This window comes from Acomys russatus, chromosome 1 (genome assembly GCF_903995435.1).
Source record: "Acomys russatus chromosome 1, mAcoRus1.1, whole genome shotgun sequence".
Lineage (NCBI taxonomy): Eukaryota > Metazoa > Chordata > Mammalia > Rodentia > Muridae > Acomys > Acomys russatus.
The window spans coordinates 23,494,550-23,637,161 of NC_067137.1; the positions used below are offsets into that span (position 1 = coordinate 23,494,550).

A 142,612-nucleotide genomic window follows, 5' to 3' on the forward strand; every position below is an offset into this window, starting at 1 on the left:
GGGTAGATGAATGTGTTCTAAAATTAAATAGTGGCACAATTCCGAATAGCTTAAAAGCCATGAAGTTACATACTTTACAGGAGTGAATTGTATGGTGTGTCAATTATACCTTAAAGCTGTTATTTTAAAAATGACAAGGTGTGTTTAAGTGCTAACTCAATGCTTGTAAGCTGCCGTAAATATTATTAAAGAATGTGTAAATCAGTGGATTCAGATCTGTGCCCTCAGCCTAACGGCAAGGGGCTCCGCCCACAGCCACCCTCCCAGCCACTCCCGCGCTCCTGTCTGACCAGCCAGGCTACACTTTGTCAGCTTTGTCCACAGATAGAGTTAGTGATTTTCTCCCTGACAAGCAGAAGGTCTCTGGGAACCCATCCTGGTTTCTCTAAGAATGAGGGTGGCAGGGCCACCTAGGAGCGGGGCCAGCCCTGGGACAAATGTACCCAAAGATGGAGACCAGGGTGCTTGGAAACGTTCCTGGAGCCCTGGGAATCTGGAAGATGCCCTGCTTTCCCACAGCAGAGACATCTAGACTCCCACCCTAAAATCGGCTTAAGCACCAGTCCAACCCAGTGCACAGCGCAAGTGCTCAGCCCACATGCTTGGAGGACTCCTGGCTTCTGCAGCCCAATGTCATTGTTCAGGGATCTAGAAGTTTACTGAAGGCCAGTAGACAGGCTGTAGAGGACCAGGGAGCTCAGCAGCCTACCTGGGTCCTCAGCTCACAGTACACATTGCCCATAAGGCCAATCTTGGACAATGTGAACAGGCAATACCCTGAAATTTAGACTTTCATGGTTTTTTTTTTCCCCCTCGCCTTCTTCTAGGACACAACTTTTCCTTTAGTCTTTCTCGTTCACATTGTGGGGGCATGGGGCAGTGTGTGTGTGTGTGTGTGTGTGTGTGTGTGTGTGTAGAATTGCTGAGGATGGGGCGGTGGGATAAGTGGCCCATGTATGTTCCTGTCCTCCCACTTTTCTTTTTAAAAAATAAACCAGACATTTAACAATCAGAAAGGGAGGACTAAAGACAGCAACACTAGAGATTATGACAGGGCAAACGAAGGGCTGGCTAGTGAGGTGGTTGAGCAGTGAGGTGCTGCTGTGTGAATCTGGGTGCAATCCTTAGAACCAACACAAAGGTAGAAGGAAAGAACCAACTTCCACGAAAGTGCAAGGACCAGAGTTCTAATCCCCAGTGTGTATAAAAGTTGAGAAAAAAGTCCAGGCATAGTTGTGAGCATGTGGCTGTGATCCTAGCGCAGGGAGGGTAGTGAGTGAAGACATGTACTTTCCTTCCGCTGCTGCTGGCAAGCTCGTCTAGTCAATCTAACCAATGGGCTCACTGAGAGATCCCTGATTCAAAAGGAAAACAAAATATAGAAACAGAGGAAGAGATCTGTCAACCTCTAGCCCCTACTCACATGCATACGGGGGGTGGGGGGGGAGGCAGATGAAGACAGAGGAGAAATGCCATGCCCCCAGGAAGGCTGGCAAGGGTCCCACACACAGGTCTCACTGCTTTGCCTGGTGCGAGACACTCATCCTAGTGTCCAGCCTGCTGTCACCCAGGGGCTGCCCAGAGAACCACAGCTGTTTGCTTCCCAGAGCTTTTCTTAGCCTGGATTAACAGACACCCTTGTTTTCAATGGCCCTGGATGCTGAAAACCTCCTCAGGGGGGGAAAAAGTGCATATCCTTGGCATTCAAAGAACAGGAGAGGCTGGGGACAGAGGACAGAGGAAGTGTTCTTGGGTCCTGGACAAGGGTGACCTTGCCCTTTTCCAACTTGCATCAGATGCCCTGGTGCCCCACGTCACACCCTGGTTCCGAGCACTGTCACATGAACAGGTCCATGTGAGCTTAAGCCATCTCCCAGGGACTTAGCATTGTCTTGCAAACTCTTCAGCCTTCCATTTCTGCCCTGGAGTTTTCTATTAAAAAAAGAAAGAAAGAAAAAAAGAAAGAAAGAAAGAAATCTTGAGGAACTAGAGAGATGGCTCAGCTGTTATCAGCACCAGCTTCTCTTGCAAAGGACCTGGGTTCCATTCCTGGCCCCAACACGGCAGCCCACAGTTGTCTGTAACTCCATTTCCAGGGGCTCTGACATCACTGCACACACATGGAAGGCAGATATACATGCAGGCAAACCACTCATATAATTAATTAGTTAATTGATTAATTAATTAACTAATCCTCTTGATCTATGGGTACACAACAGCTGAGTTCAGTGTGGTGGTCCCTGGGTGGCCTTCAGCCAAGTGGAGGTGGGAGCTAGGAGTGATTCAGGAAGACAGTTCTATGATTTCAGAAGGTCTAGGCTGGAAAAGGGGAAATGGGCGTAGGATGGGGGGGGGGTGCACATACCCAGATTGTCACACCGTGGTGTCCTCTCTCCTACGTGTCCCTCAGTCCCTGGGATTGGCTCTCAAAAGACCTTAGAAGAAAAGGCCCAAACCAGAGTTTGCTGTCACTGACATCATGCCAGAAGGTCTGGAGAAGGTGCAGGGCAGCTGTGTGACAGGAAAGGGGACCCCAAAACCTTGCTCTCTCATTGGAACAGTTTTGAACCTTTAGTTTGGAAATATCACAACAGAGCTTTTGGCCGTGAGCCTTTGAGAACTTTGGGTTTACAGAGAAGCAGGCTGAGGTCCAAGGTGAGGTCTGCCTGAGGCACAGAGGAAAACCACCCAGCTAGTCCTGGGAGTCCCTCTGTCTCCTTTTCCATAGACCTTAACAAGTAGCTTGGAGACTCCATAGAATCGGTCTCATGGGATCCTGTCTGTGGTAATACCTCATAAACCACGCAGCATAAGAAATATGCTGCCTGTCATAATGTGCACCAGGCCTGGGACTAGAACTCAGAGCTGTGGGCTCCTGTCCCATGCTCCATAGTCAATAGTAAGACTGGCTTAGCTGCTGAATTTCTCTCCTCTTTTCCTCCTTCTCCCTGCCACTGTGTGTGTGTGTGTGTGTGTGTGTGTGTGTGTAAGCCAGAGGACAGCTTCAGAGACCACTCTTCAGGCACCATTTTTCTGGCTTTTCCAGTCAGGATCTCTCACTGGCCTGAAACTCACCCAGTAGGCTAGGCTGGCCGGCCAGCACTGGTGATGCGTGCATCTCTGCCATCCTAGCACTGGGGGGATATAACACTGTTGCTGTGCCTTACTTCTTCTACACAGGTTCCAGGGATTGAACTCAGGTCCTCACGATCGTAAGGCAAGTGCCTTACCAATCAAGCTAGGCCCCACTGTGCTCACACTCTGATCCTTGTTAACTTAAGCCCTCTCCCAGTCACCCTTTCTACTGAGTGCTCCCCCACCATGCCTCTACTAGGTGGCTAGGCTTTGGTGGTGGTGGCGGGGGCGGGGGAGGTGAGTGGGGGTGGAGGGGGAAGTAGTGGCTACTTGTCCTTACCTAATATTAATTTATTCATAAGGTTACTGTTGACCCTTTTAAGGTGTCCCATGTACTTTACCAGTGTTGAAGATGGAGTGGCGACCAAGACAGACCCTAGTTGTTGGCCTTGAGAAATTAGACTTTAGTGAGGGAAAGCTGAATCAATGGTCATCAGTTATCTACGTAGCCACACCTGTGCCGTGGCCAAAGACCAGGGAATAGAGTGGCAGTGATGTGACAGTTCTCTCATCCAAAGCTCAGGGGTATTCCTCTGACGCTGAGCTAGATCTGAGAGGACAGTAGCAAAGGCAGAAGTGAGGGACGGTGCATGTGGGAAGGCTCTCCCCCTGCCAAAAAACCTTGATGTGCTGGAAGAACAGAGAAGGCTACAGAGTTGATGAGTCAGGGGCAAGAGGCAGGAGAGAGGGGCAGAGGATGACTTTGGGCAGATGGTCCATCAGTGCAAAGGAATGGGGAGTCATGCTGAGGCATGACATAATCTGATTCCTGCTTCCGAGGGATCACTTCCTCATAGGGTGGCTGGTGAATGTGCTGGAAGAAGGCCATGAGGCTGGAGAGAAGTGTGAGGACACTGCAGAGTAAGCCACAGGATGGCTGGGAACTTAATGACATCATATGACATCTCAAGAGGGATGGAATATAGGAGGGGAGGGAGCAAGAACTGTGCGTGACCCTCAGGATTCAAACATTCCCCCCACCCCCACCCCATGTCAGCAAGGAGGGAATGCTGGTGCACTGGGGTGGAAAAACGAGATTTTAAATATGTCGTTTGAGATGTCTAAGTGGCAGACATATGGTGACGACAACATAGCGGAGAGTTAGGTCACCACAGAGATCCAGACTATAGACAGACATTAGGGAATGTCTGAGCAGACGTGGTATTGAAAGCTGCAGCTGAGATCAGTAAGGGATCCCAGGGTGAAAAAGACAGGGTTACTGTTCTAAGGGAACAGGTAATGCACCCCACTTCTTGGAATAGCGGAACAGCCAATCAGAGGCCAGACTTCTCGCTGGAAGCAAAATCCAAAGGCACCTGTTTGAAGGGGTCAGTCCTGCCGTGGAGGGATCAGTCCCCAGGCGGGAAGCATTCAGTGCTGACACTCAGGTCTGCTCTTTCTTGAGCAGCCAGAGATGAAAGGCGTCACGGAGCAACAGAGCAAGCAGAAAGTGAGGGATTAGTGAGAGGGTTCTGCCATCCCCTAAGGCAGGAACCTGAGTGAGAAGGTCAAAATACTAGGCAAGGAAGATCCGAAGGCCAGGGTCTCTGGGAGGGAGGAAGCTCACAGAGTCAGTGCTCAGAGCAGCCTCCTAGTGCGCACAGTGGTGTATGACCAAGAGCTCCCTGAGCTGTGGAAGACGAACTTGAATCTGATAGCCCACCAAGGAGGAAGGGCCTTAACAAACAGTAGGCTTGCACCTAGAACCCCAGAGAAGTTAGGTGGCGGGCGGGAGGAAGGGTGAGCCAGAAATAGATCAGCCCCCACAGTCTGACCGCCAGCATCACAGCAGCCCAATCCCAGGCTGGATTAGGGTGACCTTCCACTTTCCTGACTGCCTCCAGGAAGGCAAAAATAAATCCTCTGTGATGAGAGGTACATCAGTCAGAGCCCAGAGCATCTCCATAATAGAAACGCCCCACGGGGGATCCAGGTCTTGGGCTTTTCTGATCCAGACTTTAAAATAGCTGTGATTAATACGGTTAAGAAAAATAGATGCCGAGGTGCAGAATTTCACAGGGAACTGGAATCAAAAGGAGCAGGTGGAAATGGTAATGTAATACATAGAATTTGGAAATGGGGGAATGTTAAAAAGTGGCTAACAAGGGCTGAGGGTACAGCTCCATGGCAGAGGGCTTGCCTAGCAGGCATGAGGTCCTGGGTTCGATCCCCAACACCGCATTTCCCCCACAAAAGCTAACAATTTTTTGCAGGTCCAGCCTGCAAACAGGATGCATGGCAGAGGGGGACGCAGGGCCAGCAGTGGGATCCCGCAAACCTCAGGCAGATGTCCTGCTTTTTGTTTTGTTTCTTTGAGACAGGGTTTCTCTGTGTAGCCTTGGCTGTTCTGGACTCACTTTGTAGACCAGGCTGGCCTCAAACTCATGGAGATCCACCTGCCTCTGCCTCCTGAGTGCTGGGATTACAGGTGTGTGCCACCGTGCCCAGCCTATTTTTACTGTGTGTGTGTGTGTACACATGGACATGAATGAAGGTGCCCATGAACAAGCATGTGCATAGATACACGTGCACATGGAAGTCAGAAGGAAACGCTGGGTCCCCTGAAACTAGAACTGACAGGTGTTTTTTTTCCCGGGAAACCAAACTTGGTTCCTCTGCAAGAGTAGCAAGCCCTCTTAACCACTGTGCCACCTCTAGCCCCCGCGTGAGTCACTTCCAGCTGTTTCTGCGCCCCTTGCAAAGGTTTGTCTTCTAGTGGTTGCTGTTGTTTTAAACCAAACTACCGAAGGAGCCCATGCTACAGTTTGAGACCGTAACATTGACCTTTTAAACAAATGTTTTCTTGTTGAGCAAGACCTTTCAGCTGGTTTATTTTCTCCTTCCTTGTCTGACCTTGTAAACTACTTCATTGCGAAATGTGGTTTGTCTCAAAGTGCCTCTTAACACTGTATTCTTTAAAATGGGAGATTTTCCATTGCATGGGAGACCAACAGCAACGTCCTCAACATGCATATGCACCGAGCAGGGCTCCTTGTCACTTACTTGGGGACATATGGTTTCCATCAGCTACCTCTCTCTTCTTGGCAGCCACCAGAGCAAGGGTTTACATTTCATTTAGCAAATGTCCCCTCAGGTCCCATGTTCTTATTGGCTACTTTACCTTTTTCTCTGGCCTTCATGGCCCCATCTCTGCCTCATTTCCCAAAGAATGCCAATCACTAGCCCGGCAAACACAACGGAAGGAAGTCCCTATCTGCCAGGGCTGGCTAGCAGAGCCTGGAAATAGGAAGCAGGCCCAAAGGCCGCCCCCACCCCCACCCTGCATCTAAGCAACAAAAGTGAGTGACGAATACCTCTAGAAGAGAAGGTTCTTGAAACTGTGTTGGTGGACAAAGGAGAAGCTTTTCTCATCCATTAAAGAACACGCATGGTGCAAGGGGCCTGAGGGGCCTAGATTGGGGAAAGTTGCCCATCACTTAAAATGGACTCCTGGTTGCTAGCCCATTGGTCAGGGGCCTGCATAACAAGTAGAGGAACCAAGTCTCCCATCTCTACACCACCTAGCAGTCCAAACTCCAGGCTAACTCCTTCCCTGGCCATAATAGAGCTCTGGGTAACCCAGTGAGTCTTTCTCCAGACCTTCCCAACAGCTAGTGTTCTAGCAGATGCTGGGGACCTGCTGAGGGTAATGAACATGGGTCTGAATTGCTAACTGTGAGAGCGCCCCCCCCCCGCACCCCCACCAGCCACACAGAATGGTATGAGAGACTGAACCAGGCAAGCTGAGGGCTCTGAGATCTGGAGAAGGGGGAAAGCCACTTGCCTAAGGCTTGAAGCCATGGCTATCTCTTCAGCTTGGGAGGCAGCAGGAACTTGGAGATGAGGGGCGTAGTGTTCCTGAAGGCTCTCAAACTGGAAAGGCAGAGTGGAACCAGGGATGTGCTGACAAGTGACATGAGGGGACCAGCAGATATGACACTTGGCTAGGTGGGCTGGGGAGATATCTCCAGGTTATAGTCAACCTTGAATAGGAAGAAAGGAGCGGGTACTATTTAAGCAACCATCATTTCCGTTCTAGCTAGTTCTGCCTCCAAGGAGGCCAGGCTAGCTGCCCTCTGAGTTCATTCTAAATGATCAGCAACCTTTCCCTACTCTGGGCCTCTGTCCCTCATCTGAAAATAATTCATACCAAAGAGACAAATAATTTATACCAAAGAGACAACTGGCCTCTACATGCCTATAGAGACTGGTAAAGGAAGGAGTTAGGACTAATAATAATGATGATTGCATTAAAGGAAAAAGCAATTTCAAAGCCGGTCCTATGTGGGTTTCTGAACACGGCACAGAGGCAGGCTGGGACAGGGATGGGGCTGAAGTGCTCCGTGGAGAACTCATTGAGAGGTAAGGGAGGTAGAAGCCTGGGGAGACAGAGGCTGGGGCTCACAGAGGTGAGACAGCTAGTGAGAAGATGGGAATGCGACCTCTGTGCAAAGGATCTCTGGTATTTAATGTTTTTCTGCTAAGATGCAATGCAATTTCCCCAGTTATATGTGGAGAAAATATGTTCTATATGCCTTCTACTACAATGTTGAAGGAAATCAATGAAAGAGATCTGTGCTTTACATTTGTCTTGATACATGGAGGAGGAGGAGGAGGAGGAGGAGGAAAAGGAGAAGGAGAAGAGGAAGAGAAAATAGTCCTGGGAGGGAGAAACAGGATGGCAGAGAAGATGTAATTAGGATCAAACCCCCAGAGCTACCGTAGACAGTTCTAGATTTCCTGTGAGCTAAGGGCTTGATCTACTTCTCTGATACACAGAAAGCCATGATGGTCCCACTATGAATTCAGGTTTTAATTTTGTGCACAGCTCACTGACTGGCAGGGAAGAAGACAGATGAAACAGCACTCATGACATCCATTGCGAGCATCACAGGGCCTTGAGGAGGTCCAGCCTCTAGGGGTCTAAATCCAGGTCTGCTAGGAAGGTCTTTGCTCGGGTCGTATTAGCCAAGATGACTAGAGGAACCTTCGAGGGACAGAGAGGGAAGTAGGATTGTTACACACGCGCGCGTGCGAGTGCGCGCGCAAACATGTGCATGCATATGTGCCCACGCATGTACACACATACCCCTTCCTATATGATATAAATAGCCCTGGATCCCTCCATGTTTTCCCACTTCCTCTTGCTATTTCTCAAAAGTCCTTTTCAATTATGAATTGGCTCATTAACCACCAGTTAAGAGGACTGAGTGGCTTTATGTGTAGTTCAGGGCAGTCCTGAGATCTTTTTTACTATAAAGGACACGTTCCTTTCTCTCCCACCTAGAAGCTGGAATTGGCTCCGGTGCTGGTCTCAGTGCTCCCTGCAGCCAAGTCAAAGAGCTTTGCTCTCTAAAGAGGTGCAGATGCTTTAACTCCAGATACAGAACCCATGGTGGAGACCCTTCAGCAGGTCCTACCGGTGTTGGAAGGACCACCCATCTTCTGCATCACGTATGTCATTGTACCTACATGCTGAGGAATGTTTCCCTAGGCAGCTAGCACGGACGTCTCCATCCACAGGAGGATGGCCTGGATGGAGAAGCTTTAGAAACCATTTTGCTTATAAGAAGAATCAAGGCTGTGGAGTCTAGAGAAGGAAGGAGGAAGGAGAGCACACAAGGACTTGCTTAGGTAGGAGGGGAACGATGCAAAGTAGATTAGTAAAAACAAAAACAAACAAACAAAAAAAGGATTGGCTAGTGTTAAAGGGAGGCTTGAATTAGCCTGATGAATGGCTGGATTCAGTGTTTAACTGACACTGTTGGAGTTCTTCAGTGGCCTGTCTCCACTTAATGTGATCCATAGCTGTACCCCCAAACTACACCCTCAGGGCTCTGACTCATACTGTCTCTTAAATATTTTCTCCTCACGTGGCAGGAAGCCTTCTTAGTCATCAATAGCTCTGGATTCATATTCTATTTAGAGACCCCATCAGAAAAAGATGGTCTCCCCAAACCAGTCTGTTGGAAAAGTTTTGGCCCAATCAGTTGACTCATACTTGAAACCCAGTCTTGTCCCTGGAGCTGGGACATGGCCAATTCAGGTGCCCCTATCAGCCTGGGCTGGGTATGAGTACACTTCCTGTCAGTGTAATTCACCTAAAGCACACTAAATAGATTCTTCTAGAAGGTTCTACCAACTCAGGGAGGACAGAAGCGGTGCCAGGTAGACAAACCCCACAGATGCTCCCCACAGCTACCTACAGATCTTGGGAGAATCTTATTTTCTTAACGGATAGTGCAAGTTTAGTCACACTACCCTCTTTCTTGATAACCTTCCATAGCTGACCTTGGCCCAGGAGATGAGGACTAGTTCAACATAATGCCCTACAAAGAACTCTGTGCTCAGGCCTTACTTCCCGCCCAGCCTTGCTCCACCATTCCTGCCCACTCAACTCTCTTCTGGATCTTTTTCACCAGAGCTGGTCAGTCCTCACTCCCTCCTCCCAAAGCAGGGTCAGGTTTCCTCCTAATTCTCAGCACTGTAGCCAGAATCAACACAGCTCCCTGGCACCCCAGCATGGCTAATCAGCTAATCTCTGCTCCCAGAAGTGGCTGCTGTGGAGCTGACTTTGAAGTCCTTCCTGAGCCCTTATCCTACCTCAGGGGTGTTATTCCTCCCAACACTGGGTCTGTCCCAGCTTCCTATCCCTAGACAGAATTTGAGACTAAGTGATTCCACTCTCATGGCAGCCTCAGGAACTGTTTTTCTCCTCTTAGATCCAAGACCTGCCTCAGAACTGACTTCTTCCTGGCACTACTGATAACAGAAGTATCAAAAAAGATACCCACCAGGTGAGACACCTACTCCCTGGTCTAGGATGTGCTGCTCTGGACAGCTTACACTTTATCTGAAAAAGCAAACATTTCTTTCCACATTCTTCTCCACCTGGCCCCCAATCTTGTGCAAACAACTGGTCTCAGAGTATTATCCATAACTTTGCAAGAACACACCAACCTCAGGCATGGGATAGTATGACTCCAAATTAGGCCATGGTGGTGTTCTAAGTAAACAGTCCCCAGAGGCGCAAGTTAACTAATTCCAAATGTCTTTTACCAAAGGGTAGTCACATCTCAGAGTCAGAAATTTCTTTAGAGCTCCCTCGATGCCTTCCCATACTCACAAGACTGGCACCAGGGTGGGGTTGGGTTGTTTCCTATGGATAGAACACAAGGGTCAAGGGGTGAATTCTAAAACAAAAGGGTATCTTCTGCAAGTACATTTTAGTCTCCACCAGGAAGGCAGAGCCATTTCTTCTCCCAGTTAAAAAAAAGAACAACTTATTATAATGTTATAGTTCCAAGACAACAAGCGAAGAGAAAGAGTGAGTGCTGACGTCAAGATTGTGTTGTGGGAAACCTATTAAGATGTCTAACCAGAACCCAAATCAAATCAGACATGGGAATTTCTCAGACTGTTCCAAAGAGCAAAATGTTATATAACATAAGCTCAAAGAGAGAAAACAGAAAATTTCCAGGTAGGAAAACTTAAGCAAATGTAGTAACCACGGATGGTCAGAAAGCCTGTTTCCCAAAACAGAGTCTAAGTAAGCAGCAGTGAAACTGCCTAAAGAGGCCGTGATAACTCAGGGCACTAACTCCCAAGGCAAAACGATTCCTACTGCCAACAAGCTCACAGACAAAAGGGAAGTCTAATGCCAAGACAGACAGACATCCTACGGGCTCACATCAGAGAAACTGGAGACTAAAAACTAGTCTTAAACGAACCTTCAGTTCCTTAAGCGCTCAAAGAAGCCATTGAAAACCCCACACAATAAGAGTAGGAAGAGATGAGACAATTTGAAGTCTCAACTCTGACCAGCAGTTTGTCTAGTCCTCTTTCTGTTTCATGTAATCTGAAGCCTCTTTAGACACATGTCTCAGGCGCCACCCCATCCTCTTGATGAACGGATTCTGTGAAGCGAATGTCTTTAATCCTTAGAAATACTCCTTGCTTGAGATCTACTTTGCTTGGTGGTAATAGAAGCATTCACAATAGCATAATCAAAATTAAACACAAATGATTAAACACCCCAATTAAAAGGCGTGGATGGTCAAGATAAACCATGGTCCAACTTGTTGGAGAAAGTAGGCCATAGGGCCAAGGTTCAGCCATCTTGTCAGAGCCTAGGTTTCTATCTCTTCAGCAGTCTATCATTTACCAGAAACCAGCTGACCCTGTCGTGGTTCGGCAGTTAGACTAAAGATAAGATTTAGATGGAGCCACCCTGTTGTAGTTCAGCAGTTAGATTAGATAAAGATGGCAAAATATTCGGTGTGGCAGAACATTGTGACCTGCTTGGAATTCCTCGCATCTTGAGATAGCCTGCAGCTGGGTTGCCATAGCAATATGCTTCCCTACCCCCTGCCTTATAAAACTTTCTACCTGAAAAATAAAATTTGAGAGCTTGACCAAAGACTTGCTCTCCTTCTTTGTGTCTTGTGTTCTGTCCCTATACAGGAGAATTCCCCTCCTGAGCGTTAGTCAAACCCCCGGCAGACCGGGTCACCAATTAAACACTTCCTACAAGAAATCCATTTTAAAATCTAGTTATAAACAGTATAAACGTGCACCTTAGCCCTATAAACTGCCCTCTTCTTCTGCTTATCTTTCCCTTACTGCTTTACATGGGTTATTTCTCAGTGATAGCCTCTTGTCTATGGTGACTGTGTAAGTCCTTATCCACTTATCACACTTTTGAAAGAGACAAATACTAGTCCAGATGGGACACTGGGAAAAGAAAAACAATCTAGAAGTATCCTGAGAAAACTGGAAAGTCACACCACTACTGCCTCTTATAGTTGTTTCCAATTTTTCTTCAAATATATTAATTACTTTAAATGTCAGGAGACAGCCAGGCATGGCCGCGCACACCTTCAATCCCAGCACTTGGAGGACAGAGACAGGCAGATCTCTGTGAGTTGGAGACTAGCCTGGTCTACACAGTGGATTCCAGGTTAGCCAGGTCTACACTGCAAAACTGTGTAGACAAACAAACAAACAAACAAACAAAAACTTTGATCTTAAATCAAAGATTAGAATACACGGTGTATAAAAAGTTACAGAAGAAAGTGCGGGGTTTCCTCTGAGGCCCGCACCCTCCACACCCAAGGTTTCTTTTCCTACATTAATATCTTGCATTAATATAATAATACATTTATTACAATTGATCAACCAACGTTGAAACATCATTATTAAGTAAAATCCATAGTTTAAATGAGGGTTTGTCTCTGGGTTGTACAATTCTATGTCTATTGACAAACACAGTGCCATTTATCCACCACTTCTGATATCAGGCAGAATCATTTTTATCACCTTAAAAATGCCCTGAGTTTGTTTATTCATCTCTCCCATTCTCCCCTGAGCCACTGGCAGCCGTTAATTTTTTTTTAAAGCCACATCTGTAACTCACCCTTTCCACAGTGTCATATGATCAGGATGCAGACATTCAGAGTGGCTCCCCTCACTGAACAATACACACCTAAATTCGCCCCATGGCCTCTTGAGGCTTGACAGCTCTTTCTTTTCACTGATGAACAACAGCCCATGGTACTTGCATACCTCAGTTTGCAGTTCACCTGCTGAAGAATATCTGGGTTGCTTCTAGTTGCTTGCAATTATGAACAAAGCTGCTATAAACATTTGCATACAGGTTTTTGTGTGTGTGTGTGTGTATGGACAAAGTTTTCAGCTCGTTTTGGCAAATACCTAAGAGCATAATTGTTGGAGCATATGGTGGGACCGTGTTTAGGTTTGTAAGAAAGTGCCAAACTGCCTTAGAAATTGGCTGTACCGTTTGCATTCCCACCAGCTATGAATGAGAGCTCTCTCTCTCTCTCTCTCTCTCTCTTTTTTTTTTTTTTTTTTTTTTTTTTTTTTTTTTTTTTTTGCTTTTTCGAGACAGGGTTTCTCTGTGTAGCCTTGGCCATCCTGGACTCACTTTGTAGACCAGGCTGGCCCCGAACTCGTAGCGATCTGCCTGCCTCTGCCTCCCGAGTGCTGGGATTAAAGGTGTGTGCCACCACACCCGGCTTGAATGAGAGCTCTTGTTCGACCTCCTCGCCAGTGTTTGATGCTGTCAGTGCTTAGGATTTTAGCCTTTTTAGATGTGCAGTGGGATCCTATAGTTCCTCTGGTTTGTAATTCTTCCATAAATACAGCATTGTGGGTTTTTCCATACACATATTTGCCACCTGTGAGTTTCCTTTAGTTACACATTTGTCCAAGTCTATTGATTATTTTAAAATTGGATTTCAAGACTTAGTTGTATACTTTGGATGGGAAGCAATGTCCTCCGCAAGGTAGAGCACTTTGGTTTTGATGCAGTCTATCTCAGTGGCATTCCGTTTTCTGGATCATGTTTTAAAGTGGTGTATCTAGAATGTCACTGTCAAACCTAAGATCACCTAGATTTTTCTCTATGTCCTCTTCTAGAACTGCCATGGCTGTGGAATGGCTTGGGGCAACGAAGAGGGGGCCAGAGCTGGCCACGCCTTCCTTCCATGGAGATGTCCAAGAGCACCCTTTGCATTGACCCAGACTCTCCTCATAGTCAGGGGTTTGATTCTGGCAGCTCCTCCTTCTTTTCCTTTTGGTCGGAAAAGCTTGATCACCCCCAGGAGAGTTTTCCCTACTGTTTCTACTTCCTTTTCTCTTTCTCTTTTACAGACATTATCCTGAAAAACCATTTGCCCTCCTGGCACTATTACGCTTTCTCTCTCTCTGTCTGTCTCTCTCTCTCTCTTTCTCTATCTATCTATCTCCCTCTCCCTCTCTCTCCCTCTGCTTCCTTCAGCAGCTGTATTATGAAGCTTTGAGTTATTTGGAGATGAGAGCAGTAGAGCACTCATTTGCATAGCCTGGATCCTCACAGAGGCGGTGTGGTTTAGAGCAGCATCCGTGACAAAACCTTCTTACTCCCTCAAGCCTCAGACCATGGCCGAGACATGGGCGAGACCATGGCGGCTCTGTTCTGTGCTGTGGCTCCAGAAATTGCTCTGTATCTTCATTTTCTGTTTCTGTAACAGAGTACCTGCAGGGAGTAATTTTTACAAAAAAGAAGAGGTTTCTTTAGTCTGCGGTTCTGCAGACTGGGAAGCCCTACGTCAAGGTGCCGACTTGCTTCTTCTATAGTAGAAATCAAAAAGGGGGAGCTGATACCGGTGGAGGAGGGAAATCACGCCAGGCCCCCTTGCTTTGGAACACTCCTCTTGGTGGCCAGGCCCCAGAGAGTCAGAACTCACTCCCTTGAGCAAGACATTAATCTCTCCTAATGACTTCATCGTCTTTCAAAAACTTCACCTCCAACCTCTGCCACAGTGGCAATCATATTTCAATACGACTTTCAGATGGGACAAACAATATTCAAACCACAGCACATACCTTCCACAAATTGCTTGCTGGCCAAAAGAGCCAGAAGGAATTCTCTTTTCAGAAGGTAGGGTGAGCATCTGTTATCCCAGGACTCTGAGGGCTGAGGCAGGAAGAGCCTTACTCTGTAAAGATTATTTTCTGAGCTACAGAGCAAGACTTTGCCTCAAAAAATAACAAGATAAAATAAAATTTAAAAATGTCCCTTTAGTATATACTAGATTTTCATGGATCTGTCTCTTATACGTCCCATTAATTAGGTTACCTGTCCATAAACAAAGATCAATCTGTATTAATCACTTTGTAGTAAATGTTTTTAAAGAGCCATTTCATCTCTATTGTTCTGCGTCAAAACTCGCTTGGATATTCTTGTCCATTTTTTGCTCCTCTAGATGACTTTTAGTATTAGCTTATAAAATTACATTTTTAGAACTCTTGTTAAGTTTTTTATTGCATTTTTTATTGAATTTATAGATAAATTTTGGAAAAATTTATGTCTCTACAGTATTGGATCTTTACCAGGACCCATTTGTGTTGGGAGTTAGCTAAATGACTAGGGAGCAGGCCTGAGGCTTGGAAGCACACAACTCCAGCCGTGTGAGTCTTGCCTCCATAACCAGTGCAGGGGCTGTAGGAGAGACCCCCCAAGGTGTTCTGGGAGAACCCCAGTCTTCAGGGACAATGATGCAGACTAAAAGGACACTTGCAGAATCATTAAAAAAATTTTTCAGAGAAAATAGCGAAGAGATTATATTCCAGGGAGGACAGTGTGGTAAGGGTAGCAAGGCATGAAAGGACATGAGTGGCAGAGGGTGGGGGCCAGCGTGGTGCAGAAATAGTGACAGGTTCGGCTAGAAGGGAATTCCTTTGACAGTGTGCGCGGTCCTGGGACTAGTCTAAGTACTAGACTAGTCAATCTTTAGAACCTCCTCCTCATCACAAAATCACATAAACACGTTCATCCTCCAAGACCTGGCTAGGTACCAGGCTGCCTGCGAGGTGCCAAGGCACATCTTGCTTTCGACCAAGAACGTGACCCTGAGTGGAAGGGGTGGCTGACTGAGCGAAGCTGTCCCGGCACCAGCACATGACAACAAGGCTACCCCTGCTGTCTTCAGCAGCACCCCTCGCTGCCATGCCTTCCCTGGGCACAGCGGCTTACCCTCTCAGTCCCCCAGGACAGAGCGCCTTCTTCTCTTTTCCTTCCCTTCCCCTGGTCTCTTTTCCTTCTGATCTTTATTCAACCAGAGTTGTTCAATATTTGGCTTCTTCGGGCCCAACCTAGGTGCCAGGGAAGTAAAGATAACAAGAAAACCCCATCTCCAAAGATGTCAAGGAAAGAGAAACAAAAAACAAACAAAAAACGGGAAAATGAACCATCAGGAGCCTGTCCAGAACTAGAGGGCACTGTAATGCTCAGTTCCATGTGGCAGGATTGTAGTTTTCCTTTGTAAAAGAAGCCACTTTAGCAGCACTGAGAGGATGAGAGGTGGGGGGGGGGGTGGGGAGGGAGAGGGGGCAAAAGGATGTTCTAGAAACTGCAAACATGGAATTGGGGCTTTAAAGCCTGGTTTTCAGACACAGGGATGCTGGCAAATGCAGTATGTGTCAGCCTGGACACGTTAAACTTCCTTGAAAATGCTTCTGTCATAATTACTTTTCCATCGCAGGGACTAAAGTAAGGTAAGGAGGACATACCTGCGCGCGGAGGGCGGGGGCGAGGGCAAGGTCGGTATTTTGGCTCATAATTGGAGGTACAGTTTACCACAAGGGCAAAGTCAAGTCAGCAAGAGTTGGAGGTAGCCAGACACAATTCATCTGCGGTCAGGAGGAAGTGAGCATGGACGCCTGAGCTCAGATCACATTTGTTTTTAACCCAGGGAATGGTGCAGCCCATGGTAGGTGAGTCTTCCCACAGGCCTGCTCCCAGGGGATTCTAAATCTCACCATTGGTAGTTGAGATTAACCATATACGTATGTATGTATGTGTGTATGTGTGTATGTGTGTATGTGTGTATGTATGTGTCACATATAAAATAGGGGTGATCCTTTTTCCTCACATCATCATTGGGAGAGTGAATTGAGGAGATTCCTTCAACCAAATTCCTTTAGAGTATCTGTTCCATGTCAGACACCTCTCTGGACACGGGAGAACGAGAGCAGGTAAAGTAGATGAAGGTCCTGCTTTGTGGGCTTGCGTTCTAGTGGAGCCACACAAGAAATAGAGACATCGCCTTCACGTCAAGTGATGACAAATGGCTGAAAAATAATAAAGCCAGTGTGATTGGCTTGTGCTTCCTAGGAATAGCCCCGGAAATGAGAACTTGGAAGTGCTCCCCAGAAGCCATGAAGGGGGCGGGGAAAGTAGGACAGAGAAAGCAAGAGGCTTAAGCCAGGCCCCTCTTACATAGAGCCACAGCTCAGTCCTGCAGGACACTGGAGATGACCTAGCTTTCTGTATGTCCCCATGTATCTGTGTCCCCAGTCACTGGCTAAGGAACACCCACATCTGTGCCAAAACAGGCTCCAGTGGCCTGAGGAGAAGCCTGGAGAATGCGTACAGAGAGAGAAAAGGAAGGAAAGGAGAAGGAGGGTCAGGACCATAGGGTGACTGTGAGCCTAGGCCCAGCCCTGGCCCATCAGCCCCTCTGCTCTATTGGCCACAGAGGCCCAAGGATCTGCCTGGGGAGTCTAGACTCCTCGGTGTCTACTAACTGACAAAATGTCAGAGATGTGGGTGCATAAAGGCTTCAGTGTAGACAGTGTAAGCATGGTGGGTCTCTTGATCTCATATGCTTTCTCCTCGGGGCGGGGCAGGGGGAACCATATGTGGTTTCTCCAACAGACATCCGCTGCACCCTGGGAAGGAGCCATGATGTCAGGGTCAGACAGCTTGGCCCAGTTCAGGAGCTGAAAAGCATCTGGTCCATTGGAACACGGAGATCTGGGAATCCGAGCTTGGCCACCACTGGTTGAGTGACCTTGGTCGTGAATCTTTCCTTTCCTTGTCACAGTCTCCTCATCTGAGATGGACAGGCCCAAACAGTTGCCAGATGGTCTCTAAGGTTCGCCATGGTTCCTCAGACTTCTGAGACTCTACAGCAGTGTTCAGAGTCCATGAAGAGGACATTCTGACTCGTACTGACCACCTCCGTGCTCAGTCACGCACGACCTCAGGGGCCTGGACACATGATGGAAGGAAGCAATTTTTGCCCAATTAACTTTGCTGAGTGAATAAAGGGATCTAACATGACAAGGCTTCATGATAACCATGTAGGAGTTCCAGTCTAGCCATGTGGTAAGAGCTTTGTGCATTTTCCCTTAGTACTCAATCCTGGGGGACTGAGAACCGGACCCAGGACTATGCTGGTAAATGCTTAATGGCTGGCCCAACAAGGAGAAAAGTCCTGTTCAGACGGCTTGCCTGTTTCTAAGGACTGCCATTCTGCCTCAGCCCTTTTGGAGCTAGCCACCTCCTGTGACTGAAGAGCTGGACTTTAGAAGTCAGAACAGCCAGCCCCAGAGTGTCACTGGCTGTGTCTACTCTATAAGAACACCGAGATTCACTCAGTTAATACCAGCAGTGGCAGGACCTGGAACAAAGCCTGCCTGCTTCCAGGCTCCATGCCCTCCTCCCTTGAAACACACACATCACTGCCTGTGTCTTGGGGAGACAAAACTTTGGCCAGAAAAAAATGAGTCTTAAACTTGATCTGACCACTTTCTAGCTTTAAGACCCTTGGGTGTATACCTTGGTGTATAGCATTTGTCTGTTCAATGAGAATGAACGCCCAGCATGCGTCTCTCATCTCTCCTCTCTCTCTCTCTCTTCCCCTCTCTTTCACTGACAAACATGGCTAAACTTTGTGATAAAAAACAGGACTCTCATCCCACCCACCCTTTGCTCAAGGGTCTGTTGCCAAAGAGAGATGGTCACACCCTCTCCAGCCAGACCTCTCTCTTGGCCCCTGACTCCCAACATTCCAGAATAGTCCCTTGTTTCTGCCCTTTCCCATGAGTTCCAGCGTGGAAAAAAAAACCCCCACCAGAACCCTTCTCAAAGTTTCTGGAGCCTTGTGCCCTATAAATCAGGGTATGTCCTCAGCTATGAGACCAAAGAACACCCTGGAAAAGTCAATGATTCGATGATTGTTTTTAAATGCCATTCCACCAAACCCAGACCTATCTGTGAGATTAAGCTCCCTTCCAATTCTACCTTCAGCAGAGACACTCAGGGCTCAGTCTCCTTTTCTGTTTTTTTATCCTTTGGAAAAGTGATTCTCGGCCTTCCCGATGCTGCGACCCTTTATTACAGCTCCTCATGTTGTGGTGACCCCCAACCAGAAAATTATCTTGTTGCTGCTTCATAACTCTTAATTTCACTGCTGTTATAAGTTGTAACGTAAATATCTGATATGCAGGAGATCTGATAAGTGACCTCTGTGGAAGGGTCATCTGACCCCCGCCCCCAAAGGGATCGAGACCCACAAGTTAAGAACTGTTTCTTTGGGGCTTCTTAGAGAGCTGGTTTCATGTAGCCCAGGCTGGCCCCAAACTTGCTATGTAGCCGAGGCTGGGCTTGAACTCCTGATGCTGCTGCTTCTACCTCCCAAGTGTCGGGATTATCAGCACCTCTTTCTTTATATTCAAGCATCGAGGGGAAGAAGGGCCCTGCCACACAGGCCAGGGGTCCCGGAAGCCATTCCTGATGCTCTGACATGACTGGGGACCTCATTGCCTCGGTCTGGGTAGCTTTGCCAAACAACTAGGGATCATTAAGGACTTCCGCAAGAAGAAGACTGCACCAGTCACTTCTTTTTGCTGTCACAAAATGCCTGACAAAAATAGCATAAAGAAGGAAGGGTTTTTTTTTTTTTTTTTGGCTTACAGTCTGAGTGTACAATTCATCATCCCGGGGGGGGGGGGAGTACAGAGGGAGAGTGGGTGACTCTTGCTGTGGCAGCAGGGGTGGGAAGCTGATGGTCACATGGCATCCACAGTCAGGAAGCAGAAAGAAATGAACACTGATGCCTGGCTGGCTCTTTTCTTGTTTCCCTTTTTTATTCATTTCAAAACAGCCAATGGCATGATGCCATCCATGTTTAGGGTGAGTCCTCATGCCTCTGCTAAACCTCCACGGAAACATTTTCACAGGTATAACCAGAAGTGTGTCTCCCAGGTGACTCCAAATCCTGCCAAGAGAACGATGAAGATTAATGATCTCAGAGACACTGGGCTTTCCTAGGTAGATGGGCCTTTCCCCCGTGCACATAATCTACTGGTCTTTCTTTCTTTCTTACACACATATACACACATGTGCACACAAAAGTCCCACAACTGTGCTCCCCCTTCCACCTTTTTCATTCTGAGGTACCCTGGGATCTCAAAGGTACATAGTGTGACGTGGACTTGTTTTTTCAGGAGAGAGAAGAAAGCTGTCTAGATGGGATTCTGTAAGCACGAGGAACTGAGAAAAGCACAGGCTAGAAGCTAAAGACGAGAGATGGTTTGGATGCTGGCCTCGGGAGGACAATACCTGGAGTTTGTTTACTGGGCAGCTGGAGCTCCCCAGAGTGTGTTTCACCTGGAGCTAGGAAATGCAGACCTGGGATTTGACGGGAGACCATTCCTTCATAATGACTGGGGGAATGTGAGAAAGATCTCTGACCATAGAAGGAGGAAGGTGTGGGAGGCTGAGAGGGGGCTTAGAAATCCCTACCAAATGGGCTCAAACAAGATCCAATAAGAGTGAACCCCAGGGCCAGGTCTGTCCTTGACCTGGCTTATGTGTGCTAAAGCCCAGAGATTTCCTTAAATATATTACTGGGAAGTTATTTGGACAATCTAAAGACAGGAGGTACCAGCCCCTAAGGGAGCAGGGCTTAGCCAGGTTCACTGGGGGCTTTGTCTTCTTGGTGTTCTGCTGGATGCTAATTGTCTTAGAGAGACTCCCTGTGGAAACCTGGGCTCAGAGCAGGTCACCAATGGTGTCGGGTAGGAGTCGTCAGGTGTGTCCAGGTTTGTCCACAGACTCCCCACATGCATAACAATGGGAAATTGACTATTAACCCAAACTTGGCCTTATTAGAATCTCAAGATAGTCAAACTTACAAGAAACGCATGTGTACAGGTCCATCTTGACCAGTGTGTTGGATCCCAATGCAGATCGCGCGCGCGCATGTGTGTGTGTGTGTGTGTGTGTGTGTGTGTGTGTGTGTGTGTGTGTGTGTGTGTGTGTGAATGTACGTAGTATATATACAAGTGAATGTGTAAACGTGTGCACAAGGAGGCCAGAAGATGTCTTTTTCTATCACCCTCCACATTTTTTCTGAGGCAGGGTCTCTCAGTGAGCCTGTGGCTCATTGATTCACCCAGGCTGCTAATGATGTCTCCTGATTCCCTCCCCACCCCTAGGCTACCTCTGCTGAGCTCTGGATGTCAGACAGAAAAGGCCAGGAGTATAAAATTTATGCAAAATCTGAGGGCCCCTCCACCCTGGCCGTGGTCAGGCCAGTGGTTTGCGCAGTCTACGTCACAGAATGCAGTGTGGTCCCTGGAGCACTCATAAACTCAGAGATGCTGGTTGAGTTTAAGAATTGAATTGGGTATGCACGGTACCCTGAGACTCAAGCGTTCTGCCAGACCCAGAGACTCTCAACTGAAAACTACCTTAGTTACTTGCCACTTATAAGACCCTGGCCTCTCACCAGCCAGGAATACCCCAGAGCTTATAGCTTAACTCCAGCAGGACAGTGGGTTGGTAAGGACTCTGTATATGACCATTTCTGGGTCACAAAAAGTGCTCCATGCAGCCCTGGCTTTGGCCTGAGCCCTCCCACAGCCCACTCTTTTTTAATCAAAGCTCTCTCTTCCATAGGGCACTTCCCTGAGCCTGGGAGCAAGCCTTCCACCTTAGCCCACCCTATTTTTTCTAGAGAAGCATTGGCGAAAGGCAGGGGAGCTGTGGCTGGGGCAGGAAAGTGCTGTCTAAACATGTCGTGAGGCCTGTGTGTCTGGCCGGCTGTCACCCGGGCCAGGTGGGCCTCTGACACACAGCAGGAATTTTCCATTGGCGCATCCTCTAACTGGTAGGAATCCAAGGCCTTTCCAGACTACCTCCAACTCCCTCTTTCACTCCAGTTGTCTCTCCCACCTCATGAGTATACATCCTGGGGCCCAGAGCACATGTACCTTTGATCCTCAGAGAGGTCTCAAAGGCCCCCACTTTCTACCGCCCAGGAGTTACCTGTCAGAACCTAAAATACAAACTCCTGAGTGAAGAAGAGAGGGAACACTTTAAAAATCTACACAGACAAAGGAAATGAAGTTTAGGAGAAAGGTGGCATGCCCAAAATAAGTCAAATGCGGCTTTGTCTAACCCTGATGCAGTTCTGTTTTTGCTGTACCCATTTCCCAAGGTTAAGAGCCAATGTCACTGCAAGACAACCATAAGCTGCGTGAAAGATATCCAAAGATGAAGTTGCAAGACAGGGCTGAACCATGCGTGTAAGGAAACTCCCAGGTCACAGAAATTTCCAGAATGCTCATCTGAACACTCTGGAACACATGCTTCATTCCATGCTGGGCTAGAAGTGGCAGCACCAAATAGCTCTATCTCAAAGGAAAAGCCTGCGGAGGGGTAAGAGGCGGTCCCACCCTTCTGAGACCGTTGCCCCCTCATCTCAGTGGAAGGTACGTTTTCTATGCTGGGGCATATGTGCTTGACCCTGTAACTAGAGTGTTCCTTGGGTAGTAATAAGAGCCTTGACCTAGTGTGAAGTACTGACAAGGAGGCCAGGCCTTCATGTTGGAGACCAGCTGGGCTGCAGTGTGAGCCCACAGTGGGCAGCCATGGGCAGGCAGCTCGTTTCCAAAGCCATATTCTTGGTAGCCAGGGCAATAGATGTTCCTGCAGGGTAAGCTTACAAGCAAAAGGAAGAGACTGAATGGAATTCTGTAGTCTCCTCCTTCAGACCCCGGTATGCTTTCCAGTCATAACCGACTCCCTGGAGCTTTGGTGTTCACAAAGCTTGGCTACCCCCAGGAGACTCCAGGCTATGCAGGGAGAAGGCAGGTGGGGAAGGTGGTGACAAGAAGACATGGGGTGCTATTTGGTATCTGCAACTTCCCACTCCCACGAAAACTAGTGCCAAAGGCCCCAGCTGCCAGCCAGCTTTTCCTAAAGTAACTCTGATGAAACAAAGTCAGGGTGTTAGAGAAAAAGGTTTAGAAAAATCAGAGAGAACCAATCCCGATTCCTCAAATACATTGCAAGTCCCCTGTCGATTTCATAAATGGCAGTTCTCAGCTGGGAGGGAATCTGTAAGATACTTTCTGGTGTGTTTAGACATTTTTAGATGTCACGACTGGCGGGGTGGCAGGATACTGGTACCTACCTAGTAGAGGCCTGGAAGCTGGAAGCTGCTCACCTCACAAGGACAACCTACAACCAAGAAATACCCAGTCTGGAACACCAACGGTGCTGCGGTCAAAGAGCCTTGTGAGTTCCTAAAGATGCCCCAGGCTCCAGGTGTAGTGACTATTTGTTCCTTGTGTGTGCCTGAGTGTGCGCAAAGCCAGGGAGCAACCTCTAACGTCATTCTTTGAGTGGCATGCATTTTTTATATGTGGGGTCTCTTACTACCTTGAAGCTCTACCAAGAGGCTGCCTCACAAGTATCTGGGGTCCACAGACATCTTCCCAGGAGTGGGAGTCCAAGCATGTAGTACCACGCCTTACATGGAACCGGAAATTGGACTGAGGTCCTCATGCTTGCAAGGCAAGTACTCTGCCAATGGAGCCATCTCCCCAGCTCTGTTCTTCATCCTTGTAGGCCACTCAGCACCTGCTCTGCGTGCTCATTGTCTTAGTTGCTTTTCTCTTGCTATGACAAAACATCATGACCAAGGGTTTATTTGGGGCTTATGGTTCCAAAGGGCTAGGGTCCAAGACAGCAGAGCAGAGCAGAGGCAGCAGGGAGCAGGCAGCAGGCAGCAGGCAGCAGGCAGCAGGGAGCAGGGAGCAGGGAAACAAATGAGGAACTGTCTCAATCCACGAGCCGGAAGCAGAGAGTTCAACTGAGGTAGCACATAGCTTTTGGAACCCACCCTCAGTGACACACCTCTTCCAACAAGGTCAACCTCCTGACCCTTCCAAAGAGTTCAACCAATTGAGAACCAAGTGTTCAAACATTCGAGCCTATGCGGGCCATTCTTATTCAAACCACTAGACCCAAGTTTGAAGAGGCAGAGGTTGCCTTCAGGTACAGGAGCTGAAAATATCAATTCATCGTCCCAGCTCCTCTTGCATCTAGGAGGCAGGTCCGTAACTTCCCTCCAGCAAACAGATGCATCATTCTCCCAGAAGAAGCTAATGCAGAAAAGGAGGGGCCTCCGTGGAACGTGTTGCCCAGAAGTGGGAGTGCCAGCAGCAGAAATGGTGGCTGGCAGTAGTGGTGGGTTAGAGGCAGTGCCAGCGCCAGCAGGGCTCAGGGGCCCAAGCTAAAAGTGTCTGTTGAACATGGGGCCTTCTTGGATCAGTCCTACCATGTGACTGCTTCCCTTCTGACCTTGGCTTTCTGAAGCTACAGGAGGCTCTTTGAACCATCCAAGGTCTTCGGAATAAATCGTTTCTGAGCTTAAATTAGGCAAGTTAACTTCTGCAGCTTGTAATCAAAGGCTGAACACAGCTGAGTTTCCCCAGGCCTGGGCTTCTTCCTTCCAAAGAACACTTCAGGGGACTCTGGCCTCTGCGCATACATCGAGGAATGCTGACCAAAATGAAAGCCAAGTGGGATTCACCTGACCTTAGACCCAAGCAGAGCCAGACTCCTGCAAGAGTCCCACCTCTACCCCAGGCTCAGAACCATGAAGGAAGCCAGCACCTGTCTCCTGGTCTCCACAAAGGCAAGGCTCCCCTATAATGACCCTCCTCTCCACTGCCACCCTGAGTTGAGAATAACCACAGCTGGCTGCAGCCTCAAACCAAAACATAATCAAGGGATGAAAATGATTGGTTTTGTCAGATGAAGGTGGGAGGAAGAACTGAAAACGTGCGTCGAAATCTGTTGCTTGATTGGGGTGATGCCTCTGGCGAGTCAAAGGAAGGCTTCAAAAGAAATAAGCCTTTGAGAATCTCTCAGGAGTCAGGAGAGAAGAGGAAGAACTTTCCAGAAAGGTCACGGGTTCCTCACCCCAAGAGGAGAGTGACCCTATTTTAAGATCTGGGCCCAGATTTCATACAAGATCCATAGCCCCATTCCAGGTGTACTTTAAGAGAAATTTCCAGAACTATCCACTCATTTGGTCACAAATACTGTAGAGTACCTGTCATAAAGCAGGTGCAGGGGACCCTGGCAGCTTGTCCGACCTTGCTGGAACCTGTGGCCTAGAAAAGAGAGTGCCATCCAGTGCTGAGGATGAATGAACCTTTTTGTTGGTATGCTCTCTGGCAGCATAGAGGACTTTAGGGAAGGGTCCATTGGAGGAGATAGAGTTCACAGAGGGGTCAAGACAGAGGTGTCTCTGGGGCTAACTACTCCCTCTACAGGTAGGGAAGAAAATTCTGGAACTAAATCCTTGCTCTTCAGTATCTCATTCGTGTATGTGCGCGCGCATGCGCGTGTGCGCACATGTGTGAGTCTATGTGCACACGTGCATGTGTGTATGTGTGTATACATGCATGTGTGTGTATGTGTGTATGAGTCTGTGTGCACACGTGCATGTGTGTATGTGTATATGTGTGTGTGCATGCATGTGTGTGTGGTGTGTACACGTGCATGTGTGTGAGAGTGCACATGACAATTTCATTCACCTCTATCTCTATCTGTAATCCAGGCTGGCTGTGATATTGCCATGAATTAAAATGTTTATAGAAATGAAACTTTAAAAAAAAACGGCTTGGGGGAAGAAGTTAATCTCCATGTGGGTGTGGGGGGGGTCCAGTTTCACAAGGTTAATGTCTTGATTTTTTTTAATCCCTTTTCTGTTTTATTCAAAGAGGATTTGGTGTTCCTAGTCCCAGCTGGGAGCTTAAGAAGCCAGAGCAGCGACTCTCAGCCTGCTGCCTACCCCTGAAGCTCTGGAGATCATTGCCAGACATGAGGACAGGGGTGCCTAGAGTCTGGCCTGGTCTCAGGCTAGCTCCATGCCTCAGTTTCCTGCTCTGTCTCAGCTTCTCTCCAAAAGTGTCCCTCTCTGTCCTTTTCCCTGCCTTTGGAAAGATAGCTGGCCTGGCTCAAGAGACAAGGGCTCAGGCACCAAAGTCAAGACAGAATTGCTAAGGGAAGCTGTTAGGGGACCTGTCCTGGCAGCTAAGGGACAACCACAACCTATTACGGGGACTCTGGGGTATCCAGAGAGAAGAGAGACCACGGTGTGTAGTAGGGACTATGCCAGAGTATTGCCACTCTGAGTGTGCCCGGAGAACATCGTGGAGTGGAGAAGTGGAAAAGACGATGTGACTACATATGGACAGATATGATTTTAAATTTTTAAAATTAAAAATAAAAGATTGGGAGGCACATTTCCACTAATCTCATTGGCAATTGGACAGAGTCCTCGGTGTGGCCATTTGCCTGCCCTAATCAAGCCACTGAAAATCAGCTACCTTTTACAGCCCCACTCCCTCAGATCTACAAGCTCTTTTCCCCCCAAATACCAGGTAAGACACCCCACCCCCATGAAGATTTTGCACCTCACAGGGCAGCAGGAGAATATATGGGGCCTCCACCCATGGTGCTCTATCATGGTTTCAGAAATTGTGAGTACACAAGTGTGACTACGACAGACAAGTATCTTCCAGCTCCTCCAGGCTGCTAGGCTCCACACAGGTCTTGGTTCTAACTGGGCCCTCTGGCTGTCACGGGAGCCCTCGTATATCTGCTATGTGAAGATTTCCTTTACTAGGAAACGACAAAGGCAAATTGACCTCAGTGAAACTCACATGGCAGCATCACATGACCTGGCCCACTCTAGGCTTCTGTTTCCTCTTCATCTGTAAGGGGAGCCTTTGGATCAGCGCCGACTTTACCACACACCTGTCCTTCATCACCTAGTGCCTCGGAGTCTACTGCCCAGGCCTTCCACGGCCCACTACTCCAGGCCAGACCCAAGAATTTCCACTCCCAGCCGGAACTGCTCAGCCCCAGGCTAGCATCCCTTTGGGGTTATGGGGTTAGATTGATTTTTTTTTTCCCAGCTCTTATCAAAGGAGGAAACAGAAGCCTGAGTCAGTGGCTTCCTTGTCCCAGGGTTCCCTTCTTGGAAGCTGGGTCAGGGGTGGGACTCAGGCCACCTTGCAGAACCAAGAACTTAGCCTCCTGCCACCCCCTTGGATCTTCTCTGGAAACTGATGGTGGTGCACTCTGGACAGGAGGTCTATGGGGCCTCGATTTATTGTCCGTTGAGGAGCCGATCAGAGGGTGCAGTGCATTGTATTAGGGGCAGAGAAAGAGCATGGGGCCCGCCGGGTAACTTCCTTCTGGCCCCGAGGTCTGAGGCATGGTCCCTTCCACTAGGGTAGTGGCAGGCCATCATCAGACACCCATGGGCGTCTGGCAGCCGTTTTCCTACTTGTCCTTTCAGATGCAGCCAGTTACAGCTCATTCCTTTGGCTCACATTGTTCCTTAACGACATCACTTTTTCCATCTCCCTGATGGTTCTGTGCCCTTCTGCCTGCGTGCTGCCTCCCAGCTGACCTCCATCTCCCTGACACGCTGTGGTTTCCATGGCTCACTGGACCACACCATCTCCGGATGATGAGGTCTATGCAGCTCATGGCCTGGGCCTGGGTCTCCCACACCCACCTTGTGCCACCCTCCTCGTGACAACCTTGGTCCATACAGGTGGGACGATCTCTCCCCTTTCAGGTGACTGAGGACCCTGGATACACCATTCTTATGTAGGCACCAGCTCAAAGCCCCAACAATATCCTTTGGCTCCGTACAGACATGGAGACCTTTCGAGTCCCTGCCTGGGCTGGGTGCCCGAGTGCTGTGCCAAGATAGCTCGGCTTCCTTTCTTCATCTGCACCTTCAGTGGGCCCAGAACTGCTCACTGGTAGAGATCCTGTGTGAGCTAGAGTCACCGGGCCTTGCTCACATCTCGGATTTGCTTCCCACCTGAAGCTGAGCCTCTGCCCATCCTCGGGAAACCCAGGTACTGAGTCTTGGCCCCGCCCAGCGTCTTCCGTTCAGGGCTTTTCATTCATTCATGTGACAGCATTTTTTTTTCCTTTCTGAGCTCTCGCTGTGTGCCAGCCCAGCGTTAACAGCACCTTCTGTTCTGCTTCCCCTGGTGCTGCCTGGCTCTGCCCTCAGTCATTTCCTAGTGAGGGAGTATGGCCGCGAGGGAAAAGCACAGGCTGGAGCCAGACTGATTGGACTGAATCCTGGCTCACTATAAGAACTTGGACAGTCGCTTCCGTAGCTGTCTGTGGCCTCCTCTACAGAGCAGGGATGGTCCCATTCCTCCACAGTCAGGAGCGCTAACAGCGTGCCTCTATGTACCTAGTGCCATGTGTGTTTCTGGTATAAAGACAAGAAAGAGACCGATATGTTTGGCAGAATAACAAATAATATGAATGGCAGAGAAAATAGCCTTAAAGGAGCCTGGGGTAAAGTGAATGAGACAGGACATGAGATCACTCTGGGGGGACAAGCGAGAGCCAAGAAGGCCATGATCTCATTGTGTGACACCCCTGTCAGGCACCTCACATACTCCTCTGTCTGTCCCTCAGCCTCCAGGTAGCAGTCAAGGCTTTTCTAGCTGCACTTGAGGTACCACCCGCCTCCCAGGCTGGCCTTCTTGTCTGTCACCAGTGGAAGCAGATGGGAACAAAGTGGGATCCTCTTCACAGCCACTCTCTTGGAAAGCAGTGAGCAGCTGCTGAGGAGCAGGAAGCCCAAACCCGATTCAGCCTGTCACCTCCTCCCCTCAGTTCCAGCCAATAAAAAACATCTTTCCTCCGGCCCTTTCCCTAGCCAAGGTCGCTTTTAGACATTATCCCCACTGTGGTTGTTCAAGGGCCACTTGTGGCCTCACAAGGACGCTGGCTGCTGATAAGCCACAGAGGACAAACCAAAGCCCTCATCTAATGGCATGGGTACCAGTTATCTGAGATCATCAAAGCCAGAAAAGGCAGGAAGTCAGGTGGCCTCTCAACCTGCAAGGCCACCCTGCTCCCAAAGCCATGGTCATGACCATCAGAACAGAAGAAATAGCTGTGCAGTACAGCAACCTCAGGCCCCACTGCTAACAGCATCTTCACTACAGACTCACCACAGAGATGGCTTGTCTCCATGCCCCACCCCCTAGCCTCTGCTGATCAACCCATCTGTTGAGTTTGGGTCACACCAATAACTTGGTACCAGTCAGAGTCCCAAGGCTTGAGTGCCAGAATGGACAGATGTTTCAAAGACTCCCTCATCATCATCTAAATTGTCCCAAAGGAAATTCTTCCTTTGGGAAAGGAAAGTGTTGTGTGAACCAATGAACAATGAGCCACTGGATGGCCAGCAACATTACTTCTTTATACTTGAACTTGACCCTACTTCCTTGTTGAATCTGGGACCCAGATGTCACCAAACTATGACTTTTAAAAAACAGTCATAGGGGCTTGTGGGGGGGGGGACTTGTTTCATAAAAAATATGAATACAAATAGTATATATATTCTAATATAATAATATATTCTAAAATATCATTCCAGTTATTTTTAAAGCATGGTCTGATGGAGCTGGTGAAATGGCTTATTGCTTAAAAGCACATATTGCTCTTGCAGAACACCTAGGTTTGGTTCCCAGCACCCATATGGAAGCTCATAAACATTTAAATGCCAGTTCTAGGAGATCCGACACTTTCCTCTGTGTCAGGCACAAACACATGTGGTGCACATACTTATATGCAAATAAACGCTCATACACGTAAAATAAAAATCACTGAAATATTAAAGTGTAGCCTCAATAACTTGATCCTGGAATATGCACTCCCATGTTTGGATATTTTAAACATATGTGTGGGGTATGGGAAGAGTGTTGGGTATGTGAGGCATGTGTGTGTGCGTGTGCGCGTGTGCAAACATGCGTACATGTGTGCCCATAGAGGACAATCTTTATTATCACTCATATTTACAACACTGTCCATATTGTTTTATTCTTCTTGTTTTTGTTTTGAGTCAAGGTCTCTCACTGGCTTGGAACTCACAAAGCAGGCTTAAAAAATGGCTGCCCAGTGAAGCCCAAGGGTCTATTTCTCTCCCCCTGTCCAGCACTGGCCTCTCTGACCCGGAAATTGTTAATGTAGATTGTGGGGCTAGAACGCACATCCTTGTGCTTGCGCAAAGCAAGAGATTTATTGACTGAACTGTCTCTCTGCTCAGCAAACAAGCTTCTTTTAAGTAACTTGAACCTGGGTGAGAATCTAAGCCGACTAGAGTTTCAAGCTTGGAATGGACAGTCTCTAGTCTGATGTGCTAGTTTGACATATGTGGAAGCTAAGGCACAGGTCTGAGAAGCATTCTCTTCAGTGAAGTTCAGCTCCTCTGTAGCAGAGCTCAGTCTTGGCTCATGGATTTGAGTTGCTCCACCCACCCACCCACACACACACACTCCCCAGTGCTATGTCCACCTTGCTGGCCTCCCCAAGGCATCTTGAAATCACTTTGGGAGCATCCTTGGCCTTAGACTAGCCCACCAAGCCTGTTCCCTGGCTGCTTTGATGTCCCAGCTCACACGTGTGTCTGGCTCACACGGTTGTCCCATTGGGCTGCTGCAAGGGGCTGATTAGGTGTAATTGCTTTGCTGGGAGCGAGCTATCTACTTAATAGAATCAGCTCCCAGTAATTAGCCTGCCACAGGCCCATTTCCTTTGCTGAAGCCCCAGGGCTACTGGGCATGTTGCATGTTGGACCTCTGCAGGTGGCAGCATGTGGGGTGCATGTGGGTGGGCCTTGGGATTGATTTGAGGGTAGTCATGAGAAAACAGCATTGAGGAGATTCAGCAGCAAGAACCCCACAGCAGCCCTTCGGGAGGCTGGGAGCCGGGGAGTTACAACATCCAGGCTGCAGGGATGAAGAGCCTGGCATAGACAGACTGTTCCAGAAATGTTAGCATGAACCCGCTTGAATCACGAAGGGCACCAAGTCTAACCCCTGAACCCAGTACACTCATTCCTTGTAGACATACTATGTGCCAGGCATGGTACTAGCTCCAAGAATCTTTCTAAAGCAGATCAATTAGACTATGCTTGCACGTCCTCTCGACCATGAGGTCACTGCCATCCTGGCAGTCTGTGCCTTCCTGGGAGACACAGAGAACACTCCATCTTATGCTGTACTGATTGTTCAGTTGCATCATCCCACAGATCACTGGTCCCTTCTTGGCCCCACAGGACAAAGCTAATCCCTCCTTGTGTGACAGCTCATATGGCCCCTGTGTCTTTCTCCAGGCTGAACATCCCAATTCCTCTCACTTGTGCCATGAACATCATCCTGGCAAGGCCCCTCATTAATCTGGTTGACAGTCCTGGAACCTGCTCTTGTTTGTCAATTCGTTGCTTCCAATGCAGACTGGGGCTCAACGGCTGGGCATGTAAAATTCAGAATCCTGCCCAAACCAGAACAACTGCAGTCTTGGACAGTCCCAGATTCCTCTAAACATGACCATTCCAAGAAGGGCTATGGTGGCACTTTACCCCCTTCCATTAAGGGGAAAGATATCCACAGACTTCTTGTGGGAGCAAAGACACCACTTTTGCCTGTTCCCCTGCTCCAACACACACACACACATACACACACACACACACACACACACACACACACACACACACACACACAAACACACACACACACGCCCTGCCGTGCCTGCCCAGCACTACTCAATACGCACTGGCTGATTAATCATTGCAAGTGCTATTATAATTATTGTGTTTGGTGCTGAGAACAGTCTGCCTCTGCTTCTCAGAAGCCATAAACCTGCAAAGAAGGATTTCAAGATTTGTGAGCTGTTGACGACATATCCGGCCTCTCTTCTCTTCAGCGGCTCCGTATTTGTCCAGACAGATGGGCCATGGCCACCTTAGAATATCTCCAGAAGACAATCTGGGGGCTTGAGTCTTGCAATAAAAATGGCAAGGACAAGGGACTTATCTTGTGGCTACAGATAGGGCAGCCAGGGGAGCTGGGCATGAGTCCAAGCTCTGGCCCTGTGTGCTTCGAGGCCCAGAGGTATTCATACCCCTTGTCAGGCCTCGGTTTCTTCAGAGTACTAGAGGTCAAAGGATTTCTCTGGCTTTAACTGTGTAATTTAATGAAAGAAAAGAGAATTGGGGAGAGTGGAGCATGTGAAGGCTTAGAAGATATGGGATGGGGAGAAGACCAAGGCAGAAGCTGAAACAGTAAGGCTCGCAATGTCCTGCACACACAGACACACGTGCACACACGCTTGCTTGTGGCGGCTGGAAGGGAGTCATTGTTTTTCTCCGGGTCTTACCTCTTGGTCTCAGCCTGAAATCTCAGTAGTGGCCAAGTCTGTCCCGTGTTCCTGCTTCCAGTGCAGGAAGAAGAAAGGGAGAGAGAGAGAGAGAGAGAGAGAGAGAGAGAGAGAGAGAGAGAGAGAGAGAGAAGGAGGAGTCTAGGGAGAGAGAAACGAGGGAGGTCTGGAAACGACATCGAAATCAGAAAGTGAGTAATAGCAATGCTGAGGAGGAAGTGGGCAAGCTCCCACACTGCTGGGGAGACTAAAAACCAAGATAGCTGGCTGAGGACAGGCAGCAGGATTTAGTAACACACAGGGGGCGGACACACTGCGGCCACTTCTGGGTATGGGTCCTAGCCACAGCTCCCAGTATATATATCCTCAAGCACCCATGGGTGAGGTACGGAAGGTAGTGGCTGTCTAGGGGTGGGAAGGGAGGCAATCAGACTTGGGACTGGGGCGACTTAGGGTTAGAACTTAATCTTTATGCAAATGATGGTCAGGAGCAAACCTGAGCCCCACCCCCAGCAGTGTTTCCTATTAGGGGCTTGGGTTTTGCACCCTTATGAGCCCTCATTTGTCCCAGATTGAGACAGCCTTTGTCCCTCAGACAGCTAGAGGACAGCTAAGAAGGCCAGGTGTCCAGCTTCCTAGCCGGGTTCTTCCCCAGCAGCCCACAGAGCCTGGCTCTGCTAACAGTTGCCTTTTGTGTTTGACTTGGGCTTGAGATGTTAAACAAACAGTGGCTCTTGACAAATGCAAGCCGTTGCTGTGGGACCCAGTTATGCTCTGGAAAGCCACGCTAATCCCCAACTTCACTGCCTCCGGAGATAAGACCAAGAAACCTCAGTCACACCCACAACCTGCTGTCCAGGACTGTGACTCTGATGCAGCCTCCTGTGGCCGCTGAACCCCTTTTCTCTGCCTTTGAGCCAGAGCTCTGGTTCTCTTACTACTCGGGCTTTCCCCTTTGCAGATATTGAGGTGGCCCTGGACCCCTTCCCCTGCCTCTGCTTGCTTCTCTGAAGCCCCAGGTCTCACCAACCCACCTAGGTGCCTGGAGCCAGCAGGAAGGGCTCAAGAGAAGTTTGCTGCATACCTTCTCTGCGCTGCATGCTGTGCTAAAATTAAAGCTCACTGTGCTAAAGCTTACTCACTCCCTAGTGAGGTAAGAAAGCCTTGTGGCAACTTATGGTCTGCTCTAGACAGGATGGACCAGAACTCCAAAGCTCTGGGCTAGCTCATAACAAATGGGTCAGGCCTTGAACCAGGTTTGACTCACGCCAGGTCTGTTTCCTCACTCCTTCCCTCACTGGCCCTTTCCCAGTCTCCACCCGAACTGTCCATGCATCAGGGACTAGAAGGAATGGAATGGAGTGTCCTTGTGTCTCCATCCTTCAAGCTCACACTCTTGATCATTGTAAAATGAACAAGAACATCACCAGAATATATCTCATGTTTTTAATTCTCAGAAAGAGAAACTGAGGCAAAGAGAGCCCCCCCCCCCATAGCTTCCCCAATTCTCCCAGCAGCATTAGCTCCAAAGCCTGTCGGTACAATGCTCCCTAGGATGCTTCCTTGGTGGGTGCTGCAGACACCTGACTCTGTCTTTACCCTTCTCCTTCCCTGGCAGGACTTGCTTCATCTTGGGAAGAGTCTTGTCTGTAGGCATGGAAGCAGAGTGCTGAGGTCTTTCTGTCCCAGACTCAACTGTCTGAGTCTCTTTAACACCCAAGCTGATGGCAAACCCAGCAGAGACGGAATTGTTCTGGGCCTTGACTCGGGTCCTGAGGACCTAAGGAAATGTGTAGTGCAGCTTTGATGTGCAAAGTGTTATGGGAAGAAAGTATTGTTAAAAAAGGGGGGGCGGTGGTCTCTGCCCAGGAAAAGATATCCAGCCATGGGGAAGTCATGAGAAGATGTAATCTACTTGACAAGGGGAATGGAAGTTCAGAAGGCCATAGGGACATAATGGAGTCAGTAGTTTATATGGGGAAGGGGGCGGGGGAAGGTGACTGGAAAGTGCTTGGAGCCTTTGAGCTGGGTCTTGAAGCCTGAATAGAAGGTTGGCAAAGGAAGGTGGGAGAGGCAAGGAGGCACCAGCATCTCAACTGATGGGAACCCTGGGCCCCTAGGAGCCTCATCAAACATGGGAGAACACTGATGTGGTCCGGGCTTACAGATGGATAGGGTGGCATGTTAATCCAGAAATGACTGTCTAATGTTTTGTATACATTGGGGTATGACAGCTCATGATAAATCCCAAACAATTTACCCTAACCTTGTTGCTGTTTCTTTCCTCACAAGCTAGTCTACAAAAAAGTAGCTATTCCCCTTTTGCGCAATTCTCAAGAGGGCTGAGTAAACAGATGTAACCAGGTCAGAAAGGTCATGGGGTGTTCTAAGTGAAGGGCATGATGATGTTTTCTGGTCCAAACCCTCCACTTAAGGATGTGGAACTCGAGGCGCAGGCAAGGGAGTGGCTGACCTCAAATGCTGTAGCAAACACAGGCAGAGACAGGTTGCTTTGGGGCAGGCGTGGGCAGGTCCAAGGGTCCTGTGCAGAAGGAAGTGAGGTACGCTGTTATGTCTTTGATATAGTCCATCCCAGGTATTCAGGAAGAGGACGGATGAAATCATGCTGCTGTCTCAGTGGCTGATCATAAACCTTGACTGTGCCAGCATGTTCCTTCATCCCAACTCACCCTTGGGAGGGATAGCATGGATGGGGAGACCAAGCCATCCTCTGGCACTCTGGACGGTGCGTAAGCACCGCTCCCCTTGTACTCACGGTAGGATCTTCACTACCCCTCTCCTGACCATCCAAGCCTCAGTTTACTAATCTGTAACATGAGAAAGCAGAGTGAGACCTCTAAGAAGCCCTCTAGTTCTCAAGAGCTGCAAGAACAAATTCCATTAAAATTAATAATAAATGATCTGCCCCACAGACAGTTTTCCCCTTTCCTAAAGCTCTTTCACTTAGTAACATTGCCTTTCATTTGTATAGCAGTCTGGGGTTGGCAGCCAGAGGTGGGAAACTCTGACAGCACCCCTTGAAACCTGGCAGGAAGGAGCTGCTTGCATATTCAGACAGGCCTTGGGAGAAACTGGCTTCTGGGGGGATTTTAATGTGGAACCAGCACATCCAAAGCTGGGAAGGGCAGGGCTCTTCTTCCTGCAGCCAAAAAATGCCAGAGTCAGGAATCCCCAACAGGTGTCCAAGGCCAAAGGAAGACCATCCTTTGTTGGGAGAGGGGACATGGGTCCCCTCATCAGGCTGTGGTCTGGACACCTGCATCTTTAAGAGAATAAAGGTCACCAGAGGGCCTCATGTCCTCTCCTTGCAAACATATGGTCTCCTTGGATTCCTTAAAGCCAACTGCTCAGGAGACTAACGCGTAATGATTAAGCCCATTTTACAAGTGGAGAGAGAAAGGCTCAAAGACTCAAGGAGAGGTGCACAAGGGTGAGAAGCAGACAGACAGAAGTCTCTTCCCAGCTCAGTGACCCTGCGTGACTGTATTGCCGTTAGCCTCAGCTTCTTCGCTTACCAAACAGTCCTAATTATAAGCAGACCTATCTTTGAGGACGAAAGTAAAGGTTAGAGTCATGAGTGTGGCATACCCCTGAAAGATACAAGGATACATCCTTGTGGAGTGAATGGGCTGGGAGCTCTTCTGAGGTGCTTTTGGATTGAAAAAAAGAAAAAAAAGGTGGTATCTGGCAGTGACATCCCAGCCCAGAATGTGGCAGATGGTGCCCTCCCTCGCTGGCTACCTCCTGAGCCATGGATTTTGGGCCTCTTCCATGGCTCTCCATGTGGCCTATGCCAGGGTCCCGTGAAGGGCTGCTTGACCCTCCTCGGCACTGGGGTTTGCATTCCGATCATTCCGGGTTGCTCCACCCATCCGTGTCCAGAGCTCTTTGGAGCTGAGTGAGGGATCATCTGCCATGACAACGTGGGGAAAGAGATAAGGACATGAGGCTCCAAGAGGGGCATAGCGCTTCGCCTGGGCTCTCACTGCCTGGCAAGTTTCCTCTTCAGCGCTGCAGATTCCCCTGTTGAAGAATGAGGAAACTGACACAGAAGGGTCCCCTGTCCCAGTTTCTCTAGCCCTCCAGTGAGTTATTACATTACCCCCACCCACCCTCACCCCCAATTTCAGCTAGATCCTGTTCTGTGCTTCAAGGTGGCATCCTGTGTCTTCTATGTGCCCAGCCCAAGTCCTGCTTTTCACTCTGGTGTTAGACAGGAACCATGAATATCAAAATGGAGCAGGTGGCCTCAGCTACTGGCAGGCTAGCCTTGGCTTTCTCAGCCAGTCCCCAATGCCTAGTGCTAACCTGGGAGGAACTCAGTGTCAGGAGAGAAGGCTTTCCCTTGAGTATTGGCTCATGTGTGCTCTGGGCCACAGCAAATCCCTGCCAGCTTCTAAGAGAAGCCAAATTCTGGACCTCAGGGAGGGAAGTATGACCTGGGTGGGGAGGGGGTCAGCTGAGCCCTAGTCCTGTCACCAACTCCTCAGTGTGTCCTATGTGTCACTTCACCGCCTATGCTATGTTTCCTTATCCATGTGCTAAGGAGTGGGTCAGTAGGACTCAAGGTCCCTTCCAGGCTCAATGCTACTGGGGCAAAGGGTAGAGAAAGGGACTTGCTCTGTCTGTCTGTCTGTCTGTCTGTCTGTCTGTCTGTCTCTCTCTCTCTCTCTCTCTCTCTCTCTCTCTCTCTCTCTCTCTCTCTCTCTCCCTCTCCCCTTTTCAGGACATTTGTGTCCTGAGCTCTCTCAAGTTTCCCTGTCTTAGTCTGTCCCTCTTTTTGCATCTTTTGCACCGCAATATTTCCTGCTAGATCCCTCTTTTCCTGAGTCTGTGTGGACCTCTGGTTTGTCTCCTCCATCACACACACACACACACACACACACACACACACACAGAGAGAGAGAGAGAGAGAGAGAGAGAGAGAGAGAGAGAGAGAGAGAGAGAGAGAGGCCCCTGCCCTATGTCTTCTCCCCTTCCCTGTAGTTATCTGTTTCCCAGCCTAGTTTTCTCTGGGGCTGGCGAGCTGGATCTCTCTCTCTCTCTCTCTCTCTCTCTCTCTCTCTCTCTCTCTCTCTCTCTCTCTCTCTCTCTCTCTCTCTCTCTCTGCCCTCCCTCCCTCTCCCATCTTGCTCCCCCCCTCCGCTCTCGCTCTCCCTCGCTCGTTCTCTCTCCCGCCTCTGTCCTGCCCGGGTTCTCCCGCTTGCTCCCCCTTCCCTCCCCGCCCTCGGCGCGGCTCCCCAGTCCTTATTTGGCTGGGCGGGAGGGCAGGCGGGAGGTGGTGGCCGGCGGCCGGGGGGCGGGAGCGGGGGCGGGCGGAGGAGGGCGGTGGGTGGTGCTGAAGGGACAGCTCCGCGGCGGCCGGCAGCGGCGGCGGCGGCGGCGGCCCCGGGGTGCGGAGCTGGTGCCCGGCGTGGAGATCCGCGAGCGCAGCCATGCCCCAGGCCGCCTCCGGAGCAGGAGCAGCGGCGGCGGCCGGGGCCGGGGCGCGGGCCGGAGACGCCGGAGGGCCGGCAACGACCCGGGAGGGACGATGAAGCGGCAGAATGTGCGCACGTTGGCGCTCATCGTGTGCACCTTCACCTACCTGCTGGTGGGCGCCGCGGTGTTCGACGCGCTGGAGTCAGAGCCGGAGATGATCGAGCGGCAGCGGCTGGAGCTGCGGCAGCTGGAGCTGCGGGCGCGCTACAACCTCAGCGAGGGCGGCTACGAGGAGCTGGAGCGCGTCGTGCTGCGCCTCAAGCCGCACAAGGCCGGCGTGCAGTGGCGCTTCGCCGGCTCTTTCTACTTCGCCATCACCGTCATCACCACCATCGGTAACTACATTCGTCGCCGCCGGAGGGGACGGGGACGGGGGCGGGGACCTGGGATGCTGGGGAGCCGCCCGCGGCTGAGGGGTCCCTGCGAAGTGGGGCTGGCCACCGAACCCGCGCGCTCCCAGCGGCAGGGGCTCAAGCCCGGCGTGTCTGCTCTGCGGGGTCCCCTGACTTCGATCTGCCTACAGCCCGGCCAGCTCTAACTTAGCCTTGCTGGGCTGTGCGAAGACCCCAGGGGACTCAAGTGTGTGAGAAGGACTGGAGCGGCCCGGCTCAGGCTCGGGAGGAGGGGTGTGGCCGGGCTAGGCCCTGGGGCTGAGTACCCAGAGTGAGCAACCGGGGAGCGCGCGCCACTCCTCCGTGTCCCTGCCGCTGGGCTTGAGCACCCGGGTGTCCACACCTGCTGGGCGTTGGGAAGGCACGTAGATGCCAGAACGCTGCACTCCGCGACACACCGGGCCACTCTCTTAACTGCGACTGAGTGCTGCTGGAGAGGGGGGTGGGGTGCGTGTGTCCGTGTGGGTGTGGGTGTGGGTGTGTGAGTGTGTGTCCACCTCCACGAGTTTGGGCCGCACCAGACAGGGCCTGTAATTCTCTGAGAGCAGCAGAGCAGGAGCTGGAAGCCAGATTCGGTCCTTTTAGCTTTCTTTCCAGTGTCCCAGTAAAACAGTCACCTCACAGGAATGGCTCCACTTCTTTCCCAAGGCCAAGGCTTGGAGGCTGTAGGAGGCCACGCACAAACCCAGATCCTCTGAGAACATGGCACACAGGTACACAGAGAGAGAGAGACAAACACACACACACAGAGAGAGAGAGAGAGAGAGAGAGAGAGAGAGAGAGAGAGAGAGAGAGAGAGAGAGAGAGAGAGAGAGAGAACCTGCTAGGAAAGGCATCTCCAGCCAGACCCTTCACCAGGTTGCTGAAGTGTCCAGCCAGGATCACACACCTTAACCATTCCCAAGACCATGTGATTGCAGCTGGGCTCTATCATTTAACCGTCTGCATGACCGACCTTGGGCAAGTCCCTTCTCCTGCCTGGATCTTGGGCTCATGTCCCAAACATGTAGAGGTTGGCCAAAATGATGTCAAGGGCTCTTCCCAGCCCTGACGTGCTTGGACTCTGAGATCAGGAACCCACCTTCCCCCAAAGCCATTGGGATGCCTCCAGGAGCTGTTTCCTCCATCTTCCCCACTCCTTCTCATCCTGACCCCCCCACCCCCACCCCCTGCCTTGGCCGAACTCCCAGGGACTCATTGCCATTTGGCAAAACCCATAACAAGATGGCAGTGTTTTCCTAGGAGTCAACAGGAGTGGACGCGGGTAAAAGACAGATCTGGACACTGGATCCACTGCAGAATTCTGTTCTGGGGCTCTGCTGCTCTCCAGCAGTGGGGAGAGCACACCCAGCCACTACCTGGAGGGCAGCTTTGCCGTGGGCCCCTTTCCTTCACGTCCTATTGCCACTTGCCAGGGTTTCCCAGCAGGTCAGCTGTCTGCAAATCAGAGGTTGGGGGGGGGGGAGGACCTGTGTACACCTCTGTCCCTCTTCCCATGCCAATTCCTCAATTAGTGCAACTTTCCTTTAAGGCCCCATCTCTTCAGCTTCACAGGAACCTCCCAGCTGACCTCCTTGCTTCCAGCCTCATCCTCCACAGAGGATAGCATCCCATGGAAAAAAAAAAAAAACTCCCAAAAGCACGGCTGTCCCAGCCCCTTCACCAAAGCCCACATAACTCCTCACTGCCCAACTATCCTTGCCCTGGATCCGCCTCCATGCTTGTCTTTACTCCTTACCTCTTACTTGGATGCTCTCCTTCTACAGCCTCCAAGTCACCTTTCAGGGAAGACTTTACATCTTTATATCTGACACACCTTTATCTCCTGCCTTCCCATTGGTTGCTGCTACCCAAGCTGGAGCCAGTATGGGCTCTTTTAAATGTTTGTTTACATCTTAAGGAGTGTGCTTTGTGTGTATCTTTTCCAGCTCGCTGCTATGTTAATGTTCCTGTAAACAAAGTTTATCTCTGTGCGTGCTCCTGGAGAGCCATGAGCTGTAGACACTATTGACGGGTTTAATGCGTCCATGGTTCTTACCTAGAGGGATGCTAGAGGCTGGAGCTGGCAGCAAAACACTCTTCTGCTGATACTTGTGTATACAGTGCTGGTGGAGAAGAAAGATGCCATCCTAGGTTAGCGGTGCCTACTCCCCACCCCGCCCAATTATCCCTACCTTCTTTTCACCTCTCCCTTTGGCTTCTGCCACCTAGCTGGAAGCTGTCCTGGGGTAGCAACAGGGAGCCTGGAAGGGGCTCTGTGTAAGAATGTTGTTAGCCTCTTCCTGTCCCGTTTGCCTCCTTGGGACCATCTTGTGGACAATCCCACTAAATAAGGCTGGGTAAGAGAGCTGGGTGCCATGGCGGCAAATGTCTGTAAGCCCACCAGTCAGGGAGGCAGAAGCAGGCAGATCTCTGTGAGTTCAAGGCCAGCCTGGTGTACAAAGTGAGCCCAAGACAGCCAAGGCTACACAGAGAAACCCTGTCTCGTAAGGAAAAGAAGAAGACTGGATAAGTGAACGAGCCTCCCACTCAGCATCTAGTGGCCACAATGGCTGGATCTCAGCCTTCACAACTCAGTGTGGTTACCAGACCAAAGTCAGAGGTTGTTAGCTTTATTAGTCGGATTGGTGGGTACAGGGAAGAAACCTCCCTGCCAAGAGCCACCAGGTTTCTAACTCCACCCTGAGGGCAGTGTCCCTGCTGGGCTCTTGGCTGCTTCCTTTGCCTCCATATGCTATGAAGCCCAGGCCAGCCAGGCCTGGCAGAACCACCAAGTGCCCAGTGATGCCAACTCGCAGGATGCTCAGGAGCAGCTCTGATTGGCTGAAGGTCAGCAGGGTCTGACTTAGTCACTCACCTGGTTAGTCACATTCTCCACTCCCACCCCCTCATTACTGGCCTAACAGCTAGGGAACCCTTCTTTCCTTGCTCCCCAAGTTCACCAGACACAAATGGAAACTCTTTCCTTGGGAAACCTCGCCCTCCCTAGCTGTTGAGTCATCAAACTCCTCCAGGCCCCAGCCCCCTCTATTCATAGCCCAAAGCTGTCAGAGCAGGAAGGGGCCTGGGGATCAGCTGGTGCCATCGCCTCCTCCTACAGAGAAGGCATGGCAGGGAGGGGGGGTGGGAATCATACAGAAGGGGTACAAAATCTGACTCTCAGATCCCCTAGTGCCTCTTTACCTGTTATTACTTGTTTAGTTCTATTTGTCTATTTTTGCAATGCTGGGGGCAGAACTCGGGACCTCCTACAAGCTAGGCAAGTGCTCTACCACTGAGCTCCACGGTGCTATTTTTATTGCTACAGTAGCCACAATAGTAATGGCAGCCTTCCTTTATTATCTACACTCTGGCAGGCTCTATCCAGACACTTCATTTGTATTCCCTTGTTAAGTTCTGCTAGTCCCTCAATGCTGACCTTATTACCCCCACTTTTCAGCTAAGCAATGGAAGGCTCTAAGTCAGCCACTCACCCATGGCCTCAGAGCTTGACAGTAAAGCACCTGTGCAGGCTCAATAGACCTATCCGACTCCCTCTCTCTCTCTCTCTCTCTCTCTCTCTCTCTCTCTCTCTCACACACACACACACACACACACACACACACACACACACACAGCTTCTTTCTCCATCTCAAACCCAGCCCAGACTCTTGGGTCACAAGGCACCAAGGCATCCAAGCTGGAACATCCCTAGCTGGGCATCCCAGAAGATAGGGTGGCGGTTGGGGGGGAGGAAGCCTCTTGTTGCAGCCTGCTGCTCTCCCCTCAACGACCCAGGAGACAGATCTGTACTCTGTACCTGTTTGTCCCTGAGGCTGTGTCAGGCTCACAGGTGCCGATTCTCTCACGGCAGGCTTGAAGATCTTTCCCGCTTTACGGGCAACAAGAGACCAGGTGATTGATCTGCTGGTGGAGGCCAGGCAGGGAGCCTGTGTTGTTGCTTTCTGGCTCCTCGCCCAAACTCTGCTGAGCACAGGCTGCTGTGGCTCACCATGCAGCCTGGTGACCCTGGGACTAAATTCAAGCAGGTGGCCCAAGAGGGAAATTGTGCCTTTTATATCCTTCCCAGAAGTGACCTGCCACTTCCCAAATCACAGAGCCCTACAATAAAAGGGTGGGGGTAACATTAGGGACCATCCAACCACTCAAAGAGGTCTGTAACTTGCCCAAGGTTACAAAGCGAGTTGAGCGCTTGATGAAACCCACAGGCAGCCTCTTGTCCCCACGCCATGCATCTCACCATCCCCTCCCTCCCTGTCTACAGGCTAGCCCTTCTTCTTTGACTCCCCAAGCCCTAACTTGGCAACCTGAGCCCCTGGCTTCATCTCAACCCACCTTCTGTCTCCTACCATGTCCTGCCCAAGCTATTAAATCTTTCAGATCTCATTTTGTCAGTTATACAACGAGAATGAAATTATCAGCAGGAAATAATACTTTCATGCAAAGAATGTGCCTCATAGAGTCGATATTTAATAGTATCTGTAATGTTTGCTGTCATTAATGTTACTGTTCATGGAGTACGCCTTCTCCCATGGAGGGAATTGCTCTGTGTGTTCAGGGTTACCATGACAAAGCAACCTTCTGAACAGATGGGGTCAGTGAGGCAGGGGTGGGCAGGGATGGAAAAGGTTAGGACTAGGAAGCTACCATATCCTTTTGTCTTATCCACCCAGGATCCTGCACCAGCATCCCTTCCCTCACCATATCTGCAGCCTGCCTGACATGCAGGGGCAAGGGCTATTGCCACCTCTTCTTAGTGGGTGGGCAAGGAAGAGTGAAGTTTCCTGTTATGGACTGAAGCAAGGCAGAAGAAAGAGAAACCTAGTTCCATATCCAGCTCAGTCACTGGTCTCTATGACCCTCAGTCTCCTCATCCACCAGTGGGTACATTTCCCCAGAGGTCCTCCTGCCTGCCCATCCGGTTCCCACGCATTCCAGTGGGGGAGCTGGAGGTGTTGGAGGGAGCGGAGGCGAGAATCGGACAGAAATAGCAGGCACACGACTGGCCACAGTGGGGACAGGACAAACACAATAAGTATTTTCAAAGGAAAACATAAACAAGCACAGATGAATGTAACGTGGATCACCACTATAAACAGCTTTCAGCTGGCAGCACAAACCATGGGTCTGCAAGTCGATTTTATAATAATTTTTTTTAACTGAAAATGATTTCCCTGTGGCCAGCCAGCAACCAGGGGAGAGAGCAAGCTCGAACAGAGGCCGTGATCTTGCCAGTCTAGGCAAACCTCCTCCGAGAACCCAGGATGGACATCTCCTCTCCCACCCTGGGTCCTGGCCTTGGGCTCAGGAAATTGACTTGTGTCTGCAACAGGCCACCAGTGTTCCCACACCGACCTGCTCAGAGAGATTTGAAAATTTGCTGACAAATGTCAGCCCCAGGACTTAGCCCCGACCCCTGCCAGGCCTCTGTATGTTTGGGCATCTTTTCCAAGAGCCATCCCTCCCACAGACTGTCTTTGATTTCTTCTGTGTGGACCTGTGTACGGTAGAGAATGGGTGCCAACGTGAATGCAGGGCACTGGGACTGTTGTACAGAGCAGTTTTCCCAAAGAGGAATTAGCTCAAACCTGTTTTGTGCTCACGGGACTGGAGAAGGGTCTTGCTAAAGGTCACACAGTTAGCATCAGAGCTGGGCTTGGAGCCCTGCTTCCTGACCCCCTCCGATAGCCTCTGGTCCTCAGAGAGCCACATGACAAATGCCTGTCGTGGCAGCGCAGAGAGCAGTCGAGCACCCAGCTGCCGCCACCACCGCCTCCCAGGCCACACATGCTCTCTTGCTGTTCAGAAACTGCTTGTGCTTGGACAGCTGCCAGGGGGTCTCCAGAGACCTGCCCCTCACCTGGAGCTGCCCAGGGCCTGGCAACTGCCACAAGTCAATTCTTCACTTCCTTGTTTGCTAGTGTGTCTTAGCCATGGCTGAGGAGAGCAGGCAAGGCCTTCTGGTCTGGTGGCCTCTCTATAGCCGGGCCAGGCCAAAGCTGGTTTTCTATTCTCACTCTTCACAAAGTGGGTGCCCATCTGTCTGTCTGTCTGTCTGTCTGTCTGTCTGTCTGTCTGTTGAGGCAGGGCCTCACTATGTAGCTCTGGCTGTCATGGAACTCACCAGGCCTCTGGCCTTGAACTCAGAGAGATCCACCAGAGTCCTGGGATTAAAGGTGTGTGCCACTACACCTGACACAAAAGGTTTCTTTGTTTTTTTTTTTTTTTTTTTTAATCACCCATGTACCCACTTCTGTTTCCTCCAGTGGCACAGCAAAGTCCCTTTGAAAGGGATGGGAAGTGGGAACATGGCCTTGGGGCTTACAACTTGAGAGCTCTGTCTCTCTGTCTCTTTGGCCCACTACTCCTGCCCAGGGCAGCAGACCTTTCCCTAGGGAGTTAGTGAGTGTCTAGCTTCCCACCTCCATGGAGCCTGGCTTCACCTAGGGTTTCCTAACTCAGTGCTCCCCCGTGATTGGCTGGCCCTGGGTGCCCTGATTTAAATGCAGATTCTGAATCAGTAGCTTTCTCTGAAGCACATCCTGAGTGTCTGCGTTATACAAGCCCTAAGGGACACCAGTGCTAGCGATCCATGAGCCATACTGCTTAAAATTCAATTAATTGTAAATAATACAGAGATTCCAGAAACACACACAGACCTGAAATAATATACCCCGCGACCTCATCGTTTGGGATACAACACATTTCTGAAATCATGAAAAAGGTCATCAGAATCCCACATCAGGGTCAGATCTCCTTTCCAAGTGGCGTTCTGTCTTGAAAGGAAGAGGCAGAAGAGGGGATGAATCGTGTAGGGAGGGGGGGCGGGGCGGAGGCGGGGATGACAACGGAAGCAGCGCAAGGGCCAGAAGAGGAAGGTCTGCTCCAGGGGCAGCCCCCACAGTGAAGGAACAGGCCAGCCGGCCAGCCCTCTGCCCTCCTCCCTCAAAGCCAAGTGTGCATGCCAGCTGGCATTTTAATAAAGAAAAGGCCACAGATGTGGCTCAGTGGTAAAGCACTTGCCTTGAGTGCCCAAGGCTCCGGGCTTAATCCCTAACACCAAAAAATAAAGACAGCGACAACAAAAATTATCCCCAAACTTGTTCTACAGGAAGGGGAGCAGAGGGGCAGCAGTGGCTGCACAGCAGCTGGAGGCCTGGAGGGTTTGCAGGCTTTCTCCTGCTGTTGAGGAAGCAGAGACCTAAAGAACCTGAAAGCCTGGCTTCCGGAACACTCGTGTGGTGGGTACCGTGGTTCTAATAAAGTGCATGTTGTGAACTGAAAAGTTCACAGGATGGGTGGGACCTGAGGACCATAAACTCTTCCGTGGGGCTCAGAGAAGCTGGGCCTCGGTTCACTGGGGCCAGATATGGAGCCGGGGTACCACATACAGTAGCTGTATTGGTGGTGGTGGTGGGGGAATGGAGACCACGGAGTGGAGGGGACAGAGAAGTAATGAAGGACCTATCCAATGGGAGTAGTGGCAATTAGTCTGCTAGCACATCCCCTACCCCTACCCTCTACACACATACAAATGCATGTACTCAGAGTGCAAACACACACACACACACACACACACACACACACACACACTACTGAGATCTATGGAAAACCAACCAATGAGAAGTTGGCTCCTTTCTCCCGGCCTCTGCCTATCTTGGTCCTGTGCCTGAGCTGTTAGAAAAGACATGGCGGCTGACTTTCTCACATTCTTAGTGTCTGATCAATCCCAAACCAAGGTGCCCAAAGACTGGGTGTTTGGTAAGGAATGGTCTGCTTCCTGGGTTTTAGCTGACCTCTCCCCTGCCTGCTCAACCCAGGGATTGATTGCGGGGCCTAGTGCATGCAAGGCAAGTATATCCCTTGCCTTATTTTTGCTTTTGAACCAAGGTAACCAAATTACCCAAGATAACCTTGAATTTGCTATGCAGCCCAGGGAGACCTCAGGCCTATAATCCTCACAGGCCTGGCTCCATCTTCTCCACTGCAGAGAAAAGGAGACAGGCCTGCCTCTTTTTACAAGGCCACTAATCTCACTGAGAAAGACTCCATCCTCACTGCCCAAAGCTCCTCCTCCAGACATCAACACACTGGGGACTGAGTTTGAACTTGTGGATTTGGGAGTCTGTAGCACTGCCCAATACGCGCCCCTCCCCCCCCCCCCCGCCGCCATAGGGCAATACAGCACCATTTCCTCAGTCAAGAAGGAGCCTGCCTCCACGGGCTGAGTCCAGGCAGGAAAAGCCTGAGAAGTCCTATCTCATAGCTTCCCAAGATACTCAGCCTTGCAGCAATACGGTATGGAATGCAGGTGGCAGTATGAATATGTTGTCTCCTTAGCCCAGCAGGTTGCCTGTGTTTGCAAACTTTAGAGGGACACTGACAACCTGGGGAATCAGTTGGGGCGGCGGGGGGCGGGGGGACGACAAAGCAGTGTCTTTACTGAAGGCAATTCTATTGCTGTGGTACACACCATGATCAAAAGCAACTTGGTGGGTAAAGGGTTTATTTGGCTTACAGGTTATAGCCAGTTGCAGGCAGGAACCTGGAGGCAGGAGCTAAAGCAGAGGCCATGGAAGATGCTGCTCACTGGCTTGCACAGTTTGCTTTCTTATATACCCCAGGACCACCTGCCTAGGATTGGCACTACTGCTGTGCTAAGCCTTCCCACATCAATCGTTAATCAAGAAAATGCCCCCCACAGACATGATTATGGGCAATCTGATGGAGACATTTTCTCAACCAAGCTTCCTGTTCCAAGATAGCTCTAGCTTGTATCACATTGGAAAAACACCCTCCAGGACAGACAGTCCTAGAGAAAAGGTATCACCCTTAACATCCCTGCCAGGCTATGACAAGGGGAAAGGACCAGACTTGTTCTGAGTAGATCCATGGGGTTGAACGAAGAGAAGACCATGGGAAGACAATCTGTCCAGTGTAAGACAGGCCTTGTTAAAGTTAGCTGAAGATGGCTTATGCTGCCTCAACGGGTGGTGAGCTCCCCATCCTAGGGAGCATTTAAGCAGACACCGGCTGCACAAATGGTAAAAGCCCCATCCACCCATACACATACCCTCACATCACCCTCACATCACCCTCACCCCCTGCCACCGCCACTGTAGTCGCCGCCACCACCACCGCCACCACCACCATCACCATGCATCCAACAGGCTTCAGCCGGGGAATCAGAATCAACAGAACAGACATATAAAGTATGACAAGGCAAAGAACCAGCTCGCAGGACTCAAGGGTGGGCTGGTAAAACTGAGTCTACAGGGCAGGCCGCCATCACAAAAGGCAGGCTGGACCAGTCCCCACTTGTGAGGTTGCCCCTGTCCATGGGTAGAACTTCACCTTCAGGGACAAAGCCCTTCTTCGGCTAATCCGTAAGGTCTTTCAGGTTACCAAGGTAGTCCACCTGGGAGAATAGCTTGTCCTACATCAGAACCTAGGGCTAGCCTGTGCTCCTTTACTCAAAGTCAACTGGTTGTGGACTGCAGTCACATTTGCCTTCCTAGCAATCTCTGGATTGGCATTTGAAGAGCTAGGGGCTTTGGCTATAGGACCAGCACACTGCCTATGCGTTAGACTACTAGACGCAATGACCAGCTTTTAAGCTTCATCCCCAGGCAGAGATGCCTTGAGTCCTTGGTCTTCTCGGGGCAGCCTGAGGAGTTTGGGTACCCAGAGTGAAGTTAGAGACCCGTTCCAAACAGAACCAGTTCACCAGCTTTGATTCCCCCGCCCCCCTCTGGTTTATCAGAAGCCATTGATATCTTCTGAGGCCGTCTGTATGCCAGGCTACCTATGAGGTTCCACAAGATCAGATCCTTCCTCAAGGAGCGAGGGTCTGTCTGAGTTCTGCGAACTCCAAGCTGACCAGTTTGCATGCTGATTCCAAACAAAGCCCCTCAGATGGGTCTGAGGTTTTCTAGCAGGACGTTAAATGTCGAGTGAGACATCAGGGTGAAGACTGACAGTGTGACCTTCAGAGAGCAAGGTGGAGAGGCCAAGAACAGGACACACAAGGCTCTGGAGCACTGGTTCTCAAACTTCCAAATGCTGTGACCCTTTAATACAGTTCTTCATATTGTGATTTACCCACCGCCCCCAATCATAAATTGTTTTCACTGTTACTTCATAACTGTAATTTTACTACTGTTATGAACCATATTGTAAGTATCTGTGTTTTCCAGTGGTCTTAGGTAACTCCTGTGAGAGGGTCACTTGATAACCCTCAAAGGTCGCAACCCACAGGTTGAGAACTGCTCCTTTACAGGCCAGTGGGTGAGTTTGATTTGGGGGGGTGGTCTCTGTATATGCCACCTCATCCAGACCTCACAGTTGCCCCCAGGAAGAGGTGCTAGCTAAACTTTATCTTACAGAACGAGGGTCCTGAGGTCTGGGGAGGAAGGGTTCAGGGGACACAGCTAGAGTCTCCTTGGTCGGCAAGTGGCAGACAGAGCCGTGTTGCATAGGCACAGGACTCAGTCACACTGCATCCCCCACAAGCTTCACATCAGCCCACGCCAGCTGTGGGCTTTATTACTCCTACTTTACCAGCTGAGCGATGATCTTCCAACCTTAACCTGAGCCCTTCTCCAAGAATACAAGTGTCCTCTGGCCCAGGCCATAGCTGGAGGTGGGTCACTCTCACGGTACAGATGTGTGGACCTCACATAGACACATGTTGGCCTATGGAGGATAAAGGGGCAGAGTGTCGTGGGAAGCCTGTCTCAGACATGCATTTGTCAATGCTGTCCCACTGAACAGGGGACCCTCAATGGACACTTCTTAAAAGGAGCCACTGAAGAAGAGGGCTTTGTTGAGGGTGACTTGGGCAACTTGCTTGCTCCCCTGTGGGAAGAAGAAGGATGGTACAATGGCTCTGTTGTGCTGTATAGGAAGGCTACCCCAGTTCTCGGAGCCAGAGCCATAGTGTAACCCCCTTACCCTGGGAGTTCATTAACATTTTGTCCCTGTGGCTTCCTGATTTCTGCCATATTGTGGACGTGTCGGCATGTGGGCTAGGCAAGTAGTCTGTCATTGAACTCTATGCTCAGCCCTGTGTTTGCTTTACTCTAAAGGTGGTGTTTGTTGATTTTGACTTTGAGACAGGGTCTCAATAGATAGACCAGGCTAGCCTTGAACTCACTCTGTAGCTCAGTCAGGCTTTGACGTCAAGATCCTCCTAACCCATGCCCCGAAGTACCTGGGATCACAGGCCTGCAGGACCTGGCTAGGTGAGGCTCGTGGGCGGCTGCAGCTGGGAGGAGTGGAGATTTTGTTAGGGCCAGCGTTCTGTCCCTGGGCGGCTGGGCACCCCCGTCAGTGCAGGAGTTAGTTTGCTTTCTTGGTTTCCTTAGCATCTCAGAAACACTGAAGTGTAGCCAAGATGAAATCTTGCAAGCTTTAAGGCAATACTTGTGCGCTGAGTCGGGTGGCCAAGTGGGCAGGAGTTGGTGGATGAAAAAAAGTTACGTTCAACCTCCCTCAGAGAAGAAGGCAGACTAAGTGGGTCTCAGAGGACCCCTGGGGGCAGCCTGTGACTCCCCGCTGGCTGGTCTGAAAATAAGCCACGGATGGAGGCTCAGCACAGCATGGGCCCCACCAACAGGGAAAAAATGACTGACCCTCTGAGTCACGGACTTTTCCACTGTAAGGATCAGAAGAACCCCAAGAGTCAGGAAAAGAGCCCCCCTTCTGGTCCTCCTTCAGGCCAGGCCAGAGAGAACTATCTAGAACTGGGGTGCAGGCCTCTTTCCTGCAGCTAAGTGCCCTCAGAGTCCCAAGCACTCATTTTCCTGCCGTCCTCTTGTCCCCAAGGGGTTGCTCAGTGGGCACACGGGCAGGCATATCTCCTCTGTGAACTGTGGGGAAGAATTTAGCTTTAGGGCAGCTGAGCTAAGGAAATTAGGGACCCACAGGATGATAAGGTCATCTCAAGTGACAGTGGGGACCTTGAGAATGATTCCCCTTCCGCTGTGCCTCTGCTTCTTGCTGGCTTTAATACTTGAAGCAAGTCCCACGTGACCCTAGTTTTTCCTGTGAAGTCCAGGGCTGGGAGACGTTCAAGAGTCTTAAGAATTCAGTCTGTCTCTGCTGAACCTACCTGGCCTCCCTTCCCAGCATCCTCCAGGGAGGAACGCTACCCAGGATTAAGCTCTTGTCCCCACTTCACCCCATGGTCCCCAGGCCCTGGAAGGACTTCCTCTATAGCTCGTCCCAAGAATAGAGTTCGACACAGGACATACAAGTCACCCCTTTCTGAAAAGAGAGTGATTCTAGCTGGAGCCAGTATCCTGCTTATCAGCAGGGAGGGGCTACAGCTCCAGCCCAGGCTCCTCCCACTGGAAAGGGAAGGGGAGGCACGCTGGGCTGTCAGTTCCTAAGGAGCCTCAACAGTATGGTGTCAGGAGCCCGCTGACCCCAGCCAGTGCCTTCTGACAGAGGGGCAGGGGGAGAGCTCAGCCATAGACAACCCAGGGTGTGCACATGTGGCCAGTCCTGCCATCTAGACCACGGGGTGACTCCGAGGCTTCCAAGGCCCTGGGAGCTGGCACTGTGCTGACAGGCCCTTCCTCACAACCCCATCCTGAGATCCCAGTCCCATGAGTCCTCCCAGTGCCTTAGGATGTCAGAGCGCTTGTGAGGCACTGCAAGGACCTGTGGAGCCCACGCTAACACTCACTCCATCTTGTGCTAAGATAGGCATGGGACTGGCTGACTCAGCTTTGCTGAGGAAGAGGGGGGCTCAGATGAGCATTAGATATAGCATTCTAGAACTCTCCAGGGTTCTTTAGTTTCCTTGAGAACTAGTAATTCCACCCAACCTTTCCCTCTGCTAGATGAGATAAAGTGGAGCTGGAGGGCAGGAGGGGATGGGTCAAACAAAGCCAGGCACCCTGACTTTCTCCACTCATCCCGCACTCCACACAGCCATTTCTCCATCTACCTGGCTGCTGCAAGCATCTTCTGTGCATCAGCAACTGTCCTGGAGCCCAGAGGGTCGGCACAGGAGAAAGTAGGTCCTTTTCTCCTGGTATTTCCTCTTTAGGGGAAGCAGAGGTTGGAAAGTAAATCATGTTGTAACACGAAGTCTAGTCTTGACCTGATGAGAGGGTTCAGCGGGGAAAAGGAATCGCCACAAAGCCTGAGAGATGGAAGGAGCACACCAACTCCCACAGGTTGCTCTTTGCCCTCCACACACATATCATGGTGTTGATGCCTGTGCACGCGTGTTTGTTCCCATGTTGTGCACACACGCACACACACACGTGTGTGTAAAAAATAAATAGTTAAAAAATTAAAACCTGTACAGAATCATTCTGTACAAGAGGAGAGGCAGGTGACGCCGGCTACAGTTCATAACTCACAGGGAAGGGCTGATTGGAGCAGGTAATATCGGGGAGGTGATGGTCATGGGGCCCATTAGGGCGGTTTGGAAAGCAGTGTGGATAGGACTTGGTGATGGGAAAGACATCTGCGTTGGGGAAAGGGAGCAGCCTGTGAGAGTTAGAGGGAAGTAGAGCAAACAGGCCTGCTTCTGGGTCTTTGACCCGAGTAACAGATGGAAGCTGATCACTTGCCAGATGCAACATGAAGCTGGAGAGTGATAACCTTTGTGAGAGAGGTTCGAGGCTGCTGTTGGAGACAGCCTGATTGATCCAGAGACAAACCTGTGAAGGCAAGCCTGCCAGGACAGAAACCCAACAAACAGAAGTAATACTGAAAACCAGGTGCTGTGTGAGAGCAGCTGGGAACGGCAGAATGCCCCAGCCTTCCTGTGAAAATGAGAGACCAAGCAAGAAAGGCCAGAGGGACAGAGGGTGGAACCTTCAGCAATGGGAGGTGCAGGCAGAAGGGTTGAGAGGGGGAGTGCAGCCTGGACTAACTGTGAAACACTATCTTGGAAACCCACAGGCTGGGGGTGTGGCTTAGTGATAAAGAGCTTAAGCAGGGTGGGCAAGGCCCTGGCTGTGAGACAGAAGGAGGGATGGACTTCAAACAGTGGTTTCCCAAAGGCAGAAGGAGCATTCCAAGAGACAGCACAGTCAGTCTTGCCCATAGCTGCTCGGGGAGGTCGAATCAGGAGACCACAAGGGAGAGCCAGTGGACTTGTCACCATCGTGGTCAAAGGGACACTGACCATGAAGTGTCCTGTTCTGCAGCTCCTTCCAGGCACACACGAAAGGAAGGGCTTGGGGGTGGGTGATATTCTAACCTTGTAGATGCTGAATTGGAACAAGGGGTCATATCTGAAGAGAGGCAGGTGGGGTGGGGGGCGGAGATGGTGGGGAGAGGGGTGTGGCATGGCAGCACAGCAGCCCCTCCGGTTTACAGGCCAAAGCTTTGCAGACCTCCTGCAGAGCCCAGGGGTAGTTAGTGGTCATTCGTTTCATTGTGGTCCATTATGCAAACGATCCCAAGGCCAAACAAGTTTATGGCTTGGGAAACCCAGCCATGGCAGCTTTTCCTAAGTAGCTCCCTCCCTTACAACCTGCCAGCTCTGTGCCCTCCCACCTCCCCACCATCCCTATCCTTCCACCCTGCCTGTCAGCTCCCAAGAGTCTAGGCCTCTGCCTCCCTCCTCTGAGAAAGCTGTTTTTCCCTCTTTGCTCCTTGCATGCCTGTCATCTTCGGTCATATGCGTCTTCAACTGGAGGCCATACCTGTCCCTCACAGTCACTGTAGGATGTTCTTGTACCCTATGCCACAAGTTGTGAGGGATGGGGTGGGGCGGGAAGAGTATCCAAGAGCCTTAGGAAACAGCAACCTGCAGGACAGGAGTGTGATCCTGCCTTGATTGCCTACTGAGAAAGAGAGAGCCTGGGATTTAGTCCAACCCCAGCCCAGCACTGGGGACCCAAGGGTGTCTCTGGAGGCAATCAGCAATGGACCTGTTTCCACTCACACTGCAATGCCAGGCAGAGAGCAAGGAAGACAGAAGGTGCCTTCCTATCAGCTAAGGGACAAGGACAGATGTGCCAGAAGGGCCCTCTACTCTTTCCTTAGTGGAAAAATTAAACAGATGAAAAGTGGTTATCAGAAATAGGGAGTCACTAGTAACACCAGTTGCCTGTCTACTACGCCCACCTCAGCGAGGGGAGAGGCTCGGGACATCAGAGCCCTTGCCCAAAGGCAATGTGAGATCAAGGGAGACATTGTGGCCACCACTAGGACCGTGTGCCCTCCACGGCCCTAACCCTGAGTGCCAGGTTTGGGTACGTCCTCACTACTTATCTCTGAAATTAAAGACATTATCCACAATGTCCCAAAAGGGACCCAAACCTGGCCCTCCATAATCCTGTGCCCCTATCTACCCGAGGCTGCTTCGGAAAGGCCTCTCCCTGGCATACAAGCCAGAAACTATGAGCAGAGAGGACACAGCACCCAGACGCCACAGAGGCCCGGATCACTCCTTGCAGCCCTGACAGGGGGCTGCAGTAGTAATTAGCCTGCTCACACATCCCCAGGGTTATTTTTAAGCCTCGTTCTTCCCGGGTTTATTTTTAAAGTAACATTGGCACGTGGCTGGCCGGCTGCCCTTCCCAGGTGCCCGTGCCAATTTGGGCCAGGAACGGAGCCGGGCAAATGAGACCCTTCCCCTAGTGTCTCCCACCGAGAGCTAGAGTTCCCTGACCCCTCATGGGATAGTTTCTGTTGTATACTACAACGCAGGCTCCAGCCTAGGGCAGCAGCAGCAGCAGGCAGGCAGGCAGGCAGGCACCCGACCCTGGGAAGTTTCCACACCAGGCATAGGATGACCTTGACCAAGCCGCACTGCCATCAGGGCTCAGCCTCCTCGGTTCTCAGTGGAACGAGCGATAGTGACACATGTCTCGCTTGCTGTCAAAGCACTCAAGAGTGGGCCACAAACAAACAGGGGATGTGGTGACTAACTCTCATGTGAGCAGAGTGCCCCCCACTCTCCCACTAGAGCCCTCGCAGTCCTTTCTCCTGAAATGAGTGTGCTCCTGGTTACCCCTCACGCGCCTGCTCAGAGACCTTTCTTCTCATTTCCCAACGCAGGGCACTTGGAGACAGTGGAAGAGAGGGTCCAGCCCCACCATGTGCTTGCTGTGTGACCTTGAGCGAGTACTCGACCTCTCTGTGGCTTAGTTGCCACATCTTTAAATGGGGGATAATAATAGTCCCTACTGAATAGGATTGCTCAGGGATTAAATGAGGAACATGTATCAGCTTTCTCGGAGCAGTGCCTGGCACGTATAAGCACTGTATAAATGTTAGCTCGTATTGTTTTGAACTGGGCAGGAGGAATGATGACAGAAGCATTTAATCATTTGAATAAAGTCAAGTGCAGAGAAAGTCAGCTTGCCTGGATCCTACCCTGGGACCTGGGAGAGGAAAGGACGGAGCCAGAGAACACTGTAAGCAGAAGCTGGAGGAGGATGCCTGGTCCTGGGCAAGGCTGCCCGGTCCTAGGGAGGTTGGCTGGGTTGGAGCTCTTGGCACCATAAAAAGCAAGCTCAGGACACACAGGTATAACTAGGCTGCGTGAATAGCCCACAAGAGCCAGGAAGTCACTCCTGTTAGATGCTGCCTAGGCCCAATTCATGAACAAGGTGGAGATGGGTGGCCGGAAAGACAGGTGGCTAAGGAAAGTCATTGGAAAGGCCAGGAAAGCAGGAGTTAGCCTGGGTGAGACAGACCGGGCATGAGTGTCTGCCTCTGGGCTCTTTGTGAAAGGCAGTGTCTCCAAGCAGGCACTGAGAAGGAAAAGCCAGAGCCCCCTAATCTCGTTCTTCATAAGAGCATTTCCAAAGGGGCATAGGGATGAGGGAAGTGTGTTCCCATAGAGTGGAGCCTCTCAGAAGAGCCTGTGTCCCCTTGGACTGGAGGGGGGCACTTAGAGGAGGAAGAAGCCCCCAAACCTCATGGCCTTCAAGTAGAGGTAATGGGGCATTTATTGCTGCACAGTTTCTGCTTCCCTGAGACTGTTCACGCTGTAGCTCATCTGGTTCATGTACTCTGCCCTGAGTGGTGGATAGAGTCATGCTAAGAGGCTACACAGAGGCAGGCAATGTGCAGCAGCATGCATGTGCATGAGTGTGTGTGTGTGTGTGTGTGTGTGTGCGCACAAACACACACGCACGCACACATGAGTGCACATGCATGCACTGCATGCATGAGTGAATGTTGAGGGAGAGGCTCCCACATCTGCAGATTGGCTCAAGGGAAAGAAGGTTCCAGCAGCTGCTGCTGCAGGCCGAAGTCCCTGTTGCCTAGAGTCCCTCTTCTCCCAGGCGCAACGCCAACCTCCACGATCTGAGCTCCTGAGCCCTGGGGAGGGTGCCGAGCCTAAGAAAAGCCTCCCTTCACAGCTCCTGGCATCTGCTCCCGAATTCCCTGCCAGCCCAGTGCTGTCTGGGCCACTAGCCATGACCAGGAAGGGAAGTAGAGAGCAGGTGATATAGAAAGGCTGCCCCAAGGCCTCTCCCGGTACCCAGGCCATCCATCAAGACTGGCCTGCATGCATCTGCTGGGATTCTGCCACAGACACCAGGCACAGTGGGCCAGCATGAGGAGGACCTGCCTCCACCCACACTGCAATGCCTGGCAGAGAACAAGGAAGACAGAAGGTGCCCTTCTATCAGCGGAGGGACGGGAAAAGGTGTGCCAGAAGAAGCAGCCCCCTCTCTAATCTGGGAGGGCAGAGGCGACCAGGGAGGGAACTCCAGGCTGCAGCCACGCTCCAGGCTGCGAGCAAGTGCTCAGGAAAGCATGGTGCTGCTCCAGGGCAAAGCTGCCGGGAAACCCTTGGTGCAGACCAGCTTGGGGTTTTATGAGATTCAGGAAGTAGCTGGTCCAGATAAGGGTGTGCTGGATCCCAGATTTACAGCCTGTGTACTGAACCTGGACCCTTTCACTGTATTGTGTAAATTCAAGGGAGAAAGGAGATTTCTGTGTGGGGAGCGGCAACTCAGATCTGGGGCAGAGGGGAGGGGGTGGTGGGAGGGGTGGTGGAACAGACAGATTAATACTATCTCCTATGTCTTAAGATTCTCCAACACACACATGCCAGGCCTTGAACTAGACATTTTCCACATAGCCTTTCCAACCCCAATGCCACTCAGTCAGATGGGACCAAAGATGCAGTCTGCGTGACAAGAGAAGCTGCTGCCCTCACGGGGAGAGAAACTGACCTTTCCAGGGACCCTGTCCCTAGCTGTAGAATGGACACTGTCCCAGCCCTGGGGTTTCACGAGGCTACAGAGCAGTGGCATTGGAATACCCCCACTGTAGAGTGCTACATACCCCCTATATGGGTCTCCAGAAATCTTCCCAGGCCCTGCTGTTGTGTTCACCGTGCAGGGAACCCTGGGTGTAGTATGTAGGGCTGGTGCTCCCATCTGCACGGCCTGGAACTCAGCCAGGGCCTCTTTGGAGCAGGGCAAGCAAGAGAACTCCTACAGAGAAACACTGGCATTTAGCCAAGGTCATAGGCCAGCAGCCAGAGCCAGGCCCCTCCCTCCAGTCTACAGGCTGAGCTCCCCTGTCTCTAATTTGTTCAGCCAGGCTCTAGCTCCTGCGGCCCCAAGTTCCGATTTGCTTATGCTTTTGCCTCACCACGCTTTCAGCTCAGATTCAAATCTTCAGCTCCCCAGTTTACCCAGCCCCTGAATCCAGTCCTTGAATGAGCCGAAGCCCTAACAATAGTTCATAGAGATAGAGTAGTCCTCTCAGATTTTGTGCCCTACCTGGCACAAAAGCTCACTGTGTCCTGGGCCAAGATGACATTAAAAAGAGAGTCTGCTTAGACTCTCCCTAAACTGGTGTTACTGCAGGAAGGGCCATCCCAGAGAGGTAGGAAAGAGCTGAGGCCCCACCAAGTCTTCCACGGATGGCCTCTTCCGGCCCTGGGACCTGAGCTCCACCTCACCCTCCAGCTCTGTCTCTTTAGGGCCATACTGAAACCTCTCAGAGTGCCCATGAGAACTCCCAGAGGCTGATGTCTGGGAGGAAGGGCCCAGTGGCCTCTAAGTTGTGTACTCCTCAGAGGCAGAGAGCAGGGACCAGGCTCAGGAGAGACCAGCTCTGGACAGGACACGCTCTCCTAGCATCATGCGATCTGAGCACCTACGGCACACAGGGTGCTCGGGCTCTCCAACCAAGTATTTCAGTTCTTGAGCTCTGCTGAAGGGCTTATAACCAAAGTTCTGCTGGACAGAATATCCACATTCTGCCAGTGAGATAAATGGCCCAGGGGGCCACCCTGGGTGGTCAAAGTCTTGAACTTTGAAGGCCCCAAAGACTAAGACTTAATCCTAACCCTGTTCACTTTCATATGAGCCTTCCATAGTTCCCTCATCTGAACAGAGCTGGTGCTGGACAGGGAGTCACGGTAAGGAGTGGAGGTGCTGACAAAGGGCGCTTGACTCCCTGGCGCCGAGAGCAGAGAATCCTGGAGTTTTAGTTTCATTTCTGTTGCCCTGAAAAACACATCACAAAGGTTTTGTTTTAGCTCCTGGTTTCAGGCTGCAGTCCATCACTGCGGGGACTTGGAGCAGGCGGCCACATCACGTCCACAGTCAAGAGTAGAGAGAAATAAATGCATGCATGTTTGCTTGCTTGCTTGCTTGCACTCAGCCCAAGGGATGGTGCCGCTCACAATGAGTGAGCCTTCCTACCTCAAAGGAGTCAAGACAATCCCTGCAGATGGCCCCTCAGCTAGACTACCTTTCCAGGTCATTCTGGATTGTGTCGTGGTGACAATTAAAATGAGCCATCACACCTAGGCTGTGTTCTGGCCAGTATGCTCCCTTTTTCTTCCTTCTTTCTCACATTCCACCCTCTTCCTTCCCAGCTGCAAGCCCAGACTCAGCCACATACGGGGAGGAGAGGAAGCAGAATTCAGACCAAGCCTGGGTCCTAACCACCTCCCCAAGGCCTTACGTGTTCAGGGCTACACTGTGCCCACATGCCTCCATAAGACAGGCAGTGTGAAGTAAAAGCAGCCATTGCGTGTGGTTAAGGGAGACCATGCCAGCCACTGTCACTAAGGAAGGCCAAGTGCACAGGAGGTGAGGATGGGCTCCTCAGGGGCTAAGAGAGCGAGAGGAAGGCTTCTTAAAGAAGATGTTCACCCTGGCCCTGGGTACTGCTTACAGGTGTCCGGGGCCATCTCCAGAGGCCGAAGGAGCAGAAGATTCTGCATTCTCAGCCACTAGAGGTGCCGTACCTTCTGACTCCCTGTCCTGGCCTCCTGGTCCCACCTTCACAAGATGGGTCCCCATCCCCGACACTGACTTGGTACTTCCTAGGGCAGCTCTCTGCGTTTTGGTCCCCCCACCCCACCCCCCGCAGACTGGCCAGCCTTTTCTCAAAAAGCATGACTTGGCTGTCCCATTTCTGTATCCTTCCTCAAGCACTTAATGGAGTGCCCGGTACAAAGTCATAGGTGCTAAAGGAAAGTTGGCTCAGCTAATCAATTACAGCAAGCTAAGGGGATGAAGCCATGCCTGTCGTACCGATTTTCCACCTGACGTTCTTGAGATTGGCCAAGTGTCACAGCCTTCTGGGGTGCCTGCTTCCTGCCCAGCCTCCCCAAGTGCCCAGGCTTCCTCTGCCAGAGGTCAGTGTCTTTTTCCAGGACTGACACTGAGCTCCCCCAAAATATCAGCCTACCACCTCCTGCTCTCTGCCCCGGCTAGTGGAGGGATTGGGGCCCACTGCAGGTGGGGAAGGCTGGAGTGGTGGTGCCTGCTACTTGTGCACCCCTTCATGCTGCGTTCCCCTGAAATTGTGTTAGAGTTTATGAAGCTTCCATTCAGATGTCCCATGGACCCTGGTCCATGACCCCAGAGGCTCAGGAGGTCACTGATATGAGAAACAAAAATAGGGTGTGGCCTGGGAAGACCTGGCTCTGTCACTGACCTGGATGGCCTTGATAAATCATCCAGCCCTTCAGCATCATCTCCTTCCCTGGAAACCCTCCCCAACTGCTCCCCAGAACTCAGTGCATGATGCTAATATGAGCACCTCAGTTTTCTCATCTAGAAAGTGGAGATAATCCACAGCTTGTAAAATTTCTGAAAAGATGAACGTGTGTGTGTGTGTGTGTGTGTGTGTGTGTGTGTACATGTGTGAGTAAGTGTATATGTATGGAAGTGTGTGTGTGTGAATGAGTGTGTATGTGTGTGAATGTGTGAGTGACTGTGTATGAGTGTGAGTGTATGTGTGGGAGTGTGTGTGAATATGTGTGTGCATGCATGTGTGTAAAGCTGTAACCAAAATAATCAATAAATGTGGCTGGGTCCAGTGCTATTACCAGGGCCAAGTTACTGAGAAACCCAAGTTTCTTCCCCCTCCAGAGGCCCCAAAACCAGACAGACCAAGATGAGACACGTCTAGGAAGTATCTGGAGGTAAGGAAGCAAACGGAGGGGAAACTTGAAGGCCCTGAAGACAAGTCTGTAGGACTAGAAGTAATAGGAATAGAACTCTGGGTGCCTTGGGGTTTGGCAAACAGTAGGAAACTTGGGACCAACAGGACTTCCCAAAGGCTCTAGCCTATCTTGGTGGCTGCCTCCCCCTGACGCTGAGAAGCTGCTGTGAAGGGAGGCTGTCTAGGGGTGGTACATATGGAGAGCAGGGATTTGAGCCTCTGGCTGCAGGCACACACACACACACACACACACACACACACACACACACACACACACACACACACACACTTCAGGGACTGTTACTACTCAAAGCAGGATCACTCAGACTTCCCTCCTCTCCTGTGCATTTGAACAATGCTGACTGTGGCCTGGTGTGCAGCCAGAGGCCCAGTGATGGCTCTGAGGCCCCAAGAATCCCCTCGGCCCTTGGACGAGTGCTGCTAAGACCACTGCTCTCTCTTTGGTTTGGGGCTAGAAGTTGTGGCTCCTCTGAGAGCCAAGAACCATAGATGCTGATCAACCTAAGAACACCTCTCCCAGCTTTTCCATAACCAATAAAAGGCCCTCAGAGCCCAGGGAGAACCAGGGTCCTGCCTGTGACCACAAGGTATAGCTGTCCATCTGGTCATTAAGACACAGATGGGCCACAGGCCTATGTCACAACACAGTGGCTGGCCTGAGAGAGATGCCACGGGCCTAAGGAACAGTTAGCTTTCCTAGGATCCCCAAGTGTCTGTCCTTCCATGTAGCAGTGCCCTCCTGTGTCCCCCAGAGCTCCATACTGCATGCTCCTGTCTTCAACCTGTTCCAACGTCGGGGATTTATTCAGAGGCAGGCTCTGTCCAAGATGCTCCCCAGTGTGAGAAGGGCACAAGGCACAAAAGACACAGAGGCCCCTGCCCTCATGTAGCTGACAGTCTGACCTCTGACTGCAGAGGCACCCTACACACCTTATCCCTTCCATCTCCTCCCCCATCCCTTCCTAAACCCTTCAGTTCTTTGCTCCCCTCTAGCTCAGGCCTGAGCCTTTGTCAGCCCGGCTATGCTGAGGACTCCAAACGAGGCCTCCTGCTCCCAGTCTCCCACTGCTGTGCCCACTCCGTCTCCACCTAGCTATGTGAGAAAACTCCCAGGAATAGTCCTTTGGCCATTTGCCCCTTTGCTACTCAGGAGCTTCCACGGGCTGCCCATTGCCCCTGAGCTCTGCAAATGTTAACCCTTGCCCACCAAAACAACCCCCTCTTTTCAATCCAACTTCTTGCTGCAAGAACACCAAGAAGACCATGCTGCTGTTAGCTGTTCATCACTCTGACTAGACCCACACAGTGGTACATGCTGGTAGTCCCAGCACACAGGAGGCTGAGGCAGAAGGGTCACTTAAGCCTAGGTGTCCCAGGCCATCTGAGCAATGTGGTAAGACCCTGACTAATAATAATATAAATTACTATTGTTGTTATTATTATTAATGTGCTTCTACCTATAAAAATGAGAGTGGGGGGGGGAAGTGAGGGTTGGGGGTATAGCTTAGTAGTAGAGAGCTTGCTTAGCATGTGCAAGGTCCTTGGATCAACCCTCAGTACCAAAAGGGGGGGGGGGATTGTTTCTATAGAACAGGTAGAACTGTGTGAAAAAAAAATAAATTCAATAATAAGCTCATTATCCACAGACAAACTCTGTAAGCTCTCTGCTACACCTCTGTGTTTATGCATATGCATTTTTTGTCTTTATAGATTGAGGATAGGAGCCTGCCATACAGAAAGCATTGTGCCTACTGTTTTTGACATAATACAGTGGTTTTCTATGTAAGAGACTCCTCAGGAATAGCACTTTAATGGCTGCACAATATTCCACCCCATAAATATACCTTAATATGTTTAACTAAAGCCTATTGGTGACCATTTGGAGTGTTTACAATTTTTCACAATGAAAATGCTGCTATAAACATCCGTGTTCATAAATCTTTGCTCCGATCTCTGGTTATTTTCCCAGCAGAGATTCCTGGAAGTGGTACCACAGGGTCCTGGGCAGATGCATTTCTAAGGATCTGCTGTATATATAAAGCTGCTTTTCTGGGAGAATCTGCTGGTCCCTATTTATTGATAGCAGTGTCACCAGGGCCACTTTCTCTGCCCCTAGTATTTCCTGTACATCTCAGCTCCAATAGCTCCCTGTGTGGGAACCCTGTATCTTCCTTCTTCCCTTCAGGGGTCCGGACAAATGCCACCTCCTAGAAGTCCTCCCTGATAGCCCCGCTGGGCTTCTTCACCTCCATGCCTCATTCTGCCCCTGCCTTAACCAACTCCCCAAACTGGCCGTGCATTTCAATAGCGAACGTTGTAATTACCTCTGCTTTGGGGGAAACACTGAACCTTTAAAGTGCTCCGCTGAAGGATGTCATCTGATTGACTTCTGAGTAGAAAGTGTCTTGAGATCAAGGACCTTGGTTTGATCATCTGGTCTACCTCTCCTGGCCACATTCCCCAACCTTGAGTTTAGTCCAACTGCAAGCTACCCTTGAGTTAAAGGGCACGGCTAATCCTGCCTCTGCTGTTCCCTGTCCTGGTGGAACGAACAAGGCTGCTCCCCTCTGCAGCACAGGGAAAAGCCGAGAGTGTAAGCCAGTATATTCTAGTCCTCACTCTGTCAGAGACTTGTGGTATGGGTGTGGTCCTCTGCTTCCCTCTAGGCCTTAGTTTACTCCTCTGTAAAATGGGTGCATTGAGCCACCCAATGCTCCACACTGCAGCAGGGACACCCTCAAAGCCCCTGCTTGAAGCCTCTGCTCCAGACATAGGAGGCTCCTGCAGAAAGGCAGCCTGGGGGTGAGTGGGGGGATGGCTCAAAGGAACTGGGCCCTGAGGCGGGCCTGGCTGCAGGCCAGACTGTGTCTGCAAACACTGACCTTGGCTGCTACAGGGATTTTCCATGACACCAGCACCCTCCCTCTCAACTCCCCATTCCACTTGGGCCTGGGAGGTTGGGGGTGGGGCACGGGAGCTCTTCTGCCTAAGAGGTCCCCAGTCAGTAACAGGGACAGACACCTGTTTGGGTGGGAGACAGCTCAAGAGAAAGGGGAAAGCCAGGAAGTCAGACAGGGGCAGTAGGAGAGCTACTGCCGTAGAGTGAGGGGCAGGCGCTGAAAATGGAGATGCCAAGATGGGACAGAGAGGCCCTGGGAAGGGGCAGGGCAGAGAGAAGAGATGGGTGCCGTGGTGCAGAACTGTCTTTCCAGGAGTTCTGGCTTGAAGAGTGACAAACCCCAGACCAAGTTCTGCATGCCCACCCCCATCCAACTCCCTGCAGTCCTGTGGCTTTGCGGACCTAGCTTTAGGCTGAGCCACAGCTACGGCTATGGCAGTGGATTACTTAGGGGCCCAGAGTTGACCTCATTTTGAAGGGGGAAGGGGTGCACGGCAAAGGCCAGGGCCAAGAGTCAATGAAAGATCCTGAGGTGGCCACCTTTTCTTGTAATTAGGAATTTTGGAGGGTGAGTAGTTGTGGGGTCAGCATCACAGGCTACACAGGCTCCAGAGCCTTTACCTTCTAGAACTTAGGCCTTCCGGGTAGAACAGCAATTGCTGACCAGCTGCCCCACCAGGCCCTATGCATGCAACCAAAGGGACTAACCACCATCTGAGGGTTCAGAGCCCTACAGACTCCTCTGTGGAAAGAGTGCACAAAAAGGAGGGTGTGGGCAAAGCAGAGGATGGGGGCTTGTGGTGCTTTGAGGAAGCTTCTTAGCAGAGATGGTGTCTGAGTGGATCTCCCAGAGGGCAGAAGAGCACCTGTGCTCTCTGCAATGTCTGCTAGGCCAGCCACCCCTCCCGTCACCCTCAGAGCAGGGCCTGGGCACCAATGCCTTCCACTTCATATCCTTTAATGCATCCATTCTGATCCTGTGTCATGTCTCCACACTGCCATTGTCCCCAGACTGTGCTCTGAGGGACACAGTCCCCAAAGGCCCTTTTCCGGGTACCTGTGGCTCAAGCCTGACTGCCCCTTTCCACCCACAGGCAAGCAGGCCTTCCAGTATCCCTTCTCCAACCTGCTGGAAAGAGACCTCCCCAGAGACCACACTTCCTTCTGCTCAAAAAGCTCAGGCAGCAGGCCCCCCCCAGGCCATCCTCTCCCCGCCCCCCTTTTCCAGCATCAACCCAGTGTACAAAGCCTTTGGGTGCCTCAGACCACAGGTCACCTCATTCATCTTCCCCGGGACAAACATTAGCCCTCGCCAGAGCCATATTTACTCTAGATAAGCAAGTCGGCTAGGAGACAGGGTAACAGCCAGGAACTGCCAAGGTCCTAATCTGCCCAGAGATGGGTCAGAGACTCAGAGTCAGAGAGTGGCCTGGAAGAAGGGCCTCAGAAGTTCTTGATGTGGCAGAGGAGCACCTCCCAAGCTGTGCTCAGAGGAACGTCTGTTTAACAATGAGCCCTGTGAGAAAAGCGTTCCACGATCAAACGCGTGTGATACATAATACATTCTCCCAGCTCTGTATAGGGACCCAGACAGGTGTGACCCTGCGACACTTAGGTCACGGGATGAGAAACCCTATTTGGTCCCTATTTCCCTCAATATAATTAAGTCAAACAACCCTTTTCTTATCCAGTCCTTAACAGACCACAGAGCTGGTGTCTGAGGAAATTAACCATAAGAGACACTGATCACAGGACGCTGGGCGGAGGGCCGGGGGGGGGGGGGTGCACCAGGGACTTTAATGATCACATCTCGAATCTACTAGTTCGCCGAATTCCCACAACTATAATAAGTCAATATGTCACTGTACCCATTTCGAAGATGAGTAAGTTGAGGTTCAGAGGGTTACTGGGCCTGGTTAAGAGCTTTTGGCTGCTCATCCTGTGCTCTTTCTGCCTCCCTGAACTGCAGATAGCCTGCCTGCCTGCAGCATTTTCAACATCTAAGGATAACTTGATTCAGTCTCACAGAATCAATTATCCCATGCTGATCTGAAGTTCTGATTGGCAGGTGTGTTCTTAATTGATTTTGATGGGGGAAATAAACTAATTAACATCTTAACAATCATCTACTTGGCGACTGTTCCGTGTAGTAAAATACTGCATTTGATCGACACTCCACAAATGGAAGCTTTGATCCTATGAGTGGGTGAGTGAACGGAGAAAATACTAAAAGACATTCAGGAGAGTAAAAAAATGGCAAGGTAGGAACCAGGGATAGGAAGGGATGGCCCAAGACACAGAGCGAGTTACAGCCAAGCTCAGGGCAGACCCCAGCCTCCTGCCTTCCAGCTCCACACACTTTGCTCCACTTGTGGCTCTGGCTAAGAGCCCACCTTGGGACTAGCTAGGCCAAGGGTAGGAGGCAGGCAGGCAGGCTGACTGCTCCCAGGGCCAGTGGGGAGCAGGTGGCCAAAACCAGGCTATTATCGAATGCTTAGATTTCTGCTTTGAGTGGGAGGAGCCAGGCCACAGGGAGAAAAAGAACCATTAAGAGGGAGAGCTGGACACAACCCCTCCAGGCTCCCCAGGTCTCTGAAAGCCAGAGCTTTTTTTTTTTTTTTTTTTTTTTTTTTTTTTTTGGTTTTTCGAGACAGGGTTTCTCTATGTAGCCTTGGCTATCCTGGACCCGCTTTGTAGGCCAGGCTGGCCTCGAACTCACAGCGATCCACCTGCCTCTGCCTCCCGAGTGCTGGGATTATAGGCGTGCGCCACCACGCCCGGCTTGAAAGCCAGAGCTTTACAACCAGTGCTAGTTCCTGACACCAGGAAGAAAAGAGAACGGAGGCCTGAGGCTTTCAATACCATCATTTAGTTTCTTGATACCCTAAATTATTTATACTAATAATTAACATTTATGTCCAGCCACAGCTTCTGTAGTTAAATTTTTAAAGGTATTTTTATTACATTTATTCAGTATGTCTGTGTGTGTGTGTGTGTGTGTGTGTGTGTGTGTGTGCGCGCATGTTCTATGGTGTATGTGTGGAAGTCAGAGGAACTCCTCCTACCATGTGGGTCCTAGGACTCAAACTCAGGTCATCAGGCTCGGCAGCCAATACCTTTATCCACTGAGCCATCTTGCTGGTCCTGGTGGCTTCTGTGCCCAGAGACCTATCTCTTAGCTAAGTCATTTGCCATGAGGAGTTGCCAGCCCTGGCTGAATGGGTGGGTAGAGCGCTGGCTGTACCTGAACATGTTTGGCAGCAGCCAAGACACTGGTCTCCGAATCAAACATCTGCGGCTACAGGCCTGGTCACGTCACCTACCAACTGTAGGCCTTGAGCAGATTGCTTTCCTCCCCGCTCCTCTGTGGCTTATGCATACAACCCAAGGGCTGGACCAAATGATTACTGAGCTTGATTCATACCTGTGGTGGTGGATTCAGGATGGGAGGTGGGGAGAGGAGAAGACAGGGACAGGCCTGCTGGGTGCTCAGAGAGGCAGGCGCTGGAGTCTATGCTCAAAAGGTGCATTCTGGCTGTTTGGACCAACAGGTACTGGGAGATGGTAGCCAAAAAGAATCAGCCTCAGAGAGCAGCCCTTGTGTGTGTTGGTGTCCAGAGGGACTAGCAGGGCCCCTCCCAACCAGAGACTCGAGGAGGCAGCAATGGGTAATTCTTTTTACCTTCTCCCTTGCAAAGCCAAACTAGGCACGCTGCCTCCCTGCTGCTGGGGTGGGAGGGGGGGGGGCGCAACAGGGTTGGCCAAACTCCCGGTGACTTCCCAGAAGTCCAGGGTCCCCTGGGACTGGCTCCACCCTAGCTGGCAGTCCTCCAAGCTAGGCACCCACGTCAGTGGGTCCTCGTGGCTCCTTTGCCCTTTCTCCCAGTGACAATAAGACAGACAAAGGGATGGCCTTCTTCGCCCTCATCCCCAGGATGAAAAGTGTCTTTCTCTAGGGCATCTCCCAGCAGCACCCCCCCCCCATTCCTGCTTGTGCCTCATCTGCCTCCAGATAGTGCCTGAGGCTGAGGCTTCACGTGGAATACACTCCTCTCTGGGCCTCGGTTTCCCTTATTGGCATGGCATGAATACAGAGTGAGGAATGCCAACTCAAACGAATCCTCCAAGACATCTCAACTCCACCTGTAAAACAGAGCCAGCCACAAGAATGACCTTGGGGGACATTCATGAGGGCCAAGTTAACATTTTATTGTAAGGGTAAGAGCATTTGATTAGTGAGCCTGGCCTGTGGTAGGGAGCGAGGGCCAGCCTAGCCATCTACCCCACAAGGTCAGGCACTGGCTCTGCCCCTGGTCAGGCCTGGATGAGTCACTCAATTTGAGTTACCAAGTTGGGGGTGTACTTATAGCTAAAGCTAGATTCTGAGTGCTGCACACCCCCCAGGAGTGGGGAGTTGAGCAGAAGCAGAAGAATGTAGGGGAGAGAAGCACTGTGGGGGAGGTACAGGTACTTCTAGGTGCCAGGTGAGGGCCCAGGGCAGGGGCTGAGGGCCATAGCCAGCAGGGTGGAGCAGAAGAGCTGTTTCATAGGCAGCCTCTGGAGGCAAAGGATGCCCGGCAAGTGGGCACTAGGTTTCCCTGAAGAGCTGTAGCTGTTAACGGAACCCAGAGCAAGTTGGTGAGGGGTAGATGGATGGTATAGAAGGGTTCCTTCCTGTAGGGGTGGCTATGGGTAGCTCCACAAACACATAGGTGTTTTCAAGGGCCCCTCACAGTTCTGCACTCCACCGGCTCCAGAAGACCTCCCCAAGCATTTGTCTGTTTTACTCCCTGAGGCGGCTCGGACAAGTGCTTAGGGCATGGAATAACAGCTTTAGGCCATGGCTCTGGACGTCAAGTGCAGATAAGGCAAATAAAGCCCAGAGACAGAATGAGATTTGCCCAGGGTCACACAGCCTGAGTCATAACCATGCTCTGTGCTCGGTGTGGAGCTCTGCCCCAGTGTCATATCCAGGGAGGAGCGGGGGTCTGTGCACTGTGTGATTGCTGGTCTGGGGGACAGAGAAGAACAGGATGAGACGACTCTGTGCTAGCTGGTAGCATGCCCAGCTGTCGAGGTGAGTTGTGGTCTGGCTGTGGGGCCGAGCTGGCTTGCACAATCTGTTCTCACCCTGCTGGGGTGCGGATGGGCCAGGCACCATGGCTCAACAGCTCAACTGCAGAGCCCCTGGCAGAAGAAGGGACACAACCACTGGCTAGATGCCACGCTGGGGGCAGGGAGACGTTCTAAGGACAGTCCTGAGGCCTTCACTCCCCAAACATCTGTTCCCAGGCCTCTCCGAGGCTGGCAGAGGTGGCTCTACCGGAACGCTGCTACTCCCAAGCCTGGCGATCTCTTGGAAATGTGCGAGCTCTCTGCCACCTCCTCCATTATTAATCAGCGAGCTGCTGTTGGGCATTTGAGATGTACCAGGCTCTAGGCTAAGTGCACCACATCCATTATCTCACTTATTCCCCCAAAGCCCTTGCTGTGACATTTTAGTCCCATTTTACAGATGTGAAAACTAAGGCTCAGAAATGTTTTTATATATTTATATACATTTATATATAGGAGGAGCTGAACTCATATCAGGCAGCACTCACAATACCCCATCCTGCAATGTAGTCATGACGTGCTTTTTAAAAACTCTTTCAGAAGGTAGAAGTTAGAGGGGATCATTATTGGCTCACCAGGGCTCCCCCCTCCTCAAGTTAGTGTTTAGCCTTATATAGTTGTGGGCCCTAGAGTTCATAGGTGAGCCTTCTCAGAACCACCCAAATTAGACACTGATCACTTTCAGCTAGGAGGAACACAGGAAGACTGCCTGGAAGAAACAGTGTTTGGTTGAGACCCAGAAAAGAGAAAGTCTTGGAAATCTTGCCCGCATTCTTTCATTTTCATAATTTTTTAAATAAAAACTGAAGCGTTTATGCTCACTGGCTTGGTGGGAAAAGCAAGTGGCCAGAACAAAAGAGTTCACTTTCAAATAAAGAGAAAGTCATTTGTTCAAGGTCACAAAACCACTAGTGATAAGGCCAGAATTTATGCTCAAGGTTCCCATCCAAGGTCCTACCCTTAGGTAGACAGGAAGATTTTGTGGCTGTTATTGTTTTAAGAAGGATTTACTCTGTAGCCCAGACTGCCTCTCCAACTCTCGCTCTCCTGCCTCAGCCTCCCACAGGCTGTGGTTACAGGCATTCACCGCTATACCCAGCCCAGGGCTGAAATTTCTACAGTCATTTGATGATCAGCTCAGAGGGTCAGGTCTATTCTGCCTGGCTCGCCAGTGACAGATTCACACACAGTTGTATAAGATGGAGAGAAGATGAGATGACCATAGAGACAGTCTTGCTGGTGTCAGGAACCCCTGCCTGGCCAAGGGCAATGTCACATACCACACACACACACACACACGCACACACACACACATACACACACCACACACACACCATACACACACACATACACACACCACACACACACCACACACACACACATACACACACACATACACACAAACCACACACACACATACACACATACACACACACGCACACACACACACATACACACACCACACACACACCATACACACACACATACACACACCACACACACACCACACACACACACATACACACACACATACACACAAACCACACACACACATACACACATACACACCACACACACACACACCACACACACACACACACACACACACACGGCCTACTTTTGGACAAAATCCATAGAAAGACCCCAGTCTCAAGCAAGGTGGAAACCCTGGAATACTCATTAACGCAGCTGGGGGTGAGGACACTGCTAGGCCAGCTGCTCAGGGAAATTGCAAGTTCCCAGTGGCCACACACATACCCCATAAGCTTTGGTTGCAACGGGGAAACCACCCAGAAGCCATGTGTCCCTCAGTTTCCCTCCTTCTGACTCACCACGTTAGAAGCCATTACATCTAACCACTTGTCCTCACAGGCAGGGGCACTGGGCCCACAGAGTACAGGGAGAGCGGCAGAGCCCACAGGTCTTAAACAAGAAGCATGCTCTCAACTGACTGACTGCCAATCACACACACACACACACACACACACACACACACACACACACAGAGTCAGCTGCCTGATGACCATCTCCCCAGCAGAACCAGGAGCCAGCTCCTCCCAAGATGCACTCATGTTTTCAAGAAAGCAAATTCAAGTTCAAACTCAGATTGCTAAACTTCATGGCACTTTGACCTAGGAAGTCTCTGCCTTCTGGCATTACATACAAAAGGTTAACCCAAAGCACAGGACACAGATGTGCCCACATGTTGAAAGGTAGACTCAGTAGCCAGATTCGTGCATGCCTGTAACCCTAGCACTTGGAAGGTGCACCGAAGCAGGTAGATCAATGCGGTGAGTTCAAAGCCAGCCTAGGCCGGGAGTGGTGGCACACGCCTTTAATCCCAGCGCTTGGGAGGCAGAGGCAGGCGGATCATTGTGAGGTCGAGGCCAGCCTGGTGTACAAAGTGAGTCCAGGACAGCCAAAGCTACACAGAGAAACCCTGTCTGGAAAAAAACAAAAAACGAAACAAAACAAAAAGCCAGCCGGCTCTTCATATTCAGAGAGCCTAGCTAAGAAAGAAAGGGGCATGGAGAGCGTAGGGAGCAAGGTGGGGAAGGGAGGATGCAGGCAGAGGAGGAGGGACCCCTGCCAGGCCAGCCCCACAGCATGTGCTTTCTTCTCTCTCCCCGACTCTCTCCAGGCTATGGCCACGCGGCACCCAGCACAGACGGAGGCAAGGTGTTCTGCATGTTCTACGCGCTGCTGGGCATCCCGCTCACACTCGTCATGTTCCAGAGCCTGGGTGAGCGCATCAACACCTTAGTGAGGTACCTGCTGCACCGTGCCAAGAAGGGGCTGGGCATGCGGCATGCCGAGGTGTCCATGGCCAACATGGTGCTTATCGGCTTCGTGTCGTGCATCAGCACGCTGTGCATCGGCGCTGCTGCCTTCTCCTACTACGAGCGCTGGACCTTCTTCCAGGCCTATTACTACTGCTTCATCACGCTCACCACCATCGGCTTCGGCGACTACGTGGCGCTGCAGAAGGACCAGGCGCTGCAGACGCAGCCGCAGTACGTGGCCTTCAGCTTCGTGTACATCCTCACCGGCCTCACGGTCATCGGCGCCTTCCTCAACCTCGTGGTGCTCCGATTCATGACCATGAACGCCGAGGACGAGAAGCGTGACGCGGAGCATCGCGCGCTGCTCACGCACAACGGCCAGGCGGGCGGCCTGGGTGGCCTGAGCTGCCTAAGCGGTAGCCTGGGCGATGGCGTGCGTCCCCGTGACCCAGTCATGTGCCCCGCGGCCGCGGGCAGCATGGGCGTGGGTGTCGGTGGCAGCGGCTTCCGCAATGTCTATGCCGAGGTGCTGCACTTCCAGTCCATGTGCTCGTGCCTCTGGTACAAGAGCCGCGAGAAGCTGCAGTACTCCATCCCCATGATCATCCCGCGGGACCTCTCCACATCCGACACGTGCGTGGAGCACAGCTACTCGTCGCCAGGAGGTGGCGGCCGCTACAGCGACACGCCCTCGCACCCCTGCCTGTGCAGCGGGACGCAGCACTCCGCCATCAGCTCGGTGTCTACGGGTCTGCACAGCCTGGCTACCTTCCGCAGCCTCATGAAGCGCAGGAGCTCGGTGTGAACCACAACCAGGCCTGGAGCACCTGTGAGCCAGCGGGGTAGGGAGGGGGTCCTGCCTGCAGAAGCCGCAGGCAATGGCCAGGAGTCCCCCCCCCCCCAAAGATGCCTCTGGGCCCCATGGGAAGTCCCCACCCAGCACCACTACCACCTCTATTCTTCCCCCCCAGCCCCAGATCTCCAACTGTGTGGCTTGCAACAGCCAGCAGGAGGCCGGGCTCTGAGGAACCCTGGAGCCTCCATCAGAGCCCGTGAATTCCGAGAAATGTGAAACTTGGCCGGTGAGGAGGCGGGGAAAGCAGCCACTGGGAGCTGCGGAGAAGCTGCCCAGTCTTCAGAGGCCCTGCTGGGCCCCAGACCCCTCCCTCCGAGGGGACTAATGTTCTCCGGTTTTTTGTTTTTCTGTTTTGTTTGGGTTTTTTTATTTTCCATCTCTACTTATACCTCCCCTTGGCTCTCCAAAGCAGCCCAGGGTGTCTTTGTCCAGGTTACCCTCCACTCAGTCCCACCTTGCTCTCTCATCCCAGCCATGTCTCCAAGCCTTCTGTGTCCACTACCTTCTGTTTTTTGCATGGCTATGCAGGTATGGAAGAAGAAAAGGAAAAAAAGAAAAAAAAAAAAAAAAAAAAAAAAAAAGGAAAGCTCAGCAGTCCCTAAAGCTAGTCCCCAGAGGGCAGGGCAAGGAAAAAAAAAAAAAAAAAAGTCAGGCCATAGAGTTAAGCGAAGTGAGTGCAGAAGCTGTGGAGTTCCACGTCAGTAGCAGGTGATCCACCTGGAGTCTGATAACATTCTCAGGGCTCCTGGGAGACTCCAGCCTTCAGGACTGCCCTCGGAATCTAAAACACAGACTCCCGCTTGCTGTCCCTGGCTGCTGCTGCTGCTGCCGCTGCCGCTGCTGCTCAACTACTCTTCCATTTATAGTGATTTTTAGCACCGAAACCCTGTCCTACCTACTCACTCACTTGAGTGTACTAACACTCTGGTTAAGTCACCTGGGCAGTTCTTATGGCCATTTTTTCAGAAGAGGAAAACAGGTTTAAAAACAAACAAACAAACAAACTTTACTTGCCCGGGGTGACACAAGTCTTGAAGGTAAACGAGAATCTGCAGGCTTGTTCTCAGTCCAAGTGCTCTTCCTTCCGACTCAGCCCGCCCTCAGAAGCAAAGCCCCTGCAGGGGGCGCCCTGGCGCTGTGTGGGGAGCTGGGGCGTAAACCAGAATCAAAAGACCCAGCCAGGGCCATCCATGGCCAGGCCTCTGCCTCTGCTACTCTTTAGCCCAGAGACTGCGGCTCTCAATGGAAAACCCTTGTCTCTCTGTTCACAAGCAGGGAAGTCCTTGGGACCAAGGCAAGCAGGACTGGGTCCCTTAGACTGAAAGCCAGGAGTTGGAACTCTCGCGAGTTTCAGGGATTGGGCAGAGCAGCCCAGACAGCTGACAGGTATGTCCTGGAACATTATCCCTGGCCTAGAAGCCAGCGTACCTGCATCCTAAGTTGCTAGAGTAAGGCTTCCACTGCAGGCAGGAACACCCGTCTGGGGGAAAGAAGGTATTGGACCCTGATATGTGCTCTACCTCCTCCACCTGCTACCCAGGTGGAAAGTGGCCGACTGTTGGCTTGCTGCTAGGGGCAAGGTGGAGGTGGGACAGTGCCTAGGACAACAGAAGGGTACGTGGGGGCTCTGAGTATAGCTCAGAGGTAGAGCACTGTCCTAGTGTGCCTGAGGCCCCAAGTGTCATCCCAGCACCATGAAAAGGGGGGGGGGAACCTCCCACACTACCACCACCCCCTCAGAGCTGCCTTCTACTCACTGACCCCAGACCTAGCTCCATACTGCTGAGTCAGGCCACCCTGACCATTTGGGGAGCTAGAGAGAGAGAGAGCCCCACCATGTCCTCCAGGCCCTAGAGATCCTTAGGAGGAAGGAAGCTGGCTTGTGTGTATCCCATGTCCTTGTGGAAGAGCTGGCCCATGCGCCAAGGGGGAGTGGAGCTGGAGAGGTGCTGTCTGTGTTTATGTCGGGCTGGAGGCAGTGCCAGCTGCCTCTGTCCTGTGTGTGACCCTGCCCTCGAGGGGTCAAGTCCCGTCAGATCCGAGGGAGCCACAACCAAAGTTACAGAGAGGGTGGGGAAGGCAGCAGAGTGGCCCTAGGGGTCTGAGCATGGGGGACTGCTGGTCTCCTGTAGGGTCTTGCCTAGGGAACTAGAAGGCCACTGTCACTTCCTGTCTCACCCCCTCCCACTGCAGGCAGCCTTTCTGCTTCCCCAATGCCTTATGCCTGGGCACACTGCCACAGAATATGCAATATGTGTGGGTGACATGCCCCACGCCCACCCGGGCAGCCCCTACGTCCCCAGGCTGTGGCTGCCCTGGCCCCCCTCAGCAGCTCCTGCCCACCTGTCTTCACACTGAGAATGGCGCCTAATAAATGCTGTCCATGGACACCAGCCTCTGGCTCCCGCTCCTCTGTCATTGGTCACCAGCCGTCCACTCACCCTGTCCCACCAGTGTCTACAAACGTGGCTACTCGGTTCCCCTTTATCAAGGATGCTTTGGGAGCCTTGTGCAGAAACCTGGGAGTCCACCCCAGCTTCCCTTGAAATTTTCACAAATGATCCAGAACTCGTCAACATCATTCTGGGACAGACTATGAGAACAGGACCTTAGCAATGACTGGGTCCTTTCCTCCCTCTGCACATAAGTAGACCAGGCCAACGAGGGCAAGTCACTTGCCCTGAGTCACACAGCTGTGAATGGCAACCTAGGCTAGGATAAGAAGCAAAGCTGCTGATTCCCCGCCTTGGCCTGCAGAGTCAAACAGAACATACCCTAGCTTCCAGAAATGACATGCTCACCTCCCTCAGCAGAGGTGCCTGCCCCAGGGGCCTGATGGACACAGCAGACACCACACACACACACACACACACACACACACACACACACACACACACGTACATACCACAGTCACACTCACACACTCAGATACACACACACACAATCACACACATGCACACACACCACACACACCACACACACCACACACAGTCACACACACACACAAACACATGCATGCACCACACACTCACACACACACACACACACACACACACAAACACACACACCACTTTCAAAGATGGGCACATCACAAATACTCTTTATTAGGGTATGTTTTCCAGAGGGGGAACGGACCTCAGAGTTCACGACAGATATATAGAAAGCTGTTGCACCTGCCCAGTTGGTGCCAGCACCTGAATCAGCTAGCCAGTGACTTCCAGGCTTCCCTGAGCATGAACCACAGTAATACCTTCCTTGGCACCACAATCTCTCAGCACATCATGGTTCACAACCACCCTACCACACTCAAGTGTGTGCATGTCCATTCTGTTCCTTGTTATAAATGCTAGCTGGGACTCACTCCGTTGATTTTCCCTTACCCATCGATAGCTTGCTATCTTCAGATTGACCCGCACTGGAGCACCAAGGACGTGGGGCCAGGGACTTCTTCTCTAATCTTCCCTTCCTCCTACTTAGACTAACTTTAGAGAGACGAGACATATCTGTGCAGAGGGCCTGGGGTTCAAGGAAAACCTGTGCCCTCTCCAGGATGCAGCCAGCCTCCCTGGGATGCACCTCTGGCCATTCCTTGCAGTGACAGGCAGGTCCTAGGATGTGCTCGTTGGTAGTTGTTGGCCTCATGGTGGACACAGCAGAACCCTGGCTCACCCACTCCTACAAGTACTTTATCACAATCAGAGTTCAAAGGCCTACAGCTCCTGCCTCTCTTAGCTCTATGAAATGCAACATCAGCAGAGGTGGGTCCTTCTGGAGGTCAGCAGTGGCCAGCAAAAGGTCACTTGTTCTTTCTTAGGCAGTGCTTTGCAGGACACAGAGATGATGGCCCTTGCCCTACTCGGAACATTGCCTGGGCCTACATCACAAACATGTTGCAGGGATTCCTAGAGGGGACCTGCACTCCAGTGCCACCCAGAGCTCCCCAGGGCACAACACTAACCCGGGATATTCGTGTCCAGACCCTGTCAATCCCCATCTCCACACCTCTGAGGCTGCCTACACGGAGAGACACAGGAAAACAGAAGTTGAAAACCTACACTAGAGAGAAAGCAGGAACAAATGTCTTAGGTTCCTACCAGGGTGGTGATTGAGCATCGATGGGAACAGGATGGGAGCCAGGAGAAAAAGAGGGAAGCAATGACAGCTCCTCTCTAAGGAGGCAACCAGTGACTCACAGGAAAGGTACTTAGCTGAGCCCAGTGTAATCCCCAACTCAGGAGGCTAAGGCAGGAAGATTGACATGAGTTTGAGGCCAGCCTGCCTAAATAGCCTGTCCCAAAACACCAAGAAGGAAGAGAAGGGTAGATCTTGGTCAAATGAATTTTGTAGAAGGCACCCACTGTTGGAATACCACAATATCACTGGTAGAGACATAGGTACCATCTTTCTCTCTTATCCCCCAGTATATTCCCAGGGGCTGTGGGCATAGCTCGGATGGTAACACTCAGGAGGTGGAGGCAAGTGCTCAGGAGTTCAAGGTCATCATTGGCTACACAGGAGTTTAGGGCCAATCTGGGCTACATAAAATCCTTGATAAATGAATGAAGGAATAAGCAAGCAAGTAAATTTTAAGCTTAAATAATTTGTAAACCATCTATAACTGACAGCTGTAACAATATGAAACACATAAGCAAAGCTCATTATGCACCAAGTCAGAAAAAGGCTCAGAGCAGCTCACTGGTCCAAAAGTAGGCAGTGGGTTGGTAGCAAAGCTGAGCCTGGGCCCCAGGCTAATGGTTGGATGGGTGAAGTATGTGTCCTCACTCATCCTGTTGGGCACCGCCTGGCAGTTGTCACCAACACTAGAAAAGGTTTGGCCGCTGAGGAGCACGAGATCAAGGCTCCTTATCTGTCACAAGCCCAGTTGCAGGTGGGTTCAGTGTCCTCCTGTGATGCTCCAACAACAGCCCTCCAGCTGCCCCTACCTGCCTTGCCAAAGGATGTAGAGAAATGGATAATGCATGTGGGAGAGGGTGCTCAAATCAGAGGACCAGCTCCTGGCTTTCAGAGAAAAGGAACTAGGTTCACAGAGAAGAAATGATAGGTTCAAAACCATGAAGCAAGATAGTGGTACAGCCAAGGTTAGTAGCCAGAGATCCTGCCTTTCAACTCATACACACCCAATTCTCTCTCTCTCTCTCTCTCTCTCTCTCTCTCTCTCTCTCTCTCTCTCTCTCTCTCTCTCTCTCTCTCACACACACACACACACACACACACACACACACGCGCGCGTGCGCGCGCGCGCGCGCTTTCACATTCACACACACATCCATATACATACACTAAGAGTACACATGCACATACACACACACTCACATGCACGCACATGCACACACATGAGCACAGACGCATGCAGGGGTGCAGGACTCTGACTCCTCTGCTTCTGACTTTGGAGCTAATCCTGGAGTTGAGTCACTTGCATGCTGGAAATTTACATCACATCTGCACAAACTAGGAGACTCACAGCCCCGTGTCTTCCAGTTACATAGAGGACTCGTGGGTGGGACGGTGATGGTACTGGTCTCTTTGATCCCCCCTCTAGTTAGTGACACATGCACCCAGAGAGTCCATATGGACAGCGGATGGCCACAAGGACAACACTGTAAATTAAACAAGAATTCATACCCTGAAGAGAAAGATCAAGGTCTTGCCATGTGACCAAGGTCACAGAAGTTGGTATCAGAGGCACTGAGCATGGCCTGGAGTGTCTCCTTAGTGGCTGCTGTGCTGGGCCAGGACAGCAGGCAGGTCCTGAGAGATCTAAGACAGCCAGGACCCTGTTGGTTACAGCTTCTCAGTGGGCTGGACTGGTCCCATCCTTAGGGAGGATCCAGGCGGACACAATCCCAAAAGTCATTGGCCAACAGGGACAGAGGGTAAGGGACTCTTCACCCACTTCACCCTGTGCTCTGGACTTTGGACCAAGGTCAGTGGAATGTCCAGCCAACAATCCCTGCCCTAAGCAGGAGGGGGGACAAAGATCATGCCTTTGATCCAGGCCACCTCTACACATCTTTACCAGCCACAGTTCTTGCTGCCAGGAATAGGGCACCTGTGGCAGGCCATCCACAGCCAAGGAATGCTGTAGTCTCACTCCAGAGTCAGACTGAAGCCCTAGAAGGCCAGCCACACCATGGCTGGAAAGATACTGTGCCCACAGACCGTGAGGGTTAAACCCTGAAAAACAGACCAGCCCACAGGGCAGGGAGTCTGCCAGGCCCTCTGGCCTCTAGGCTTTATCCCTTCTTTAAGTGAAGAATCTTGTTCTGCCTTAATAAGAGGAACAACTGAGCTCTAGACATTTGCCTGTCACCCCTTCTGCCCCCTTATTCCCCATCCCCCCACCCCCACACCCATATAAAGATGTCCTTCTGGCCCTTCCCAAAGATGGTCCCAGAGGTTGGAGGGTGTGTCTTCTAGGACCTGGTGGAGAGTTCACTCTTCCTATTGCACCACAGCCAGCTTTGCTGCTCAGCCCCTCCCCAAGCCAAAATCTGGTGACCAGCCGAGCCCACAGGACCCTGTGCTCTGAGTGGCTTCCTCCCCCACTAAATGGGAACTCTGAGGACCACCCCATCTTCCTTCCACTGAGACAAAGAGCTCGGTTTTGAGGCTGTCACTGGAGGGCGGATGATGTCATCCAAACAGGTCAAGATGGCCCGGCATATGAACAGGAACCGCTGGGCCTCCTCTGGTCCAACCCCCAGCTGTCGTGTTTCCTTTCCTATAAATGCACATCTGGATGCACCACCAGCCTGACCCCCTTCTCAAGGATAGCTTCTGCTTTTCTCTGGCCCAGAGGCTTGGTGTGCCACGTAGACCAGCCAACACAGAGGTGGCGCTCATCTCCTCCTCCTCACTGAATGCTATCCCCCTAGGAAGGCAAGCCAAACAAACACGCATTGACTTTCAGACAGCTGCCTCCACTGAGTTCACAGCCCACCCAGGCCTCACTGGAGTTTGTCATGAGAATCCTTGTAACAGACCCTGTGGCCTGCCAAAGCAAGAGCCGTTCCTGCAGTCTTCCGCCTGACGACAGTGCCAACATCACCTCCCCCAAACCCAAGCCCAGGGACTCAGCTGATCCCAGTGACCTGAACATTAGGTCCTGTCTCAGTGTGGGGCTCCTCAGGGACGGCTTCAGTGGGTCTGCTTAGAAAGGCCTTCTTCCTATAAGAAGGCATAAGAGGAATGGAAATGGCCTGTGTGCCCTTCAGAACTGTGTCAGCCATCTTGTGATCTTTAGAGAAACACTGTAGGCCCAGTGAAGATAGTAGAGGAAGAAAGACAGAGGCCTTTTGCTGGGCTACTGAGAAAACCCAGGAGCCCCAAACTGGAGGAGCTCTTGTCATGGGAAATGGAAGGTGAGGGACCCCAATGCATTTTCTGCTACTGGCTACTGAAAACCCCATGGCCCTTCTGGACTAGGATACTGAACAGTCTAACCCTGGAGGACCTCAAGGGTGAAGACACATGGGTTGTTCGTCGTCCCTTCAGGGCCTAGCACTAGCCTGGCTCTTCCCTCTTATTCCTGTCTTTTAAAGGACATTGAGAGGCAGCCAGTCACAAAGATTTGTGGCCATTCTTGGGTGTAAAGAGGCTCCCAGTGCAACCTAGTTCAGTTGGAAACTTCCATCAAATCCACTGAACACTGGTATTTTTTTTCCCCTGCTCCCAGGACAGACCAAGCCTCGGGCTCGGGTAAGGAACTTAGACATGGAAGGGATGTGTTCTCCTCCGCCCCCTCCTTCTATTTCTGGCTGTTCCACAGCCAGCTGGGAAGAATGACAAAAGAGACAGTGGAACCCTCTCTGAGGCCAGGATGCAGGTGCCGGCACCCACTGGGGTCCAGAGTCCTTTCAGGAGCCTCTTCCAGTCCTTTCCATGGAAAAGCAAACTGATTTTTCCACAGTGCTGCTCCTGGAGAGCCCCATAGCCTCCTCTGGTCCCTGAATCAGCCCTTTGCCATCTTCCATCATCCAGTCAGCACATGGGACACTCATGCATTCTGACTGATAGTGTCCATGAGACCCTGCCAGCTTGCCCCTGCTCTGCCCCTCTATCAGGCCCTCAACAAGGGCAACCTCCAGGGAAGGAATGCCCTCTCCTTCTTTCAGGGTCTTTGAGGGCGTCCCATTGCCCCATATGACTATGTTTCATCCCCAGGCTCCACCCCACAACCATGCCCCCTGTTCATCTTCCACCCTCCTGCTAGTAGTCTGGACTAGGGAAAATGGAGGATGCCTCTTTGTCCTTGGCTGTGTGTTCTAGGGGAAGATTTGAGGGTAAGAGAAAATGTTGGGGTGTGTTACGCATCCTTTGGGGCCAGACATCTCCTGTGCTGAGAGTGAGCTGTGGCCCCGCTTCATGTCGGTATGACATGACGACTCTACTGGCATCCCAGGCTTTCCATGGTGTTCCGGGGTCAAAGCCTGGTCCCATAACACATCGATTCCTCCCCTCTCCCAGCTGCACATCTCCCCCCTGATTTGATAATCTAGCCTTCGGGGCCATTATTCAAGCCTTTGATGAAAATATCAAAGAGGACAGGACCAGATAGGAGGCTCTTAACTCCAGATGACATTTATTCCAGCATGTTCCTTGTGAACCATTGCTGGCCTAGCCCTCACCTCTTCCTTTTATGTACACTCTAAAACAGTCTGTTTAATCAAAGCTGGCAGGTGGCTGGGTTCCAGTCACGTTCACCACTCCCTAGATTCTGGGATGTCACAACCTGGGTCAGGGACTTGAACTTTTTGAAAATAGCAGGCTGTGGCTGTAGCTCAGTTGGTGAAGTGTTCGCCGAACATGAACAAAACCCCAAGTTTAATCCCAAGCAGTGCATTAACCAGGTGTAGTGGGCATGTACCTGTAACCCTGGCACTTGGAGGGTAGAGACAGGCTGATGGGGAGTTTAAAGTCACAAAGGTATCAGCTACCTAACAAATTTGAGGCCAGCCTAGGCAACATAAGAGGCTGTCTCAAAAAAGAAGAGAGACAAAGAAAGAAAAGAAATGGGGGGGGGGAGAACTTCCTCGCCCAGCTCAGCCCTCCCAGCCTCTGTGCCAGTCATCATTTTATCTGGGTGGCTTCATCAATAAGCTGGGCTCAGTCCCACCTCCCCTCCCCCCATCCCCAGTCCTGAGCTGTCTATGCTCAACTTTTCTCAGCTCAGACTCAGCTCTTTGCCCAGGCTACTTATCTATCCTTGGGCAGAGGGCTCGGAGGACCCTTCTTGGAGCACTCAAGGTTGAGACCCAGGGAAACTTGATGTCAGTGGGTCTAGGAAGTGTGGAAAGCCGTATTCAGGCAATGCTGGGCTAGGAGTGGGGTGGACGCCTCCTCCCTCTCCTGCAGGAGGACATGTGATTGGCTGCATCCAAAGGGGATGATGGAACTCAACAAGGTCAACTCACTTGCCCAAAGTCACCTAACTGCATCAGGTCTCAAACCCAAGTCTGTAATGCTCTGAAGCAGGAGAAGCTAGGCACGGCAAGGGAAGGAGCCCCTCACCTCCCAGTCAGGTTGAAGACTCTCCTCCAGCTTTGAGTGGAGAGTTCCAGCACGGGGCGGTGAGAAAGCTTAGCGGGCACTGTCGCACAGTTCTGATGACCTGAGTTTGATTCTGGCGTCCCACAAGGTGACCGGAGAGAGAACTGACTCCCATGAGCCATCCTCTGACCTCCGCGTGTGTATTGCATAGCATTCACGCCCCTGCACTTACATACACATACAAAATAAATTATTCAACGTTTAAAAAAGGACCCCATCGCAATTAGCCTACATGGAAACCATATTCTTTTTATAGGGGACTGTTTGGAATGGAAATGATTTAAGAACGCAGCAAGGAGTCCTGCTTAATTCCTAAGTATATAGAACCTTTGAATATGGCCTCTTTCCCTTCCGAGCAGCAAGCCTGCAATTCTCTGGAAATTTCACCAAGACTCCTTATGCAGCCCTTGTGATGCCATAGTTTTACTTTATCAGATTGTAATATGATTCTAGGCACCTGAGGGACCACAGCTTGATCTCGCTCACCAGAAAAGGGAGGAGGGCATTTAACAACCCTGTCAGGGGCAACTCCCAAAACCATACATATGGCTACCGTTAAGACCCTTAGGCACGACTCGATTGAAAAGCCCACGCCCATGTGAGCGTCAACCCTTCTTCTGAGTGACTCTCCTAGTAACCGCTGTGCTTAAGTCCCTCTTAAAAATCTTTTTATTAATAAATTCTAGCTCTGCTGCACACTGGCTCATCCTGAAGTTCTGTTCTGAGGCAAAGTCAAGACTCCTGTTTTCGCTGCACAGTAATGGCACGCACCTTTAATCCCGGCACTTGGGAGACAGAGGCAGGCAGATCTCTGAGTTTGAGGCCAGCCAATCTGGTTTCACCTAAGCAGTGGGTGAACTCCGCAGGGGCCCAGAGGTATGGCTGCCTCATAGGCTAGGAGCTTCTGCCACTAAGCCGGAAGACCTGAATTCCATTCCAGTACCCACAAGGAGGAGGGAGAGAACCATCTATGAAGACTGCCTTTTGACACAGAGGTTGTAACACAAACACGCATGCCCGCGCATGCGCACACGCCATAAATAAGTTAATGTGATTTAAGAAATACTGAGGCTTCTTGGGGACGATATGGAGCCAGAGCTCCTGTCTAAGTCCCGATGACACTGGCATACCTTCCACATAAGCCGCTCCCTGGTTTTCTTCCTTGTTCCACCCAGGCACTAGTGGCCCTAAGCAAGACAACAACCTCAAAGAGAGGTTGACCCCAAGATGGAGTAACAGCCTAAAGTGGTGACATCAGGCCAAGAGGAAACCACACCAGTGTCCCCAAGACCTGTGTGACTTGGGACTGATCTCTGATCTAGCATCAGAGACAATGGGAACCTGCTGTCGACTGCCTCTGTCAAAGTGAGCAGATGGGCAGCCCCTCTCCGGGGTCTAAGTAGGGCATGCTGAGGTTGCTGAGAGGATGGAGGAAGGCAAGCCAGCTGTAGAGTGAGGGCTCATGGGAGGGAACAGGAATGGGCATACCCAGTTCCACACATGCTCCTGCCAAGAGGATAAGGCTGCTGCCCGAGGGAGCGACACCTGCTCCCAGGAGTGTGCAAGCACAACCTAGGCAAGCTTTCTAATTCCAAACTGGAGCTAGAACCCTCAGGGGTCCGGAACTCCTAAGATACAGGAGTGTTGCCCTTTGGGCTTCAGAAGCTGGACCGAAAGAGCTTTGAACACCCAAGTCCTGATCTGGTCAGTGTGTAAGATCAGCCCAATGACATAGAGCCTGGTACACTGGGTTGGGGCTGGGGGGTCGGGCTGCATGGGGTACAGTACCAAGAAAGAGTTATAATGGTCGCCAGAGGGACCCTTAGGACCAGGATGGGTGTCCATGGTTTCATGTTTCAGAAAGGAAAGAAAGTTCAGAGAAGAGAGGGGTAGGTACGTAGCTAGGATGAGAGTCAGGGCCTTGGGGCTCCCTGGACGCTGCTGCAGAGCATCATCTGAAACAACCCACAGTTCCATCAGCAGGGAGATGGTTAAGCAAACCGTGTCAACAAATGCCACTCAACCATGCACAAGATGGCGCTACCAAGACACAGATAGAATGCGCCAGTGTCAAAGCTGCCATCCTGAGTGAAAGACAAACAGCAAAGAGCACGGGGCCTGGGGGTGAAGCTCAGTGGTAAAACACGTGAGGCCTGCTCAGTCATCAGCAGCAGAAGCTTTAAGAGGACATACACTGGGGCCAGAGAGGTGACGTACCAGGTAAAGGCATCTGATACCAAATCTGATGACCCGAGTTTGACTGGAAGAATCCACATGCTAGAAGATCTCTCTATGCAGCCGTTGTTCACGCACTACCATCCCCCCTACACACACACAGAATAAGTTTTTCAAAAGATCATATACCGTATGATTGTGTTTGTATAATGGTTTAGAAAGAAAAAACCCTAAGGGGACAGAAAGCAGATCAGTGTCTGTCCTTGGCCTCCAGAACAGGGAGAGTGAGTAGACTCCTGGAGGCTGGGGAGGGGTGGGTACTAGTTACATTCTGGGCTCTTTCCTCCACCTCCTGCAAGCTCAGAACACCCAAGTCTCTCTCCACACGAGGCCCTCTTCTCTGGTGTGAGCCCTGTGGTCGGAGTGGTAGCAGGTATGTGAAGATGGTCCCAGGACACTGGGACCAGATTCCTGCCTGGACTACCCTGCCTGCTGCCAGGCTGTTTCCACCTCACATATAAAAAACGAAAAGAAAAAAAAATAGCAACGTCTGGGGTCTGGAGTGTAGCTTAATACTTCTCTGGCAATGACAAGGCCCTGGATTTGATCCCTAGCAATAGACAGACAGACAGATAATGGATATAGGTATGGATAGATAGGTAGATGACTATATAGATGAAAGACAGACAGACAGACATATAAATATAAAATGTTTAGCAGAGGGGTTAAGGGCAATAGTTCAGGTAGTAAACTGGTTGCCATGAGACCCCAAGTTGCATCCTCAGAACCCACCTAAAAAAAAAGCCCAGCATGCATCACAAGCTTGTAACCACAAAGTTGCAGGGGTAGAGACAGGAACCAGCACAGTCACTTGGCAACAGTGAAGCCCATGAGAGATCCCATCTCAAGGTGGAGAGCTCCTGAGGAATGACACCCAAGGTCAGCCCCCTGGCTTGCTCTCTCTCTCTCTCTCTCTCTCTCTCTCTCTCTCTCTCTCTCTCTCTCTCTCTCTCTCTCTCCACTTTCCCAATCCATCCTGATCCGAGGAAAGACAGGCCATATAATTCACCATACCCGTTACCTGGCTCAGCATTCTACGGTCGATCCTTTCATTTCTCCCTAAATCCGTAAAGCCAGCAGGGAAGCAAAATTGTGCCCACTGTGGGAGAGGAGGTTCCACACATAGGTGGGCGGGGCTGTCTAAAGCTCCACAGCTGAAATGCTTAGAATGAAGGCGCTTGACTTCCCGGCCAGCATCAAAGGGGTCTAAGAAGCAGTGAGAAAATCCTCAGAAGAATTTACAGAGGCCTTGCACAAGAGCTGTCAGTGCCTCCCTGGGTCTGCCATTACTGAAAAACGAAGATAGGAACCATCTTGTCTTAACCTTTTATCACGAATGAGTGTCCATCTTCAGTATGGAAAGCTAAAGCAACGTGTCCCAAAGCCTTGCAGAGAGAGAGGACGGAGGGAGGGAGGGAGGAGAGAGAGAGAGAGAGAGAGAGAGAGAGAGAGAGAGAGAGAGAGAGAGAGAGAGAGAGAGAACGCACACCAGCCAGGCTGGAGCCAGAAAACCACATTGATTTCAATTATGGAGAAAAGGAGAGAACTTCTCTCTTTCCAGCCTATCAGTTTATGGTCAGAGCCTGACCCCTGCATCCACAGGAAGCTGGGCATGCCCACAGCTGTCCAGAAGTCAGACAAGCCCCAGGTGACTTCACAGCAGGGTGTGAAGATAGGATAGCTCTCACCCTTCATGCCTTTGGCAGCACCAACAAAAGGCTGGGCCTTGATGCCACACACCTTTTATCCCAGCACTTGGGAGGCAGAGGCAGGCAGATCACTGTGAATTTCAGGCTGGCCTGGTCTACAAAGTGAGTCTAGGACAGCCAAGGCTACACAGAGAGACCATGTCTCAGGGGGGAAAACCCACAATGTTTGGACATAATGAGGAAGCCTCTCCACCTACCTGTCTCACTTCCCCTCAGGAAGTAGAGCCTGAAGAGGACCAAGGTCACAGGTTCATTTCCTGTGCTCTGAACATGGGCAAGAGAGGGACTCTTCAGCAGGAGAAGAGCCTGTGGGCACTGTCACGGGGGATTCAGGCTTAGCACCCTATCTTTCTGCTCTCAAAACTCTGGAGACTTCCTGAAGCCTGTGCCCCAGGACCTATGGAGCTCAAGTGCAGGTGACATAACACAGACAGGACAACTGCTTTGACTCATCCTGGTGCCCATCTTACAGGTGAGAGAACTCAGGGCAGCTGAGTAACTCCACTAGGTCACCCAGGGGATACAGAGCAGAACCTAGAATGCAGTGGGGGTTTGTTGTTGTTGTCTGTCTGTCTGTTTGTTTGTTTGTTTTGCTTTGCTTTGTTTTGTTTTGTTCCTGCCATCTGCTAGCTGGGGCTATCTGATGCTGTTGACTTCAACATGGGATGGCCAAACCTCACCAACTCAGTCAGCAATGAACCCTGGGAAGCTCTATTTGCACAAGAGTGTTTTGGAAGCAGTGGTTTGGGGAAATAAATACTTCATTCAGGTCTCCCTTCAAGAAAGGAAAGGTGATTTCCACTGATTTCCACAGCTGACCAAAGCCAGCTGACACAGCCCCTTGCAGAGAGGGATCTGTTCTGGGAGGTCCATGGGGAGGAAAGGGGTGCTTGGCGTTGAAAAACAAGCACCCTTTCTCCAGGCACACAGACTGTAAGGAAGCTGTGCTCAGCTGGGAGGAAGGGGAGAAACTGAGCAGAAGCCCCACCAACACGGTTGGTAGCAACCTCACTCAGGCAACAGCATCCCTCTGTGGCATCCTGCCCACTTGTCATCTTCCCTCCCCAACATCTGCTGTGGGGAAGAGGTCATTTTGCCCCCCGAGTCACTAAACATCAAAAATGTTACCAACCCTAGTGGTTTCCAGGGATTTTTAAGGAGGCTTTGACCAAAGACTCCTTTAAAAGGCCATCCTCTTTCCTTGGGCCATAGTGTTTACATTTGATGGCCCTTAAACAGAACTGCTTTTAAGCAAAGACATTCACTACTTTCCTCACATGTCCCCATAAAAAGAAAAATCCGGAGAACGTCTATATCTGCCAGCCAGGAACTTGCTTGAGAACCCAGCAGCCAGACTACAGTGTGGGAAGACACTACCCCAGCCATGCTCCATTCTCCCAGAAGACCTTCTGCCCCCCAGAGGTCTGCAGACATCAACCTGTCTGCAAGGGGGCCCATCCTGTGATTTATAAGGATGGAAGCTACATATTCCTTAATGTGTCCAGCACACAAGCTACCTGAGGAACCACACACACACCTTTTTGACAATAACCCCATATGGGAGCTATGACTATCACACCCATTTTACAGATAGAAATCTAAGTCTCAGAGAAGCCGACAGACTGGCTCCATCCTGTTTTACACATCCAAGGCTCTCTGAGGGCACTGACTCAGCCATGAAAGACATACAAAGGAGCCTCCTATCAAATCCTAGCTCTCTCAACCCGTTGGCTGTGCCACCTTGCTATCCTGGTGAAGGAGGCTTGGCTGTCTTTTCTCCTCTCTGACCCTTGAAGAAACTGAACCCTTGGGACTTCTTTCTGTTTTTCCGAGCCTCTCTGAACTAGCTAACAGCCCCATCATGTCCAAGATAATGCCTCTGTTGGGGGTTTGCTTCTGGTGCCAAAATTGCCTTAGGTGACCCCACAATGAGTCTTTAAAGGCTGGCTAGGCCAGCAGCATCTAGCCTCCAGCGGCAGGGTCAGCCCGCCACCTAGTGGCTCCTAGCAGCCCTCATCATGGCCAGACTGAACAGTCTGTGATGTGGGAGAAGCCCTTTCAGATCTGGTGGCCCAGCCACCAGGGTTCAGAGGGGAAGTGACCAGCCTTATGTTGGCCGACAAATTGGAACCCAGACTCCTGAGGCATCATGCAGCTCTCGGGCATCGAGCCACGCTTTCCTGATCTGCTACAAGCTGGGCCTGGGAGCAGGGTGCAGCCTTCAGTTCTGGTAGAACTGAACTAGAGGAAGGGTGTGAATTAAAGAAAGTGTCCCGTTCGCAGGATACCCACGCTTTCTGTTCCTGTAATTCATTTTTATTCTGTTACCTTTCTGAATAGGTAAGTTTATGCATGGTATAAAATTCAAAAGGCACAAAAATGTGTGCCACAAAGAGTGAGTCTCTCACCCAGTTGTCACTTTCCACATGTCCAGCCAGACTTTCCATACAGTTGCAAGAACAAACAGATCCTTGCATTTTTGCATGCAGCATCAAACATACACAGTGTCCTCAACACTACTGTACACACAAGGAACATCTTGATCCTTATAAAGTGACACTGTGACCATCTCCTGTGGCAGTAAGTGGAGTTGCATCACTTATTTAACCCTTTCCTAATAGATATTAGGTGATTCCTGAGGGTGTGTGTGTGTGTGTGTGTGTGTGTGTGTGTGTGTGTGTGTGTACATCACATGGCTCCCAATATCCATTTCAATAACAAATATTTTTGTGGTGAAGGGAGAAGCAGATTAGAATAAATTCTTGGACATGGATCTGTTGAAGTTACCCATTAAGTTTCATTTTTGGCTCATAAACCAGAAAACTTAAGCATGGCAAAAGCATAAACATCTTCATTATCCCATGCAACAACAACAGAGTGTTTAACAGAATGGATCCCAGGGGCACAAGCAGCTCCGTGCTAGGACAGAGGGTGTACACTTGTACTTTTTGCAGACATTATCAAATTGGCCTCTTCCGAAGTTATATGCTGTCTTAATATCATCAGTGTGTCGTTTCCTGCCGTCCTCTTGTCCACTCAGGCCAGTGGAACATCTCAGTAGGTAAGGTGCTTGCTGCCCAGCTTGGTGACCTGAGTTTAACTTCCAGGGCACAATGGTAGGAGAGAACCAACTCCTGCAGGTTGTCCTCTGACCTACACAAGCAGAGTGTGCGTGCGTGCGCACACACACACACACACACACACACACACACACACACACACACACACTAAACATAAGAAGAATCTTATTAAAAATCACTGAAATTGCTCAGTCAGACAGGTGAAGATGGTGTCTGCTGTGTTTTTAGCAATCCTCTTAGGACAGGTGACGATAGGTGCTTTCTCATGGCACTTTTGCCTAATGGTATGATCGCACTCGTGGGCTCTTTTTCCTTTATGTTTTGACCCTATTTGTATTAGATTTTTGTTAACTTTACTAAGATAGAAGCTGCCCTCTAACCTCCACACATGCACTGAAGTACATGCCCACACATATTCAAAAAGTAAAATGTTTTAGGGGGGGAAGGGAGTTATTGTGTGGAATATTGACTTCCAAGCATGGTATAGTCATTGCACTCTTGAACTCACAGCAGCTGTGGTTGGACCTCCCAGCATCCTGTCATGGAGCAGGAAGGAGCTCATGAGGCCACACCCTGTCTGAGAGTTTATGCACAGTCAGTGGTGGCTGGTGGAAAGAAAGGCATTTTCTTTAGGAGTAGCCTCCAGTAAGGTGCCTGAATGCCTATGGACAACCCTAATGAAACTCACTGGGTGACACACAGAGAGACATACGGACAGGAAAAGAGAAACAGCATCAGTAGGGATGGGAAGGAATAATAGACATTATATATATATATATATATATGAAAACGTCATCATAAAACCCATTATGTGTGATTTATATGCACTAATAAAAATAAAAGGCAAAACACAAAACCTGGCTTCTCTGCCTCCTTTCTGTGCCTGTCTCCTTTGCTCCTGCAATCACCTTGGACTCCAGAAATGGCAGGTCGGCTACGTAATTATCTTATGACAAGAATCACCCTTGCCAGGCTTGCACCATCACGCCTTTAATCCCAGTACTCAGGAGGCAGAGACAGACAGACCACTGTGAGTTCATTTGAGGCCAGCCTGCTCTACAAAGAGAGTCTAGGACAGCCAAGGCTACACAGAGAAACCCTGTCTCCAAAAAAGAAAAAGGAAAAAAATAAAAGTAAAAAGAATCACCCTCAGCCTGGCAGTAGCAACTTTCCTACAGAAGACCAGGCACTGTCTGACCAATCCCAACATAATGACCAGCCAGACCACAGTTTACCTGAGACTGATTAACAAGGTGTGTTCCTTGCCTTTTTACAAAAACACCAGTTTCCTCCATTTTGAGTTCATATGTTGAAGCAATATGACCCTGGGTTTGTTTATGTAAGTGAACAACCACCGTCCACCCAGAACAGGCCGTGAGGTGCAAGCTAATAAATGACTTATGTACGCAAATAAAATACACAAAACAATATTGCAGAAAACTCAGGCTAGTGAACTCATCAAATTTACCAAATCAAAGGGAAAAAAAGCAACCCTCTTTCCTGACCACATAAGAAGAGCTATGGGACACTCACCAGCCCATGGTCAAATTGTCTAATGTGCCTCACGGGCTCTCAGCACAGACTCTCAACTCTGCTCAGCCCATTTCAATGACAATTCCTCCACACCAGCTCTGCATCTCAAGCCAGCTCTAAGCAGTTCCGAACAGCCCTCTGTCCTCTTTAACACTTTCATAACTATTCTGTCATATGCATATAAATCTATTATATGACTATATATCACATGTATTTATGCTTGAAGTGTAAAGTGTGATCAAAAGTTAATATTAGTAATTAACATTGGAATTAAAAAAAAAATACAACTGCCAATGGCCATGCCTGTCAAGTAAGATCAGTAGTACTTGGGTATTAAAGTCAATGAAATTGGGGCTGGAGAGATGGCTCAGTAGTTAAGAGCTCATACAGTTCTTTCAGAGAACCCAAGTTTGGGCTCCAGCACACACACTGGGTGACTCACAACTGCCCGCAACTGCAGATCCAGAGCATTCAACGCCCTCTTCTGGACCCTGTGGGCACTGTACTCGTGAGCATACACCCACGCAGAGACACACATGTACACGTAATTAAAAATAAAAATAAAGTCAACAAAAATTGACACATCTTGTTCATTTATCATTACCCAATATATCCAGAAGGCCAAATGTGGTGTCACACACCTTTAATCCCAGCACTTGGTACGAAGAGGCAGACAGATCTCTGTGAGTTCAAGGCCAGCATGGTCTACTTGGTGAGTTGTAGGATAGCCAAGGCTATAGAGAGAGACCATGTCTCAAAATTAATCAGCTAATTCAGATGTTGTACAAATGTGTCCATCTATGTTTCTGACATGGCTCTCTCATGACCACCATTACACTCTCTGTTTTCTGTTTGGGTTTGTTGAGGTAAGTAGCATGACCTGCTGCTATGCTAGGGCCCCATATCTGCGTCTCTTGCTCAGGATTCTGATAACAGAGAGGGGACACTGTTTGCAGAGAATCACTCCAAGTGATAAGATGCTAGTGTCGCAGCTCAGCTACAGAGCTGGTTCTAGGCTTACAGCTGGTTGTGAGATGTAGAGCAGGTGTGGAAAACTGTGATTCAAACGGATTGGGCAGAAGTCTGAGGACAGAAGCCATTGGGCAGTTTGGTGACTGGCTGATGGGTGTGTTGGGCGGTTTGGTGACAGCCTGGTAGGCGTGTTGGGTTGTTTGGTGATGGGCTGGTAGATGTATTGGACAGTTTGGTGATGGGCTGGTGGGTGTGTTGGGTGCTTTGATAATGGGCTGGTAGGTGTATTGGGTGGTTTAGTGAAGGGCTGGTGGCCGCATTGGGTGGTTTGGTGATGGTGCCTCTATAGACCAGCATTAGATGTTTCTTCCTTTATATGGCTAGGAAAAAGGACAGCTTCACTCCTTGGCATGGTGAGTTTGGGTTTCTTTGCTGTGGCCTCAGTTCCCAACTCTGATATGTGAAGGAATAGAGCCAGATGAGAGGATTTCCAGAAAGACTTCACGCCTGTGTTTTCTCAGATCTGAGAATGTTCTGTATACTAAAATGGGGAAAGCTCTCTGCTTGTTTGAGTCAGGCCCCAGACTAGTAATGTGGGTTCTCTCCTTTATCCCAATAAGAAAAGTGTTTAATGCTGAAGTCTCAGGCTCTCAGGATGAACTTGACCTCCAATGTTGCTGGTGTCTGACACTGCTGGTGTCAGAGACAAGAAAGGAAGAAACCATCAGGAATTTTGTTAATAGCATATTTTTAAAATATTTTAAAAATCAAATTAAATTAAAAGGCCAGGCTTGTTTGTGAGCTCTAATGCCAGCACTGGGGAGGTAAAGAAAGGTGTATTCCTGTAGCTTATTGACCAGCCAGGCTCGCTTTACCTGGTAATTTCCAGGCCAGTGGGAGAAAGAAGAAACTGAGAGTTAAGATGTAACCCTAGGATGGGTGTGGTGGTGCAAGCCTTTAATCCCAGCACTCAGGAGAGAGAGACTATGAATGAGGAAAAAAGGTAAAAAAAAAAAAAAAAAAAAAAAAAAAAAAGCCTGAGGCACATACTTGACGTTGTCCCCTAGTCTCCACACATGCATAACTAGCACAGACACAAAAAAAATAATAATTATAATTAGTCCTGTTTAGTATTTACCCCAGGTAGCATTAGAGGCATGCTTATGGTTATTACAGTCAGGGGCCAATAATAACTTTTGTCAATGATGAACCCCAGATCACATTACCGAGTGACACTGTAGCCATGTCTGCATTTGATAGCAGCCTGTGGTGTTCACTCATTCGCACCTAATGACACAGATCTCAGAATGTGTGACACATACCTCCGAATGCCTCCCTGCCTGTAAGTGACAAGGACTGCAAGATCTATGAGTCACTCCTCTGAAATCAGATGCAACAGAGACTGCACTTCAGCTGAATCTGCCTTGATTCTGCTCCAAGAACAGAATCAAACACTAAGTTCTGGAATCCAATGATTCACCCCGAAACAAGTGGCCAGCGTTGGCTAGGAAGAGAGGGGGTGGTAAAGAAATAGAGGTAAGAAAAAAAAAAAAAGACACTTGAGGATGGCCGTATGTGGGCCTGAAGCTGGAAGAAGCAAGTGGCCTTTCCCCCCTCCCCCTAATCATCTCTGGTCACCATAGAAACCAGCTGTAAAGTCAGCCAAACTGAGCCAGTGTCTGTACTCCTCTGCTAGTGTAGACGGTCCAAACTCATCTCCCTGGTGCTGTAGGCAAGTCACACACTCTCCTTGTCAGACCTGACCTCAACTTCTCCCCCAAGACAGAGACGGGCCTTCTCTCTCAGTCTCTCGCTCTCCTGTTCAACCTCAGATGGCTGCCTTTCCATACCACTGTGAAGGGAGGGACTGGCAGCACACCCAGCCTGTCCAGAGGGGAAATCACAGATCAGCCAGGGAACAGGGTGCAGGAAAGGAAATGGCCCGAGGATAGACAGCAAAAACGGTTTTTGAAAATCAAGTCTGACTTGTCCTGTCTATACATCTATCTATGTCCTTCCTAAGATAAAATAATTCCTTTCTAATCCAGAATGTGACTAAATTGGTCAGGAAAATATTCAGGCTTTCAGACAAGCCACAGGCAGACTGGCAGCCAGCTCTGAATACAAAAACAGGGTCTGTGGTGAGCCTTTACTTGGCTCTGGAAGTTACAGGCCCTTTGAAGGTAATATGTAAATTTGTTGAAAGCGGTTTTTTACTGAAGACCGGCTTAAGTTTACACAAAGCATGAGAGGTTCTCTTTGAAAGCCCAGCCTGAAGTTTCTCACTGCCCTCTAGGTGGGTCCAGATCTTACAATCTGAACCTCTCTGGATGCTTTGTGCTCTGAGTCTGTCTTCCTCACCCCGCAAGCTGTGAGTACCGGTTCCATTTCACGGAAAGGAAAGCAGTGTGGATTTTGTAAAGCTCACGTGGACGCGCACCAGCCTACTTGCAATTTGCCTCCCCAGGCCCTGGTGCCTTTGCTAATCCCAGTTTTCATCTCCAAGGTCCCAGCTGATAGCAGAGACCCGGAACCTCTCTGTAAGGCGTTCCCTGGAATGAGGGCTGGCCAGCCACTCCAGGATACGCACATGGTCTTTCTACAATGAGTGACACCTCCTCTCCACCTGGAGCTATCCTTTTCTCCTTTTAAGTCCCTGATTAAAACCTCCCAGAGTCTCAGTGTCATAGGACTAAAGGCCCTTTCTCTATCTGTTAAGCGTTACTAATGGCAAGAGCTGACCCCTAGGAGCTCAGAAGCCCCTCCCAAGGACCAAGAACCATAAGAAGAATAAAATCAAAAATCCATTCCTGGTGGCACACACTTGTAATCCCAGCAGTACGTAGCAAATTCAAGGCCAGCCTGAGCTACATGACACCCTGTCTTAAGGAAGGAGGAGGAAAAGGAAGGAGGGAGGTGGAGGAAAAGGAAGAGGAGGAAGTCATTCCCATTTCTGCATTTGGCATCTTTGCCGAGAAACTTTCTCTACTACAAAACTCATTGTTTTTGGTGTTTGGTATTTCAGGTGAAATGGGCTAGCTCAGTTACAGTCTGCTGAAAACTAAGCAGGGGTCCAGCTCTGGATACAGGCCTAAACACTAGATGTAGCATAGTTCTGGTTGTCACTGTCGTCACCCGGCTCCTGCCGCCTTTCTCCAGCATCTGTTGCACCTTACAGGTTCTCACACAGAGTACAGCCAATGTCCATCCATCTCCCAACTGCATCCTGAGCTTCTTGAAGGCAGTGACCTTGTCTGGCTACTCTGGGCCTTATCCTTAGTGGGCTGTATGTGCCTTTGCCAATGAATCCTCCTATGTACCGGACACCAGGGACAGTTGTTTGAAAAACACTTACAGCATGGCATAATAAGTCAAGATTCACTTTATAATGGGGCTCTAGAGTCAGAGACTGTTCTCCTAGTGACATCATGTCGGGCTAGTGACACCAATGTCATTAGTAATGTTTATGTCAGGACAGAATCCTTGGCCTAAACCAATGGGAAAATGGTACAGAATCCCGCTACCTGTGACCAATGAGAACTGCCTCCCATTGGGAGGGGGCTGGCAGATGGTGTCCCTTTAGGACACAGTTGTGTTTTATTTATGACTCCAATGTCTCAGTAAACAGTTTGGAATAAATTATGACTTCTTTTGAAATGACACAAAACTAAAAGTGTTGTGGGGGACACAAATCTCAGAAGGAGTCCCCTCTTGGATCTCTTATCCCTGACTTAACTGAAAAAAAGGCAAGCTCTAGTGAAGGAAAATTCTGGAATTTCCTGTAGGTCTAAGACATATTCTACACTCACTCTTGCTTCTGGGCAACCCAACACACAATCCTTCTGGCACAAAAGATGTTTCTATCTCTTTCCAGTAACCTCCTATATTCTGTTCAAGGCCCCACTTACAGTACATTTCCTATCTCAGCTTGCAAAATAGGGATGTTACAGTCCCTTGAAGATTTTTCTGAATCTACAAAACCCATGTTCACAAGTTCAGGGCAGACTAAGATAAACAGGAAGAAGTGGTCAAGAGAACCTTATCTGTGTACCTGTGGTAACAGAATCTTTGGGAGTGGAGGAAACATGTGTGCTAGGTCAAAGTGACCATCAGGGGTGTTTTGATTTTTTTTTTTTTTTTAACCTATGGCAGGGCATGGGCTGCAGGTTACATTGACAAGGAACTGGAAGGTGGGCAGCTGGCAGCTGAGAACCCACTGCCCTAAGTTGTCCTCTGACCTGCACAATGGTTTGTTTGTTTGTTTGTTTTGTTTTTTTGTTTTTATTTTTGTTTTTGTTTTTCATGAAAGCCAGTCCTGAACTGGAGCCCATCCTGGAGTGCACAGTGAGCTGGAGGCCAATCTGAGTTACGTAACAAGACCCTGTCTCAAAAATGAATTAATTAAATGCTAGAAATCCTCTATACACAACCCTAGAGCTGGTCTTTCAATATGGATGCCTCTGAACAGTATTTACAGGGGTCCTGAAGTACCGGGGAAGCTGAGTGCAGGAACTATAGAAGCCACATTGTTTGAGAGCCAAAAGAACTTGAATCCACAGAACCCCCCCCCCCCCACACACACACACACACACCAGCCATTCATAAGCATGATCTTAAATCTTTGGGCTTCTCTGAGTTTAGGTTCTCATTTTATTTTAATTATTTATTTACTTAGTAACCCAGGCTGGTCTCAGACTCCTTATATAATGGAAACTGGCTCTGAGCTCCTGATCATCCTGCCTTCCACTTTCAAGTGCTGGGATTGCACACCCAATTTGTTCTTTACCTGTAAAACACCCTACTGGAAGCTGGAACTCTATTCTAATGCCCCTTAACTGAAGATGTGAGCAAATCAATCGGCTGGGATCCTTAGGGACATCTCCCGGGACTCCAGTTCTCTGAAGAGAGGAGATTCCCACGCTGTGACTTTTACCAGGTCGCTAGGCTCAATCTCTCAAAAATGCTCTAAGAAGGTCTAAGCATCTCTGTGTGATCCCAAGTGCCCACTTTACAAACCCAAAAGCCAAGGGCCTGGGAGTGTGCGCTCAGAAGTACAGAGCTCGTTTAGCACGCTTGAGAAACTAGCAATGCAAAAAGAAAAAGAAAAAGAGCAAGAGAAAAAAAGAAAATATGATGGCCCACTCCCGGGACAGCGTGCCAGCTGCAGACCCGCCGCAGCTATGGGGCGGAGCTAGCGGGAGTGGGGCGGGGACCAGCGGGGTCACGTGACTCCCGGCCCGGAAGCTCTTGAGTCGAAGTTCCCACCTCCCGGTGACCCGGGTTGGAGCTGCTGCCTCAAGTGGTCTCTCGTGTCCACCACTATGGCCTGGACCAAGTACCAGCTGTGCCTGGCCGTGCTCATGCTGGTCACGGGCTCCATCAACACGCTTTCAGCAAAGTGAGTCTGGGTCGGGCGGGAGGGGCCTGCTGGACCCGTGGGTGCGGACACCCTGCTCCCTGCTCTGTTCCGCGCCTCTCCGCTCGGCTGCTCTCCTCAGCCCCACCAGGGCCCCTGGTGTGGACGAAGGGATGAGAGGCCGGGAGAATGCGGGCATCTGAAGGCCGCTTTGATTCACGGTCACTTCTGTCTCCCAGCCTCAGTTTCCTCATCTTTGAGGTTGGATCAGTTCCGCTCGACAGCGGCGCTCTGATAGCTGTGGTCAGAGACTGAGCGCCTCCCTGCTGGGGCTGGCGGCCTGCGGGAAAAGCACCAGTGCTCCTGCAGTGGCCCAGCTGAAGGAATGATGAAGGTGGCCATGGGGTCGTTCGTTGGACTACATCTTGATGCTTACTTGGGACTCTTATGTGGCAGAGGTTTGGAGGCAGGACAGAGGAAGGCCAGCTCAGAGTGGCTTGTTCACAGCATCAGATGCCCAGCTGGACTTTTTCAAACCTTCATAGTAAGAGAGAGGGCACCCCGACCTGAGGAGTGACTTGTTGAACGTGGCAGGATTGAAAGAAGAAATAAGCAGTGTGGTAAATGATAAAGAGCTACTTGAGGCTGGGATCCTCTGTGCCTCTGCTTGCACATGAGAACACCTGGCAGGTACTGGTGAGGCAGGAAACACAAAGGCGGGTGGTAGAAACCGGTCCCAGAGTGAAACCACTAGGATCAAAGAAAGTGTCTGTCAGGGACAAGGGCCCTTAACCCAAACCAGAAAGGTAGCAGGGAACTTCAGCTCTGGTGTGTGGGAGTAACAGTCTTCAGAGGTTAGGAGCTGAGGACTGTGCATCACAAAGCTGAGAAGCCCAACTTGGCCCTCTCAACAAGGCCCTCTCCACGATAGGCAGAAAGGTCTGTCCTTTATCTTGGCAGTTCTTTGTCGCTCTATCTCCACCTCTGGGCAAGGTCTTTCTTATCTACTCAACCATCTAAAAGCCTCAGTGAGCGAGCAGCACCCATCCTGGGTCCAGTGTGCCCAGGGACAACAGTGGACCGTGCCCCTCTCCAAGTCTGGCCTCGATTTCTTACTGAGCCCTGCTAGGCAAGAAGAGTTGGTGTGTTGACTCCCAGTAAAAGGTTCCCTGACCTCTGGGGCTGGACTCTGGGTTTCCTTGAGCTTTCTGTTAGTCTCCCTGCCTTGAAAAGCTGGCTGTGACCCTTGAGTGGCCATTTCTTACTTACTTCTCAGGTTTCTTTTATCTCACAAAGTCTGTCAGAGCTGAGAAGTGCCCAGGAGAGAAGTAGCCACTTCATCAGGTGACTGTAAGGTACCTACAGGGTGGGAGAGAGGAAGGAAGAGATGACCGAGAGAAAGTCCCTGGCTCAGAGATGTTTAATATCTGAAGTGGAAGAGGTGTGTAATCGCATGCCAGCCACAGTGGGTCCCCTTCCTTCCTCCCCTAAAGAAGGGCACAGTCTATGGAACCCAGAGTGGGGCCTGTGCACTGCTTGAGTTTATCTCTGGGTGTCTTGTGATGGACCACAGCAGCCAAGGACCGCTCTGAACGCCCTGAGTGGCTTTTAGCCTGTCAAGGCTGCTGTCTCCAGGATGAATCCAAATGGTCACTTGCTGCTTAGATAAACCAAGCTGACTCAGTCCTTCCTTTAAAAAAAAAAAAAAAAAAAAAAAAAAAAAAAAAACCTCCAAACCGGTCAGGTAGGAAGCCAAGGCATCCTCAGGCCCAGGAAGCCCCACCCTTTGAGGCTGCTGGAGAGTCAGGAGGAAGGCTTCCAGGTGAGAGTCTTTAACCTTTGATCCTGTCCTTTGCCCCACCACCTTGTGCGGGGCCTCTTGGGAGCCCCCCTCCGCCCCTCAGCCCCCACCCCCATCCTAAGGTGGGGCCCAGGTCTGGACTGTTAACATTGTTGCAAAATAAACAGTGAGAAAGATACTCTAGGAGGCCTAAGGTGGGGAGAGCAGCAAGCTCACCAGGTGTGAGCTGCCGGAGGGCCTGCCTCGCTGACACAGCACCCAGGTCTACCAAGTGACCTTAGCATCCTTTCTCATGATCTCAGGGAGGGAGGTCGATGGGCTCATCATCCCTCGATGGGAAACTGAGGCACAGAAAGACTCAGTTACATGAAACTTCGACTCGTTTCTCAAGTGAGGGTTTCAATCTGAGTCCCGCAGTCCGACTCCTGAATCCATGCACTTCGCCGCCAGGCCAGTCAGGATCCAGAGTTTATTATGTTCTGCAGCACGGTCTCACTGTATATCCCCTAGCTGGCCTTGAACCCAGGGCCCTCCTGCCTTCACCTCCCAAGTATTGGGTTTAAAGCCACACACCACCAAGCCCATAGGCATCTCATGAAAGAAGTTGCTTTTTGTGATTTGGCTTACTGATGTCAGGGAGGGGTTGGCACCTAGGCCTTAGGACTTTATTCCCGTCACCATCCTGGGCCTTAGAACTGGACTGCCTCAAAGTCCTGGCTCTGTAGGTTCTTTAAATAGCACCTCCTGCTTCCACCCCACCATCAGGGTAGCCCACCCCCCCCCCCCCCCCCCGTTATGGGACTAGATAGCAAGCTTCTACCCAGTTCCGGGAATACTGTCAGCCTTCCCGCTTGCTCATCTTAAGAGCTTCTGGCAGACCATGGCAGTGTCTCACACGTAAGAGGAGCTCATTATGGCTTTTCCCAGAGTCCCTGGGAAGATTGGCACCCTCAGATGAGGAAGCACCTGAGAGTATGTGCCGCCTACCCTGCAGGCACCACAGGTCAGCTCTTTCCTGCCCTCCCAGCAGCTTTTAGAAGACCACAGAGAGCTACCATGTGCCTGTAGCCTTGAATAATCCTTACCCATGGCCTGGGTGTTGGCTAAGGTCCCCTCACTGGGAAGTTTTGCTTCTCCTTTCCATGGCTGTTTCCTCGTCTCCTCACCAGCTGCTTCTGTGACCGTACCCTTGAGCCATTATGTCTGCCTGCTTCAGTGCCTATGGCTAGTACCCATTTCAGAGCTTCGTTGCCTGGATACAGCTGAGTGAGGCTCTCCATGAGAAGAACCAAGGTTGAACAGACCCTCGAGGCTCCCTCCTAAGCTCCCGAGGCAGCCCTGTCCCCAGCTTCTGCGGGTGGAAGAGCCCACACAGCCAGGGAGGGCTTAAGAGCCTGACTTGCCTCCACCTGTGGGCAGGAGACCCTGCGTGGCATCCCCAGGCTTCTGTTAGAAAGGACACTCCCTCCCATTGTCCCTTCAACTTTTGACCTCAGGACTTGGCACCTGCCCTTTTGGTTCAATGAGTGGCTGGGCATCGTTGCTTCAGCGTGCCCACAGGATCAGCTTGAGAGAGCCTGCCAAGAGACAAGTGCAGTGGAACGGAGAGAGTGGGATTTGGAGGCCAGGTACTGAGAAGAGGCGCTGGGCCTCTGTGAGCCTTAAGTCTCCTCAGCTGTAAAATGGGTATGATCGTTGCGCTGTTCCCCCACAGAGCTGTGGGAAGGTCTTCTCACCAGCAGCAATGGGAGGGCTTGCCGTCATGTATCCTCTCATGTGGGCCACCTGCTCATGGGGAAGTCATGGCCCTTCTGAAGACCGCTGGAGGAGACAAAGAATCTCTCTCAGTAGCTTGACGACCTGTGGATTCAGGGGGAAATGGCAGCAATTCTATAGGAATCAGCAGTGATGACATTTCAGACATTTCTTCAGTCTCTGCCTGTCACCCCTGGGTGCACAACTCCCAGAATGCTGAGCTGTTGGGTGTGGGCAAGGAAGTCCTGCTGCAAGGGACACACCACCACCCAGCAGTTAACCCACCACAGAGCCAGCCTGCTGACCTCTCCTCACCTCAGGAGGAACCGTCTGGAATAAGAAGGTTGGGAAGAGTTGAGAGGGTGAAGGCATGGAGCTAGGTAGATGTTAGCATTCCCAGTACCAGCCCTGTTACCCATGGCCGAGTATGATGGCCCATCTTGGACTCTAGGTACCTCCATGTGTCAAATACGGGGTTTGCAGGATGATGGCCAAGTTTCTCTTAGTTCCACATGTCATGGCTGTGGAACTTCGGAGACACCAATCAGAACCCCTCTGGCCTCCTCTGCCTCAAGCAGCAGAGAGTGTCCAGAGACTGAATGCTCCCCTAGGAACTTGTAAGCCGGAGCCCAGTGAGGGCACACGGACCCCACCAGGAAGGGGAAAAGGAAATAAAAGGGGTGTCCACTGAACACCTGCAGGAGGCCTGGTTTACAGGGCTTGCGTTACGTACTACTTTCAAAACCTGCCAGCGTTGGCCTAGGAGTCTCTGGAACCCAAAGAAAAAAGAAAAATATTTGTGGGGGCTGGAAAGATGTTGGGGAAGTCTGCCAGGCAGCAAAGTGCCATCGGACTTTAGGGGTCACAGCTGTCATCCTCAGACCCTTCAAGACTGGATTTTGGCTCTTGTCTGTTAAATGTGCATTGTGACCCAGGACCCCCTCCTCCTGCCTCCTCCCAGGCCTGAAGAGATGCGTTGGGCTGGTAGCTGACACCTAGCCCCTTGGTTGGATAGGTTCTTGGATACAAAGAGATTCCATTTCTCCAGTGGGAAGCCAGCCAAGCAGTGCCTGTCCAGACAAACCAGACCTACCTTGTGGAGAAAGCTTAGACAAGTCTTAAGAAGAAAGGCTCAACTGGGCAGCCAGCCAGCTAACTCCCTATGAGACAGGCCTACACTGTTCGTGTAGCATCATTGGAGGCCACTTCAGACCTGTCCTGTGGGAAGTCAATCTCATGGACGCTGGGTCCAGGGCCAAAGCGCCTATCAAAATTCATGAACGAGGGTCTGGAAAGCTGGGTCACTCAACAGAACCTCTTGGGCTGTGCAGTGGTGTGCAGGGAGCAGCAGGTGGGGAGCGTGGAAGGACCCAGGCTAAACTCACTCAGACCTCAGTGAGTGGAGGACCAGAGTGAGTGTTAGATATGAGCAACACAAGCAGTAGCCCAGGGTGCTGGAGGGTGACGGCCACATAGATGGATCTAGATCTTCCTGAGGGTCAGTCTATGCTCTAAAGTATAGCACCTGGATAAAAAAAAAAAAAAAAAAAAAATGTCTTCTGTTTTGAGCTCAGATGGCAACAATTCAGAGTGGTGGGTGGCGCTTCCTGAAGTGTGCCAGGAAGCCAAGAGCTGGATGTTTCTCAGGGTTTCCCAGTCTGTGTCTGTGGTGGTGCTCACCGGCGTAGCATTCCATGGCAGGTGCCACATGCTTTAGTAAGCGTTAGAAGGGCCTTCCTGCCTGTGAGGGATCCAGTGGTCATCTCCCAGGCCCGAGTGCCCCTCTAGACCAGGGGCTTGGTTGGTGACCTGCAGGCCAGAAATAAAGACACTGACGCCTTTTAATATTTTGAAGCAAAGGCCATAGCTGGGCAGACTCTCAACTAGCTCATTTAAGTCAGCCCAGGCACCTAGCCCCGGCTCAGTCACTTCTTACACCACGGCTCTTGGTGAAAAGACCCTCCTCTTTCTTCTCCCCAGAGTCCTCTTCCTCTGCCAAGAAGTCCACCTTCAACTTCCCACCCTACCTATTCCTGCCTTGGATTATATAGTGAGACCTTGTCTTGGGAAAAAGAAAAAGGGAGAAAAATGACTTTTTTTTTTTTTTTTTTTTTTTTTTTTGCCATGTGTATGTTTAATACACTAAGTTTCAAACAGTGGCTTTAATTGTATTTTGAGGAGCAGTGGGTACAACATGCTTCATATAAACAGCACTAATGTAATAATAATATCCGATTTCTACACGTTGCAGGCGCACAGGTGCTGTGATTCTACATGCATAAGTTGATGAGATATATCTTAAAATCCCTCCCTATGAAGACAGGCTCCTCTGAAAAGGACGGGCATCAGAGGCTGACCATGAGTCGTGCTGCCAGTCTGACCTTCTGTCTCTCTGCTGCAGGTGGGCAGACAACTTCGTAGCTGAGGGCTGTGGAGGAAGCAAGGAGCACAGCTTCAAGCATCCCTTCCTCCAGGTACCAGCATTACCCTCCCCCCATCCCCCAGGCTTCATCCAGGCACCGTGGAGCTGATCTCTCTCCTGGCCTAGGGGAGAAGCTACCCTGGCTCCCCAAAAGCTACCTGCCTCTCTCCTCTCCCAGAATAGGGCCAGAGTCCATGGGAGGGGCACAGTCCTCTGTGGGAGGTCTGCGTGAGTCCTGATGAGTGAACGCTTATGCTCTCACACATGGAACACTCCAGCTCCAGTGACAAAAGTGTGTCATACATCTCCATGAGGCCCAGAACGTCACAGGGATGGAGACAATAAAAGACACCCTATTTCTGGGCTAAGAGTTGGAAGACTCAGGTTTATACCCCAGTGTGTTAGCTTACCCACACTATCAGGCCTCTATGAGTCTTTGAACCTGTCTGACTATATCTGGATTGTAAAAGGTAGGCCTAATGGACTGATTTCACTCCGTGCCACGCCCCACAGGGTATCCAGTGAGATGTCCTGGGGCCCCTGTGACAGACAGGCCTAGGGGCCTGGATGGCCACTCACAGCTTTTCTGCTTTTGTCTGTTTGACATTTTGGGCTTCTAGGTAAGCTCTGAAATGCAGTTATATTAAAACAAACAAAAAGCAATACAATTAAAGGTGACTCCAAAGACCATTCTGTGCTGAGTCCTTGAACCTTGTCTCTTCAGGCAGTGGGCATGTTCCTGGGGGAGTTCTCGTGCCTCGCTGCCTTCTACCTGCTCCGGTGCCGAGCCACAAGACAGCCAGACTCCAGTGTGGAGCCCCAGCAACCCTTCAGCGCCCTACTTTTCCTGCCCCCAGCCCTGTGTGACATGACTGGGACCAGCCTCATGTACGTGGGTAAGTAAATAACCTGGCCAGCGAGGTCAAGCTTGAGGGACCACCAGTGAATAAGCATCCCCACCCTCCCCACCCACCCTACAGTCCCCCCACCCACCCACCCTACCACCCTCCACAGACTTCACTTATGTACATCTATGGTTTAATGGAGGCAAGCTCATCTTGTCCCTTCCTCCCTGGGGACATCTTCATGGCAACAGCCAGTAATCGTGCCTTTCCTTTGCCAGCCCTGAACATGACCAGCGCCTCAAGCTTCCAGATGCTGCGCGGCGCAGTGATCATCTTCACAGGCCTGTTCTCAGTGGCCTTCCTGAACCGGAGGCTGGCACCAAGCCAGTGGCTGGGCATCCTGACCACCATCGCAGGACTGGTGGTGGTTGGCCTGGCTGACCTCCTTAGCAAACATGACAGTCAGCACAAGCTCAGTGACGTAATCACAGGTGAGGCCGCTTCTCCCATCCCGTCCCCTCCGGAACCCTGGGTAAAGCCATCCCACAGATTCCTCCAGGCTCTGCCGTGTGTGTGTGTGTGTGTGTGTGTGTGTGTGTGTGTGTGTGTGTGTCTGTGTCTGTGTCTGTCTGTCTGTCTGTCTGTCCTGGGGTGAGTCATGGATCTGCTCTTAGTGGGTAGAAGTGTGAGGGCTGAGGGAGGTCGGAAGAGTGTGACTGTACCGAGGAAGAGAGACAGACAAGCAGCACGAAGGGCCTGTCTGGTCCTGCAGCTCCCGTTCAGAAATACAAACTGCTGGTTTGGAGAAGGACAGAAGGACCAGTTATGACACATGCCCCGCCCCAAGCATTTCTCATTACAGTAACCCAGACCCCAGACAGAGCCGCGGCAGCAGCGTGCTTTACAATGAAGCGCCACCTTCCTGGATCCTCTTGTCGCCACCCCCCACCCTGGTTCTGGGGTGCCCTGCTTTGCTCACTGAGCCTCTTCTCCTCAGGTGACCTGTTGATCGTCATGGCGCAGATCATCGTGGCCGTTCAGATGGTACTAGAGGAGAAATTTGTGTACAAGCACAACATCCACCCGCTCAGGGCAGTGGGCATCGAGGGTGCGTGCGGGCACAGTGGGAGGGGCATGCTGGGGAGGCACGTGCTGTGGGACGCCTGAAAGTGGAGCCCAGGACAGGGGCTGGTGACCACTTGATAGAGTGAGCCTCCATTCCGGACAGAGATGTGAGCCAGGTGAGAGGAGACAGGGGGAAAATGAGCAAGATGTGCACCCCTCCTCTAGAGGAGGCGACAGCAAGGGAAGGGCCAGTTATTTGCTGAGCAGTTCTGAGCCTCTTAGGGCAGGAGAGGTGACCTTGGAGCCACAGCCCCCAATAGGCAGGAGGAGGGAAGGGACTTCCTGACAGGGCAGTGGCTGGAGTTGCTACTTGTGAGTTTGGGAGCCAGTGAGTTGTCATTTGAGTCAACAGAGGCTTGCCATCAAGGCGGAGGGGCAGATCCCAGGCGTGGACCACAGGAACCTAACAAAAACCAGTGGTTCGGTGACGAGAGGCTGCCTCCCTGTGGGCCACGCTGGGAGGCCCCAGGCGGGGTGAGAGTGTGACGCACTGCTTCCGTGCTTCCCCCAGGCTTCTTTGGCTTTGTGATCCTCTCCCTGCTCCTTGTGCCCATGGACTACATCCCAGCTGGCTCCCTCAGTGGAAACCCTCGTGGGATGCTGGAAGATGCACTGGATGCCTTCTGCCAGGTGGGCCGGCAGCCCCTCATCGCCCTGGCCCTGCTGGGCAACATCAGCAGCATTGCGTTCTTCAACTTCTCAGGGATCAGTGTCACCAAGGAACTGAGCGCCACCACCCGCATGGTGCTAGACAGCTTGCGCACCGTGGTCATCTGGGCCCTGACCCTCGCACTGGGCTGGGAGGTCTTCCACCCACTGCAGATCCTTGGTTTCCTCATCCTGCTTATGGGCACCGCCCTCTACAATGGGCTGCACCGTCCGCTGCTAGCCTGCCTGTGCAGTGGCTGGCGCCTCCCTACCCAGGAGGGAGAGCAGGAGAGACTGCTGCCTGACAGCCGAACTTCTATTAATGAAGGCAGCTGAGCCCACTGTGGGGGGTCTCTGCTGCCACCCGATGCCTGAGGCCATGCAGACTGGTGGGCTGTGAATGCCCTGTCCCCAAGGGCTTCTTGCCCCACCCCTCCTTACTGACCCCTCTGAGCAGCTGCTGCCAGAGAGGATGGCAGGACGCCATGTCCTCTTTTTCTTGAGGCCTGTAATGCTGGGACACAGCCCCCCACAGGCCTGGATGTGGCAGTCACTCTCAGCCTCCAGTTCTGCACTAGAACAAAGCTGTAGACTTGAATGGCAGGAATTTACAACCCTACTACTTCAGTGTTACACACTAACTCATCATGGTAGATTATCCAGCTTAGGACGTCATCAGTGAACAGGTTCAAATCAGAACTAAGAGACGTATTCTCCAACTTGAAAGTCTTATTCTCCAAACTCCTTAAACCTGTTTGAAGACCTAGGTTCCTGCTCAGACTTCACGGCAGACTCAGTGTGTGCACCACGTCTGTCTGCTCTGCAGCACAGGTGTACATGATGTGGCCTCAATATCCTGTGGTCCTCTGATTGTCACTAACCTGAGAAAAGAGGAGTGGCACAAAAATACCTTTACCTTCCCCGTGGTGGCTCCCCCTGCCTGCCCCCCCCCACCCCGCCCACTATGCAGCCATGGCTGTCCTGGAACTTATGATGTAGACCAGGGTAGCCTCAAACTCGCAGAGATTCAACTGTCTCTACTTCCTCAGTGTTGAAATTAAAGTGTACGTCATCATGCCCAACACTTCCTTGCTGTTTTGATATTCTGTTTTTTATACCCCAAGGCCCGTCTGTCTGGGAAAGACTACAGAGGGATTCCAGGCAGCCCTTGGAAATCACTTCACAAATCCATTTTGTAGTGTGTGTTATGTTGTCTCTGAAGCAAGGTCTTATTGTGTAGCACCAGGATTCAACTTCCTGGGTAACCTATCCTCCTGCCTCAGCCTCCCAAGTACTGAGAGGACGAGAATGTGCCACCATGCCCAGCAGAGCTTCCATTTTAAGGTAAGAGGACTGAAGGCCAGGGTTGTAACTTGTTTGGCAAGAGAGATCTGTGTCTAGCCGTCAGCTTGGACCAGAGACCCAGGAGAGCCCTGATCCAGGCAGCTGCGTGACTGCCAGTGCGACCTAGAGCAGCTGTGGTTCACAGCCCCACTCCAGTAGTCCAGACCCATAGTGCCCACCAGGATGACAGACGTACAGGGATCTTCTCTATGGGGTGATGTGGCGCCCCCAGCCTTGGGTTAAATGCTTAATCCCCACTCCCTCTCATGATATGTGCAGAGGGGGGTACAGGGGGTCAGTGATACACATAGAGCCAGTGTCCCAGCCGGCCCAGGGTGTCTGACTCCAACCCTGTGGCCCACTACTGCATGCATCTCTTCAGGTCTTTGGGGTGAATTCTGTGGCTAAGCTGAATACCTGGCATACTGTTGTGACTCTGCAGGTACTCACTCCCTGAAGAGAAGAAATGCCACAGGAGCCACAGGGTCCTGGCAACTCAATAGTAAACAAAACACTAATGGCTTTTCTTTAAAGAGGTTGTGAGGGGAAGGGGCCTTTGATGAGCAAGTTCCTCAGTTTACATTTGATCACAATAGATTCTAGCGATGTGTCCAGGAAGGAACTCTTCCATTCCATTAGCCCTGAGTCCCAGGGAGAATGTGGCAGAGTCTGGCAGCTGTCTTGTACAAAAACAAAAACTGGGGCCATACAATGTTATTTTGTACTTTATTTTTTAAAAAGAGATGGAAATTTGTCAATGTTGGATTTTTTTTTTTTTTTTTTTTTTTAATGAAAGAGAAAAGGCTTAAGAGTAGCATCTAGAATGAATGCTGAGTGTCAAATGCACAAATGTCGTTACTCCTTCCGATGAAGGCTCTGGAGCCCAGCAGCTAAAGGCAGTTGCCTCACAGGCCTGATGGTCTGAGTTCAGTCCCCAGAACCCTCAGTGAGAGGAGCAAACTGACCCCAGTTTGTTCTCTGACCTCCAATGCATGCTAAGCACACATATACCCATATCATACACACATGATGATAACAGTTCAAAAAAATCCTGAAAGGTACAGATGCCCAGAATGGAAAGGACTTTCCCACATCACAGCCTGCTGCAAACAATGCTGGATGCCCTGGTCCCTTGCCCATTCCATTCTGCCACAGATGGAGAGACCAGAGTTAGTAGACAGAATCTCACCTGCCATGGGCTGCCGTACTTGTGCTAAGTCGGCGTGTGTGGGAAGGATTGTAAGCATTGTCCCAGGTGAAAGCAATCTTGGCAGGCTTTGTCTCTTGGAAACACCATGGACAGACTGAATGGAACCATCCTGGGTCTGAAATTTAGGAGGTGGATCGGGAGACTCCAGCTGGGCTATTGTGTGGGATCCTGACCCAGACTGGCCATTGCACACCCGAGGGAGATGCAGGCGGAAGAGAGGAGAAGGCTGCATCTTTTGGAGCAGGATGGCACGTGGATTTGAGGAGAGACCAGCTTACAAGCCAGACCAGCGTGCAGGCCAGAGACACCTGGGGATCCGTCCCGTGGAACAGATACCGGAAGGTTTAATCTTCTTTCCCTTTAACCCTTTTTCCTTGTATAGGATTGTTGGATTGTATAATAAAGTCTAATTGTTAAGAAACAGAGCCTACAGGCATTTGCCACCATGCCCACCTGCCAATATCCTCTCAAAATTCCAGACTAGCAGGAGACTGAAATCTTAGAAGTTTGAGTTACCTTTTTTTTTTTTTTTTTTTTTAAGATTTATTTATTTATTATTATGTACACAGTGCTCTGCCTGTATATACACCTGCAGGCCAGAAGAGGGCATCAGATCACATTATAGATGGCCGTGAGCCACCATGTGGTTGCTGGGAATGGAACTCTGGACTTTTGGAAGTGCTCTTAACCAACGAGCCGTCTCTCCAGCCTCTGGGTTACCTTTCTTGAACTCTTTTGCTGGGAAAGAGTTGTGACAGTGTTTCTCTGTTTAACAGTCTTGGCTGTCCTGGAACCCACTCTATAGACCAGGCTGGCCTCAAACTCAGAGATCCACCTACCTCTGCCTCCTGAGTGCTAGGATTAAAGATGTGTGCCACCACCACCCGGCTTGAACATTGAACACTTTTTTAAATATGGGAAAAATGTAGGGCCAGGGTACTGTGGAACCAGTAGGAGACAGTCCGGAGCAGGAGTGGGGTTAAATCGTAGTCAGCCAGACCTCTCAAGTAATGTAGAAAATACAGAAGGAGGAGGAGGAAGAGGAGGGGGGAGGAGGAGGAGGAAGAGGAGGAGGAGGAGGAGGAGGAGGAGGAGGAGGAGGAGGAGAAGAAGAAGAAGAAGAAGAAGAAGAAGAAGAAGAAGAAGAAGAAGAAGAAGAAGAAGTAGAAGGAAGAAAAAGAAAAAAGCCAAGTGTGGTGGGGACTCCATCATTGCTCCATCGTTGCAGACTAACGCTGCTTTCTTCTCCCTCCCTCCCCGCCCCCATAACTTCCCACTGCACAGTGTATCTCTTCTGATTAGCATGAACAACCTGGTGGTTCCCAGCTCCCAGCCCACCATGTTGATACCAAATTAGCCAAGCACAGTATAAAGCCAGAGCTCCCAGACCTAAGTGATCTTGTCTCAGACTCCAGACCAGCCAGGACTTCAGATATGTGCATTTGCACCCACTTCTCTCTGCAGCAAAGACAAAGGGAAAGCACCACAGGAAGCAATGGTGTGCTGACAGAAGGTGGACTCCATTGCTAGGTGCCTGGTTCAAATCCCGGCTCACCTGCTCATGCCTATGTGATGTCAGTGGAGACGGCGGAGTCTGTCTCAGTCTTGATGGCACAGCCAACTAATGTCTTCCCCTTTCTTTCTTCCCTACTAGTCCTGAGGGTTTCTATGAGCCACAGTTTACTACGCTTGTTCCATTCAGCTAGAGCTCAGAGATGTCTAGTGTTCACATGACTTCTTCAGCCCACTTTGTTTTCATTCGGTTTATTTAAAAAAAAAAAAAAAAAAAAGCTGGAGTTCAACTTGTTCAAAAGCCAAAATCTGTTAATAAGCACCACTACGTCTTCTCCCATAATCCACCCACCACCGCTGTGGCATAGGCAGTCCATGCCACCAGCTTCTTATGAATCCTAGATTCTGTCTCTGTCTCGCTTTCTACTTCTGCTTTAATAAAGGACTGCCTGTCTAATGCAGAGTTCATAATTGAAGATTGCCTCTGTCTAATTAACAGCTGCTGGGGATCTGGCTTTCTTCAGTCCACGTTGACTTGGATAACTGGAGGTGTGGGGGGATGACATCATCTTTCTGTGGTTTGACTATACATTAAAGGACTTGGTGAAAACCTTCCTTTCTTTCCTCTCTCTTTTTTATATTAAATATAAGATTTTGATGGGTTAAGAACATACATAGAGCCGGGTGTGGTGGCACACGCCTTTAATCCCAGCACTCAGAGAGGCAGAGGCAGGTGGATCTTTGTGAGTTTGAGGCCAGCCTGGTCGACAAAGTGATTCCAGGACAGTCAGAGCTACACAGAGAAACCCTGTCTCAAAAAACCAAACAAACCATAGTATACGCCCAGCACCAGTTCCTAGAATTGCTTTCACTTCCCAATCAGAGACTGCCATTAAACAATAGCTCCATTATCCATCCTGCCAGCTCCTAGCAACTATTATATGTCTATCTCAATGGATTTGACCACTCTTGGTTTCTTCCTCCTGTCAGTGGAAACATGGACTAGCTTATTGTCAGTCAGCATAATAGTCTCAAGGTTCATCCATGTAACATATGTCAGAGATTCTTTCCCTTTTGAAGGTGAATAAATGCCATTGTATATTCATGTCCTTTATTCATCTGCTGATGGACAGTCAGGTGCTTTTCGCTCTTTGGTTATTGTTAGTAAAACTGCTCTGAGCATGAACATACATATCTGTTGAAATTCCTGCTTCTTGTTCCCTTGGTTGTATAACATGGACCCCAGGATCCTATGTTAATTCTATGTTTAAATTTTGTGTTTGTAATAGCACACCGGGATTGAACACAGAAACTTGTGCATGAAGCAAGTGCTTTACCAATTGAGCTGTCATCCTTAGTTTGCTTGCTTGCTTGGTTTGAGACCAAAACCAAAACCAAAACAAACAAACAAAACCCTCACAACATAACCCTGACTGTCCTAGAACTCACTAGGCGGCCCTGAGCTTGTAACAAACCTGCTTCTGCCTCCCAAGTGCTGGGAGTAAAGGAATCCACAGAGAGCCAAAGTCCTTACCCCCCAGTACTGCTGCCCTGGGAACACCAAGCTTTCAGAGGCCCTTTCAGATTTGAACCATGACACATTTCCATAGCAGCTGCACCATTTTACACCACCCACCCCAATGCTGCACAAGGCTTCTTGAAACCACTGATTATATAAGTATTTTCCTGATGAGACTACACGTTCATGGTAGAAAATTCAAAAAAGCAAAATGACGAAATTGAAATTCTCTTTATTCTAATTACGGAGACATGACCTGAATTCATATTACTCCCAGGAGAAAAGGAAAAGCCGATTTTTTTTTTTCTCAGACAATTCCGTCATCATGTCCGATAGCACGGTCCAAAAATAGTGCTGGCGCCTGCCCTGCCTGGACCTTGTCCTCAGATCCCATCGCCCTGCTGCCCCCACTATATCTTCTGAAAAGTTCACGCAGTTAACCTGGCTTTCAGAATCGTATTTGCTGGTTGCTCTCAGGAGGGTCACGGTGCTGTGTGGGGTTGTCACATTCTTGGGCATGCTGTTTCCGCATTTTTAAAGCTACCCCAACGTTGCCAGGAAAGCTTAAAACGTGTGAGGACATGAATTGTACAAACCCACCACCCGCATCAATACTGAGCTGCCCTTTTGCCCAGAGGGCACCTGAGAAAGTGAGTCTCAGCCAGGATCAACAAGCGGAAGGGTAGAAAAGCCCCGCCTTCCCTCGCTTCTCCAAGTACCCATTGGCTGACTGTGAGGCCAGACCTTTATTTTCATTGGTAGTTACGGATGTCGATCCACGTCGGCGTTCCAGAGCCAACCACTGAGAGTCACGGAGTTAGGAATTTTAAAGATGCAGTGGGCGGGGCGGAGAGGGGCGGGCATTTTTTGAACTGATGGCAGCGGAGTTCCGGCGTCCCTGAAGCTCACAGTCGCTTCGCTCTCGCGTCCGTTTTTTTGCTACAGGACCCGCAAGTCTCAGCGGAGGCGGCGGAGCCTGGACCCTCGCGGCCAGCCATGGGCCCGCGCCGCAAGCCGAAGACCCCGACGAGGCGCCCCTCCAGCCCGGACCGCGCACCCGCGCCGCCAGCCACGAGCCCGCGCCGCCAGCCTCGGACCCCGACGAGGCGGCCCTCGAGCCCGGCGCCCGGTCCCTCGCGACCCTCGCGGTCCACCTCCCGCGTAGGTAGGTAAGCGCGTCTGTCCTGAACCTCCGAGGCTATGGCCTCACGCCCGCCCCGCGGGGCAGCAGAGGGGACGCCTGGCTGCGGAGGACATGGCGTCCGAATCCCTGGAGCTGGAGTTACAGGCAGTGATGACTTCCGTTTCATAAACACTTGTTCTTGAATCGTGAATCTTACAGCTCTCTTCCTCCTCTTACTATATTTCCTCAAAATCTTTTTCTTTTTCTTCTTTTTTTTTTTTGAGAGAGAGAGAGAGAATAAAGTCTCACTATGTAGCCCAGGCTAGCCTCCTGCCTCTGCCTCTCAAGGGATAGGATTGCAGGCACGCAGCAGCACACCCATTCTCTCCTCTGCAGACTGCTTCCGTATGGTTTATTTTGGTTCTTGAGTTTGGTTCCTTTCTTTCCTGGTGTTAGTCACGTTCTTTGGTGGTCTCTAGTTGCGTTGTCTTTATTTTCTGTGAATGTTGTGCCTGTTTAAGGGCGGACTCCAGAGCCCGGAACTGACTGGCAGTGGGGAGAAAGCAGCTATTTGTAGCTTATCTCCTAGCTATGGTCCATCATAGTTAGCTTCAGCTCTCAGCCCGATATACAGTCTAGTCACCCAAGAAGAGGGAACTGCAACTAAGGAATAACGTCTTCAGATTGGCTGGCCTGTGGCAGTTTCTGAGAAGCATTTTTTAAAATTTTTATTAATTTATTCAGATTACAACTCAATTGCCATCCCATCACTTGTATCCTCCCATTCCTCCCGCCCTCCCACTTTCACCTTATTCCCCTCCCCTAGGTCTATGACCGAGGGGGGCCTCCTCCCCCACTATATGGTCATAGGCTATCAGATCTCATCTTGGTAGCCTGCTTATTCTTTCTTTGAGAGCCACCAGACCTCCCCACCAAAGAGAGGTGGTCAAATATGGGGCACCAGAGTTCATGTCAGAGTCAGTCCCCACTCTCCACAAAATTATGGAGGATGTGCATACTGAGTGAGTTAACCCAGAAACGGAAAGACTCACATGGTATATACTCACTTATAATTGGACACTAGACCAAAAAGCATGTCCCCCGAAAGTCTTCACTTCCCAGGAGATTGGGATAGATGTGAGAACATCCTACTGAGACTCTAGGTAAGAGAAATATAGAAGATGGGGAAAGAGAAGGACCTAGAGGGTCCTAGAAACCTACAAGAAGAACATCATAATGGATGGATCGGGGCCCAGGGGGGTCTGCTCAAACTATTGCACTAACCGAGAAGTGTTTTCTTAATTGCTCATCTGTGTAGGAGGGCCCAGCCCACTGGGGGCGTTGCCGCCACATCCCCCACCCTTGCACCCCTGGCAGGTGGAGAGCAGGTCAGTAAGCAGCGCTCCTCTATGGTCCCGCCTCCAGACTCCTGCCTTGAGCTCCTGCCCTGACTTCTCTTGATGGTGCACTGTAATGTGTAAACCAAATAAGCCCTTTCCTCCCCAAGTTGGTTTTGGCCATGATGTTTATCACAGCAACAGGACCAAAGCATAACAGGCTCCTCCCTCTTTGTCTTCAGCATCCTCAGTCCCCAGGTCTGCTCTGTGTCTTTGGTCCACTATTCTAACCTCACCCGTGATTAAGTTTCCACTGCCACCTGCCTGGCACAGGCTATCTCTGCGTTGCCTTCCCTCTCCCATTGCCCTTACAGCAATCCTCACTGCTTGGGATAGAATCTTCTTTCTTGGCTGGACCTTGAATAGCCTCCTCCAGCCACTGCCCATGTGTGTGCTTTTGTTTTGCTAATGGTCTTAGCCAAGCTGTTCAAGTAATCAGGCATATTCATTTTAACCAGTCACTGTTTACATTTACTGACAATTATACTATTATTTAATTTTATTTTTAAGATTTATTTTTATTTAGGGGCCTAGAGATTAGCTTAGTAGTTAAGAGCACTGGCTGCTCTTTCAGAGGACTAGGGTTTGATTCCCAACACCCACATAGTGGCTAACAACCACCTATAACTACAGTGCCAGAGGATCTGACTCCCTCTTCTGGCTTCTGCAGATACCAGGCACATGGGGCACAGACATACATGCAGGCAAAACACCTACCATCCACAAAGATTGTTGTGGTTTTTATTACTTTTATGTGTGAGTGTTTTGCCTGTGTGTGTGTGTGTGTACACATGTACATATGTATGCATACCCACAGAGGTCTGATACAAGTGTCAGAGTGTTGGATTCCCTGGAATTGGAGTTAGATGGTTGTAAGCCACCATATGGATGCTGGGTATCTCTGCAAGAACAAATGCTCTTAACCAACAAGCCATCTCTCCAGCCCCTATCTTTATTTCTAATCATAGGTACATTAATATAGGTGCTCAAGGAGACCAATTATCAGTTCCCCCTGGACCTACAGTTACAGGCAGTGTGAGCCACCTGACAGGGGTGCTGGGGACCAAATTTGGATGCTGAGCACTGGGCCAACTCGACCCCTTCACTCATTTGGCATTCTTGTTTTTTACTAAGTCTATTGCAGGCTATTCATTTGCCTCTGGTGCTGTTTGGGGTATATCTTTCAGGTTTTGAGAAGTAAATTTTTATATGTATTTTTCATTTTAAGTAGCCTAATTTCAGTCTCTTCTTCATCATTAGAATTAGAAGTATTATTTTCTTTGTGTTATGGGGGATTGAACCCATGGCTTCATGCATGCTAACCAAGCACTTTATCACAGAGCCACAGCTCTGGAACAGAAGGGTTGTTTTTTGTTCTTGATCTTGTTGTTGTTGCTGTTGTTGTTGTTGTTGGGTTTTTTGTTTGTTTTGTTTTTTTGTTTTTATATTTTTATTTTCTAATGAGAATTTAATTTTTACCAAAGGCTGTGGCTTCACAACCCACATTCCTGGCATTGAATGATGCCACTTCCAAGATCCCAATTTAGCTTCTAATGAGCGCTGGTCAACTATCTTTACTTCCCGGGATTCCAGAATAATCAAGACAAGGAATTTGTACTAGACAATATCTAAATCCTTTCAGCTATTAGGAAGAAAGAAGGGTGCTGGGTGTGGTGGCGCACACCTTTAATCCCAGCACTCGAGAAACAGAGGCAGATGGATCTCTGAGTTCAAGGCCAGCCTGGTCTACAAAGTGAGTCCAGGACAGCAAGGGCTACACAGAGAAACCCTGTCTCAAAAAACTTAAAAAAGAAGAAGAGGAAGAAGGCCTGGAGAGATGGCTCAGAGGTTAAGGGCACTGGCTGCTCTTCCAAAGTTCCTGAGTTTATTTCCCAGCAACCACATGGTGGTTCACAGCCATTTATAATGAAATCTGGTGCCCTCTTCTGGCAGGCAGGCGTACATGCAGGCAAAACTATATACATAATAAAATTTTTTTAAAAGAAGGGGATCTAAAAATTGAAATAACTAGCTTTCAATCCAGTGGGAAGGATATGAGACGATGTATGAGCTCTATGGGGCCAGACAGGAAGGATCCGTTGGGAAGGGCCTGGGGTTTGAGAAAGGCTTTTTGGAAGTTAATACACAAGCCCAAGGTGCAAGCTGAGTTCATTAGCAAGCATTTCTTTTTTTTCCTTTCTTTTTTCTTTTTGGTTTTTCAAGACAGGGTTTCTCTGTGTAGCCCTGGCTGTCCTGGACTAACTTTGTAGACCAGGCTGGCCTCGAACTCACAGCGATCCGCCTGCCTCTGCCTCCCAAGTGCTGGGATTAAAGGCATGCGCCACCACCGCCCCTAGCAAGCATTTCTTAAGCACCCATCTGCAGATGCTGACCCAGCAGCTGGGAAGGAGAGAAGTCCAGCCTTCTCAGTGGAGCCGCTATGTTGAAGTCTGTTGGTGTGAAAGCTTGCCTCCGCTGTGCTGCCTCCGCTGTGCTGCAGCGTACCACTTATTCCCACTGCCCTTTGCTTCATGACCTGACTCTTTCGCTCAGGCACTGCCAGTCTGCCCAGGAGGCGGAGATATCTGTGGCTTAAGGAGATACAGAAACTGCAGAAGAACACAGACCTCTTGCTGAGGAAGAAGCCTTTCAGCCTCGTTGTGAGTTCTGAGCACCTTTACTTTGCCCTGGGCCACCTTTCCTTTAAGTCTCCCAAGTATGAGGGACCCTTCTGCTTCTCCAATGTGGCGGAAGGGCATCTCTAATCCTTTGGGGCACTGTACGTCCTGGTTTTATGTTACTGATTTCTCCTGGTTACCTCTCATCTGGTTTTCTCCCTACCGTGAGACTGCCTTTTCTCCTCACCACTCATAAGCTACACCAGGTCCTAAGCTCCCGGCAGTCAGCACTTACCCTGAGCCAGGCCCTAAGATCAAGGGCCAAAACATGGCGGCAGAAGTGAGAGCACATTAGCTGCTCAGAGTCTTCCACCCTTTTCTGTTATTTTCTACTCATCCCCATGCCACCCCTCCACAGGTAAGAGAAATCTGTGGGAAATTCAGTCGTGGTGTGGATTTATTTTGGCAAGCCCAGGCCTTGTTGGCCCTTCAAGAGGTAAGAAGGGGCAGGTGTGGGTGAAGGCAGAGAGAAGGAAGAGTGTCCCAGAATTCCACAGGACTGCTTACTGAGTACCACAGGCTGTTTCTAGCCTTCTAAAGAGAACAGCAGCGTGTAACACACGCGGGGCTGGAGGGTCTGAGGGGTGGCCACTGGGTTCACCCCATTCTTTATTTGGTCTTTTGAGTCGATATGTCTCCAAGAAAAGGCAGTCAGGCCCTTCATCCACGGCAGCCTTCTCTTTCTGCCCTAGGCAGCAGAAGCGTTTCTAGTTCACCTCTTTGAGGACGCCTATCTCCTCTCCTTACATGCTGGCCGAGTCACTCTTTTCCCCAAGGATATACAGCTGACCAGGAGGATCCGAGGCATCGAGGGAGGACTCGGCTGAGCCGGCGGTGTCCGTAAGTCTTTCCTTCTCCTCAGAGGGTGCTGCTTGTTGCTGGGAGGGAAGATTGCTCTGAAGTGGGGTGTCACCCATCCCTCGTTCCTTGCTACCTCACCTCTGTTCCCTAGAAAAGGTCTGGCCTTTGCCAGCTGCTTGGGGGGCATGTGCCCTGTCTCCCATTCAGTGTTAAATAAAAGCTGAACGTGGGCTCATGCTTGTAGTCCCAGCTCTCGGGAAGCCCAAGCAGGAGGATAAGGAGCTCAAGACCAGTATATGACAAAAGCGTCTCTTGAGTGCCAGCTGGGATGCCAGCCAGGGCTACATAGTGACATCCTTCTTTAAAAGTGGAGATATGAGTTATGCTCTATATTTCTGACAGTGAGTCTTGCCATTTTACAAGGAACAGATTACCCCCTCCACCCCCATACCCCCCCCCCTTTTTTTTTAATTTTTGCCATTGTTTTTCTCTGTTTTGTTTTAAGAAAGGGTCTCACTATGTAATTTTTGCTGTCCTGGAACTGTATAGAGCAGGTTGGCTTCAAGCTCACAGACATCCACCTGCCTCTGCCTCCCAAGTGCTGGGATTAAAGGTGTGCACCACTATGCCTAGCTTTAAATCTCCTAATTAAAAAAAAAAAAGAAAAAGAAAAAAAAGGGTTTTGTTTTGTTTTGATTTTTGTTTTTAAATACCTTGTTAATAAATGCAATTCCTAAATTTCAGAGACGATACCTGGGACCTTCTGGAGGCTCAGCTAGTCCAGTGGTGTCTGAGGAGCTGCCTGGTTTGGCTGGTTTTGAGCAGCATGTACACATTAACCTTTAAACTTTCTAGAAGACAAGGCTGTGTGGCTTTCCCCTCTGACAGGAAGAAGAGACCATTTGCACACTTGCATGGACTTGAGAGCATTTGTAGGTCAACTTTGATTTGTGAACTGCTGTTTGAGGGTTTCAGACACATGAGCTCTGCCTTGTATGAGGGGATATTGTTATTTCAGTCTTTCTGTACTAGGTGTGTCTTTTACCATATTTTGTACTTGTACAAAATGTATTTGTACTTTTATTTAAAATATAAGGGAGAAAAATCTGGGTAAAATCCTTGAATCTGCTGTATAGAAAGCCTTGGATGTCCTGTCATACAAATATCTGCCTTCCAGATCCTTCTATGTCATCATTGGTGCCTATTGGAAAGCACACAACTTTTCAAAACTTAAGTAGAGTTGGATACAGAGTCTATTCTTCCTTCGCTTCTATGCTGGGGCTTGAATCCAAAGTTTTGTGCATGCCAAGTATGGACTGTAATGTTGACCTACATCGATAGCCTGAAATACACAGTCTTTCTGGTTCCTATCAAAAGCATTCCAAAAGCTTCTCATAAAACTGAACATTTTATTCTTAGCTGTAAATAATATAAAGTGTGTCATGTCAGTCTGATGTTTTAAAATATGTTTTTGGTATTTTTACAGGTTATTTTTAGCTTATTTGGGGATAAAGAATAAAAAATAATTCCTTAATAAAAAAATTGAAATAAGTTACTGTTGTAGCTATCGATGTTATAAGCTTTTTAAGTAAATATTAATCTCATCATTTTACACCATTTGAAACAGTTACAGTGTAAAGAAGAGGAATGAATAATGGAGCATCGCCACTGATGAAACGAACACCCCCAAAACTTGCCCTTTTGTTGTCAATAAAATCAATGTTAAGAAGTTTCCAGAAAAATGGGGTACCCCACCTTCATACTTGAGATGCTGGGGTGGGGACGGCGGTGAGCACAGACTACTGATGAACACGCGTCATCTGGCTGAACTCAGACCACAGCAAAGTTCCAGGTGTTGCCAGTCAGTGACCTTTAACCTTTGCAAGTTTGCCAACTGATAAGATACATGCAGACGTTCAAATAAAGCTCCTCTCTGGTAGTTTGAATATTGTTTTCTCAAGTGCTGAGCAGGATGAGTGTTCTCAGCACTGCAGTGTTTAGTATGTCCTGGTAGCTAGCCGTATATAATGCTGTAGTTTATTAAGAGTTTATGTGAGCTTTCTTTTGTTTTGTGTTGGTTTTTGGTTTTTCAAGGCAGGCTTTCTCTGTGTAACAGTCCTGGCTATCCTGGGCTTACTTTTGTAGACCAGGCTGGCCTCTAACTTACAGCGATCCACCTGCCTCTGCCTCCCGAGTGCTGGGTTTAAAGGCATGCGCCACCACACCTGGCTACATGTGGCTTCTTATTTGCATGTGTGCATGTGGAAGCCAGACATTCCCTGATATTCCTCTGGTGCCAGCTGCAAGCCCCAGGGATCCACCTGTCCCCATCTTCCCAGTGTGCGGTTATAACTGTGTGCTGCCATCCCTGGCTTTTTATGTGGATCCCAGAGATGAAACTCAGGTCCTTATGGCTGCAAGGCACACTGCTTACCAACTGAGGCATCCCCCAGCCCAGTGCCATTGAGCTTCTGTATTTTACCTTTGTTATGATTTGGTCTGAGATGTGCCCCCACTGCACATGTGTTGGGGTACGGATGCTTGTGTAGGTGCCTGGGTGGCATGGTTGAGGAAGTAGCAGCAGGCCTTGTGGGCTATAGTCTAGCCTTGCTTTCTGGTTGGTAACTGTACCACAGTCATGAGCCGCTCCTGTCCATCTGCCTTCCTCTCGCGGGGGTGGTTATCCCCTGAGAACCCACGCACGCGCCCCTCCGCCCTTGAGGTGCTTCTGTCAGGTAGCAGGTCAGTGTAAAGTTAGCTCTATAGCCCCACTCCTCATTCCTTAGCTTGCTGTTTGCGTCAGGGTCCTGCTGTGTAACCAGATTGTTCTTGAACTTGGGATATTTCTGCTTTCCGGGTCCCAGAATTACAGGAGTGCCACCCACCTGTCTGACTCCTGCCTTTCTCTGCTATGTGATCTCACCATTCTTTCCTAAGTTTTCCATTGAATTTACTTCTGCTTTCACACTTTTAATATCCAAGCTCTTTTTCTTATTTTTTTTTTATTGTTTCTTTTTTATATATAAAAGGCCAGTCAGCACTCAGTCAATAAAACAGCATAAAAACCATAGCTATTTAAATCAAAGTGGTACTGATGGAGGAGACAAAGGGGAGATCAAGAAGCTGCTGGTGTCCCAAACCCACCCTCACTGTGGCTCTGTAGGAATCATGGTCCCCATTGCCAGTGTGCTGAGCTATATGGCTGCTGCCAAAATTACTACCTCACACTGAGCAGGAAACACGCGCGGCGGCGGCTGCGGCGGCGGCTGCTGCCGCCACTGCCACTGCCACTGCTGTCTCCTCCAAAAGCACTGCTAAAATAGGAAAGGAAAATGTCTACTTTGTTCCTACTTTCCAGGCCCCACAGGCATCTCCCATTGGCAGAACTACCCAGAAACATCTAGAAGGGAGTCTGGGAATGTACCTGGCCAGCTTCTAGCCTCCTTTGTTAGAACTTCGGAGTTAGGATAGGGACTAAAGACAATAGAATCCGCAAATAGCCTGTTTCGTGAGTGCAATGCCATTTTAACTTTGTTGTAGTTTTCTGTTACTGGTTTTGGTTGCACTGGATTGTGACTGTCTGTTCCAAGGTCTCCTCTCCCTCTGGTTGCTCTGGTCTCTCTATAAAGTTCTTCGGTTGCTAACAATATTTGCTTGAGGATGGAGACAAAAGCCAATTGAGAGCTCTGAGCTGTGTCTGCGACTTGCTGAGTTTGAGCTTTCCAGCAGAATGCTGGAAATTTTAGGGAGCCCTCGTGTCCCCTCAGGATAAATACATGCCCTGAGGAGGCCTGAGGCCTAGATGGTTTTAAGAACTGGTGCTCATATGCAAAATCTATGCACAAACCTTCAACGTGTCCCTGGCTTTGGCCTCCTTACATCCAGAGGCCCTCTACTAAATTGTCTGAGGGGACCCTGGGGAAAGGCAGCTGTGTAGTTAAGACACACTTCTAGGGGGTTGATCGTTTGCTAGTCACCCTGCACCCTACCAACTCTCATGGCCTCGATTGCGGGAGGACTTGGTGGTGTCAGTTTGGAGTAGTGAAGGCTGCTGTGGAACGTGCTGCCTCAGCTTTGCCTCTGCCGTCTTCGGAGCTCCTGAAATCCGTGTCTACTTGTCCATCTGCTTTTTAGCTTCCAAAACTGCTGCTTCTGCCTCTGGTCCCCCCAGCTCTGTGTTTGTGAGGGTTTTAACTCTATACAGAATCCTGTTTTGGCAATTTTCTTTCTTGACATGATAAAGCTGACTTCACAGTTTTCTGGGTTCTGTTTTTGTCGTTAAGATGTTACTCCAACCATTACTCTTTGAAGCTAATACTATTTCCTTGATTTATCTTTTCTTCAAAGAGTTATGTCCCTTGTTTTCAGTGTTCTGCAGTGTCATTATGTTGTTTCTAAATGCAGATTTCTTTTTCTTATTTTGCTTAGCATTCATTGCGCTTCGTGAATATGGACTGATGTCTTTTCATCACTTCTCCCCCATTCAAATATCGCCTCTCCCCGTCTCTCTCTTCTCCCTTGGAATCTCCAGTCACCAGCCCTTCAGGCCGCTCCCCTGCGTCCTCTATCGGTGATGTCAGGCTCTCTCTAACGCCCTACTTCCTAATCCAATCCTTTTAAACTTTTCCATTTTTCTTTCATTTGTTTTCTCCTATTTTGAGACAGGGTCTCATATAGCCCTGGTTGGCCTGGAACTCACAGAGATCCTCCTGTCTCTGCCCCCAGGGCTGGGATTAAATGTGTGTCTTCTGGCCTTTATCCATTTTCTTTATTTTACTTTTATTTTTTTAAGGTTTATTTGTTTATTATGTGTACAGTGTTCTGCCTGCGTGTACACCTGTCCACCAGAAGAGAGCACCAGATCTCACCATAGATGGTTGTGAGCCACCATGTGATTGCTGGGAACTGAACTCAGGACCTTTGGAAGAGCAACCTGTGCTCTTAACCTCTGAGTCATTTCTCCAGCCCCATTTTCTTAGTTTTAATTGTTGTTAGGTTTGTTTGTCTTCTCTGAGACAGGGTCTCTCTATGTAGCCTTGGCTGTCCTGGACTCGCTTTGTAGACCAGGCTCGCCTCGAACTCACAGAGATCCACCTGCCTCTGTCTTCTGAAAGCTGGGATTACAGGTGTACATCACTGCACCCAGCTGTTTTGTTTTGTTTTTTTTTAGTTTATTAATTCTACAATTATTATTTGGTTCTTTTGTTTATTATTGTATTGTTTTATTTTTGAGACAGGGTTTCACATAGCTCAGGCTAGACTCAAGTGTGCTTTGTGGCCAAACATAGTTTGAACTTACCCTCTTGCCTCTGTTTCCCAGTGCTGAGGGTGTAGATGCTCACTGCCATGCCTGACACCACCACACCTGATTTCCTTCTAATTTTTTATGTTACTTTTTATAGTTTCTTGTTCTCTGCCGAAAACTCTTTAAGTCTGGCCCTTTTTCTCCTTAATAATGTAAGCATAGTTTTTGGGGTTTTTTTTTCCAGGCTATGTCTGATGATTCTAATGTTTTGGTCCCTATGGATCTGTTTCTATCTATGGTTTCAGTTGGTTCTTCCTCACAGCCTCTTGTCTCTTCAATGCCTGTCACATCTCTATGAGGAGAGAGTGCGAGGTGGCAGATGCTGTCCTCCAGAGAAGCTCCTGTCTCCCATCAGCTACCTTGAGGCACTGAACCTCCAGAACTATCACAGTGACTCATTCACTTCACAGGAGCAGCCAGCTTTTGCCAGGTGCCACCCTGTGCTCCAGCTCCACCTCCTTGTTGAATTTATTCATGTGTGAATGTGTGCGTGTATATGTTTGTGTATGTGTTGTATAGACTCTGTGTGTGTGTGTGTGTGTGTGTGTGTGTGTGTGTGTGTGTGTGTGTGTGTGTACGCGCGTGCTCGCAGAACCAGAGAGAATACTAGTTGTCCTTCTCTGCTACTTTTCACCTTATTCCCTCGAGGTAGGGCCTCTTACTGAACCTGGAAGCTGGCTGCCCCTCAGCCCCTGCAAGGCCGTAGACAGCAACCCCAGCAACCCTCCTGTCCCTAGCCTCCACCCTAGCACTGGGGTTACAGGTGTACAAGGCCACACCCAGCTTTACTTGAATGTTAGGGACCTAAGCTTGGGTCCTCATGTCTGGCGGGCACTGAGCTCTCTCCCTAACACCTCATTGATTTTTTTTTTTTTTTTAAATATTTTCATACCTTTGGAAAACTTATAATTTCACAGCCTGGAACACCAGATGGAGAATCGACATTCCTGGCTTCCCAGGAGCCTGCTCCAGGCTCCATTCTAGTAGATGTTTGCTTTGCCAAGAGTTGCAATCCAGCTTCTAGATTAGTGCAGGCTGCTAGTAGAAATGATGGGAGACATATTCTCCTACTTCTAGTCTACATTTGTGAGATTTTCTTTTTTTCATGCAGCTTTGTGAATTCCCATGGCTGAGTAGGCAACGCTCTACATTAATTTGGCTTCCTTGGTTTCAAATGATGATGATGATGATAATAATAATAATATTATTATTATTACTATTACTACTATTTACTCACATTACATCTCAATTGTTATCCCCTAGCTCTTATCAGTGTCACCTTCTTCCCCTTCCTCTATGTGCCCACAAGGCTGCCCTGCCAAGGGACAGTAATCAAATCGCAGGTACCAGAGTTCATGTCAGAGACAGTCCCCTCTGTCCCCCCTCTCCACACACATGAAGAATGAGCTGTCCATCAGCTGCATCTGAACGGGTCTAGATACTCTGCATGCTTGTCCTTGTTGATGCATCAGTTTGTGTCTGCCCTCTGGGTCCTTCCATCCCCCCCCGCCCCACTCTTCCATACAATTCTCATCTCTCTGCCCAAGGTCCAACTGCAAGTCCCAGTGTCTGTCCAGAACCCCCACTGAGTGGAGTTTCTCAGAGGACTTCCACGTTGAGCTTATATGAATATATACCATGCATGACTTTCTCGATCTGGGTTACCTCACTTGGGACGATCTTTTCTAGTTCCATCCATTTGCCTGCAAATTTTATGATATCATTGTTTTTAATAGCTGAGTAATATTCCATTGTGTAAATGTACCACAGTTTCTTTATCCATTCTTCAGTTGAGGGACATCTAGGTTGTTTCCAGATTCTTGCTATTATAAATAAGGCTGCTATGAACATAATTGAGCAAATGTCCTTGTATGGTGGAGTATCTTTCAGAGATATATGCCCAGAAGTGGTATAGTTGGGTTCTGAAGTCGCACTATTTCCAGTTTTCTGGAAAAGTGCTAGATTGATTTCTGGAGAGATGGCTCAGAGGTTAAGAGCACTGTCTGTTCTTCCAAAGGTCCTGAGTTCAATTCCCAGCAACCACATGGTGGCTCATAACCATCTATAATGAGCTCTGTATAAATAATAAATGAATCTTTTGTAAATAAAAATGAGATTCCTCCTTATACCTATCAGAATGGCAGAGGTCAAAAGCTCAAATGACAGCACATGCTGGCGAGGATGTGGAGAAAGGGGAACACTCCTCCATTCCTGGTGGGAGTGCAAATTTGTACAACCACTTTGGAAATCATAATCTTGATGGAGAAAATTTGGGGAGAAATGACATCCGTGCTAAACATCTACAGATTTTATTCTTGTGACTTATTCTCCCAAACAAGTGCAGCAACCATTTACATTGTATTGTGCATTAAAGTGACAGAGAGATGAGGTTGTGTATACCTAAAGGTGTATGTGTGTTACTTGGAGATATTCTGCTTTAAAACAACAATGCACACACAGACACAAAACAGTTCGTTCTCCTGTTGATCAGGCTAGCCTCCTGCCTCAGCTTCCTGAGAGCTAGGATTACAGCAATCATGCACCTCCATTTCATATAAGGGACTTGAGTATCCATCCACATTAGGTCTTGAAACCAATCCCTGTAGGCACCAACAAACAAACACAAAATATCCCATTGTGTAGATATAACCAAATGTATATATATTTTCATTGTGTTGAATGCTTGGGTAGATTCATGCTTAAAGCTGTTATAAATAGTGGACATTCATTATGCTCATAATGTATGAGATGCAATTAATTATTTGTAAATGCTTTATAAATAATATAAAGAAACCAATTTCAACTCAAAAATAAAGTTTGAATTTCCACATAATTCTGTGAATACATATTTTATGTACTTTCCAGAGAAGAGGTATGCCTAAAATTATATCTTCAGTCCCCTGGCAATGAGCGTGGGGAAGGCAGGACAGATGAGGTGTTTCAAAGCACCTGTCCTCCATGGAACAGGATAGACTGCAGCAGTTAGAAGGTACTGCTCTGACCATGGCTGTTAACATATAGGCGGCAACCAGACTATAAAAGGGCCAACCTGCCACCACCCACCCCCTCTGTCTTTCTGTCCCCCCTGGGGTGCCCCTTCCCTTTCTTTCTCTCCCCACACTTCTACAATAAATCTCTCCCTATCAGATGTTGCGTCTCAGTATTTCTTTTTAATGGTAACAATAGCAACGCCTCTGGTGCCCGTGCGTCATGGATGAAGAACTAGGGAGCTAGGCCAGAGGCAAAGCCACTGGATAGGATACGGGATCACCAGAGATGTGTGTGTGTGTACATTCTTGCTTGCTACTATGTAGCTGAGGCTGATTTTAAATTTTGAAATTCCAAGTGCGACCATGCTACCATGCTACCATGCCATTTGATAAGCATCCTGGAGGAATGCAAGCAGCAGGGATTTTCCATGATGTATCTCTTGGTACAGGTTACAGAGACATGCCATACTGATTCAGAGGAGTTGAGAAGCACAGCTGCAGGAATCTGGAGACAGACACCCCATGCTTCCTTCTCATCCCATGACAAGGAGGCCAGGCAGGGGGAGCAGCAGGAAACACCAGGAGACAGCAGAGAACATCCTGGGCCAAAGTCTTTGTCAAAGCTGTGGCAACATATCTGGAGGTGCCATTTCTTCTCTCCTTGCCTGGGCAGGCCCTCACAGGAGATGTCCCAGGGCTGGGGGCTCTTTGTACCTTTACAAAGGTACCAGACATTGCTGGGAAATTAAGAAGCTTGGCTTGAAGTCTGACAATATTGCTGCCAGGCCTACCTGCCATCTCCATTTCTAGAGGTAAACTCAAAAGGCAGGAATTTCTCAGGTGACACTGTTGTCCCTGAAGGCCTGAGCTCTTGGGTGACACGAGTTTCCTTCATGACAGCAGCCATGGCTGTAATTGGCACCTTTCTGTGATGGACCAGGATGTTCAGTAGATGTCCCAGGAATAAACTGATGTGTTGGGTTTTTTGTTTTTTGTTTTTTTGTTTTTTTCCCCTTTAGAATTGAGTTTTCAGGCCATCCTCTCTACTTTGCCTCAGTTTAGTCATTGAGGGCATTTCCCGACCTTTGGATTCTGCAGCATTCTGCAGCAGATTCACCACCAGGGAAGTCTCCATATAAGGCTGGTAACGCCCCACAGGCATAAAGCACCAACGGTGTCTGGTGTCACTGCTGCGCATCTGGTACACCAGGTAACCATACTGAGCCCTGGGATGCAGGTTTGCACAGTCCAAAGACACACATTGTGCCCTTTTGACAGCTTCGGCCAAGTAGAGGAAGTCACACAGGGACAAGAGCCCCTTCCATCCAGCGGGACGAGGCAGAGGCATGTCTGTGATGCTCATGAGAGACAGATGGGTTCCTCTTCCCGAAGCTGGCTTAGCTCCACAACCTACAAAGACCTCCCTGCCGGGGGCTGCATGTTGGCTTCTTTTCCTGTTGCTGTAGTAAAACACCTTAACAAAAGCAACTTAAGAGAAGGACCGGTTGTTCTAGTTCATGGTTCAAGTCAAGGCAGCAGGGCCTGGCAGCAGCTGGCCACGGTCTACCTGCGGTCAGAAGGCAGCCCTGAGTGGATACTGTTTCTCAGTTCCCTTCTTCATTTATACAGCCCAAGCTCCCAGCTAGGGGAATGGTGTCACCCACAGTGGGCGGATCTTCATGCCTCAATCAATGCAGTCAAGACCTGTCCCCTACAGACATTCTCTGTCAGTGTGTGACATTTAACCCCGAATCACCACAGCCTGTTCTAACCATCTTGGCTTCTGTGACAGGCTTGCAGCCTCATGAATTCCCCCCCACCCCAAGACTAGGAAATAGAGCAAATCTGCATCCTACAGAATTGCCTCAGAAAGCAGGTTGCCCCAGGGAGTTCAGGCCTGTAAGAATAGCCAGTTCGCCGGCCCTGGTGGTGCATGCCTTTAATCCCAGCACTCAGGAGGCAGAGGCAGGGGGATCGCTGTGAGTTTGAGGCCAGCCTGGTCAACAAAGCGAGTCCAGGACAGCCAACGCTGACACAGAGAGACCCTGTCTCAAAAAAACAAAAACAAAACAAAAGAAAAGCAGGTTATGACAGGGTATTTACCTTCAAAGATGACCACAGGTGTTAGATTCTCTACCATGTAACAGTTTTTCTTGAGAAAAGTCAACCAGGAGCCAAACCCTATGGCGCGTTAGGGCGGAAGGGGTGTGTTGGGGGAGGGGGAAGGGCTGGAAACTAAAAGCATGAATCCCGAGCCCGCAGCCAGCAGAGGGCGCCCATGCACCTCAAGATCGTGGGAGTGGTGTGTAGGGCTGAGGACCCAGGCAGCAGACATGGGACGTGGTTGTGGCTTCACAGTAGGCAGCTACTCCTAAGTGAAACCAGTCACAGTTACACAACACAGGAGCCACATGTGTCTTCTTCTCAGAAGAGCTAGACAGCCCTGCACTAGAGTCTAAATTCAGTAATGTAAGGTTTTAGAATAACAGTAGATGGACCTTTGCGGCTATCCTGCACACACTTTTTATTAAGAATGAAGACATCCCCAAAGAAAGGAAAAGTCTCTTAACTACACGTGTCTGTCTTCCTGGTTCCTAGCCCAGGCCTCTTAGAATGAACACAGAATGGACAAATGGGCGAATGGATGAATGGATGGATAAATGGATGATTTGTAGCTGGAATGTGTGTTATTCTATAGACATTCAGTGACTAGAGGTTTTGAGTTTCATCTGTTGGTCATTTAGAAATCCTTAGTCCCAGAGGATTGATCCATGCAGGTTCATTTCACACTCACAATATCTAGAACTCATGTGCCTGGACTGCAGATGGAGTAGGCACCGAAAATACTGTGCGCCTCTCTCTCTCTCTCTCTCTCTCTCTCTCTCTCTCTCTCTCTCTCTCTCTCTCTCTCTCTCTCTCTCTCTCTCGTGTGTGTGTGTGTGTGTGTGTGTGTGTGTGTGTGTGTGTGTGTGTGGTGTGCTTGCCAGCATGGGCCAGTGGAATCCAGTGGTTGACGCTGAGGTACTTTCCTCTACTGTTCTTTACCTGTTTTCCCCCCAGCAGGCTGTATTTATTTGTCTATCTTATCCATCTATTATTCAGAGGCACTGAACCTGGAGCCCTCCATTTCTGTTAGACTGGCTGGTCAGTGAACCTGTCTCTGCCCGCCCCACCTTCCCTGTCCCCACCACTTCGCCCTCCCCCACACCCCCTTGCCACCTGGCCACTCCCCCGCCACCTCATTCTGGGCTTATACATGTGCACCACCATGCCTGCCTTTTAAGTGGGAGCTGGGGACCTGAACTTAGGTCCTCATGCTTTTATGGCAGGCAGTCTGCGGACTGAGTTGGCTCCTCAGCCTCACAGCATTTAATGCCTCCTTTCCATGGCTAAACGAGCCAGTCAATGCTGATGTGAGTCAGTTATGTTGTGGGGAGTGGGGGCGGGGGCAGCGGGAGGGGTGTTTGTTTGGTTTTTGGTTTTTGGTTTTCTCCTCCCAACCTCCACCTCGGCTTCCCTCTTTACACCAGCAAAGGGCTGGCGTCTGCTCTGACCCCAGCGTGTAGAATGTGACCAACACAGTGATGGGAAAGGCAAAGCCTTTGACCCTGGTCCCCGGGAAGTCACAATTTAAGGGAAATGCTGTAGACGCTCCAGAAGGGTCTGTGGCAGCTGAGGCCATTTGGTCTTTCACTGACCAGCACGGCAACGAGCTCCAGGGGAAGAAATGCTAGCGAAGGCGTGGTTGCCAACATGCAGACAACTGTTGGTGACCCAAGATGTGCCATGCTACAAATGTGGATAGAAGGATTGAAAACTGTCATTGAAGAAGATGGTATTGACAGACGGCATAGACTTATTCTAGCACAGGAGTTACAGGAGCAACTGAACCTGCTGAAGACCATACACTGGGAAGCAAGGACAGTATAAAACTCCAAGGCTACTCAGCACTACATAGAGAAGAAGATGAAAGAAGCCGGAGACAACGGAGACGGCACCGACGGAGACAGGGGACAGACGGCCCTGTTACAAGAAAATAGTAGACGTGCGGAAAGCCAAACTGATGCTGGAGGCAGTGGGCAAGAGGCAATTTTGCACATGGGAATTTACACTAGACAGCATGACAATGGTTGCCTGGCTACAATGAGCAACAGCAACCTTTGACCTCTAGCTGAGCAGATGCATGAGAGCCTCAGTCAAGGTCATGAGAGCAAAATAGTGACCATTGAAAATTAACCCCATGCCCTATCTCCCTCTGTATGTTTCATTCATTGGTATTCTGAGAGTTTCAAGAGGGAGAGAATGTGGTGTCTGTACGTATGTTCTACTTTTGCTTTAATTTTAATAAGCTATTATTCCAGCATAAAACACATAGGTGCAGAAATAATAATAATAATAATTATTATTATTATTATTATTATTATCTGATCTTTTTTGTGTTTGTTTGTTTGTTGTTGTTTTTTTTGTTTTTTTGTTTGTTTTGTTTTTTTTTGTTTTTTTGAGACAGGGTCTCTTTCTGTGTAGCCTTGGCCATCCTGGACTCGCATTGTAGACCAGGCTGGCCTTGAACTCACAGTGATGCGCCTGCCTCTGCCTCCCGAGTGCTGGGATTAAAGGCGTGCGCCACCACGCCTGGCTTCTGATCTTTTTTTGGAGACAGAGTTTCATTCTAGCCCTAGATGACCTAGAACTTGCCTTGTGCCTCAGACATGATTCTCAATTTTAAAGAATTAACCTGTGTAGATGTGACCATTGACCATAGTCACCAATTTGTAAAATTTCTCTAATAAAGAGGCTTCCATGGTTATGAATTACTAAGGAGAAAAACAAGCCATCAGTTACAGAGAACCATCCACACAGGGTCCCAGATCTCAGCATGGAAGGAAGAATTGCTGCCACCGTGTGTGCCTCATGGCAAGGAGTATCAGCAGGGAAAGGCAGAGAGAGTGGGGGAAGGGAGAGAGACAGAAACAGACACACACAGACCAGAGAGAGAGAGAGAGGAGAGAGAGGGAGAAGAGAGAGAATGTGAGAGAGAGAGAGACAGACACACACACACACACACAGAGAGAGAGAGACAGACAGACAGACAGAGACAGACACAGAGAGAGAGAGACAGACAGACAGAAAGACAGACAGAGACAGACAGAGAGAGAGAGAGAGAATGAGAGACAGAGACACACAGACACACATATATACACACACAGACACAGAGAGAGAGACAGAGAGACAGAGACAGACACACACACATACACACTCAGAAAAGAGAGAGAGAGAGAGAGAGAGAGAGAGAGAGAGGGAGAGAGAGGAGGGAGAGAGAGGGAGGGAGGGGGGAGGGAGAGAGAGCACTCAATCTGTTTTACTGGATATCACACTTACATACCCCAGAGAATTTAAAACACAGCTCTGCTTTTGATGACATCCCAATACTTATTTGCTACTTTTCCATGGAAACTACAGCAATGAACAAGAAGCAGCTAACATCAAATTAGAACCAGATTCTACCACAGAACGCAAGAGACACTACAGTCAGTGCTTTGAATTAAAATCTCTTCTCTTCAGGCATTTTCACGGGTACCAAAGACCCTTAGCCTGAGGGCAAGCAACATGGCTCCGAGGGCAAAGGCTCTTTCTTGGCAAGCCTGGTGATCTCTATTCGTCCCCCCAAAATTGTCTTTTGACCGCAACATGCAGGACTCTGGCATGTGCACCTACCCTCCCTCACCTACCCTCTCTACATGATACTAATAAATAAAATTTAAAGTTGAAATAACTAAACACCCCAGCTTGGGAACGCTGTCAGTGGCATCCAGTTGAGGTGCATACTGACGCCCGAGCCTTCTCTCCAGTAGCTTGCCATGCCTCTGCCTGGATCTCTACAGCAGTGGTTCTCAACCCTCCTAAAGCTGTGACCCCCTTTAATACAGTTCCTCATGTTTGTGGTGACCCCAAATCACAAAATTATTTTGTTGCTCCTTCATAACTGCATTTTTGCTGCTGTTATGAATCGTTCATGTAAATGTCTGATATGCAGGAGACCTGATATGTAATCCTGATGAAAGGCCATTCAATCCCCAAAGGGTTGTGACCCACAGGTTGAGAACTGCGGCTCTACTGGGTAAGCACTGGCTCATTGCCTCCCAAGACTGTCTATCCATCAACTGTTTTTAACCCTCTCCATCGAGATGCTACAGAGCAGACCCCATTCCTCTCCCGGCATGACAGGCATCCCTAGAAAAACAAAACACCCCCCCCCCCCGTGACAGCTTCAATGTCGCGCTATTCAAAGTGGCTGGAAAGAGAAGGCACAGTGCCAAGTCCCTCCCCGCTTTAATTCCAGTTGCTGTTGCTGGGATGAAACATCATGACCAAAAGCAAGTTGGAGAGGAAAAGGTTTACTTGGTTTATGCTCCCACATCCACAGTCTATCACCGAAAGACATCAGGACCAGAACTCAAGCAGAGCAGGAGCCTGGAGGCAGGAGCTGATGCAAAGGCCATGAAGGAGGGCTGCTTCCTGCCTGGTTCCCCTGGCTTTCTCAGGCAGCTTTCTTTTCTTCTTCTTCTTTTTCTTTTCTTTTCTTTCTTTCTTTCTTTTTTTTTTTTTTCTTTTAATTTTTGTCTTATGTGCATTGGTGTTTTGCCTGCATGCATGTCTGTATGAGGGTGTCAGATCTTGGAGTTAGAGACAGTTGTGAGCTGCCATGTGGTTGCTGGGAATTGAACCCAGGTCCTTTGGAAGAGCAGTCAGTGCTCTCAACCGCTGAGCCATCTCTCCAGCACCTCTTCTTCTTAAAAAAACAAACAAACAAACAAACAAACAACTTTTTATTGATTCTTTCTGCCTTTCGCATCATGTACCCCGATCCCACTCACTTCCCCACCCCTCCATATCCACCGTCCACCCTTGCTGCCACCACCCCACCCCAAAGAAAACAAAAAAGCAACAAACATAACTCTCACTGTGGAAGCTGTGGTGTGCCGCAGTGTCTTACACAGCATACCCTTTTGCCCAAACAGTTTTACTTGCAAATGTTCATTGCAAATGTTAGTCATTGGTCTTGTTCGAGACCTCTGGCTTCGGCTGCACTATCAGTACTGGGACTCTTCTCAAATATCCTGCTGTTGCCCTGTGTCATGGAGACCCTGCAGCTTTGGTTCTGCAGGACAGACCCTTTCAGCCACTCCAGCAGCTCATAGATGGGGTAGATGTTGGGGTGGGCCACCCAAAGCCCTGGATCTGAGCCTGGGTCCTAGCTGAGTTGGTCAGCCCGCCACCTCTCCTGCACCGCGCCACCAAGGCCCGCTCTCCCACAGCCTCCTACTTTACCCACAGTCTGCTTTCTTATAGAACCCAGGACCACATGCCTAGGGCTGGGCCCTCCCCTGTCAATCACTAATTAAGAAAATGCCTTCCAGGCTTGCCTACAGCCCCATATTATTGGGGGCATTTTGTCAACTGAGGCTCTCTCCTCTCCAGTGACTCTAGCTGTGTCAAGCTAACGTAAAACTAGCCAGCACACTTCCTCTGACCCCTGCCATGAAGCCTCCTGCCATCAAGTCTTGGGCACTTAAGAATTTGAGCATTGATGCACAATTCTGGATGATGGTGAGGAGAAGGGTCAACGCCCTCATGACCACTAGAGGTTAGTGCTAGAAGACACAGAGGGTACTGGGGACCTTTCCTGTGCCTCTCCTCTGCCACTGTCCTGACATAGAGGACTGTCTTTAAGAATACTCTAAAATAGCCTCTTGGCCCTTGTTATGGGTCAAATTGGCCCCTAAAAATCCATTATGTTGAAGACCTAATCCCCAGTACCTTCAGAATGTGTCTGTATTTGGGCATATTTAAAGCAGTTGAGATAAAATTAGGTCATTAGAGTGGATCCCAATCCAATGGGATTAATGTTAGTACAATGAGTGGACTAATTTATGCAGATTATTCATTAATGCATTATTACTTTATAAATGCATATAACATTTTATTATGATATTTTCACAATGTGTATAATGTAATTTGATTGTATTTGTTCTATTATTGACTCTTGTCCCCCACTCTGCTCTCTTCAAATAGTCCCCCTGAACTTTTATGGGTTTTTGTTTGGTTGGTTGGTTGGTTTTGGTTTTTCGAGACAGAGTTTCTCTGTGTAGCCTTGGTTGTTCTGGATTCCCTTTGTAGACCAGGCTGGCCTTGAACTCACAGAGATCAGCCTGCTTATGCCTCCCTGCATGCTGGGATTAAAGGCATGTGCCACCACATTGGCTAATATATGCGTGCATGCATGCATACATACATACATACACACATACATATATGTATTTGCCTAAAATATGCAATATTTGTCTTTCAGAGTCTGGCTTCTTTTGTTTAACATGATAATCTCCAGTTCTATGTATCTTCTTGAAAATTACATCATTTTATTTTCCTTTATGGTTGAATAAAAATTCTTTTGTATGTTACTGCATTTTCTGTATCCATTTGTCTGTTGATAGACTTACAGGCAGATTCTAGAATGTGGCTATATGAATGGTGCAGCAATAAACACGGATGCGCAAGTGTTTCTGTGGTCTGCTGACTTACGGTCTTTTGAGTATATACTCAGGAGAAGTATAGTTGGACCATATGGTAGTTCTATTTTTAGTGTATTTTTGGAGGACCCTCCAGACTGATTTCCATAGTGACTGCATTCATTTACATCTTGACTAAGAGAATATAAGGATTCATCTTTACCAGCCCCTGCTTCCTCACCAGCATTTGTGCATGTCTATGTGTGACTGTCTGTCTGTCTGTCTGTCTATATGTATGTGCGTGTGTATCCAAGTCTATTTGTCTCAGTGTGTGGGTTTCTGTTGTGTTTGTCTGTCTGTGTCTGTCTCTCCGTGTATATGCCTGTCTGTCTGTCTGTCCATCTGCCTGTATGTACATGTCTTGATGTGTTTGTGTCTGTCTGCGCCTATTTGTCTCTTTGTATTTCTGTCTGTGGCTGTCTCTCCATGTGTGTCTATCTGTGTGTGCATATGTCTGTGTGTGCATGTAGCTGTGTGTGATATGTATGTATGTGTGTGTATGTGTGTCTGTCTGTGTATGTATGTATGTGTGCGTGTGTGTATGTGTCTGTCTGTGTCTTCCTGTGTCCATGTATATATGTATGTGTGCGTGTGTGCATGTGTCTGTCTGTGTCTTCCTGTGTCCACGTATATATGTATGTGTGTGTCTGTCTGTCTGTGTGTATGTATGTATGTATGTATCTGTCTGCCTGTCTGTGTCTATCTGTGTATGTTTGTTTATCTGTCTGTGTGTTTCTATGAAATAGCCATTCTAACTGAGATGAAAACTCCACATAGTTTTGCTTTGCAATCCCTCATGGCCACAGATAGTAACATGTTTTCAAAGAGAGGAAGGGTATCCAGAGACAGAGGGAAACCATGTGGCAACATGGGGTAAAGATGGCCATCTGCAAACCAATGAAGCACCTGCGGAGAAATCAACTCCTATTACACTCGATCTCAGGCTTGCAGCCTCCAGCCCTGGACTTCTGCACTATGTCAGAACTCTGGCAGCCTCAACAGGCAACGACACAGCTCTCTCCTGAGCCTCCATAGTGTAGAGGCAGCACAGAAACCGCCTGAAGTGTGCCCATGGAAACAGACCCCGGGCCATCCCAGGGTCCCTGTATGGAGGAAAGAAGAGGAGGAGAACCACCCTAGCAGCCATGAGACAGCAGCTTGGTCCATTCAAGTGAAGACCTGGGAGGGCTGGACCCTGAGCCCTGATCAGGAGGGAAGCCTGGACCCTGAGCCCTGATCAGGAGGGAGCCCAGACTCTCAGGATCTGCTGAAATCTGCAGAGAAAGCATTCTGTGTCCAATAAGGGAATTGCAGAAATGTGATGGGACAAGAGACCTGAAATGCCACTGCTTGACCCTAATTCCAAGGTGACAAAAACAACAGTGGGGAGAAGAGGAACAGAAGACTGGGGAGGCAAATACGAGCAAAACACAGTGTGAAAACGTCACCTGGAAGAAACTCAATTTTCCAACTTTAATTTTTTTAAATCTGATCTAAAAATTCAACAAAAGGGGGGGGGCAGGCAGCATTAGCCCTTCACACTGGCAGCAGACATTGGATAACAAGGACGGTGAGAAGACCCAGAGGTCAAGTACACTGACCGAGAACCTTCCGATTCCAGGATGTTCTTGTGAGCTGATAGTCCTGCCTTCCCAAGGACACCTGGGAGTGGATGTCAAGAGCCATGCTTTCCCCAGGAAATAGTAAAGCATTTGGGTGAAAAGATGGAACCCTGACTTCCACCCTCTAGCTCCATGACCCAAGCAAGGCCACCCCCTTTTCTTGACGATGACAGACCCTCCCCCACTGGAGCTGTGTCTTTGTGAGGATGAGAAAGTGCCCGGAGAGCTGAGTGCATGGGACCCACTTTCATCATCACCGCTCTGTAGTTCTAGAAGGCCCAGAATTGGTGTTAGTTAGCGTAGGTCAACTCAAGAGGATCCAAGCTGCAGTGGTAATTATCAGGAAAAGCGGTGAGACGGCTCAGGAGGTAAGGTGCTTGCCCCTAAGCCTGACAACCTGAGTTCAATCACCTGACTTCCACACACCATAGTGTTTATATCCCTGCACATGAATACATCTACATACGAATGAATAAATAATAAACAATGTCATAAGATATAGTAATTACCAGGAGAGGACAGCCTGGGACAGCACAAGTAGCATGGTGACATAAGCTGGGTGTCTGCCTCAAACTGCTTTCACACAGAACACTGCTTCAGGGTCACACATGAGAGGTCACACAGGGAAGCAGGGACAATAAGGAGGCCAGGCTCAGGGCCAGGAGCTCACAGGGTTTAAGCAATTCCGAAAGGTTGTTGTTAGCTACTGAACAGGATTGGTCACCCTCAACTGCAAAGCAGGGAGACTAATTAATGTGCTGTGACATCCCGGATTTACTTGGTGCCTTCCTGCTGAGCGCATCAAAGTGATTCAAAACAAGTCTCCCTAAACTTCTTGAGAAAAGGCCACCAAAGAAAACTCCATCTCATCTACAAACTAACTTCCTTCATCTACTAACAGACATCATCTGACATCGATGGATGTCAGAGCCAGGTCCCCGAAGGCCAGAACAAGGCTGGGAGTGGCCTCCGAGCAGCACCCAGGTGCCTGTTTTCTCCTTACCAAGATAGCCAGCATTTCTCCTGTGTTCCCAGCACCTTCCCCTCATCTGCTCCTTCAGGACTCTCCTACACACACACACACACACACACACACACACACACACACACACACACGCACACACACACATGCACACACCCCTCTACTGCCTGCCTTTACCTTCTGGCTTCCTGCAAGGGCTTTTCTCTTTGTACACACACACATGCACGCACACACGCACAGGCACACACACATGCACACACGGCCCTGACCCTTCCTAGCCCAACACGCTTGCATTTACCTTCACCTGTCACTCTTTTACTCTACTCCCCAGCTACTACCTGCTCTATGTGAAAATAACCCCACACATGCAGCGGGTACAGCGTTCCTGCCCTGTAATGCCCGTGAGACTGGCTCCGTTACCCCAGCTTCCTTGGCAGTGTTTTTCCTGCTTGGGACACCAGGGAAATCCCAGGGAAAAGCCAGAAGGAAATCCCAGGTTTCCTTTGTCCCTACACATTCCCCCGTATGTTCTCCTGAGGTGTCTGTCACCTCAGACATGTAAATGTAAAGAAACGTCTGTTCACTGCAGGTGGAGAGGGCAATGGTAGACCTAAGTCCCGCTTGGGGAACCAACCTGGGTGTTGGAGTTACTTGCAGGAGGCTCCTGGGCAGCCACATTGCTGTAAAGGCAATTGTTTCCCTTCTGTATTGTTGCTATCAGAATCTTAGGAAGTGAGTGGACTTGAGAAATGCAGTGAGAAGTTTGTTTGTTTGTTTGTTTGTTTGTTTGTTTGTTTGTTTTAAAACACAGAAATATGAGCTCACAGAGACTGAACCACCAACCAAAGAGCATGCATGGACTGGACCTAGACCCCCCTACACATATGTAGCCCATGTGCAGGCTGGTCAACATGTGGGTCCCCAAATAACTGGAATAGGGCCTGTGTCTGGCTCTCTTTCCTGCCACTGGATCCATTTTCCCAGCCAAGCTTCCTTGTCAGGCCCCAGTGGGAGAGGACACACTTAGTCCTGCTGTGACATGAGGTGCCAGGGTGGGTTGATACCCTTTGGGGGCCTCCCCTTCTCTGAGAAGGAGAGGGGGATTTGGGAGGAGGAGGCATAAAAGTGGGGCTGGAAGGAAAGGAAGGAAGAGGGCTGGGATCAGGCTGTAAAGTAGTTAAAATAAAAAATAAAAATCAACAACAACAAAACAAAAATCAGAAATATCATGAAAATATATTTTTGTTTGGGTTTGGTTTGGTTTGGTTTTGGTTTTTTAAGACAGGGTTTCTCGGTGTAGCCTTGGCTTCCTAGACTCACTTTGTAGACCAGGCTGGCCTCAAACTCATAGAGATCCTCCTGCCTCTGACTCCTGAGTGCTGGGCTTAAAGGCATGCACCATCATGCCTGGCATGTTTTTGTTTTTAACCCAGGTGTGGAGCTATGACGCTACTTTGAAGCAGCTGACTATGATTTTCCCTGTGCTTGGGGGTGGGGTGGGGTGGGTGTGGTTTTGCCAGCTTCAGATAGCTTCTACACGTGTGTGACGTTCGGAACTCTGGAAACTTTTCAGAGGCTATAGAAATGCTAGAGGCTCGATAGGTGGGGTGGTGGCTGGCTGGTTGGATGCTGTTGGTTGCTGTTTGTTAAGTAGCTTTGTGCAAAGAAGAAACAACAAGAAATTAGATATCCTGACAGCGAAGATCGAACTTGCTCCAGGGAATTTGACACCCCTGATCAGCAGGGTAGCCGAACCCCCCCCCCCACTTCTCCTCTATCCTTTCTTCTCTCCTGTCTAATATTCGGGGAGGGGGGGGTTGAAAGTGTAGAAGAAAAGGGGTGGAGAGGATGGAAGAAAACCCCGGAAGCAGCAAACACTGGCTCCAGAGAAGGTCCCATAAAGACCTCCAGAGCCTCCCTGAAGGGTCTATGCTCCAGCAAATGGCCCTGGGGTTGCCTTCTGGGTCATCACATTGTTTCAAGACAGTGGTGGCCATGTACAACCTGGAGGGGACAGCTATGATGCACGAGGGGCCTCAGCGGATGGGCCCCCAAACCACCTGTCTGGTTCTTGGACCTTCCCAGATTTGGATTTCGGGTTTTCTGTCGCATCATCTCACAGTCCCACGGGTTCCTCAGCCTCCCAGGTCCTTCTGATGCAGTGTTTCCACACTGGGACTCTCTGCCTTCTCCTCAGCCAGTTCCATTCTTCTTTGCCTTCCTCCAAGAGTGCTGACGTCCTCAGCTGCCCCTGGCAGCTTGTCCTCAGGTACAGGCAGGTCACTGATCTTAAGATCCTTCCTTGCCCTTCAGGCCATCACTCTTTTTTTTTCCCCCTCACTTCACAGGACCGAACACTCCAGCTCTGGGTCCCCAAGATTTTTGCACACACTATAGCATTGATCCCGTTTTAAGGAGAACAAATAGCCTAAGGGACAAGCGGTTAGGCAGATCCATAACTGACGGCAAACTTCCAGCTTTCCCTCTCTTTTCTTGTACCCGCAGGGCCACTGGCTACTTTCTGGTTAACCAGTCCAGCCTAGTCAGACAAGCCAGGGCAGAACCTGGACATATTTACCCTAAGATGTGGGCCCTACCATTTACCCTTTGTCTAAACAGTCCTGAGTTAGGAGGATAGGACCCATACCCAGCCATCAAAGGCCCTTAAGACCTGGTCTTCCAGGAGAGACGGGACTCTGGCTCTGTCTTGTGCTCTTTTTGTGTGCCCCGGAGGGTTCCTCTGCTTCTCCACCTTAAAGAACCGTTTCCACCTGTTCCTTCCCCCGTCTGCCACCTGCCTTGTCTGAGGCTTTCCCTGCTGCCTGCAGCACTTTGGTTCTTCAATTAGCAGTAAAAGTGAACCTGACCCAGGCCAATTCTCAATTCTGCCGTCCCGTTTAAAACCCCATCTTCCCAACCTGAATACCACAGTCAGCCACGTCCCACTACAGGGAGTACCACGAGAAAAGCCACCTTTCCTGATGGGCTCCCTCTACCCGGCTGAACTTGCTTGTGACGCCAGGGTCCTCCCTCTCTGACTGACCAAGACTTTGGGGCTGCCAGCCTCATCAGGAAGAGCTGGAATTCACTGCTGGGCAGGAGCAACGGCAGTCATGGGGCTCTCTCTGGTATGCACGAGAGCAGATCATCTCTGCCACACCCGAGAACCTTTGTCACCTCCAAGCGTGAAGACTGTTCACATTCGTGATCTCCCGACCCACCCACTGACCACACCCCAGTTCCTTCTCTCCAGGGAGCTGGGCTTCGAAACCCCAGCCGCACAGTCTTTCTCTCTGCTTCTGGCAAGTGTCTGCCTTCTTTGCCAAGGAAATATTCATGTGGCGTCTTCTCAGGCACAGCTGCCCATGATTAAAGCTGATAAAAACCACTCTTTGATTTTGCCCTTCATTATGGTCATTTATGTTTTTCAGCAAACTGACACTTGAGAATGCGCGTCATCCACAGGACCGCAAAGGAATCCTCAAGACCCTCCCGCGGGGGAGGGTCAAAACTATCTTCACAATTATACTAAAACATCGATTCTTCCCTCTTATTTTCTCTTGAGTGTTGAACAAGATTATAAGATGTTTGGGAAATGAGACCGCTTGCCAAAGCAGATACGCCAACCCAGCAGTCTTCTCCTCAGCTAGGGAGAACGTTAGAAACGATGACGCTTCTGATTTTTGTGGAAAAACGTAGTATTTTTCATAAAATATGTGTGATTTCATCATTCCCAACAAACAGTTTTTTAAAATCTTGAATTAATTTTCTGTATTGATTATCAATAAATGTAGCCCACATGAGCAAAAGCTCTTTGGGAGCCTCAATAAATTTTAATGTTTCCAAAGGTTCCTAAGACCAAAAATGCCTGGAAACTGTTGAACGATGAAAAATTACTCTTTATTTTTTTTTTAAGGCTGCATACACAGTCTTATTATTATTTTCACCATTGTCTGTAGAATGTTCTCAACTACAGGTATCAGTGACAGCTGATAGCCAAACTTCTATTTCACAGAGAAACTTAATGGTTGGATAGGGAAGACATGCCTCCTGCCACATGCATATTTTCTGAAGAACACATATAATGCTTTGTGTAGCTGAACACACTCCTTTTATATCTCTTCACAGTGACAAAAATACTATCTTCATCCAAGTGTGGTGGAGCACTTCAGGAATCCCAGCACTCAGAAGACGGGAGCAAGAGGACCAGACGGTCTCAATTATCCTTAGCCACACAGTAAGTGCTAGACCAGCCTGGGATTCAGGGAGACCTTGTTGCAGAAAGAAAGAAAGAAAGAAAGAAAAGAAAAGAAAGAAAGAAAGAAAGAAAGAAAGAAAGAAAGAAACCCTCTGTTGCTGTGTTATTTTTCTCCTCATTATAACAAAATACCCAAGGGAAGCAACTTAAGGAAGGAAGGGGTCGTTCTGGCTGTGTCTGAAGGGAAGGCACGGTGCCGGGACATTGCCCGTGTCATGGCACCCACCATCAGGAAGCAGAGAAAGAGGGGGAACCCTGTTACCCTTTCCCCTGTTAGTCAGCCCATAGGATGGCACCACACAGATTGAGGATGGGTCTTTCCCGAGTTAAATTTCCTTTGGGCATTCCCTCACAGACACAGCCAGAGGCGTGTCTCCCACGTGACTCCAAATCCAGCTGACAACGGAGACTGGTCATCTCACATACCTCAAAGCTAGAGCTACTCTGTAATGTACAAAGCACCAACCCCTATATAACACATAAGAATAAGCACGATATCTGACTGTAAAATTACCTTAGTAATTATATATCAGTATTCTACAGCATCTGGAATTAAGTAATCCATGGCTATTAACTAACTCTATTAGAGTTTGGCCTAAGGTTTTTAACTACCCAAATATCATAGTAAAACTACTCAAGATAACATCTACAGAATTCTATTGCAGTCAGTGTAAAAGCTTATGTCACTGACATGCAGACTCACACAGACACACATTATTTGCAATAGCTTGTAAGGTATGTGTACACTTAGGGGCTGACATTCAGCTCAGTGGTTAGAACACTTACTTCGAATGTACCAGTCTCTGGTATTACCTGATTGGTTGATTAACTGATGGATTGCGTGTTGGACAAGAGATTGGATGCAGGACCTTGTATGTACTAGGCAGGTGCTCTACCACTGATCTCTAACTCCAGCCCAGTGGTTAAGTCTCTGGGTTCTATCCCTCGCATTAAAGAAAAAAAATGCTTGCACTTTAACAATGAGCAATCACAAAAATGACCAGTTCTGAGGTCAAAGAGATGCTTTTCTTCCCAAAGGGTATGATGGTCTCAATGGACTTGTACCTAAAATAGCCGCAAAAACAAAAGAAATTAAGTTCTCTCATCCATCTATGGCGATTCTCAAATGATCAAGCTAGAAATGCACATTTGCAGCTATTGTTGCCACCAAGGGACTAGCATTGGCCTGGTGGGCATGAGAAGCAAGACACAACCTGTAGAGAGGGTGGTGAAGGGGAGGCCACTCAAGCTCAGCTCAGGGTGCTGTTGAATATTTCTTAAATTCTGTTCTGTGAGCCTTTAAAGCCCCCAGTAATTGAAACAGAGACCTATTTGTTTATTTAAACAGCTTTAAGCACAATAACTGGGCATGTATGATTTAAACTAATTTTCTAAGCTACTCTGGCCTCCTCCCAGCTGCACTCCTAAAGATACTTGTCAATATGCCATCCTGTCTGGGCTGTATCTGCTCCATCAGGCCATGTGTTCTCTCTCTCTCTCTCTCTCTCTCTCTCTCTCTCTCTCTCTCTCTCTCTCTCTCTCTCTCTCTCTCTCTCTCTCCCCTCTCCCAGTCCCTTACTTGACCTCTGCCAGGGGACTGAAGCTCTGCCTACCTCTATTCTGTCCAGGAACTGGCTGTCAGCAACTTTATTAACCAGAGATAACTGGGAAGCAACGTTTATGCGACATTACTTGGTGCACATGAGAATGCACTTGGTGCACATGAGAATGCACTTGGTGCACATGAGAATGCACTTGTCTGGATTGCAACCAAATCCTTGGGGGCGGGGATAGTATTTAACATTTGAATACACAGCAGCAGCATCAGACCAACCCCAGACATTTTTTTTTTGGGGGGGGAAGTGTTATGGTTTGAATTAGACATGCTCCCAGAGGCTCATGCGTTGAACAAGATGTAAAACACCACTGCCGCTATGGAGAGAGCTGCCCTTGCCACAGTGCCTTCCTCACCATGATGGCTGTGCCCTTTGAAACCATCAGCCCCAGTAAATCTCCCACAAGTTGCTTCTGCGAGATATTTTGTCAGCAATGAGGAAAGTAACTGGATATAGGGCATCACGCTGAAGGCCAAGGAGAGACAGGCAGCATCGGTAGTCTTTGGGTGAGCTTCGCTGGCTCTGTCAGGAGACTTCATCAGGCACCTTGGCAAGACCCCGACAGCCATTAAAGGGCAATGGCTAAAATACACTTTCAAATGACAAAACTATGACTCACGATTGGTTAAGAATATAACAGGAACACGTATCAAATACTTATTTAACTCATTCATTGAGATGGGAACCCATAAGTTACACAAATTGGGTCAGACAAAAATCCAAAAGACAGAAAACCGGGAATACTGAAAAAGATTTGCTATCAGAGGCAAGACTGGCTTCTTCCATGGGGCCAGAGTCAGTTTTATCTTTCCCAGGTAAAACCCATTTTCTGTCCTACAGACAAGCATCCTTTGCATCACAGTGGGCACCCCACAAGTGGGTTTCTTCTATTGCTGAGCTGCAAAGTGTCCAAAAATAAAGAATAGTGCAGGTTCCTACGAACTACAGAGCCTAGGAAGGATCTTCTAAGAAATCTGAGTCAAGTTTTTAAAAGTCAAAAGCCACTAATCAATTTTAAGAGCATAGAGTGCTGTACCCAATGGGTCCTCATAGTAACATCTCAACACGGAATCTCTAATGATTTGCTTTGTATTAGGGGGCCCTTCTGAGCAGTCTTTGTAATTCTGTGTGTACAGACTCATCATATTTCAAGTGGCATTGTGGGTAGCGGCCTAACGACAAGGACCACGAGACAGTAACACTGTGGGTAGCGGCCTGACAACAAGGACCATGAGACAGTGCCTCATTCCAACAAAAGAATGCCCACTCACCATTTTGCATATTTAAGGTCCATTCTGATTTTTTTTCTGACAAAAACAATAAGTTAAAACAGAAAGTTGGGGTTTGTTGTTTGTTTGTTTGTTTGTTTTTGTTTTGTTTTTTGAGACAGGGTCTCTCTGTGTAGCCTTGGCTGTCCTGGACTCACTTTGTAGACCAGGCTGGCCTCAAACTCACAGCAATCCGCCTGCCTCTGCCTTCAGAGTGCTAGGATTAAAGGCGTGCACTACCACTCCCAGATTGTTTTTGTTTTTTGAAGTGAAACAAATGTCATTTAAAATATCTTTTTTTCAAACCTGTTTCAAAGTGAAACAGTTGAGACTCATTGAACCACAGTGGAAGTGACAACGCCTTACCGTGTTCCAGGGTGAGGGGTGCTGTAAACTT

At 49.7% G+C, this 142,612-nt stretch overlaps 3 protein-coding genes and 1 long non-coding RNA gene across 4 annotated transcripts; 3 read left to right on the top strand and 1 right to left on the bottom strand.

Annotated features, from left to right (window-relative positions):
* The first annotated feature begins 37,483 nt into the window (after positions 1 to 37,483).
* Positions 37,484 to 71,079, top strand: Kcnk3 (potassium two pore domain channel subfamily K member 3). Its single transcript, XM_051172225.1, has 2 exons — positions 37,484 to 37,833; positions 69,975 to 71,079. Exons 1-2 carry the CDS (start codon positions 37,551 to 37,553, stop codon positions 70,919 to 70,921), a joined length of 1,230 nt encoding a protein of 409 aa, XP_051028182.1. The 5' UTR covers positions 37,484 to 37,550; the 3' UTR covers positions 70,922 to 71,079.
* LOC127212169 (uncharacterized) lies at positions 39,664 to 76,842 on the bottom strand. Its single transcript, XR_007833531.1, has 3 exons — positions 76,616 to 76,842; positions 39,929 to 39,995; positions 39,664 to 39,839 (listed from the first exon to the last, which is right to left on the bottom strand). It is a non-coding gene; the product is annotated as an uncharacterized LOC127212169 (long non-coding RNA).
* An 18,472-nt stretch (positions 76,843 to 95,314) lies between these two features.
* On the top strand, positions 95,315 to 104,367 carry Slc35f6 (solute carrier family 35 member F6). The gene is made up of 6 exons (XM_051172325.1): positions 95,315 to 95,469; positions 101,385 to 101,457; positions 102,130 to 102,301; positions 102,529 to 102,741; positions 103,248 to 103,358; positions 103,887 to 104,367. Exons 1-6 carry the CDS (start codon positions 95,393 to 95,395, stop codon positions 104,357 to 104,359), a joined length of 1,119 nt encoding a protein of 372 aa, XP_051028282.1. The 5' UTR covers positions 95,315 to 95,392; the 3' UTR covers positions 104,360 to 104,367.
* A 10,301-nt stretch (positions 104,368 to 114,668) lies between these two features.
* Cenpa (centromere protein A) lies at positions 114,669 to 116,499 on the top strand (the record flags this gene model as incomplete). The annotated part of the gene is made up of 4 exons (XM_051154562.1): positions 114,669 to 114,788; positions 115,165 to 115,242; positions 115,499 to 115,646; positions 116,352 to 116,499. Coding segments are annotated over 3 exons (333 nt in total), but the record flags the coding sequence as incomplete, so codon positions are not given.
* Between the last annotated feature and the right edge of the window lie 26,113 nt (positions 116,500 to 142,612).

What these genes read in the sequence shown, in the direction of transcription:
- Slc35f6 (XM_051172325.1), top strand. Translation starts at nt 95,393, where the DNA reads ATGGCCTGGACCAAGTACCAGCTGTGCCTGGCCGTGCTCATGCTGGTC. An exon ending in ATCAACACGCTTTCAGCAAA is followed by an intron (nt 95,470 to 101,384) that starts GTGAGTCTGGGT and finishes TCTCTGCTGCAG; the next exon opens with GTGGGCAGACAACTTCGTAG. An exon ending in GCTCAGTGACGTAATCACAG is followed by an intron (nt 102,742 to 103,247) that starts GTGAGGCCGCTT and finishes TCTTCTCCTCAG; the next exon opens with GTGACCTGTTGATCGTCATG.
- Kcnk3 (XM_051172225.1), top strand. Translation starts at nt 37,551, where the DNA reads ATGAAGCGGCAGAATGTGCGCACGTTGGCGCTCATCGTGTGCACCTTC. An exon ending in CACCGTCATCACCACCATCG is followed by an intron (nt 37,834 to 69,974) that starts GTAACTACATTC and finishes GACTCTCTCCAG; the next exon opens with GCTATGGCCACGCGGCACCC.